The sequence below is a fragment of the Chelonoidis abingdonii genome, chromosome 1 (assembly GCF_003597395.2).
Source record: "Chelonoidis abingdonii isolate Lonesome George chromosome 1, CheloAbing_2.0, whole genome shotgun sequence".
NCBI lineage: Eukaryota > Metazoa > Chordata > Testudines > Testudinidae > Chelonoidis > Chelonoidis abingdonii.
The window spans coordinates 318,640,723-318,784,901 of record NC_133769.1 but is presented as its reverse complement, the minus strand read 5'-3'; the positions used below and the strand labels follow the sequence as shown (position 1 = coordinate 318,784,901).

At 43.3% G+C, this 144,179-nt stretch overlaps 4 protein-coding genes across 9 annotated transcripts in view; 2 read left to right on the top strand and 2 right to left on the bottom strand.

Moving 5' to 3' along the window:
* LOC116833560 (complement C4-like) overlaps positions 1–39,980 on the top strand; it is a 97,688-nt gene extending 57,708 nt beyond the window's left edge. Inside the window, exons 25-41 of one of the 2 annotated variants that reach the window (XM_032795148.2) lie at positions 4,756–4,831; positions 6,725–6,881; positions 7,838–7,942; positions 9,740–9,908; positions 10,405–10,571; positions 11,132–11,290; positions 11,857–11,916; positions 12,885–12,978; positions 13,698–13,869; positions 19,215–19,302; positions 20,641–20,715; positions 22,812–22,920; positions 25,999–26,088; positions 26,476–26,568; positions 28,981–29,064; positions 37,921–38,053; positions 39,515–39,980. In XM_032795148.2, coding sequence (XP_032651039.1) covers positions 4,756–4,831; positions 6,725–6,881; positions 7,838–7,942; positions 9,740–9,908; positions 10,405–10,571; positions 11,132–11,290; positions 11,857–11,916; positions 12,885–12,978; positions 13,698–13,869; positions 19,215–19,302; positions 20,641–20,715; positions 22,812–22,920; positions 25,999–26,088; positions 26,476–26,568; positions 28,981–29,064; positions 37,921–38,053; positions 39,515–39,656 — 1,973 coding nt within the window. In that variant the 3' untranslated portion in view covers positions 39,657–39,980. The remainder of the gene's footprint in view (positions 1–4,755; positions 4,832–6,724; positions 6,882–7,837; positions 7,943–9,739; positions 9,909–10,404; positions 10,572–11,131; positions 11,291–11,856; positions 11,917–12,884; positions 12,979–13,697; positions 13,870–19,214; positions 19,303–20,640; positions 20,716–22,811; positions 22,921–25,998; positions 26,089–26,475; positions 26,569–28,980; positions 29,065–37,920; positions 38,054–39,514) is intronic. The other variant, XM_075061616.1, reaches the window with a different exon arrangement.
* Positions 39,981–43,054: 3,074 nt separating this feature from the next.
* Positions 43,055–60,483, bottom strand: STOML3 (stomatin like 3). The gene is made up of 7 exons (XM_032795153.2): positions 60,311–60,483; positions 56,036–56,139; positions 55,018–55,090; positions 53,427–53,509; positions 47,242–47,445; positions 43,912–44,046; positions 43,055–43,752 (listed from the first exon to the last, which is right to left on the bottom strand). The coding sequence occupies exons 1-7, from the start codon at positions 60,360–60,362 to the stop codon at positions 43,570–43,572; spliced, it is 834 nt and encodes a 277-aa protein (XP_032651044.1). The 5' UTR covers positions 60,363–60,483; the 3' UTR covers positions 43,055–43,569.
* Positions 60,484–74,530: 14,047 nt separating this feature from the next.
* Positions 74,531–105,422, bottom strand: PROSER1 (proline and serine rich 1). Of its 4 annotated transcripts, XM_032795156.2 has the most exons (14): positions 104,405–105,373; positions 103,881–104,031; positions 97,806–97,871; positions 96,740–96,808; positions 96,185–96,279; positions 91,461–91,554; positions 90,784–90,894; positions 89,970–90,053; positions 88,909–88,987; positions 85,976–86,071; positions 85,819–85,863; positions 80,097–81,852; positions 79,302–79,449; positions 74,531–76,518 (listed from the first exon to the last, which is right to left on the bottom strand). In XM_032795156.2, exons 4-14 carry the CDS (start codon positions 96,755–96,757, stop codon positions 76,396–76,398), a joined length of 2,649 nt encoding a protein of 882 aa, XP_032651047.1. In that variant the 5' UTR covers positions 96,758–96,808; positions 97,806–97,871; positions 103,881–104,031; positions 104,405–105,373; the 3' UTR covers positions 74,531–76,395. The 4 variants fall into 4 exon arrangements, with proteins under 4 accessions (XP_032651047.1, XP_032651045.1, XP_032651048.1 ...); XM_032795154.2 differs by lacking the exon at positions 103,881–104,031 and having other exon boundaries at positions 104,405–105,422; XM_032795157.2 differs by lacking the exon at positions 104,405–105,373 and having other exon boundaries at positions 103,842–103,911.
* A 3-nt stretch (positions 105,423–105,425) lies between these two features.
* On the top strand, positions 105,426–134,452 carry NHLRC3 (NHL repeat containing 3). 2 transcript variants are annotated; one of them, XM_032795158.2, is made up of 7 exons: positions 105,426–105,698; positions 115,020–115,172; positions 124,056–124,203; positions 125,577–125,777; positions 128,201–128,292; positions 131,174–131,286; positions 132,028–134,452. In XM_032795158.2, the coding sequence occupies exons 1-7, from the start codon at positions 105,606–105,608 to the stop codon at positions 132,254–132,256; spliced, it is 1,029 nt and encodes a 342-aa protein (XP_032651049.1). In that variant the 5' UTR covers positions 105,426–105,605; the 3' UTR covers positions 132,257–134,452. The 2 variants fall into 2 exon arrangements, with proteins under 2 accessions (XP_032651049.1, XP_032651050.1); XM_032795159.2 differs by having other exon boundaries at positions 132,279–134,056.
* Positions 134,453–144,179: the final 9,727 nt, after the last annotated feature.

Genomic DNA, 144,179 nt, shown 5'->3' with positions numbered 1-144,179 from the left:
GGAGTGGAGAGTGTGCTTATAAAATTTGCAGATGACGCCAAGCTGGGAAGAGTTGCAAGCACTTTGGAGGATAAGATTAGAATTCAGAGTGGAGAATTGGTCTGAATTCAACAAGATGAAATTCAGTAAAAACCAGGACAAAGCACTTAATTTAGGAAGGAAAAATCAGAAAGCACAACGACAAAATGGGGAATAACTGGCTAGACAGTAGTGCTGCTGAAAAGGATCTGGGTATTATAGTGGATTACAAATTGAATATGAGTCAACAATATGATGCAGCTGCAAAAGATGCTAATATCTTTCTGGGATGTATTAACAGGAGTGTTATGTGTAAGATGAAAAAAGTAATTGTCCCACTGTACTCAGCACTAGTGAGGCCTCAGCTGGAGTACTGTGTCCAGTTCTGGGTGTCACACTTCAGGAAAGGTGTGGACAAATTAGAAAGTCCAGAGGATAGCAACAAAATTGAGAAAAGATTTAGAAAACTTGAGCTATGAAGAAAAGTTTTTTTAAAAAATGATCATGTTCAGTCTTGAAAAAATAGACAGAGGGGGGCATGATAACAGTCTTCCAATATGTTAACGGCTGTTATACAGAAGACACTAAAGGAGTAGTTAAGCTCTGGAACAGGTTTCCAAGAGAGGTTGTGGAATTCCCCTCATTGGAGGTTTTTAAGAAGTGGTTGGACATACACCAGTCAGGGATCACCTAGGTTTACTTGGTTCTGCTGCAGTGCAGGGGGCTGGACTTGATGACTTCTTGAGGTCCCTTACCAGCCCGACAGTTCTGTAATTCTATGTCAGCTGACCACAGACACAAGTATATATGAATCTAGTAACACTAGTATGGCTAGTCCTGCCTAGGGATCCAGCCCTTGTGCAGGACATGACACACCTCAGCCAGGTGAAGGTGAGCCGGTGGGGCCATTAACAGCAATTCCTGCCTGGGGATCCTGGGTGTGTTTGAAGGAGGCACTTTCATTCTAAGCCCCAGATTTTTTTTCAAGTGCTTTTAACTATCCACAGAACTTAGCTTAGGGCTGGAGTTCTTTGTGTTTGTCTCAGCCCAGCTGTAACAATGAAATATGGGAAATACAGGAAGATTCTTCGCAGCAGTTTTCGGGTTACCCACAAGTAGAAAGAAAACTGCTTTTTGCAGCTTACCCATAGGCAATTGGACAGTTGCCTGATGGCTGTCAGCTGAAGACTCGCTGACGTCCTGGGGTTTGTGGCAGCTTGAGGGCTCTATACCAGCTAGGAGGCAGAAGCTGGTAGGAAGCAAGGATATCTCAAGACTGCTGGCAAAAATTTTAAACACTATGTGATGATTTTAAGATGCCTCACATTTTGGGCATCTTACCTGAGACACCTTAAAGAGCCTGGTTTTCAGAAAGTGCTGAGTGCCTGCCCTTTAAAAATGGATCCCTTTTAAGGTACCTTAACATGGGCACCAAAAAACTGGGGTACTTGAAATCACCAGTGTTTTAAAATCTTAGCCCTCTTTTTCCTAGACTTCAGTGTCAGAAGCCAATCCATGTGTCCAGCCAGTCATCATCTTATTCTGCCCCATCTTCTGTTGGCAGATCTCAATTCCTCACTCAGCTTAGGAGCCAACGGTTAACTCAGGATTTGTCTACACAAGCAAACGGGGGTGTAACTCTACCCCCACACTAACCTGCTGCACAATATGCATCCATGTGGACCCTGGTGTGCTTTGATCTACTCCTGTTTAAAGCAGCGTAGGTCAAAGTGCGCTATGGAACTTTTAGTGCATGGCAGCACAGTCCACATGGATGCTTAGTGAGCGGCAGGCTAGCACAGAGTAGATTTACATCCCAGCTTGTGGCAAACTAAGTATTTGTGTAGACCAGGGGTGGGCAAACTACGGGCTGCGTCTGGCCCGACAGACCTTTTAATCTGACCCTCAAGCTCTTTCTGGGGAGCGGGGTCGGGGGCTTGCCCAGCTCTGCACGTGCCATGGCTACACGCAACTCCCAGAAGCAGCAGCATGTCCCTACTCCAACTCCTATGCATAGGGGCATCCAGGGGGCTCCACATGCTTCCTCCTCACAGCTCCCATTGGCAGGGAACCATGGCCAATGGGAGCTGTAAGGGAGGTTCCTGCAGATGGGGCAGCACACAGAGCCATCTGGCTGGCGCCGCACCTCCACATAGGAGTCAGAGAGGGAATATGCTGCTGCTTCCGGGAGCTTTGAGGGCAGTGCCTGCGGACAGGGGCAGTGCACAGAGCTGCCTGGCCGTGCCTCCACATAGGAGTTGGAGCTGCTTCTGGGAGCTGCTTGAGGTAAGTGCCACCCAGAGCCTGCACTCCAGATCTCTTCCTGTGCTCCAACCCTCCCCCCCTAGTCCAGAGTTAGAGGGCTTATTCCTTCACCCACTCACTTCCCTGGTCCTTCTTGTGTGAACAGAGAACAATAATACCTGAAGTCAGAAAGTGCAAACAATTCAATGTTTATTGGGGTGAACTTCCAGCAAGCATGATTCCAGTTTCCTTCCTCAGTGTCCCCCTTCCCAGCTCTGACACCATGGAGCCTTGCCTGTGTCCTTGTTCCCATACCCATTCCTCCCCCACACACCCCTTTAGCAAAACATGATTCCAATTCCCGCACTCCCATTCCCCCCCTTTAGTTCCTGATTGACTGCAGACTATATAGTAAAACTGCTTAGCTATCCCTCAACCAATCATTTTACTGAAATTTCATTAACCAATCCTAACATATTATAACATGATTATCTAACCAATTATATCTCACCACCTTAATTGGTTTACACCCAACAAAATTATTTATGCAGCAGACAGAAACAATCACAGAACCAGACAGAGATTATACAGACAAAGAATAGGGAAATGGAGACTACAGTGATAGAACAATATGGAAATGAGGATTTTATACCCCAGCTGTTGATAAATGAGCCTTGACAGACAGGATACTACCAAACTAAGTTTTCTTTAAACCTTTTAGGCTCTTCCCTTTCTCTGGAGGTGATAGGTATTATCGGGACAGGATTGTATTCCTAATAGCCCAATAGCACCTTATTTCAATGTGACTAGTTTGGAATGTAAGGATGTGACCATTCACTTCCCAGTTTATGGCAGGCCTCTGCCCTTACACAGGCAGACAATGATTTCGATTCTTTCTTTTATACCTCTATAACTGGCTAAGTGCTTAAAAATACACCTAAATTTTTAAGTATAGGCCTTTGCAGAGAGGCCTGAATATCTATATCCTAACACCCAGCCCAACCCCAGAGTCTACACCCCAAGCTGGACCACTCACCCCCTCCTGCATCCCTACCCCAGGCCGGAGCTGCCTCTCGTACCCTGAACTCCTCATTTCTGGCCCCACCTCAGAGCCTGCACTCCCACATAGAGCCCACACTCAAACCCCCAATTTCATGAGCATTCATGGCCCACCATAAAATTTCCATACCCAGATATGGCCCTCAGGCCAAAAAGTTTGCCCACCTCTGGTGTAGACAAACCCTTCCCTCGCTCCAATACCTTTACACTGGGTCAAAGAGCCAGAAAGACTCAAAATGCCTCAGATGCAGCAAAGGCTGGCCACATGTTGGGAGATGCTTGAGGTGAGAGGGGTGCCGGGAGGCCTGGATTGTAGCATGTGGGGCTCCGGCAATCCGGGCAGTGCTGTGACCCATAGGCAGCCAATAACAGGCTGCCATAACTTACACTGGTCCCAAGGGCTGTTTGTGTTACATCAGGGCCTGCTGAGTATCCCAGAATTGGGAGAGCACGCAAATGACTTAAAGCCACCATATCCACCTTCCTCCATGGGCTATGAGTGCTGTGTTGTGCAGCACAGAATCTCACCCATGAAGAGTAATGATAGAAAATAGACTTTTGTTTGGCAGTTAGATGAATTGGAGATCTTTGGCCTTGTTGTATATCTGTTACCAAGGGCCTCATCAGAATAATTTGTTCCCACCATCGTTGGCTTCTGTGCATCTTAACAATGAATTAGAGTGCAATGCAAACCTGAAGTATGTTAGAATGTGTTGCATGCATCTGACTTGAAAACAGAAACACTTTGAACCTGAGCTGTTTAGTCAGGCATTGTTTCATTTTCTTAGTAGTTGTATTTATCTAAAATCCCCCACAGAAATGTGATGCTATTTTATTCGTGGTGATTGATTAATATTAATAAAACATAGCTCTACTGTGCCTTTTATCAATAGATCAGAAAGAACTTTACAAGGATGAGTATCATGCTCACATTAAAGGTGGGAAAATGAGGAGCAAAAAAATGAAGTGATCTGTTCAAGTCAATGGCAGAGCTGGGAATGGAGCCTAGATCTCCTGACTTCCAGTTATGTGTCCTATCTGCTGGACTTCACTGCCTCTTTTGTGTCTTATTTCAACCCCTTGTGCAGCTGCTCAAGAAAGTGGCAGTACTTGGGGACGGATTTTCAGGGACCCAACAGGCAGAAATTCCTTGGTATCCACAAATGCTTGTAACAGTGATGCCCTTATGTCAACCCAAGTATACCCATCAAGGCAGGACTTAAACAAAACTCATGCTCCCTTTCCTCTACTTTATTCCAATCTGTCACAATCACACACACACACACACACACACCTTTTATGAGGACAAACAAAAGCAGTGGAGGGTACTTCCATGTTAATCCAGGTGTAGCATGTAAAGGCCCAAAGTGCATAAATACAAGTCCATGCACAGTAATATTCTTACCCAATATATCTGATTGCTTGTTTATGCAGGTTACACAAGACTTCTTGAATTTCAGAAGGAGGATGGCTCTTATGGAGCATTCAAAACAACTCCCAGCAGTACATGGTAGTGTATGCGTCATAATCCGCCTTAGTTGTTGTTTTATATTCTAAAATGCCAGTGTTGTCACACATAGTGCATCAGAAATTTAGTTCCTGGCTTTTGGGGCCAAATTGTCAAATTGTGCCCATATACTTGAGTGCATCTAATATGTACACAGATAAATTAGCTACATACACTGCATGTGAGCATGCACAATGGGTATTTGAAAATATATAGATGCAAGTCTGTGTGCCTAAACTTTGATTCTTTGGCTTTTATGGCCAAATAGTTTTTATTATTAATAAAGTGAGACAACTTTTTTTTCTGAACAACTTTCAGTGAACAGCTAATGGTGATGTAATTACGTGGGCATATGCGAGCATTGTTTAATAATAAGTGCAGGCACCTGGGCAGACACTTCTATATATGTTTAAAACTGCTTATACTGGCAGGGGTGAAAGTAATATGAAACACTTACTGGTAAGGGGGCCTGGCTCTGGGCCTCAAGTGAAAAGGGCGGGGCCTCAAGCAGAAGGGGCAGGACTGGGGGATCAGCCTCCCCCAGCCAGACCATCTGCACTGCCTGGCCCGCGCCGCCCAGAGCTTCGGTGGCAATTTAAAAAGGCCCAGGGCTCCTGATGGAGGGGGCAAAAGGGGCAGCAATGTTAAAGTGCTTTAACATCAGCTGCATATGGGCTAGTACCAGCTTCTTACCGGTATACCATACCAACCCGTACCAGCCCACTTTCACCCCTGTATATTGGTTTAATTTAAACTCATCAGTGCAAGAAAAGTATAAACATAGGGGGTTGTCTGGTATAACTAAAGCAATAGAAATTCACACTGCTAGTTAAACCAGTGCAACTTGGTGTGTAAACCAGGCTTCACTGTAGATGAGGCTATCTCTGTCTTTCTCTCTATCTTTTTGTATATCTGTCTCTATCTTTTACTCTCATGAAAAACCAGTGTCAGAAGAGAACTGGGCCCAGTGTGGTAGTGAGTAGTGTTGTACCCTAAGGTATGAATTGCACTGAGATTCTTCAGTCTTTCTGGATGCCTTGTATACACCACTACCTCGATATGCGACCCAATATAACATGAATTCAGATATAACGCAATAAAGCAGTGCTCCGGACGGGCAGGGCTACGCACTCCAGTGGATCAAAGCAAGTTCAATATAACATGGTTTCACCTATAACACGGTAAGATTTTTTGGCTCATGAGGACAGCGTTATATCGAGGTAGAGGTGTATCTTTCGGCATTGCCCTATAACTACCACGACTGGTCAACGTTATACATAGCAGTAGCTTGTGCAAAATTGTATCAGAATCTTCTGATGTACTAATTAGGACTGTCAATTAATTGCAATTAACTCACACAATAAACTCACACAATAAACTCAAAAAAATTAATCATGATGAATCACTGTTTTAATCTCAATAGAATCACTGCTGGAGCCCTGGCACATAAATACCTAGCAATACCAGCTGCAACAGTGCCATGTGAACACCTCTTCTCATTTTCAGGTGACCTTGTAAATAAGAAGAGGGCACATTATCTCCTGCAAATGTAAACAAACTTTTTTGTCTGAGCGATTGGCTGAACAAGAAGTAGGAGTGAGTGGACTTGCAGGCTCTAAAGTTTTACATTGTTTTATTTTTGAGTGCACTGTAGACTTTGTATTTTGTGTTGTAATTGAAATCAACATATTTGAAAATATAGAAAACATCCAAAAATATTTAAATAAATGGTGTTCTATTGATGTTTAACAGAGCAATTAACTGTGATTAATTTTTTAATTGGGTGATTAATCGTGATTAATTTTTTTAATTGCTTGACAACCCTAGTACTAATTCATGTTAGCAAACCACAAATATCAATGAGTTTAGAAAATGAAACCAGTTTCTTTTATACAGGCTAACTGCATTCATTGCTAAAGTGCTCACAAGGTGCAGAAAATACATCAGTGTCGAAGACCGTTACATACACAAAGCTGTTTCCTACTTGCTTGGACAACAGCAGGCGGATGGCTCATTCCGTGACCCTCACCCAGTGATGGACAGACTTATGCAGGTTGGTCACTGAAAATGATAAGAACCTGTTCCCATACGGGCCAGATTCTCAAATTCTGTAAATCGGTGTCTCTATTGAAATCCTTGCGACTATACCAGCTGATGATGTGGCCATGTGTTTTATTTTGTTTTGTTTTGTTTCCCCCTGATTCTGAACTTTTATCTTTTACTTCCCGTTTAATTGTGTGTGGGGAGGGAAAAATCAACAGCTCTTGCAGCAAAATATTTTTAACTCTTTAAAAGGATGAGTATTTGAGGCAGACTTGGGAGGAATTAAGACTTTTTCTAAAGGCAGAGGGTGCAGAAAAAATCCGCAAAATGAGTCAAAACGCCTCACAGTGAGAGACTCAATGAACTTAATCAGTTCAGTTTATTAAGAAGATCAAGTAGTGATTCGATTACAATGTATAAGTACCTTCATCAGGAGAAGATACCAAGTACTAACTGGCTCTATAATCTAGCAGAAAAAGATATAAAAAGAACCAGTGGCTGCAAGCTGAAGCCAGATAAATTCAAATTAAGGATACAGCACACATTTTTAACCAGGACTGTGATAAATCATTGAGACAAACTACCAAGGGAAGTGGTGGATTCTCATCTTTTGATGTCCTCACATGCCTTCCTGGAAGCTGTGCTTTAGACAAGTTATTGGGCTCAGTATAGGAGTAAATGGGGAACATGTAAAGGCCTGTGTTATAGGAGGTTAGAGTAGAGGATCCAATCGTCTTTTTTTACTTTAAAAGCTATGAATCTATGAATGAAAAAAATACTTATACAATAGAAAAAAAAAGTGTGGCTGGGAGAATGGAGAAGGATGTTAGGGTGGGTGTATTAGCAACAAATGTGTGACCGTGTGGTGGTGTTTATTTTTCATACAAAGAAATAAAATTAGATTTGCTCAATTTAATAATAAAACAAATGTATGCTTTAGAAGCTTTCCCATGATTAACCTTCTAGGGTGGAGTTGGGAAAGCTGAAGAACATTTGGCTTTGACAGCCTTTATAACCATCGCTATGCAAGAGGCCTTGAGGGCTTTCGATGACTCTAAGTCTTCTGAGGTGGTAAGAAGCCTGCTTTCTTTTCTCCTTAAGTCTTTCATTCTCTTTTTATGTGCATTTGTTTTGTGCTGGCATGTGTGCTGCGCTCGGTTTAGCGGCATAGAAATTCCTGAGCATGTCCTTGGCCTCATCTTCACTATTGAGGCTGCATTTCCACTGTGGCACCACCCTTACATTTATTGGGCCAGATTCAACTCGAATTTCTGTTGGGAGAAATACAGTCACAGTACCCCAGTGGCCACAAGTCTGCTGGGCTGGTGCAGTGCAAAACAACCACAACCTTTCCTCCACTGTGGGTAGACTGCAGATCCCCAAAAGCACATAGTGCAGGCCAATGTGACTGGAGCACAGATTGATGCAATGCATCCTCTTGGCTGCCTCTACTAGCAAGTTTCTTTGAAGCCCCTAGCAGATTTTAAAGCTATCCTCCCGCAGGTCAGAGACAGAGGGAAGGTAAGTGGCAGCATCAGTACTTGCTCTCATTGGGGTGAATCCTTTCTATAGTGCAAGAGGAACAGTGGACCCAGGGAAATGTGATTTTACACCAGTTGGGGGAACCAGGCCATTGTCAGTGGTGTGCTTATGATACTTTTGCTTTTCTATAGCTCCTTTCATATGAAGATCTCACATTTAAATGAATTAGTCCTCACAATGCCCCTGTGAGGATGGAAGTGCTGCTGTCCATTAAACAGACGGGTAAACTTGGAAGCCAGCACTATAAATACTGTTACAAAATGAAGCCAGGACTAAAAGCCATGTCCTTTGAGCTTCAAACACAATAATTATTCTGTAATCCATGGTCAGGTAATAAAATCATGGTTCTAGGTAGAAGCAGGAACAGAGGAATATAGTAATAGCCAGACTGAACAGTGGCCAGCACTAGATGCTTCAGTGGAAGGTGAAAGAAACCTCCCAACTCTAATAATTAGAGACTGGCTTAACCCTTGAATCATAAATTTTAATCTCTCCCCCAGAGCCTATGTTAGAATCAACGATTATACCTCTGTGTAGTTATGTTATCCATATTGACGCCCAATCCCTTTTTTAATCTTACTATGTTTTTGGCTACAATGACATACTGTAGCAATGAATTCCACAGTTTAATTTGGCATTATGTGAAAATGTATTTCTTTTCCTTTGTCTTGAATTTGACCCTAGTGATAATAAATAATTAATAATAATTAATAGCCCCAGATCCTGATGTCCCTATTCAGGCAAACTCCCACTTTTGTCTGAGAAAGGACTAAGTAAAAATTGAGTAATGAACTCAGGATTCGGCCAAACAATGCTGTTTAGCACTTATCCAGCACTTTATAAATTCACTGCATTGGACAAATATTCATCTTGAAGTATCTTGTTATTGCATACATTACTGCCTGCATCATCTTCGAATCCTTCCTCTCCCAGAAAATTAGAATCTGGTGCCACAACCATTGCAATCAGATGCTAAAGGTGCCTCCTCTTCTCCTCTAGAAATCAGCTGTATGTGGCAGGGAGTCTCTGATGAGAATTTTGTGTTCCTTGTAAATGGAGCAATTGCAACTCAAATAGCCCATCTATTTTAGCATAGGCCAGCCAGTGCTCATATCAGAAATCATTTTGTTCCCTGCCAAAATCCTCAACAAATATAATTGTTTTGCATTATTCTTAATCACAGTTATTAGGGTCACCTCACTCCCATTCAATTTAATTTAGAAATAGCTGCATTGTGTTGTTATAATTCATTGGAACTCAGATCAGTGTTATCTTTTGCATTGGTTTTGTACCACCCTCCAAACTGATCCATATTTATTGCCACAGAAACGAGGCATTGAGAAAGCTGTCGCTTACGTGCATCGAGAACTCTCACCTCAGCTGAACTTCTACTCAGTTGCAATCTCTGCCTACGCTCTGGCTCTTGTGAAACACAATAGCTCAGAAGCCAAACGAGCAGAACTGATTTTAAGAGAAATTTCTACACTCGATGCAGGTACTAATAATTATTCTTACAATGGTGATTTGATTTATAAAGCACTCTTCCCAGCCAAAGTCCTTGTGTGCTGTTGCAACATAATTAAAAACAAGATCAGGTGCAACAAGGCCAGCGTGATTAAATGTAGGTAGTATGCAGATTATTAATTCTAGACCTATTGGAATAATAATTCTACCTTTAAGCCATCCCCAGAAACAATCTTAGCACTGCACTGAGTCGGCATTGCATACCTTAGGATCAGTACTCTGTAACAACTGGGTCAGTACATTGTGATCAATGCACTATAATGGCTGGGATAAGTCAAAACTCTGTTTGGAATCTGGTTTTTAATAACCTTTGCTTCCTATATTGTCAGAGTGGTGGTGGCTGTCTTTCTTGGGTGGAATCATTACTATGAAATAAATTACCTATATTTTTCTAAATTGAGCTAAACTGAAGCAATTTTTGGAAAATACCTTCCCCGGATTGATTCAAGACTGAGTCATTGTTTCAGCAATGCAACAGCGCTACTGGGGAAATGATGAAGATGCAGTTTCTATAGAAGCTACCGCTTACGCATTACTTCAGACATTATGCCAGAAGGATATCAAGTATGCAGAACCTATTGCTACGTGGTTAATAGAAAAAAGGAAATATGGTGGCGGATACTGTTCTACACAGGTATCTGGCTTTCAGGCTCAATGGAGTGTGGTTGGGGGGGGGAAATACTGTAAAATACCCTTATAAACCCTTCCAATAAATATGGAAAGATAAATATTTTTATGGGTCCAACCAGGCAGTCTTTTACAGCAGTTCAGGATCATAATGTTATGGGGTGAAACTGGATTTTCCATTGGTAGAAAGTTGCTTATTTTGATTGAAGCCCACAGTGAGCCAAGTCCTGAGGTGTGTAAGTAAACAGCTGAGAATTTGGCCCTCAGAAAGAAACAATATGGATTAGTGAGGATTCCATGACTTCAATGGAGCTACGAAGATTTATACCCACTGGGGATCTGATCCAAAATGTTGATAGAAGAATATGGAAAATAAGGTGAATGGATTGAGGTGGATGAACGGACATGTGGAGACTTCAAAGAGAGAGCCTCAAAGGAACAGATATCTAAAAAGGAGACCTCTGAATGAGGAGTTACTTACAAGGAGAGGCATGTGACTAGAGCACTTTGCTATTGCTGAAAGACTCCAGTGTGGCTGGTATTCATTTGTATTTCAATCTCACACAGGATACAGTGGTGGCCCTGGAAGCTTTGTCACAGTATAGCATACAGACTATAGAAAGCGATCCCACCATTCTGAATCTTGCATTAAACTTACCTGGAAGGCACAGAAAGCACTATTTTAACCTGAACAGTAACAATGTCCAGATTCAGGAAGAACTACAGGTACTCAACCCTTTATTGTTCTAAGTTGTGATATTTCCTAGTTTGAGATCAGAAGGAATGTTTTCATTTCTCAGCAACCTTGATGTACTTTGGTTGCAGCCATTTTTCTGTGTAATAATAATATTTAACACTTATAGGCACCTTTCTGCCTCTCCCAGATGTTCAGATTGCTGCTTTCCCTCCAATGGGAAGGACCGCTGCAGTCATCTGTCCATTCAGGGTCATCTTAGGGGAGGGAAGAGGCAAGATATGTCCTTTGCTCTGACCCACAATGCAATGGGGCCTGGAAAAATGATCCCTACTCCTGCTGCAGGGATCACTTCAGTGAGGTAGGAGCAGACATGCCCCATAGTTCCTTGAATGACAGTTAGGGAACTGTTACAACCCTACACTAGGGTGAGGGAACCCCTATTGTCCCTCGCTCATGGCAAACAGGAAACACCTTCTAACGTGGTGCAGGTTGTCCAGGTCCCAGACAGCAAGCAAGACTCTCAGGAATCACAGTAAAAAGACAACGTGAATAATGGCCAAAGTGTTAAATGTCTACTGTTTGGTTTGGTTTGCAGTTTGACCTCGGAAGCAAAGTTGAAGTGACGGTAAAGGGCCAAGGAAATGGGACACTGAGTGTAAGATGGAGCTTGAAAACTTATAAGTTTCATTTTATTTTTCTCTTTCAAAAAGAAAACGGTACTAATTCACATCTATAGGGACCTGCCCCACCATCACTTCCAATTACACACAGTGCAGGAAGGAACCTCAGGCAGCCTCACCCCTTCTCAGATCCTGCCGAACAGTAACTAAGCAAAGCAATCAATACCCCATTCTGCCTAAGACCCTGTCCTTATGCATCTCTGCTTTCCCCCAAATCCCTGGCAAATAGATGTAAAGAGCCCTGAAGGTCACAGATTTTGTCTGTTTTGGACCCGGCTACAGGGAAAAATTCCAAAGTCTATGGAGCCTCATGGAGAACCGCCTATTAGCTATTAATTACACTTAAATTACTTCAGTTTGCACACCTCCACTGAGCGCTGTTGGTAGGGGACGGGCAGAGGGTGTTTGAAGTGGGTATAGGGTGACCAGATGTCCCGGTTTTATAGGGACAGTCCCGATTTTTGGGTCTTTTTCTTATATAGGCTCCTATTATCCCCCACCTCCATCCTGATTTTTCACATTTGCTGTCTGATCACCCTAAGTGGGTAGGTCCCACGCCATTTAGGTCTTTGAATATTGCTCATCAGTCTGTCATTGTTGTATCCACTACAGTCATCAGGAGATAATCTGTACCTATAACTACATTATGAGCTATGGGTATGATTCCCCTGCTCATGCACATAGACTCGTGATAGTTCTCATTGAGCTAGCACAAGTAGCACAAGTAGGATAGCTGCTATAGCACTAGTAGCTGCATCAGAGGTATGGCTGAGTCATAACAAGTACAAACCTGCCTAAAACTAGTTTCTGTGGAATCTCTCTCACTCTCCCTGATCAAATGTAACTTCTAGTATGTGCAGAATCAGATGAATTGCTGCAGACCTGTTTGGTTAAAATTCTTTGTTATTTAAAGGAGCTTTTAGGATGTTCTCTTTTTTTTCAGATACAAAAAATATATTATTCTGTTGAAATGGAGAACACCACATGTAATGACTTGATTCTGGAAGTTGAAATGGAAGGGAACGTCAAATATTCAAGTAAGTGAAAAGAAAACAGAGCAACTGTTTTTAATGATGACAAATTTGGCTAAACCCTGATAGTATCCTATGACTTTTTAGCTGATTAGATTGGGAAAGAAGAAAGATATCTACTATAGTGCCTTCAGGACAATTTGTATTTTTATTACATGTAGGATGTTTAACTGGTAATATTTTAAGAATTGTTTTATAAGACCCCAGTGGACTTTTTGGAGGGTGCTTAATAAATATATTTATGTTATTATTATTAGTTAGTACTAGAGAGCAAAGGTGGCCTTCTTGGCCAAATGATTTAATATCTCTGTGTATCATGGTTCCCGCCCAAAAAGAGTTAATATTTCCTGTGTCTGTCTTTTAGCTATTTATTATACTGAATTCACTTCAGTTGGAGCACCTCCACTGAGTGCTGTCTGTCTTTTCTCCTTAAATTGTTAGCTCTTTGTGACAGGAATTGTCTTTGTGTATTTACAGATGGGGCCCCAATCTCAGCTGGGACCTCTAGGTGCTACTCTCATACAAATTAAAAATAATTGCAGGCATTTATTTTAAGCTTTAATTTCAAAGATACATGAGATAATGAGACTGAGGAAAATGAAGTTTATAAAAGCAGTGGAGGTGGCAGGAGTCAGCACTGATTCCTCACAAAGTGCAAAAAGGAGAGCAATCAGCAAGCTTTTCATCGCAGTCTGACGGGGTCTGTTTGTGTCTAACACCTCCAGGTGCTCTGGATGCTGAGGAAGAGGACTATGATTATGGGGAGGACCATGCAACGGAAACCAGAAGAGATGAGCCCATGAGCCAGATAGAATGGTTTGACATCCGCAATAGAAGGAAGAGAGAGGTGCCTGTTCCCAGTAAAACAGAATCATTACGATACAAAGTCTGCGTCAGGTAGGTTCGGGACTAGGTTAACTCTATTAGTGAGTGTAAACAAGTTCCTGCCAGGGCTCGCCCCTCCCTGGGGAGGAGGGGAGCCACACCGGCCTCGCGGTCGTCTAGGGCCCGATCCTTGGACCCGCGGTCCTACCCTGGGAAGTTTGTCCCTGTGAACAGGACCGTGCAGTGACAAAGTCAAAAGGGGCCCAGCCCTTGGTTCTGGCGGGGCACCAAACACAGTTACAATAGTTCATTCAGCTCTGGCCCTTTGGGGCAGGGCAGAGCAGTGGCAAAGTCAAAAGGGGCCCAGCCCTTGGTTGGCCTGGCACCGTTACATAGTTCCTTCCAGTGGCCTCCTTTAGCCAGGAGAGGGGGATTCTGCACCCGCGGTGCGGTGTGGATCTAAGGTGGAGGGACCAGGCCGCCCTCTCTCTGGTCCAGCCGGGGCCTCTTGGGTGCCGGCTGCACCGCTACGGTGGTCAGTGGGGATTCTGCGAACCGTGCTGGTCTTGAGTAGCTCTGAGGCCTGACTGGTGTGCCGGGCTCCTTTTCACATCCCTTCTGTTACTTGGTCCGGGGTTTATTTTCTGGGGCGTCATCGGTTCCTCCCAGTCCGGGCTGGGCAGCGGTCCAGTAGTATTCTGGAAATGCGGGCCGCCTGGTCTGGGGGCTCTCAGGGCCTAGTAGGACGGGGCGTTCGCGGCTCCTCGTCAAGCAGCTGCGGGAAGGCTCTGCGCTCTCGTTGTACGACCGTGGGGAGCTCCAGTAGTCCTCTCTGAGTGACGCGTTGGGGAGCTCTCTTGACGGCTCCTGGTCCGGCCTCCGCCTCAGCGCCTCCCAGTGAGAGCGTCGGTAGGCACGTTGCTCTATGGCGCCTGGCCTCACTGAAGCGTGGGCCCGTTGTTTATTCTTTCCGGGTCGCCGCTGCCCTGCTGGGGCGGGATTGTTTTCGCCAGCCGTCCGCCCCGTGTGGAGATGACGGGTCGACCCTCCCTGGGGGGGCGGGTGCACACTGCTCTTACATGAGATTCCACTCTTTTGGTTTAGAGTCTTGGTCTGTTCATCTTTTTGCATCTGTTTTGTCAACACCTTCTGCCCCTCTGAGTTGCAGCAACAACAGGGCAGGTTCCGTATCCTGCGGTTCCTTCAATTAACACAAGCATAAGCCGGTCGAGCCCAGCCCAGTGACCTGGCACTTACATACATCCCTCTGGGCGCTCTAGGAGGCTTTCCCTCTGCAACCGGGTCTGAGTGTAGCGAATCTTTTTATAGGAAGCATCAATGGCATCCAGTGTGGAACACCACAAACAGAGTTATACACAACGCTCACCCCCCCCAAGTACATTTTGCATGTCTTTCCCCCTTAGGTGTCTAATCCAATTACTCCAAGTCACAACACCAAGTCTCTGGTCAATAGCCCCCGAATTCAGAGTCTATCTGTAGGTTCCCTCCCCCAGCCTGGTGATAAGGGCACCTTACGATGCGTCCAGGGCAACTGCCCTGCCTCTCCGTGGGTTTTTTCCTGGGCTTTTTCCGCCTTCCATCTGACTGCTCCGCCTTACCAAGCTGCCCTGTGTCCTCCGGCGTCCTCCAAATGCTTCCGCTCCCCAGGTGCCTTGAGCCGCTCAGTTGTGCCCAGCAACTGCTTCGGCTCCGCTCGCTCTGTGGGCTGCTCCACACCGCCCACACTACTTCCGCTTTGCCAGCCGCTTCCACTCCACCAGCTGTCCTGTTGGTCCGCTCAGCATCCTCATAACCGCTCCACTCCGCCAGCTGCTCTGTTCACAGTATAGCTTAGGCTCCCCACTGTTAGCACGTACTCAGTGCTCCAGCCTCTGTATTTCAGCTCTTTTTGATTTATTCAGTCGAATTTGATCTCAGCAATAGTAGGGGGCCACGTGCCTAGTGACCATTAGCCCAGAGTGAGTTCAGCTCAGCAACCCTGTATCTAGAGTCTTTAAGGGAATAAAAATCCTCTGACTCCACAGTGGAGAGGAGGGGGTGCATGGTGCTTCTGGCTCCACAGGGCCTGCCACCAGGCAACACATACTGTCCCACCTCTCTCTATTCACAGGGTTTTTGAACCCTGTCCCTTGTCTAGCAATTACACCCAACTGAGGCTTGAGTTCATTTCTGTCACACGCAGTTCCAGCTCGGCGTCTGGGATGGGTAGGCGTGCCTATGCAAATATTTGAGATTTCGCATTCTAGACATTCTTTCCACACTTCCCATACTTCACCACCAGATGTCAGGGTACAGCTCATCCTGACTGCTTACATGTTGTCTTTCTGGAAGCACACGTTCAAATCCCGGCATGGTGGCTCAGCTCTGTCTTCCAAGACAGTAAAGCTGATTTCCATGCAGTGTATGGAGTATGAGCCATTCACATCAGATCTTAAGCACCAAGCTCCTGTCTGCTCTGCATAACATTAAAGAATAGTTTGTCTGTCTATTTGTTTGCTTTAATGTAAGATTTTGCCCCAGTGTTCTTGGTCAAAAATTAACTCATCCCTTATAACCCAGAGTTGTCTAGTATGCCAACTATTCACCTGGCTGCTGCCCTCCACCCGAGAGGTGGTTGCACTTAAGCATATGTAAACAACGGAAACTCAATAAACTACACCAAAGAGAAGGGGAACCTCAGTGGGATTAGTGTAGTTTGCAGATCACAGAGTGGTGGTGTATGCCCTGTGTGAGTAACCTCTCTCTCCCTGTGGATGTCACACATTCTCCTCCACTCCCTTGCGCTCATTAATGCCCTGGAAAAGAACTAGTCTATTTACTATTGGCTGGTGGGGCTTTTCCAAAGATAGACCACGTTCTTATGCTGTTGTGTGAAGAGCAGAGGGGAAGGTCTGGCTCTCAGTGCCCCTGGCTCTTTTGGAACCATGGGAATGAAGAGAAACTGGTAGTTGTGTAGTAGAGGCACTGGAGCCCAATGGATGAGAAGGGTCTTTATTAAGGCTGCTGTTTCACTCCCCTCCTGTGCAATGGTGGCTTTTAAGCAATGGCAGCTCAGAGTTTTAGGCAGGACTCTGTAACTTGCTTTTGTTCTGTAGCTATAGTGAGTAAAGAAGATGGCTCCTATCATCCTAGTTTTCAGAGAGGGGATGTATTGTTGTTTCCTAATCCAAAAGCAGGAAAGGGCAGATCTGGCAGAACATAGTGTCCTATACAGAATAGGGTTGCAGCAGCCATTTTGCTTGCTCCCACTGTGGATTAGCAAACAACAAGACATCCCCTCTTTAAAAACTAGGATGGTAGTAGCCATCTTCTTTACTCACTATGGCTACAGAGGAGGTGACAGCATCTCTCCAAAAAGCAGTGCAGCATTATGAATTGGAGAGCTGGGGTAAGTACCTTTATACTCATTGCTTGGGGCGACACTTTCCAAGGGGTGGCACTCCGCCCCCCCCCCCGTTCCCCCCGATACACACACTTTTTTTTTTTTTGCTTGGGGCAGCAAAAAGCCGGAGCTGGCCCTGGCCAGAGCCCTGCCTCTGGAGAGCCAGAGCATCGTCCCCTGGAGCCAAGCCTGGGCTGCAGTGACGAGAGGGGTTCCCAGAGTGTGTGAGGAGCTGGGGACGGAGGGAAGCAGGGCCCGAGATGCAGAGAGGGAGAAAGGGTCCTGCTGCTGCCATTGCTGCTGCTCTGAGTCTCCCCAGGGCGGCACAGTATTTCCCTGCCTGAGTGGGCTGTGCAGAGCTCCACCGTGCTGGGCAGGAGGTGCAGATCCCAGCTCATGCGCTGATGGGGTGAGTGTCTGGGCAGCCCAAGCTGCCAGGGAGCTGCTGCCGCCCCCTCCTATCCCCAGACCCAGCCTGCCGTGCACCTTCCCCGCCTCTGCCCCACGCTGCCTGCCCCAGGCCCCCACAGCTCCAGGGGCAGGGAGAGGCAGAGCTTGGCTCCGAGTGGGGCAGTGGGGAATACTGCCCCGCTGGGGACCCCCACAGCTCGGGCTCCTGGGGATCAGTGTCCTCTCAGCTCTGCCTGCACGAGGCTGGGAAAGCAGCTGTCAGCGCCTGCCCTTCTCAGCCCTTGCACCCCCCATCCTGCTCTCAGCCTCTTCACTTGTACCTCCCCCATCTCTCCTTCGCTGCACCCCTTCCCCTTGTACTCTCCCTTCACCTGCACCTCTCCCCTTGTACCCTCCCCTAGCCCTCTCCTCCCGCACCTCCTCCTTCCCCTGCACCTCTTCTCCCGCAACCCTCCTGATACCCCCTCTCCTCCTCCACCCTCCTCCGCGAGTACAGCACACCCGGCTTCTCTGCCAGTGTAGAACCCCCAACACCCCCACACCCGCTTCTCTGCCTGAACCCTCTTTACTAGATCCCCATACCTTTCTGGGTACAAGTTTGAGGGTTAGTCCCTATGCCTTCCATGTGCATTTGGAGTACTAAAGCTGGGCTTGTGGGGGATGGGGGGTGAGATTTATGCTAAAGAGAAATAAAAATAGGAGAAACGGTTTGATCCGTACTGCAAGTGTAAACAGGGATTGCTGTGGTGAACAAGGAGTTTGTGTTTTTGGGTGGGGGACAGCCCAGAACTTGGGCAGCAGGGGGTGGGGGAGGACATTGGTGGGGAGGGGAGAGCCCAGGGCTGGGATGGGGGGCAGCCAAAAAATTTTTTGCTTGGGGCAGCAAAAAACCTAGAGCCAACCCTGCCCTGAACTCTGCTGCACTGCACTGCACACTTGCAATCCAGTGTGGATTTAAGGGGTTGTGGTTTACCACAGCATGAATTATCGAAGAGCCACTGTCATTTGTAAAACACATTGTAACAGCTTCTGATGAGAGGCACCATGTAAATGTAACATACCGTCATCATCTCCGGCTTCTTGGAGATGGCTCAACAAAAATAATCCAATTCTGAAGAATTTGGGAACAGAGAAGAATTAAAGCGCATTAGAAAAGCACAAAAGACAGTCGCATATTTAGGAATTTAGTCTCTAGACATAAATTTTAGCTATTTACTTGCCTAGGTAGATAAGTTTAAATAAATGGCTTTTAGGAAAGCTTTGGATTGTGCTCATTGGCAGTAGGAATCAGAATCTGTTTCATCATCACCAGGCAGGAATTGCCAAGCTCTTCAGAAGTCCCTCTTTGTAACAAAATGTAAACGTACAATGTAGAGAGACATGGTGGGGGAGATAATATATTTTATTGGACCAACTTCCATTAGTGAGAGAGACAAGGTTACACAGAAAGCTTGTCTCTCTCTCTCATCAATGGAATTTGATCCAATAAAAGATATTACCTTACTCACTTAGTGTTTCTAATGTCCTGGGACTGACATAGCGACAGCAACACTGCATATGTTGTACAATGTAAGCATTTACTAACAGCAATTTTCCCTAAAAGATCTGCAGGTCCCAATATACCAAAGATGTCTCTAGTTGATCTCTCACTTTTAAGTGGCTTGGAACCTGACACAGCTGAACTTGAGCAGGTGAGGAGAATTTCTTTCATTGACATCTGTAATTTAATTTATTATTTTTGTGCTGTTCTTTGGAAGTCTTTATTTATCACAAAAGGTGGTTTTTAGCCCCAGGTATCTCAAAAGTTTGCAGAATAATTAACAGGAAACTGAGAATCGAGACAGACATTTTCATTATGGAAAGAGGGCTGTCGATCAATCACAGTTAATTCACGCGAATAACTAAAAAATTAATCATGATAAAAAAAATTGTGTATTGTTAAACAATACAATTTAATTGACATTTATTAACTATTTTGGATGTTTTTCTACATTTTCAAATATGTTGATTTAAATTATAACACAGAATACAAAGTGTACAGTGCTCACTTTAAATTATTATTTTTGATAAGAAGAAGCAGGCAGCAGTATCTCCCGTAAATGTAAACAAACTTGTTTGTCTTAGCAACTGGCTGAACAAGAAGTAGGACTGAGTGGACTTGTATGCTCTAAAGTTTTATTTTGTTTTGAGTGCAGTTATGTAACCAAAAAAAAAATCTACATTTGTAAGTTACAAATTCATAAAGAGATTGCACTACGGTACTTTTATGAGGTGAACTGAAAAATACTATTTCTTTTGTTTATCATTTTTACAGTGCAAATATTTGAAATAAAAAATAATAATATAAAGTGAGCACTGTACACTTTGTAGTCCATTGTAATAGAAATCAATATATTTAGAAATGTAGAAAAACATCCAAAATATTTAATAAATATCAATTGATATTCTATTGTTTAACAGTGTGATTAATTCAATTAATTTTTTTAATCACAATTAATATTTTTGAGTTATTGTGTGAGTTAGCTGCAATTAACTGACTGCCCTAAACACGTGAGCTGCGAATTGCACCACTAGCTCACATAGTGTAAACATACCCTTAGTTAGGGATTGATTGTTTTTGTTGATAGGTGGCTTGTTTGATGACTACTGGATTTGTCCTACTAGACTTTTATTTTAATTTTTTTTTAAATAGTCCCTGGCTGGATATGGTGTTTGACTGCTTGAGTCAACTCAAATCTTAATATTTTGTATTCTTTTGTCTTATGACCATTAGATGCTCACAGTGTGCCCTTCATAAATGGATTAAGTAAATAAAATACAATCAAAATGAGCAAACAGACCCTCCATATACTCATTCAGAAAATAGCCTAGATCCTCCACCACATAAAGGAACAGCAGACCAAGAAACTGTTCATTCTAAGGAAGAATCAACCAGTCCAGTACAATACACAGCTAGGCAGTTTAAGACAGCCAGCAGAAGCCAAAACAGATTTTAAACCAAGGTAAAAATGATGTTTCTGTTTTTGTAGTTGGTAAAATCTGCAGACCAATACATTGACCACTTTGAGTACAAAGAAGGAAAGGTTATGCTCTACTTTGGAGAGGTGAGTGAATCCTGTATGACTTTTCCAACTTCCGTCAGGTGATTCTATAAAGAAGGGAGTATGTTCAGAGGCATATTTTTTAAATCTGTATATTGTTGGTACTGCTGCTCAGATCAATATAGTTCACCCAGACACCGGACAGCCGTGTACCATCATGAATTAATTACAGGACATACCCATTCTTTTCCAAAAGTACCTTTAGGCCTTTGTAATACCCAGAAAGGTTAATACTATGTTCTAGACCAGGACTTTGGAACAAAGTCACAAAGCCCCTAATGAATCCATTCAAGCCAGAGCAATTGCTAACATTTGTGAGACCCCAGGGCCCGAATCCTGCAAAGCAATTATGCATGTGCATAACTTCAGGCATGAGAGTAATCCCATTACAGACAGTGTGTTTCCATGTGTGTAAAGTTTAAATATGTGCTTTGCTGGATCAGGGCCCATGACAAGGCATCCTCAAATTATCTGCCTTCTGGGTATCTACAATGCTCCTGACATCCCTGTGGCATCACTTCACATGGTGACTGCTTCCTTCAGCCATTTGAGATGCTTCACATCCTTAAGTGACACTCAAGCATAGATGTCACTCGCAGGTGATTTACACAGAAGGCAGCAGCAAGAAAAGAAATAATTAAGAACAAGGGATATGTTAGATATGTTAGTACTGCTATGGCTGACAAAGTGATTGTGTTTATCTGGGAATCATAAATAAATGTAACAGTATGTAAATTAACTGTAATGGGATCAGCACCCACCTCTCGTGCATGCCCCCTTTTCTCTGGCTGATAGTGCCTGCAAACACGGTTCTTTTCACTGCGGGGGGGGGGGCACCCACCTTTTGTGGATGGCCCCCTTTCTCTCGGTTAGGTATGAGCCTGCTTTTGGTTTTTTGTTCTTTCAGTGGGGTGGCACCCACCTCTCGCGAGCACCACCCGTCCCCCAGCCGGTGGTTCTCTCAGCTGGCCTTCAGCAGCTTAGCCCTCTGGCCAAGCTGCACATGCTGTCCCCGCTTCTGGGATATACAGTCCTGAGTTCTTACCATAGCCCTGGTTTGGGACCGTAGCTCTTAGGCTTCTTCCCGGAGGCACTGCTTTCTTCAGACACCCAGCTGTGGCCCATCTCGGTACCTTCAGCTGGGGTCCATTTCAGCAGCCCTCCCTGGGCTCAGTCTGCTACCAGACCAGCAGGGCACATCTCGGTGCCCTTGTCTGGTCTGGCCAGGTCTTATGCTCAGTCCTCCGGGCTCAGCCTGCCCCCACTGACTTTTTGACAGCTCTACTGCTACTCTATCCAGCCAGCCAGTCCTTGGCAGCCTTTGCTGGGCTCTGTTCTGTCTGGTGAACTGTCCGCAGTCCAGCCACGCACCTGGTCCTCCCTCCTCAAATGCCACACAGCCACTGAAGGCTCTGCTCTGCTGCTTGCCTTTTATCTGGACCCTTATTTGGTGGCTCTCGCAGCCCTTCTGTTTGGTTGCTTTTCTGCAGCCACTCTAGGCTGCCTAGACTAGAGGACTTCTCACAGCTCTATTCTGGGAAGGGGTGATGCAGGACTGCAAGGCCTCCAGCAGGGGGCCTCGGGACCTAGTCTACCCTGCCACAGGCCCTATGCAGTTACATACTTAACATGGATCTAAAGCTGTCCCTTAGTTCCATAAAATAACCAATGCATATTGGCACAGGACACTGGGATGTTAGGGCCTGATTCAAGAAAGCCTTTAAGCCTCCATTCCTGTTCAGGATGACTTCAGTGGGACTTAAGCACATGCTTAAAATAAAGCAAGTGCTCTGATGATTAGGGATACTTCCCTGAGTGAGGATCTCAGAAAGAGAAGACCATGGATGCTGTACACAGCCAACAAACCTGCTTATTCTTTAATAGCAAGTCTTTAGCATATTGATTCAAAGCTCCCAATAACCTGGGAAAGAACAACCTTATGCATTTGTGGCTGAAACAGCTAGTTAATTCATCCATGTTGTCAGAAAAAAAGTGTTCAGCAGAACCAATACTATAGGCACGAATAAATTGGGGAGTGGTTGGGGAGCATGAATTCTCTTTTGTAATAAATGTTGTTTGTGTTTGCTTTTTTTCTGCAGCTCAGTAATGGATCTGAACCAGACTGTGTGTCATTTGGGGCTAAGCAAATCAATCCCATGGGTCTAGTACAGCCAGCAAACGCCATCATTTATGATTTTTACAACCCTGGTAAGCTGACCCAGTAGTACAGAAAAAATAAACATGAAACTATTTAGAAAGAGCAAGATGCCAAGATTGATTTTCCCCTTCTGTCCATTGAGAGGAAACCCTAGTATATTTGAATGTGGTGAGTGAATCAATATTTTTCTAACAGTGCTTAATGAAAAGACTCCCCTGTGAATAATGACTGGTAATGTCACAGCGAAAGCACACTTTAACAGAGATCTTCTCAAGAAGTGATCTCCTGGTTTGCATTGATTGCAGGGGACTGAAAATATCTCATTTTACTTGTATGAGGTTTTTAAATGAACTTTTCAGGCTTGTGTAAAATTAATCTCCATAGATCACAGAGCGATAGGTGCCAACTCGATGGGTGCTCCATGGGAAAAAATTAGTGGGTGCTCTGCACCCACCGGCAGCCAAACTTCCCTCACCTACCACCCCCCTCCTCCTGGAGGGGGAGAGAAGCGGGAACGTGGCACGCTCAGGGGAGGAGGCGGTGAAGAGGTGGGGCCAGGGTGGGGATTTGTGGAAGGAGTTGGAATAGGGGCAGGGAGGGGCAGAGTTGGGGCAGGGACTTTGGGGAAGGGTTTTGAATGGGGGTGGGGAAGGGGCAGGAAGACGCAGAGCTGGGGTGGGGCCTCATGGAAGGGGTGGAGTGGGGTGGGTGCAGCGGGGAGGGGGTCGAGCACGCATGGCAAAGAGGGGAAGTCGGCGCCTATGCATAGAGCATGAGCAGCAGTAGACCAAGCTTCCCCAAATTTGTCCCTGGGATCAACTCTAAGGACAAAGGCCCTGGTTCTCAAAGGTATTTAGGTGCCTAACTCAATACATTAAATGGAAGTTAGACATCTAAATGTCTTGAGGATCTGGGCCAAAGAGACTAGTTCAGTCTCTATGTTGATTCAAACCTTGGCCTCTGACGGTACTGTTAGCACAGTGATCAAGTAGCGCCATACATGGTGGTGGTATTTGTAGTGTGGTTCGTTATCAACTAGAAAATGTTTAATTGATGAATTTGCATCAGAACTTTTTTTTTCAAGAAACAGTAGATGTTTTACATAACATTTTCTCCTTTAAGCTTTCCATTGTGGATCTGTCCACCACTGAGCTTTGTTGATTAGACCAGTGCTTCCCAAAGTGGTAGTGGTCTGCAAGCCATCGGCTGCCAGTCCTTTGCAAGTTTCGTCATAGGAACGTCGAATAGGATTATAATATGGCACTGGTCCCTGGCACATTGGAAAAAAAAATTGCTGGTCCCTCACACCAGATAGCTTGAGAAGCACTGTATTAGAACATCTCTTTTCCTTTACAACATCCAACCCACAAACCAGCTAAGTACTCCAAAGCCTAGGCTTCCTAGAAGTCCTTTATAGAAAGGAGACACTTCAACTGCAAAACATCATGAGTTTTCCAGTAGAACCTAGAGTCCCCAATCAGGATTGGAGCCTTGTAATGCTAGGCATTCTACAGACACAGACATAGTAAAAGTATTTCATTTATACTTTTTGATTTCTAGAAATGGAACCAAGTTACAAAATTAAGATCTATCTACAGATTTCAAAGTTTTAGGGGGAAATGGGGTGTTTCAGTTTTTGGTATGTCTATTCTAAAGCGAGGTGCCAGTTGCAAAATCCAGATCCAGAAGAATTTAGAAACTTCAGCACTGTTTGAATCTCGGGCTTTGGTTGGGATCATATATAGCAGCTTTCTACACACTACAGAAAGATATGGTGCATTTCTTATTCCCATCTAAATATCAAGAGATTTCATTTTAACTGCTAAAATAAAAGAGCCTGGGGGTGAGGAAGAAGAATATTGGGACTTGTAGCAATACGCAGACAGAAACTAGATTAAGTTACACTTGCTTGACTCTATGACTGAAGGCTGAGCCATTGGTATTTGGAGTGATCAGATTTATGAGCCAAAATACAGCTGAAGTTCTGATTAAACCAGGATAAAGCTAAATAGTCAGTGTATGGTACTTGATGGGTTAGAAATAAAAGAGAGACTATTCAAAGAAAGTCAGAGGTGGCTGTGCTCTCTGTGTAAACATCATCAAACCAGAGTGAAGATAGTGCCTCTCAAGTTATGTCTACACTGCAAATGAAGTCGTGACTGGAACCTGGCAGGCACACCAACACTAGCTTTCGTCTAGCTGGCGTGAGTAACAATAGTAGTAAAGACATAGAGGCATGGTTCTAGCAACCTCAATGGATTCCCAGAGCCCTCAACAGGCTTTTACTCAGGGGGCTAGCCTGTTTTACCACATCACTGGTATTGTAACCTGTGTTAGCTAGATTAAAGGTAGCATAGGTTTCCCTCCCTGTGCTACAGTCACACCTTCATTTGTGGTGTAGACATGCTCTGAGAGGCAATGGCCTCCTCAGACCAATATAATGTAGGGAACAAAGTTGTTGCTATCTTCTCTGTAAATGCCATGGCAGTGAACTGTATTTGCAAAAGAAAGATACCCTGATGTGAGGTTGCTCAAAGTCCCACTCCTTGTGGGACTTAAAAGCAGTAAGATAATTAAGTTCTATTTCTCTTCTCTCTTCAGACTACCCCTGCTAGCAGATGAGGATAGCAGAGAACAGGCAAACTTCAGACCTCTAAAGTGCAAGCAACCACTTGGAGCCCAGTCTAAACCCCCATTCTGAGATGTTTAGATTCTGACCTTCCCCACCTGACATAATTCTGAGCATAATGAAAACATAGTCTAGATCAATTTACACTATCTGGCCCAGAGACAGAAAGATGGCTCATAGGACAAAGGTCCTTAATAGACATTACTTAAAACTTGTAAATTAGTGTTGACTGTGTCCCTTTTTAAATAGATGTTTTATGTGATGAAACAAACAAAAAAAAGGGTTTAAAATTGAACACATTGTTCAGTTGGAATCCAAACAATGAGTTTCCATCAATATTATAGAGTTAAGGGACTGCAGTTGCTCATTCAGGTTGCACAGAAGAACCCTCAGTGCACTGGGGACATTCAGTTGCAAAGGTGAACTGCAACTCTGCCCATTGCTGTCTTTTACAATTTAGGCTGCTTGAGAATTAAATTATTTTGTTTCCTTTCTCTAGGGAGAAAATGCAGTGTATTTTACAGTGCACCCAGGCAGAGTGCCATGTTATCAAAACTGTGCCATGCAGAGGTTTGCCAGTGTGCTGCAGGTAAGGTATTGATAAATGTGATTGAATCAGTTCCAAATGAATTCATTCCTTCATAGTAGCCAGCTATTCATTTTAAGACCAGAAGGGACAATTATGATCATCTAGTCTGACATGCAAAACACAGGCCATAGTAGGACCTCACCCAATAGTATCTGCACCAAGACCATAACTTCTGTTTGAAAGTTAGTCAGTCTTGATTTAAAGTTTCAATATGATAAAAAAAATTCATCACATCCCTAGGTACATTGTTCCAATGGCTTGTTACCTGCAGTATTAAAAAAATTGTGCATTATTTCAAGTCTGAATTTGTCTAGTTTCAGCTTCCGATCATTTGTTTCTCTTAAGATAGAGTGGGACTGTTGAATATATTTAAATTGTTCAATCTAGGTCCCTGTCCACAGAGAAGAATGACTTTCAGTAAAGCCGTTGCAGCGGATACACGGGAAAGCTTTGCATGCTACCACTCTGTTGTAGACTATGGTAAGGAATGAAAGATGTTTGTCAATGTCTTTTAAACTTGGTGTTTCTCTATGTGAACCTTTTGCCAGGTGAAGCCAGCAGCAACCAGGAGTGGGTTTCAATATCTAGTGTTCCTTTCCATCAATACAACACAGAACTGGCTTGAGCCCCCACCCAGGATCCTGGGAAAATTACACACCACCTCTGGGTGCCTCTGAGAGGCAATACTCCCCCACTTGGAAGCACAGAGGCTGAGTATAGAAAAGAAATGTTTAATAAAAGTAGGAAAGTGACTCAGTGTTAATTTGAGAAAATACCTCAAACAGGGTTTATAAACCTAAACCCTGAGCAAAAGACCGACCCCCAAGTAAGTTGGGTAGTGTCCTTTTCCCCTCAGGTTCTTAAGTCCAGAAACCCAAAAGTCCCTTTCACTTGCCTAATCTGTCTTTGCACCCCACTCACAGTTGCTTTTCTTGGTCAGTGCAGACCCAGAGTTCAGAGGTGCATCTGCAGAGTTCATCTCCCACCCTGGGTTGAGGAGGGGGGTAAAGGCACCTTACTCACTCCACTACTCAGGGACTCACACGCTGCCCGTCTCTGCCAGACACCCTGAGGCCAGCTGCCCTTCTGGCCACACCTTTTTGCCAGCCACCCTGTGGGCCACTCGCCAGTTGTTCCCGACAACTGCTCAAGCTGGCTACCTGTTCACCACATCTCTCCGCTATCCACCCTGCTGGCTGCACCTCTCTAGCTCACCAGCCACTCATTTGCCAGCCAATTGTCAGTCATCTTCTGCTGCCATTTGCCTCTCTGCTGTGACCGCTGCACATCAGTCTCTTAGGGTATGGCTACACTGGCACTTTACAGCGCTGCAGGATACAGCGCTGTAAAGCCTCAGTGTAATCATCTGACTGAGCATTTAAAATAACAAAGAGACTCTTAATGTAACCTATTTAATTCTTTCTTTGAACAATTGGGGGAACAGGTTAAACCAGTCCAGGAAGGACCCTTGGGGGAGGGGCCACATCTCCAGACTGGGAAGCATGTCCCCACCCCTCTACTTTTACAGGGCTCTGACATTCGAGTCCCTGGCTTAATGAGGTGTTTTCAGCTGAGGGTGACCCCCTCATTTGGGACAGGTTAAGCACAGCCCTGTTTCCCTGTATTCCTGCAATAATTACAACTTTGTTAACAGCGTTTCACTACCCCTGCATTCAGTACTAAAGTGATTTGTAACCCAACACCAGCCAAAGTTGATCATTTTGAGCAATACAGCTCTATCTGCTGAGTATCTAAGCCGAGTAGGTGTATTCACACAAAAACAGTTTGCTCTAGAAGTCTCTCCCCTTCCCAGCTAGCTGTCAGGGGAGAGTTCATTCAGTTCATTTTGACCCTTATATCTATAGTGGTAAATTCTCTCTATAATGAACCTTCCCTATGAGCAGAGTGTCTGCTTGGAGTCTGTCTGGGATGGGGAGATGAGTGGGTATTAGAGCAGTCATTCTGGACAGGGGAGAGAAAAGGAGAGGTGTCCAAGGAATTCATCTGGGCTGGGGAGAAGGGCAGTGAGTGGATGATGAGAAGGCTGGCTGAGTGGGGGGTGGAGCTTAAGAAGGAATGCATACCAGTATGTTACTCTGGTTCAGAGAAGACCAGTGGCACTGGAACCTCTGACCTTGTAGTTCCCTGGTGTTATGTAATAATAATAAGGCCTATTTCTTATATAGCAATTTTCATCAGTAAATCTCAAATAGCTTCACACTCTATAACATATTTTCCTCAAAACACCCCAGCAAGGTAGGGAAGTGCTGTGCAGATAGGCTGCATGACTTGCCCAAGGCCACTCAAGATGTCCATGAGTAGGGAATTGAACCTTGATCTCCTATAGCCTAAGCTAATGCCTCAGCCACCAAACTATCCTCCTCTTCTGGTTGGAAAGGAAATAGCAAATAGTAGGTGACTCCTTCTAGCATTTCCTTCCTTCCCAAACCTGCTGAGCCAGCTAAATACCTCTTCATATGTTAGTTTGTCTGTCTGGCTCCTCTCTAGGATATCCAGGGTGCAAGAAATACTGGAGGAAGAATCTGGCTTAGCAGCTTTAGTGGTGTGCACATGAATGCAGTGGTAGGACAAAGACAGGCCTTTCCCAGTGCAGCAGTCCAGAAAACCTACTGATATAGTCTGGTCTATCTCCCAGTGGGAGGATAATGTCACATTTGGAAGAGGGGGTTCAACCCCACAACCTCCTAATTGGTGTCTGCCTTGCCAAGTACATACTTTACCAGTTGTCTTTCAGATTTCCAGCTCTCTCATGTAGCACTTGGTAGCACATCTGCCTCTGTGCTAGAAACCACTTAAAGTATATTTGATTTTCCTTTCTGTACTCTATTTAATATATGCATCCGTCCTCATACAAATACTATCCTGTTGCAGCATATAATGTAGAGATCCTGGGGATGACCCGAAAGAATGCCTTTGATTACTATGAGACCAAAATCCAAAGAATCCTAAAAGTCGGTAAGTATAAACTTTGCATTCATATATGGCAAAATCTGGCCTTCTGCTAGGAAAGTAATTTTTTCTACTAAACTGGTGGCATTCTAAGGACAGTAATACTCATTCAATAGTTCCATTTTCTATCTTTTAACAGAAATGCCCAGGCCATTGTACTAGAGAGCTAATGAAAAATCTGTTTGTTTTAAAGGCAGGATTGAGATAGACATTTGCTAGTAATTAGGTACAACCATACTAACAATGGGTGAACATGAACAGGTTTCAAGTTGGAATTCAGTTTAGAATAATCACCCAAAATCGGAATAGTTGTACAGGCCATCCAAATCTCTCTGTCTGTAAAGTAAGGCTGGGAATCTTATGAAAGCAGGACTGGACTTCCACTCCTGTCCCAGCTAGGAATACCAGAGACCTGCCTTTCCCATGCTGTTTCAGCACATTGTCAGTTCCAATCCCAGTGGGAGACAAACATGGTGAAAATAGATCTAAACATTTTAGAGCCTCCAAAAGCTTTGGTTCAAATGAACCAGCGAATCTTTCCAGAAGACTGAAGGAATAAAATGCTGTCCCTAGGAGCAGTACATATTCCCTTTCAGGGAGAGAAGTCTAGTGGAGAGTTTTATGATTAGATATTTTCACACACGTCTTACATACCAGTTTGTGTCTTTGAAGGGAAGACACTGGTCTTTTCTTTTCATGTGGACAGGATTTGTTACTTACTGGATTTTACCAGCCAAGAAGAAGATAGTTTTGTTTTACAGATAGCGGCTCAAATCTTTCTCAAAGTTTCTAGACCCTCGTTTAGTGTTATAGAGTTGAATTGTATTGGGTTAGCGAATGGTTAGACCTATCTGGTCCGGGTTAAGGTTTCCTGTCTTTTAAAAGCGTCTCTCAGATTCAGTTGATCATTCCCATGTGATAGTATGAGAACTCTCCACAGTATTTGCTGCTCAGAGCCAATGGATGGATTATGAAGTCCAGTTAGCTGGTGAACTAGACAGAGTAGCCCTTCAAGCTTGGATTTTGTATCTGTGATGACAGAAGAGAAGAAGATTGTCTTTGCTTCCATTGCTGCAGTGGCACAGTCCTGCAGAAGACTTTGTGCTGATGGTGGGTGGGTTCAAAGCAGGTTTTGTGCCACCACCATTCTAGTCCCCTGCCTACACACTTCCATTTACCTAGTTCATCAGTAAACCAGGACAGTCTTCACAGTAGTTGTGGGGGGAGAGGGTGGATAATATCCCAGGGGAAAATCAGCCCCTGTGGACATCAGTTAGTTGTAAAGTATCAGAGGGGTAGCCTTGTTAGTCTGGATCTGTAAAAGCAGCAGAGAATCCTGTGGCACCTTATAGACTAACAGACGTTTTGGAGCATGAGCTTTCGTGGGTGAATACCCACTTCGTCACATGCATCTGACGAAGTGGGTATTCACCCACGAAAGCTCATTCTCCAAAACGTCTGTTAGTCTATAAGGTGCCACAGGATTCTCTGCTGCTTTTATAGTTAGTTGTAGTAGCTTGTCAACCTGTTGGTCTTGTAGCTGGGAGGTTTGCCTTCCCAGAGCAAACTGAAAAATGTAAAAGTTCCAAAAGCTTCCATGGTCACTCCTGCCTTGTTGGTTCATTCCCCTGATGAGATGGAATGAAGGCACTCGTCTTTGTCTGGATGAGCAGTAGTCACACCTGGATGAGCAGAACTTTTGTTATATGCCCAGTGGTCCAGTTTTTGGCAGATGATCAGGTCCTGGGTGTGTGGGTCCAGAGAGAGCTTATGTGAACCCAGTGGTTTCCAAGTGCAGCAGGTAGGATAATGCAGTCCTTGGCATTGTCTATATGAAGGGTGAGGATGCTAGGAACAGTGTTAATTCTAGGAAATCTGCAGGGTCTTAGCCAGGAAGTCCATAGACTGCAAGGTTCTCTTTGCTCTTGTTCTCCCAGCCTATTATGGTGATTTCTCAGATAGTTACAATCCCCCCATGGATTTGAACACTTATCAGACTACAGCATGAGTCATACAGTTACCTACAAGCCATAAGAATTTTTAAAACTGATGGCAATTTAACTACAATGGGCCTGAGGCAAAACGACATAATTGCTCAAGTAAGCAAGTCCAATCAGTCTTTGTTTTCCTTTGCATTCCTAGCTGTAAGGGAAATTGAGTCCACTATGTCGCATACATGCCCTACAAGTCTTGTGCTACACAACAAATCTGCAGCACTTGCTGTATTACTCAGGGGAGTAATGCACATGTAGGACAGCATATATTACTGAATGGCTTTTTTCTTTGGATTTGAAATAGCGTATGTAAAATTGATGTAAGTTTAAACTAGTGAATAAATAAAATTTTCTTAGAGTTGGGCTTCAAGGGTTAATATTGTTTTCCAACACACTGAAATCCTATTAGCTTTGAAATATTCAACTTTAGGATTAGGTTTTGTATAGGATAGTTCAGTGGTTAGAGCATTGACCTGCTAAACCCAGGGTTGTGAGTTAAATCCTTGAGGGGGCCATTTAGGGATCTGGGGCAAAAATCTGTCTGGGGATTGGTCCTGCTTTGAGCAAGGGGTTAAACTAGATGACCTCCCAAGGTCCCTTCCAACCCTGATATTCTATATCCAGAACTTTTCACACTCCAGATATCCCATAATACTTTATAGTGCAGAGACTGTGTAAGAAGCCAGGAGTCACTATGAGCACAGCAATATCTTGTAAACAGTTTGGGATGCCTTTTAATTGTTGTTAAGATTTGTATATGTGCCATAGTTATGCCTGCTATTTTGCATTGTATTCAGAAGGGGAATTTGGCCAGCACAGTGGCGCTATCTGCTCTTTTCAAAACATGTCATGAGATCTTAAATGTTACTGGAATGTTACTAGAAGCAGGTAGAAGTGACCTTACTTTATGTCCTACCCAAGTAGTAATACAGTGCAGCACCACTACCAGTACTGCACTGGTGTGTTAGTATTTTTGTGTTCTGTCATTCTAGTCACTCTTGTATCTGGGCACCTTCTCTCTCCCCCTAGAGGTAGGTTCTTAACCCCAGCAATGAACTCAAGCCCAAGTCCTGAAGTAATATTGAAATCCATGACTTTCTGGCCCAGAACTAGAATAAAATCATCTGACCCATTTTCACACAGAGATTAGTCTGTTTGCCAGAAGTTGGGAATGAGCGACAGGGGATGGATCACTTGATCATAACCTGTTCTGTTCATTCCCTCTGGGGGCACCTGGCATTGGCCACTGTCAGAAGACAGGATACTGGGCTAGATGGTCTGACCCAGTATGGCCGTTCTTATGTTCTTATTATGATCCCTGTTATGGCTGGGAAATGAATGCAGTAGTTTCTGAGGGAATAGCATATCATAGTGGTTTTCAACCTTTTTTCATTTACGAACCCCTACAAAATTTTGAATGGAGGTGCAGACCCCTATGGAAATCTTAGACACAGTCTGCAGGTCCCATGGGTCCACAAACCACAGGTTGAAATCCACAAGCATATTAGGATGCATCATTGTAGGGCAGGTCAGCAGCACTGGAGATGTAGATTTTCTGATTCTCCCTGCTACACTAAGCACTGAAACACCAATGCCAGCATTCTCTCTGTAGCTAACATCACCAACGTTGAGGTGAAGATTATGAAACATCAACTTCACTGGGCTGGTCATTGTGTATGGATGACTGATACTAGTATTCTGAAGCAAGTCCTCTTTTCTCAACTTAATCATGGTATGAGGACTTGCAGGGCACTAAGGAAATGTTACAAAGACACCCTGAAAGTATCTTAAGAAGAGCGGCATTGACCCCATGATCTGGGTTGAGCTGGCTAGCAATAGACTGCGTTGGTGCCACATCATACATCAGTCCTCAGCCCATTTTGAAGAGAATCACCTTGCTCAAAAGGCTGAGAAGGAAGGAGCACATATAGCATCCTGGCCAGCAGCTGTGCTCTCTCCAGGCAGATACCAGTTACATATGTGGGAGAACCTGTAGAGCATGGATTGGACTCCTCAACCATCTTAAATCTCATCAATGACTTTTCCCCTGGCAGATGACATCCTCATATCGAGGGATAGCCGATGACAACCATTAGGTTTGCGTGCTTTGAAGAACAAATGTGAGCGTAAACCATTTTAAATAAATGACTGCTTTGGTTTTTCAAAGAGACAAGGTGGATGAGATCATATATTTTATTGGACCAATTCCTGTTGGCGAAAGAGACAAACATTTGAGCTTCACAGAGCTCTTCTTCAGATCTGGGAATGGTACTCAGGCTTAGTCTATACTAGAAAATTTGGTTGGTTTAACTATGTCAGTCAGGGGTGTGGAAAAGCCACACCACTGAGTAAAGTAGTTAAGCTGACCTAGGTTCCTGTGTGGATGACACTAGGTAGACATACGATTTCTTCCGTCAACCTAGCTACCGCCTCTTAGGGATCTAGATTACCTATACCAACAAGAATCCCTTCTGTTGGCATAGGTAGGGTTTACACTGAGGTCACAGCTAAATACATGGTGAAACAGATTGTTAAGCACAGAGAGTTAACACATGTTGCAAGAAACCCTTCAAAATGAAGTGGCCAGTGAACACCTCTGCAGTCATAGGACAAAGGTGAGTTAGTGGATTGTAATGAGCCATAAAACCAGTGTCTTTGTTTTTTAAAGGCTTTTCTTCCTAAATCTCTTCATCTTTATACAATTTAAATAAAGCTTCAGATAGGTTTTAAAAGCTACATATCAAAGCAACAATAGACTTTTAGTATCCTTATTAATGTTTGTTATTGACCTAGGTCTGAGCAGTGGCTCTCTGTGCTCAAAATTGTGGCCCTTAAAGGTAACTGTGTTAAGAAGAAAATTTGTGGTTGTTTATGAATGGAAAATGGGTCCCTGACCCAGACCCTGGGAGTTTTAAACCGGAGTGTTTGAACCAGGCCCGCCAGTTTCTCCCCCGCAGCTGCTTCCCACTGCTTTCCTCATAGACGCAGGCACAGTTTGGATGTAAGCCAGCTGTGCTCTGTGAAGCTGCCATCCTTTCTCCCATTCACCAGCAGCAGAGGGCTGGGAGGAGAGAATAGCTCTGGGTTTTCCATTGCCTGCTTCTTGACTGGGCTGTAGGACCCCCAGTAAGAGCAGTGCCAGAGCCTAGGGGAGCACCCAATAAAGGAGGACAACCTTCCCTCAGAAACCTGGCCAGGAGAGGGGGAATAAAAGAGAAGAAACTGAGACCCAGCACCCAGTTCCAGAGTTCTCAAGCCCAGCCCTCGTGCAGGTTACAGGGGACTGTTCTAACTTGTGTCAGGTAACACCTCTCCTCTAGGGACCACACATCACCTGAGGATAGTAGAGCACAGCGCACTGCAGCCACTCACCATCCCCGCTGCTCTCCAGTTGTGGTGAGGGAGGCATGGGAACTATCCCTGCCTGATCTGTGCCTGCTGGGGAGTTCCTTATTCCAGAGGATTCCACAGCAATGTCCAAAAGGAGCAGAATTTTGGAATAATATTTCAGCTGTAAGGATGACCTGAGGGTATGTCTACACAGCAAAGAAAAACCTGTGACTGGCTCATGCCAGCTGATTCAGGTCACAGGACTCGGGCTGCGGTAGGGTTGCCAATATTGTAATATTTAAAAACTGGGCACTCCAGCACCAGTGCTGGAAACTCCCCTGCCCTGCCTCTTCTCCCGAGGCCCCACTCCTGCCCTGCCTCTTTCCCTCTCCCCTCATCCCTCACTGCTTTTCCCCTCTTGCTCCCCACTCCCCTCTGCTTGGGTCGGGAGGGACTCACCTGCAGAACTGGGCCTGGAAGCTGCAGCCACCCAACGCAGGTAGGAGGTGGCCCCGGCTGAGTAGGGGTTGGTGGTGGTGATGACCTGACATCTCCCCGTCTCCCTCACCCACAGTAACTGGACTTTGGGTGTCCAGTCAGTAGATCTGACTGGACACTGTCAGGTCCCCTTTTTGACTGGACTTTCCAGTTGAAAACCGGGCACCTAGCCACCCTAAGCTGTAGGACTGTTTCATTGCTGTGTAGGCTTCAACCTGGGGCTGAAGTCCAAGCTCTAGGACCCTTCCATCCCACCAGGCCCTAGAGTCCTGGGTCCAGCCTGAGCCTGGAAGTCCGCAGTGAAACAGCCCTGCAGCTCAAGTCGCCTGGCACGGGCCAGTTGTGGGTTTTTCTTTGCTGTGTAGACATTCCCTGAGTGGCCTCACAGATCTAGGTATTTGTAGGCGACTGGACTAGATGATCTGTCGAGGTCCCTTCCAGTTCTACATTTCTATGATTCTATGGCCCCCATCAGCATAATATCTGAGCACCTAAAAGGAAGCATAGTCCCTGCCCAAAGAACTTAGTCTAAATATTGACATGTTCCCATGGTTTATTTGCTCCCAGTAATGTACAGAACTACATTATGAAGTAATGAAGAAGGTGGTTGCTTCTTTTATCTTGAAAGGAAAGCTTTACAGTCTAGTACAGTTCTTCTGTCTGTGAGAAGCTCCTGCATGGCAGGAAGCATTGTCTAGTAGTTAGAACAAAGGTCTGGGATCCTGGACTCCGTTCCCAGCATTTGTCTTTGACTTTCCATGTGTTGTTGAGTAAATTATTCATCTTTTATGCACCTCAGTTTGCCCATCTGTAAAATAGGCATAGCAGTCATGAACTATCTCTCTGGGGTGTGTGTGAATGAACTGATTATTTGAAATCACTTTGTGGTACTTCAGGAAGCAAGATATTCCCCATGATTATAGCCTTTACTTTGCCTAGTAGTGAATGCAGTAGTTAGTAAAGCAAAACCATTTCTGAATGGCCCATGATGCCAGCCTCCATCATCCACTAGTTACACTTTCAAACAAGCACCTTTGTGCTTTTCGCCAGTGTTGCCCCTCATTCTTGAGAGGAGCTTCCAGTGAACATCTGCAAAGCTATCTCATTCTCCTTAAAATTCCTCTTTGCTGTGATGCCTGCAATAAACTTGACAATGACAATAACTGTGCAAAGACCACTGCCTATCACGCTGACCAATATTGTCTCATTTCCTTTGACTTCCTTGTCCAGCTGTGTGCATCTATCTTGTCTTATACTAAGGGTATGTCTACACTAGAGCTGGAAGTTGTAATTCCAGCTTCAGCAGACATACCTGCACTAGCAGTAAGTGAGGTAATGTGCTAAATAGTGACAGGTAGCTGTGGCAGCATAAGTGGTGAAAAGGGCTCGCTGCCCTGAGCACGTATGTATGGTCTCAGATGGGCTTGTACTTGGGGTGTTCACACCACTGCAGCTACACTTTGCATTTTGATTGCACCAGCTTGGTTAGAGCTAGCATGTGTCTGCGAGCTGGAGTTCACATCTATCAGCTCTAGGGTGACCAGACATCCCGATAAAATAGGGACTGTCCCGATTTTGAGGAGTTTGTCCCGTGTCCCGACCAGAGTATAGTCAGGATGCCATTTGTCTCAATATTTTGTTTCCTGGTCTTCGGCAGCAATTCGGCGGAGAGTCCTTCAGTCGCGGATGGTCTTCGGCAGTATTTTGGTGGCGGGTGCTTCTGTCTTTGGCGGCAAAGTTTATTATCCTGCACCGAAATACCGCCAAAGACAGTCCACGACTGAAGGGCTCTCTACCGAATTGCCACCGAACTCCTGGACGAGTTAGTGTGTTAAAAAAATAAATAAATAAAAGCCCCCCCTCCCCCGCCAATGGCGGTCCAGATATTTTCCCCTTAACATCTGGTCACCCTGATCAGCTCCAGTGTAAACTCACCTTAAGAGAAATTCCAGCTGAAATTTTTCAGCTAGCTCCATTGGGAAACTAGGTTTTGGAACAAAGCACTGCGTCTGTTGATCTATGGGATCCTAGATTTCCTGGTTTGCCAATAGAACAGAGAGCTGTAGAAATTGATAGATTTAAGTATTCTAATGGAGTCTACTGCAATTGAGACTAAGTAATTTAGCAAACGCTAGGCAGACAAAGCCAATATTACTGTTGGAAACTTAAGCTTTATTTCTTAATTGTTTTGGGAGGTGCGAGTGGATAAGTGCTCAGGGTTGAGGAGTCAATAACACAGCTTATTGCATTTCATTATTAGATTTCCACATAAAATCCCTCACCATGTATGTGCAGTGGTGACAAATGGAATGCAATGGTGACAGATATCCTATGTGCCTGAGGATGAAGTGAGCACTGTCAAATATTTATTAGTAGCTATCAACCCTGATAGTGTTCAGTGCTTTAAAAGGTGGTTAATAAAATGCTAGGACAAAAAAATCTGTTTCAGATTTGAAGAGTATGTGATAAGGGATAGACCTGGGGTTCCCAAACTTTTTGCTGGCATAACCTCATTTTAATGAAGTCTTTCTGTCCAGAACACTAGACTGCCTAGAGGACATCATTTCAAAGAGCAAATGGCATCCTCCGCACAGAGTGACTTCACACGTACCTTATGTGTGAGATCATGCTGCATAGAGGATGCTGTACATGGGAGGTCACACTGTGTGGCACAAAATGGTGGCCTACTCACAATAGGGATAGCAGCACTCCCAGCTGCTGATGGTGCGACCGCAGTTGGGGTCCTGACCCACAATTTGGGAACTGCTGGGCTAGACCCTCCAGTGCCCTGCAGCCTGTGTGTCATTTACACCAGTGTCGAGTGGCTTTAAAAAGCTAATAAAAGTGAATGGAAATGATGTACACTTGCTTAGCAATGGTGTACATGACTCCATGGAGTGCAAGATACTGGACAATCTGTCCCTAAATGTTTATTTTACTGTCCAAAAGTCATAATTCTTACTGTGAACCCTACAGACTTTTTCTCCTTACTAGTATCAGACAGAAGAGGTTTATGGCGCTTGCTTTGTTTCCACAATAGCTGGTGATGAAACCATCCAGATAGGTGATCTCCGACAGTTCTTAAAGCGTTCATCTTGCGAATTAAAGGTGGAGGCTGGCAAACAATACCTTCTGATGGGGAGAGATGGGCAAACCATTGACTGCAACAACAAGTAAGTAAAGTGCCTCCTTTATAAGCAGTAGTGACTGATGTTGCAAGTTCTATCAACAGATACTGAACTGTGAAGCGACCTGTGAGTCAGATGTGCCAAGATCTATTATCTTCCAGGGAAGTCTGAAACTGAGTACTTTTTTTTATTAGAATGCTCTTTTTTTTAAAGGATTGAGCCAATTCTGAGGCCCTTATTTAGGCACTGATTATGCTGCCCTTGTCCATCTGCAAAAGATGCAATGGCACAGGTAAAATGGTCATTGCACTGTAACATGCAGCTGCTTGACCCAAGCAGGTAACTGCCCAGTTACCTATTCTGCATGCACAGCTGCATGTTTGCATGCATAATTACCTGCCTGTGCTGAGTATATGGGGACAGAACAACTCTCAAAATCAAGGCTACTTCCACTGCATGAAGTAGGGGTTTGCCTCAGGAAGGACTGAGTAAAAACTGTGGGCCCAGTTCCGGGACAACTTGTAGCCTGATCCAAAGCCAATTGAAGTCAATGGACAGGCTTCCATTGTCTTCAGTAGGCCTCGGATAGGGCACCAAAGCATTTCTCGTCATGTTAGAGGTTATTCCCTATGGTGCTTTCTCCAGTCCAGTTTTAAATAGCTGAAGGCAAAGCACTATGGCTTCCACCATCTTTCTGGTTGGCTACCACCTAATAGCTCTCACTGTATGTCTCTTGAGATTCTGGCTATATATCTTTACTCCAATTTTATCCTGTTACTCCTCTGTGTACCCCCTTCCACCACTGTAGCAAGTCCTATTGCTGAATTGAGGAGTTTCAACAATACTGGTTTGTATGATTTTTTTTTTCATTTCCCTTCACAAAATTTTGAACTCCCAAAACTCAAGATGAAATTTAGCCCAGTCCACCACATTTACCTTGGGGTATGGCTACACTGGCACTTTACAGCGCTGCAACTTTCACGCTCAGGGGTGTGAAAAAACACCCCCCTGAGCGCTGCAAGAAACAGCACAGTAAAGCCTCAGTGTAATCAGTGCTGCAGTGCTGGGAGCGTGGCTCCCAGCAATGCAACCTACACCCGTAGAGGATGTGGTTTACGTGCAGCGCTGGGAGAGCTCTCTCCCAGCGCTGGCGCTCCGACCACACTCACACTTCCGGCAGCGCTTTGAAATTTCAAGTGTAGCCATACCCCTTTTAAACCCCAAACCATAAATCATCCCGGGACTGCCCTAATCCAAAACTTGTTCAAATTTAAGCGAACCTGCTGGTGAGCCCAGATCAGGTTTCATGTTTGCTGTAAAACCTGAAACGAGGGAATGTTCATCTGGCCTAGGGCCAGATTCACAGCTGGTGCAACACCACTGATCTTACAGTTGTTAGCCCAAGGATGAATCAGACCCCCCAGGGTTTAAACTCTTCATATACTTTAGGCAAAGCTGTCTTTCAACATAACTAACACCTCCTTTGTTACTGTAATTGTTACATAGGATGCAGTATTTCCTCGATTCACAAACTTGGATAGAGGAGATTCCAGATGATAACACATGCAAAGCCACCACTCGCCGAAAAGCTTGTGCTGATCTCCGTGATTTTATGAATGAGTATGAGATAAACAAATGCAGCATTTGAATCCTGATATCACACAACATACCCTATACCTTGTTAGTGCTGCTCTTTCCCTGGTCTGGGTATGACCCATAAAGCACTAAAGTTCTAGGAACATGTAACAGAGCTTGTTTTGTTATTGTGTGTGTATTTCTATGAATAACTGCCTGCTCCCTGAATGGGATTTATTAGTGTGTGGGGATAGTGTGGCAAAAATGTCAGCTAAATTATAATTTCAAATGCACAAATCTTTCCTTGAAACAAAGACTACGGCCTGGTCAACACTAGAAGATTAGGTCAGCATAACTACATTGCTCGGGGCCTAAGTTGCTTTGGAGACATACCCTAAAAAATGGCCAAGATGATATCTTTCTTAAAGGATATGTCCCCCAGTCAGAGACAGAGAAAACTGTTCCCAGACAATAGTTGCAGTTGCCATTAATTGCTGTATTTGTTGTCTGACTCTAGCTTGTATGGCAATAATTAGATGTGCTGGAGCTGCACTGTTGCAGTGTAGACAAGACCTACATGGGAAGGAGGGCGAATAGGCCAGAACAGCTACATCTCTCAAGGGGGTGCGTTTTTCACACCCTTGAGAGATGTAGCTATACCAAATGTAAATTCCTAGTGTAAACCAGGCCTTAGACACTGATGAAATAGGGCCCTTAGAAATATATATAATGGATGATTGCACCCGAATGCCCAGAGAGGCAGATATCTGTGACAGCCAGTTAGGGGAGTAGATATTTGACCCATAGATAGAAAACAAACACATCTTGGTCAATTAGAAACTTGGTTACTGAAGTCTGTACAGCAAGCTGTATAGCTCAGTCAATCAGAGCATTTTAAGCACCTCATAGGGCTGTTCTCTGTCTCAGCCCATCACAAAAAGGTTACTGCAGAATTAGAGGTGATGGAGGCATTCTGATGAGGGTGATGAGAATGATATTGGGCATGGAAAATCACTCAGGAAGCAAGAATGGAAAGGAGGGGAGAGGATGAAAACAAAAAATAATGACTGGGTTAGAGAAGGTAAATTGGGAGCTTCTGTTCTCCTGTCTCATAACACAACAAGGGGACATTAAATTAAAAAGGCGGGCAATTCAAAGTTGATAAAAGGAAATACTTTTTCACATAATATGTAATTAGACCATAAAACCTACTGCTGTGGGATATCATTGAGGCCAAAAGCCCAGCAAAATTTAAAAAAAAATAAAAATGGCCATTTACATTGTTAACAAGAATATCCAGAGTTTTTACTGTTAATGCCAACACACAGTTTTGGAAGCAATGCTAAATCTCTTGCTGCAGGGTCCTTATACCTTCCTCTGAAGCATCTGGTGTTCGCTGCTCTCAGTAACAGGATCCTAGACTAGATGGACCTCAGGTCTGCTCCAGGCTGGCAATTCCCACATTCCTTTCACGTACACTAGCAGCAGTAGCCCACTGGAGGCAGGCAGAGACACCTCTCAGTTGTTCTCCTCTCTCTCTATTTTTTTCAAGTCAGCTGCTGTGGCTGTGAAGAGAAACTTCAAAATGTGATCAAGTGGCAGAGTTTACAGAGACCTGATACAATAGCTCTTTGGTGTGATCTACCCTATCAATGTCAAAGGATGCTAACTCATATGACAGTTATGATACTTTACAATATTGACTATTTTGCTGCCCATCACACCTTGTGTGAAAGGAGAGAAAGTCTCCTATTACAAATATCTACATCAATGTGTCCCAAATATGGGGAGCATGGAGAAAACAAAAGACTAGCTGGGTGCAGAGGCGGGAAGAAGATGCATATATTAAAATGTGTAGGTATTTAATCCCACATGGCTGGGTTCATTTTCCTGAAAATAGGCTCAGCTTTTGAAAGTGCAAGAAATGCTGCTCTAACCACTGGAAATACGTGCTCTTCCTTTTATTGTACAGAGTGCTGATTAGTTTGGATGCCAAATACCACATAGGCCTGGTTCTGATCCCACTTACACTTGAGGAAAACTCCATTAAAGTCAATGGAGTTACTGCTAATTTACATCTGCACAAGAGCAGAAGGAGGTGCTAGATCCACCAAGAGACTTGAGCTCAGCTTTGCAATGCCTACATTTTGGGTACTGTGTCACCCAGTAGAAACTGTAGCACTGAATTAGGGGCTTAGGCTCCCTATGCATGGTGGGGGGAGAGTTCGTTAGAATGGGGCCCATCATGCTGAGCAAGGAGTCACCTCAGCCAGGCATTAGCATGTCCCAAAGAGACGGGGGACATGCTAATGAGCCACTCAGAAAGCCCCTCTGCTTGGGATTCTCAGACATTAACCCTCTCTTGGAATTAGGGGCCTAAATTGATTTTTGCAAGAGGGAACCCCCAGTGGGCAGAGCACTTCTTCAGGATGTGGGAAACCCAGGTTCAATTCTCTCATATGCTAGCTGTGGAGCAGTGATGCAAAATTGGGTCACCTACCTCTCAGGAGAGTTCCTTAATCACTGGGCTATGGGATATTCTGATGCTGGTGTCTCTGTCTCACCTGCTAAAGCTGTTCTGCTGTGTAGAAATAATTAAATATGAATTGTGACTGACACAGAGTGAAAATAACTCTCTAGGGCCAATGGTTGGGCATTCCCTTCAGGAACGGGAGACTCAAGTTCAAACACATACTCCCCATTAGTCGGGAGGGAGAACAGAACCCAGGTATCCCATGTCCTGCCTGAATGCCCTACCACCTGGCTAAAGGTTATGAGAAGGCCATGCTATTGTCTGAGGTCATTGTTATTTTGTGTGGATTTAAATATGCTCAGTGCATGCTAACTGGATTGGCACCCAGTAGGTGAAATAGATGGAGGCCCACCGAATTTGAGGAGCCTGCTGGGGCTTAGGTGAGAGACAGAAGTTTAAGGCCGGTGGCATCTAAATGTTGGATATAGGCACCTAAGTCCTTTTGTAGATGTAGCCCCCAGTCTATAGGAGCTACATAGACTTACAAATTACTTAGTGGTTCCAGTAATGATCCAGGAATACCTCTGGGGGTATGGCTACACTTGCAGCTGTACAACACTGGGAGTTACAGCTGTCTTCGTACAGCTGTGTAGGGAAAGCGCTGCAGTGTGGCCACACTGACAGCTACCAGCGCTGCAGTGTGGCCACATTTGCAGCATTTGCAGCACTGTTGGGAGTGGCTGAACAGGCATTCTGGGATACCTCTGAATACCTCTGGAGGCCAATTACAGCGCTTTTGGTGGCCACACTGGCAGAGCAGCGCTGCCTCACCAGCACTGCAATCGTTATACCCCAGGCAGCGCAGGAGTATAGCCAGCGCTGCAGCCAGGAAGATGCAGTGCTGTATGTGCCTTGCAAGTGTGAACGGTGAGTAAGTTGCAGTACTGTAAACCCACCACCAGCGCTGCAACTCTCTAGTGTAGCCAAGCCCTGGGTGACATTCTTCTCGCCACTACACTGGTATTTTCAGCTGAGTTGCTACAAATTTGCCCCAGTATAACAGAGCAGGAGCTGGCCTATTTACTACATACAGTGGTTGTATTAGCTTTTAGAGGCAGGCTCCTGATGAGCAGACAAATCACCACATACCTGCTAACCGAGTGACTCTGTAAAATCAAGTAACATCAAAAGCGAGCATCTCGGTTTAAGTTTAATCTGTATTTTAACAAAGTCTCTTCTATTTTTTACCTAGAGATGAGTTTGAACCACAACATTTGGATGTCTGAATTTTGAATCCCTCAGAAATTTGGGGGCATTCAGATTCAGTGTTCTGACTTGTGATTATCTCTGTGTAGTTAACCCTATTCCTGAGGCAGGGTATCAAAGTATACTTTCAACATTAATTCTGACCATCTGCAGAGGTTTGCCTTTCTTGAATCCCTGTAAAACTCTCCGAACTAAAGAATTCAGTGTAAAAAAGCCTTGGTCACCATTTGGTTTGGTCCTATTATTGTTAATAAAAACCCTGCAGCATATTCATGGGCAGAGGAAAGACAATGGTGGAATTCTTCTCAGTAGCCAGCGTGGTCAAGGTCTGCAAGTAGCGCAGCTGCAGGGCTGATGGAGACTCGATCAGCACCATGGAGGCCTGCTTCAGTGCCTCGGAAGCATTTCTTTCTCCTTCTGCTGCTATGATCTAAAAACGTGATAGAAATGGACACGTTGGTGGCAATGAGGAAAAGCCACCCTCCAATTGAAACAAAAACAACAATGTGGAGGTTTGTCCTTCAAAAGATGTAGAGGTTATAGATGTACCACATTATACGAATGAGAGAAATATTGCTGTGGCTCTCACCTGAGCTCTAGCGTCCCGTGTTGCTTCAGCTTCAGCAGCCATAGCTCTTTGCATCTCCATAGGGATCCTGACATCTTTGATTTCCACACGTGCTACTTGGATTCCCCATTTACCGGTGGCATTATCGAGGATAGACTTTTTTTTTTTTAAAAAGGACAATTAATATCAAAACCTATACTATGTGACTTAAATCACAGTAACCAAAATGGCTCAGATATCGACTACACTCAGAATTCCAAAACAATTGCAAAAGAGTAATTGAAATAAAAGAATAAATGGGAGGAAATTATGATCTGCATGGGGATATTTCAGGGGTAGATCAAGAGGCTAAAAAAGGTCAGATCAATTATTAGTTGCGAAATATTCTCTCAGATCTGTGATGTGTTGGAGGGGAGATGATGCACTTGGGCAAGTCATGCTATTTTTCTAGTATCAGTTCTGCCCGATGGGAACAGCTTTGAAAGAAGACATTTAGCTTTACCGTGATCAGAATTAAAGACCTACAGGCCCAAACCTACAGACACTGCCTTGAGTTAAATTCCTCATGTGAGGAAGTGCTTGCAGAAACAGGTCCCATAGTGAGAGCTGTTAATAAAGGACCAAGAGAATCTGGGAACATAGAAAAGTAAGTACCCCCATGTAAAAGAATAGCACTCAACCCTTCATCGCAGATAAGCTACTCTGTTGTCCGCTGGAGCCAGAGACTCTCAGAAGAGTGCAAGTCACATCCTGAAATTGCACTGGACTGTTTGCCATCAATACACAGAATCAGTATGATGCATCACAATGCCTAGCACAATAAGATCCTGGTCCATGACTAGGGCTCCTAAGTGCTATCATAATCAAGACCATTGACTGTTCCTTATTACACATTGATATAACATCACATCATATCACCTTTCTCACACACAGATTTTTTCCTGGCTGTTGGAAGGGGTGTGGAGGTGATTTTTTGGTCTGTCTGTCTTCCTGGTATCTAAGAGGAAACAAGATCTTTTTTCTCTCCTCTACTCTCTCTTGGCTGCCAGAGTGACACTCCCTGGATTGGGAGGGGGGTATGTAAAGAGGGAGGGATTTAAACACTGGAACGGTTCAATCCAGTTCAGGTCAATTCAATACATTTTATTGACATGACATGAGAGATGGGTGGTGCCAAAGTTTAAACAAGCATCTGCTTAAGATAATACAAGATGGTTTTACAAAAGGTATATTGTGCCATACCAACCTGATCTCCTTCTTTCAGAAGGTAACTGGGTTTTTTTAGACAAAGGAAATTCACTAGACCTACTCTACCTGGATTTCAGTAAGGTATTTGATACCGTTCCAGTGGGAAATTATTAGTTAAATTACAGAAGATGGGGATTAATATGAGAATTGAAAGGTGGATAAGGAACTAGTTAAAGAGGAGACTACAACAGGTCATACTGAAAGGTGAACTGTCAGGCTGGAGGGAAGTTACTAGTGGAGTTCATCAGGGATCAGTCTTGGGGCCAATCTTATTTAACATTTTTATTAGTGATCTTGGCACAAAAAGTAGGAGTGAGCTAATAAACTTTTCAAATGACACAAAGTTGGGAAGTATTGCCAATAGAGAGGAGGACCACATTTTCAAACAATATGGTCTGGACAACCTTGCAAACTGGAGTAATAGAAATGGGACCAAACTGGAACCCTCACCCCCTCCCACACCCCAATCCTCTGTCCTAGCCCATAGCCCTCTCCCACACTCAAACTCCTTGGCGCCATCCCCCAGCCCAGAGCTCGTACTCCCTCCCACACCCCAACCCCCTACCCTAGCCCGAAGCCCCCTCCCAACCCTGAGCCCCTTATTTCTGGCACCACTCAAGAGCCCACACCCAGCTGGAGCTCTCACTTTCTCCTGCACCCCAAGCCCTTGCCCCATCCCAGTGAAAGTGAGTGAGGGTGAGGGGAAAGTGAGCGACAGAGGAAGAGCGATGGCATGAGTGGGGGTAGGGCCTCAGAAAAGGGGTGGGGAAGGGATGTGGCCTTGGGGTAGGGGGGCAAGGGTGTTCACTTCTGTGCAATTAGAAAGTTGGCAGCCCTAGTCCCCTCCTCCGTGGCCTCCCATTCCTCTCCATCTCCTTCCCTGAGTCTCCCCCTACCCTCTCCTCTCCACACCCCTCTTCCGAGGCTCCCATACCTGCATCTCACTCCTCTCCACCCCCTCCCCGCTCACTTCTTTCTGACCCTTCTTGCCTCAAGGGCAAGTGATGGAGGGAGAGGGGGCAAAGGGGAGCAACTGATGGGCAGGTAAGGTGAAGCCTTGGGGAAGAGGAAGAGTAGGGACAGGAAGAGTTGGAATGAGGGTAGGATCTCAGGGGGAAAAGGCCAAGCAAGACTGGGGCCTCAGGGTGGAGCACAAATGGGGCCACAGTTTTGGGCGCTGGTGGCCCCGCCACTTCTTGGGAGCTTCCAGAAGTGGCAGCGGGCCTCCAAAGAGAGTTGCACCGCATCTGGCATTTCTTGCCTGGTTTGGGGAGGCTTAGTCTCCCTAAACCTCTTATACCCATGACCAGGACTGGTGCCAGTGTTTTTGGCGCCCTAGGCGCATGGCTCCCGCAGCTCCAGTGGACCTGTTGCAGGCGTTCCTGCGAAGAGTCTGCTGGTCCTTTGGCTCCAGTAGAGCTGCCGCAGGCATGCCTGCGGGAGTCCACCGGAGCTGCAGGACCAGCGGACCATCCGCAGGAACGTCTGCGGCAGGTCCACCAGAGCCGCGGGAGCAGTGGACCCTCTGCAGGCACACCTGAGGCAGGTCAACCAGAGCCGCCTGCTGCCCGCCACTTCCCAACAAAATGCCGCCCCCTAATAATCCTGGCACCCTAGGCGATTGCTTAGGTCACCTAAATGAAAGCCCCGGCCCTGCCCGCAACCCATGTTCTGTGCCCTGCAATATGCAGAGGGTCATTTTAGCTGGCCATGTTGGTCTATTCTGACCTTAAAGTCATGAACCTAAGATAGAGCATCCCAGTAACTATGGATTTCTCCACCATTGCACATTATTGCTTATTTCTAAAGAAGTGGCAGGGAGCCCCATCTCAAGACTCTTTACTGTCTCATTCACTTCTCAAAAAGTTAAGTTCCAAGAGCCTTGTTTGCTTTTTAACAAGAGATTACTAGTTTTATCAGATGAGTTGAGGAAATATCTTTACAATATTTCTTCCATATTTTGCAGTAGGTGGGGTATGAAACTGAAAGGAGATAATGAAAGATTTTACAATCACTTTTTTTTTAAAGGCCACTCATGTCTAAGATTATATTCCATAAAATGAAATGCTGTGCCCATCAATAGAACATTAGATGTGGATTTACCTGGATATTGTGGGCAATCTCTTCTCGGCCAGACAGGATCTGGGACAAGCTTTGGGTGCCTAGAACATTTCTCAAAGTGGTCTGTGCCAGCAGGTTGGTGGCTAAATGGACATCTGTGACATTAGCCACTGAACAGATAGCACTGTGGATTTTATAGTAGACCACTCCATCAACTTGGGTAGTTACAGAATCTTTTGTAAGAATCTATGAAAAACAAACATACAGAGATTAGATAATCATCCAAAACACACAAATCCCAATGTTATGGAGATGTTTGTTTCCTATAGTGAGACAAGAAGCCACTACAATTCGAAAAAATCAAGATAAATTGATTTCAGTGGCATCACCCTGGATTTACAACCATCTAAACCAAAGCAACAGTTGTGAAAAGTATTTAAATGACTCGCCCAGTAACATGTTAACTAGTTGTAATGATTCTGAGTGCATTTGCCTTGGAATAATCATAGGCAGGTTCATGGAATTTAAAAATCATAGGCACAAGGACAGGAAGCAAATGCAACAACTGGATGACATGTTCTTAAATGGTCTGTGGAGTCCCTTTATGTAGGCATGCCAGGCCACATTCACCAACGCTGGTGAAGGAAACTGTGAATCCCCTATGCCTCAGTGAACAATTCATCTTGATGGAGCACAGGTGATGTTTCCACCACTGCCTTACCACCAGAATAGCTGGAAGGCATCTTTAGTTTGCAGCCAAGGGCTCCATAGAAGCTGTCATAAACAGATAGTTAAGTGTTAATGCCTCTTTTACCTGTAAGGGGTTAAGAAGTTCACCTAGCCTAGCTGACACCTGACCAGAGGAACCAATGGGGGGACAAGATGTTTCAAAAGGAAGGAGGGAAGTTTTCCTTTGTTTAGAGTTTTAGTTTCAGCCGGAGTGAAAAAGATCAAGGAACCAGCCTCTTATCAGAGTAGTAAGTTTTAGAAAGGGATAAATAGGTTTATGTTTATTTTCTTTGTAACTTGTCTTGGTACCATTAAGGGAATTATCAAAATTGGGTATTTGGGTGGTTTTTTTGTGTAACTAAATTTTGTGCCCAGGGAAACATCCTCTGTGTTGTGAATCTGTTGTCTGTGAGAGTAGCTGGTATGCTAATCTCTCCCAGAGGGTTTTCTTTTATCTCTCTTTTCTTTAATTAAAAGCCTTTTCTTAATATCTGTTTGATTTTTTCCTTGTTTTTAGATCCAAGGGGATTGGATCTAGACTCACCAGGAATTGGTGTGGGAAAGGAGGGGGAATGGTTAATTTCTCCCTGTTTTAAGATCCAAGGGGTTTGGATCTGTGTTCATCAGGAAATTGGTGAAGTCCCTCAAGACTACCCAGGGAAAAAGGGGTACTTGAGAGTGGTGGCAGTGATACCAGATCTAAGCTAGTAATTAAGCTTAGAAGTGTCCATGCAGGTCCCCACATCTGTACCCTAAACTTCACAGTGAGGAAGGAACCTTGACATGGTGAGCAGCGGTGAGGGATTTTTAGGAACCAAAAGCCAGATTTTTTTTTTTCCTCCTTTGAGATGCTAGGGAAGCAGTGAAGGAGAGATACCCTGAAGGCAAACAGATAAAGGTTTTTCTAACAAGGCTTTGTTAGAAAGGATTCCAGCTGGGCTTAGCTGGAGGGTAATTAACAGTTAGCAAAAGACAAGTTACAAACCAGTTTTTCTGGTCTCTTCTCATTCTGAGAAGTCCAGTTGAAAGCTGTGGGTTTATTTTTTTACCTCGCAAACCAAGATAGCTCAGGTAGAGCAGGGAAACATGTCAAGCAAAGAAAAAAAAACATACTCTAGGAGCTGGAATTAGCCAAACTCCGGGCTGAGGAGAGCCAAAAGGAACATGACAGACAGATGGCCAGAGAAGAGGCTGCCCACAAAAGAGCTATGGAGGCGAGAGAAAAAGAGAGAGAAAGAGAAGAGAAAGCCAAAGAGGCTGACCACCAGAGGGCTATGGAGATCCAGAGGGAGGCCCACAAGCATGCCCTGAAATTAGCAAGGGCTAATCAGGAGTTACCAGCCAACCCTAACAACTCTTCTTCAAGTACTGTTCCCCCTCCCAGAAAATTCTCCACCTACAAGGCAGGTGATGATACTGAGGCCTTCTTAGAAAATTTTGAAAGGGCCTGCCATGGGTACAGCATCCCTACAGACCAGTACATGATAGAGCTGAGGCCACTGCTCAGTGGACCCTTAGCAGAGGTGGCGGCTGAAATGCCTAAGGAACACATGAACAATTATAAACTTTTTCAAACCAAGGCCAGAATCAGAATGGGGCTAACACCTGAGCATGCCCGTTGGCGCTTCAGAGCCCTAAGGTGGAAACCAGATGTGTCATTCACCCGACACACCTACCACATTGGAAAGAATTGGGAGGCCTGGATATCAGGAGCAAGTGCTAAATCTCTGGAAGAGCTGTCCTTCCTAATGCAAATGGAGCAGTTCTTAGAGGGTGTTCCTGAGGAAATAGAAAGGTACATCCTAGATGGGAAGCCCAAAACTGTAACCAAGGCGGAGATGATTGGAGCCAAATGGGTGGAAGTAGCAGAAAAGAAAAAAACTACTAGCAGTTGGAGCGAATATCAGAGGGGGCAAAACAAAACTAAACCCTATCACCGGGGGCAACCTAAGGCCCCACCTACAACCCAAGGAAAGCCCTAGACACCCTATTGTCCCACCTCACCAGTCTCCAGCAACCCACCTCGGCCCAGTGATCAGTCAGCTGGGCGATGTTTTAAATGTAATGAACTGGGACATATAAAGGCCCACTGCCCCAAGAACCCCAGCCGATTACAGTTCATTACGCCACAATCACACCAAAGATCGCCAGGCACAGATGCCTCTCAAATATCCTCGGAGCGAAGGGAAAACTTGAGAGTGGGCGGAAAGAAGGTTATCGGGTGGATAGACACTGGGGCACAAGCGTCAGCTATCCACCAATCCTTAGTGGACCCCAAATTCATCAACCCAGAGGGCCAAGTGACAATTCACCCATTCATTTCAAAATCTTTAAACTTGCCTACAGCTGAGTTGCCTGTCCAGTACAAGGGCTGGTCAAGAATGTGGACTTTTGCAGTCTATGACAATTATCCCATCCCCATGCTACTGGGGGAAGACTTGGCCAACCAAGTGAAGCAGTCCAAGAGAGTGGGAATGTTTACACGCAGCCAAACCAGGCAAGCTTCCAGACCCATTCCTGTTCCTGAGCCGTCCACAGAGAACCTGTCTGTGTTACCAGAGACCCAGACTGAGGTAGTGGACCCAGATCCCCTGCCAACGGCTGAACCAGCCACAGCACCTCCAGTCCCAGGCCCGGAACTGGAACAGCAACCAGCACCAGCAATTGCAACCACATCTTCAACCTCCACGCCAGAGGGGGCCAGCGAGCCTGAACTGGCAGAAGCAACAGACAACCATACCGAAGAGGCTCAGCCAGAGCCTGAAATACCACCAGGTGCACCAGCGGAGAGCGGTTCACCAGCAACGGAAACAACCCCATCACCTACATCGCTTCCAGAGGGACCAAGCCCAAGTCCACAGTCTGAGGAAGAACTGGTGTCCCCAGCCTCAAGGGAACAGTTCCAGACTGAGCAGGAAGCAGATGACAGCCTTCAGAAAGCTTGGGTGGCGGCACGGAGCACCCCACCGCCTCTCAGCTCTTCTAACCGATCCCGGTTTGTTATAGACCAAGGACTTTTATACAAGGAAATTCTTTCTGGTGGACACCAGGAAGAATGGCAGCTGCAAAAACAGTTGGTGGTTCCAACTAAGTACCGGGGGAAGCTCTTAAGCTTAGCCCATGATCATCCCAGTGGCCATGCTGGGGTGAACAGAACCAAAGAAAGATTGGGGAAGTCCTTCCACTGGGAGGGGATGGGCAAGGACGTTGCCAAGTATGTCCGGTCTTGTGAGGTGTGCCAAAGAGTGGGAAAGCCCCAAGACCAGGTCAAAGCCCCTCTCCAGCCACTCCCCATAATTGAGGTCCCATTTCAGCGAGTAGCTGTGGATATTCTGGGTCCTTTCCCAAAAAAGACCCCCAGAGGAAAGCAGAACATACTGACTTTCATGGATTTTGCTACCCGATGGCTAGAAGCAGTAGCTCTAAGCAACACCAGGGCTAAAAGTGTGTGCCAGACCTTAGCAGACATTTTTGCCAGGGTAGGTTGGCCCTCTGACATCCTTATAGATTCACAAACTAATTTCCTGGCAGGGACCATGAAAAATCTGTGGGAAGCTCATGGGGTGAATCACTTGGTTGCCACCCCTGTATGTCATCTCCCCTCTCCCCTTTTCACTACATCATCTTCCCCTCCACCCCAGCTGACTTTCCCTCTGTGGAGTCTTTCTAACAGGGTGTTATGCTGGGGGTTGGGAAACCTCACTGAAACTGGTGGGCATAACAGTCACTCTTTATACAGGATAAAAGTAAGAAGCAGTTACGCTCTTTTATGGAATCCAGAGCTGAAACAATAGGGGGTCACCACCCAAAAATATAGGCCACATGCAAGGCTGGAATAGGAGTTGAGCCATGCACTCTGAGAGGTTTGCCTTGAGGTCTGAATGAAATGCAGTTTGTGTATGAGAGAGAGAGGAGGATCAGTACCATAGAAAAACACAAAGAAGGCAGCAAGAAAGCCCCAGATCCAGTGGTGTCCCTAGCTTCTGTTTGCGAGAAGTTGGGAATGGGCGACAGGGAATGGTTCACTTGGTGATTACCTGTTCAGTTCATTCCCTCTGGGGCACCTGGCATTGGCCACTGTCAGAAGACTGGATACTGGGCTAGCTGGAGTTTTGGTCTGACCCAGTATGGCCATTCTTATGTTCAGTCAGAGGAGCATTTGTAGTATGACCCTGAGAAATGGTTAAGAGATGGAGCTTTTACACAGAGTGCTGATGGAAATAGGCGGGAAACTATGAGCAAAGAAACGGTCTCCTGCTGTTTGACTCCTACTGTATTTAGGGAAACAGGACTTTGTACATTTTTTGTAAATAAACAGGATTGCATCAAAGAAATACCTGCCTCGATCATCATTTTTTCCTCCTAATGGAAACAACCCACAAGCCCATGAATACTGATCACTTGGGTTAAAAAAGGGTAACAGAGTTTAGACTTGGTGAATCTGACACTACATAAAATAAGACCCTTGAGTTCTTAAAACCTAGGTGGTTCCTTAAGCATATTTACTCCAGGCCACAGGCATTTAAATTGTGGATGGAATATTTACAAACAATCTCAAGCAGCACACTATATCATAAAGAACCTTTTCTCAAATCTGTAACACAGCAACGTTGTGTTTCTATCACTACTGATTCTTGTTTGTCCTTTCTTCAGAAAAGCACAATAAAATGGCAGTTCTTCAAGCAGAAGCACAGTACTGTATCTACATGTAAATAAACCTTTTTCCGGGGAAGGGGAGATTTCCCATTGACAATTTTTAAAAATGAACTTCTTTGGTTAACATTTTCAACCCTGGGTGCCTAAAGAGAAGGCCGTACATCCCTATTAAGGCCTGATTTTCAGAGATGATGAGTGCCTGCAGCTTCCTTTGACTTCAAGGTGATTTGTTAAGGTACCTAAGTATGTATTAAATCACCTATCCATAGGCACCAAATGTGACAAATTTGGTCTTTGCTCATTGTTTTGTCTAGAACAATCTTAATTTTCTAAGTGACTTCAGTGAAGGCTTTCGTAATGATGATAAGTTTTGAATCTAATCAGTTAGTTACCAGATCTACTTCTGACTAGGAAAAATAGTTACTGGGGATTCCACTCTAGTTTATTGCTTGATTTCCATGGATGGTAGAGAGAGGACTAATTGTAAAGGCTTGGTAAATTTCAGCTCTCTTGACTTCCCTCTCTCTCATCCTCTCATCTTTGGACCTCCCCACGTCTCCAACTTGAATCTCACTTTCCTCTTTTTCTCACCCAGAATGCTGAAAGTCAATAAGAAAAGCCTGCTTGATTTGCCAGGAGTGACAAGAGTGTAACCTGAGCTGGTAGGGTTGTAGGCTCAGTTACATTCCAGTGTTATTCTGGCGCTAGCATTTGGAAGTGAACAAGTACAGCAAAGGCTGTGAGACAATAAAACTGCTTTTTTAGTTTGACATGTTAAAAACTAAAACTAAAACTGCTTTAGGTTTGATTTCCAGTTTAAATTACTATTGGGTGGTTGTTACCTCTTGTACAGGAATGTTACTGGTGACAGTTCTAAGATCAACCCTGGCAAAAACATCCGTACATGGAAGGACCAAGATCAAACCTGCAAAAAAGAAGAAGAAAAGGCCAAAGCTGAAACACCTTTATCTGCAGGCTAAGCTCTGATCGCATATGAAGCAAAACTCTGAAAATAACTATTTCTATCGTGTAATGAGAATGGCCCTCAAAACTATACTGATATTTTGTTACCACAACAAAATATCAGTATAGTTTTTTTTTTTCGTATGAGGAGAAAGGAGTGAGGTTTCATATTTTTATATATATAATGGAAGGAAATGCAGATGTCAGAGTTCCAATACTAATGTGAATTCAGTATGGTTGAGTAGATAGTGCACTAGACTGGGAGTCAGAAGAACTCCATTCTGTTCTCAACTCCACCATGTGAGCTTGGGCAAGTTACTTCCTTTTTCTGTGCCTCTGTTTCCCCTCTCAAACTTTTATCTGTTTAGATTGTTAGCTCTTTAGGATGGTGGGTCAGGGGAAACTAGCCACATAGTATGGCTCCTCCTTCAACCCCTGACCCTGCCCACTTTTTGGGCCACATGGTTGTTTTGCAGAGGAAGAGAGATAAGGGGGTTCTTCCTCCATTCCTACTCTACGTTTGCACTGTCTCACTGTACCTTTTCCAATGGATTTTTTTCATCCGCATGGTGCAAAGGTACTTGTTATAATAATGTAGAGAGCATTCTTCTTATTAGTGATCGTTTCCTATGACAATAGCACCTGAAGACCCCAACTATGATGCCAAGTGTTGTGCTAGGCATTGTACACATACTTAGTAATAGATTGTCCCTGTCCCAAAGAGCTTACAACTTTAAATAGACAAGACTGATAAAGGGTGGGAGAAAGGAATATTATTATCCCCATTTTACAGATGGCAAACTGAAGTCCAATCCAGGGCGATTGAGTGACTTGCCAAAGGTCACACAGGAAGTCTGTGGCAGAATGGGGAATGGAATTCAGCTCTCCTAAGTCTCTGTCCAGTGTGTTAAGCACAAGATCATTCTTCCCCTTCATGTGGTCTTTATTCTATCATAAAGCCAGGCTTCGATCTCAGGGCTGGTCTACACTGGCAGGGGCGGGTATCGATCTAAGATATGCAATTTCAGCTACATGAATAGCGTAGCTGAAGTCGAGGTATCTTAGATCGATTTACCTCGGGTCCTCACAGCTTGGGATCGATGTCCATGGCTCCCCGTGTCGACTCCACTACCGCCGCTCACTCCGGTGGAGTTCCGGAGTTGATGGGAGTGCGTTCAGTGATCGATATATCGCGTCTAGATGAGATGCAATATATCGATCCCCGAAAAATCGATCGCTACCCACCGATACGGCCATGCCTTCAGGATCTGCTGGCTTCCTCTCTAAACAGCAATATAAAGAAAACAAGCAGCAGATGCACAGGCTTATGGACAAAGAATTACTTTGGCCTTTTTACTGTGCCCTGGACAGATTTCTTGCATCACCCATTCTCTAAACAAGGACTTGAGAGAACCTCAGATGCAGAACAACTGGTTACAGTGAAAACATAATAAAACCTCATTTACTCACCTGGGCCCTTTGCTCTTTTAGACACTATACGTCCCAGCCGAAATACAACAGCACGCTCGTATTCTTTCACAATCTAGGACAATATTTTTAAAATAGAGTTTAACACTAACATCATGCTTCCCTCTTGCCTGACCTTCTATTTTTCAGACCACATGGAAATGACAAAATAATTATAGATAATTACACATTTTTGATCTTGGTCTCACCCTTGCTGTGGAACATCAGGCCCCAATACTGCAAATACTTATGCATGTGATCACAGGCAGCGGCTTCTTCCTTTCCCTGGGAGTGCTCAACCCCCACTCAGCACAAAGGCCCACCCCCACTGCACACCTTCCTGCCCTCATCCCATCCCACCCCTGCCTCACTTCTTCCCACCCCTGCTCTGCCCTGCCTCTCTTCTTCCTGGCCCCCCTGCCTCTTTCCACCCAGTTCCACCCCTGCCCCAAGTGCATCCCATCCCTGCTCCTCCTCCACCTCCCTCCCAGCACCTCCTGCAAACCACAGGACAGCTGATTATGGCGGGCAAGAGGCACTGGAAGGGAAGAAGCTGATTGGTGGGGCCGTTGGTGGGCGGGAGGTGCTGGAGGGGTGAGGGAGGGAGCTTCACTGCCAGTGGGTGCTAAGCACCTACAGTTTTTTTCCAGGGGTGGCCCAGGATGTGGACCTGCATTTGTATTTGTTAGTTCAAATATTGATCAGTTTTTCTAGATCTCTCATCCTCAGCACCTCAGAAACATTCATTAATTTATTCTCACAATATTCCTGTGAAGTAGGGAAGTAGTATCCTTGTGTGAGAGCTGAAGGCCCAGACAATTTAAATGACTTGTCTGAGGTTATTCAGGAAGCCTGGGGAGCATCATGGACCAGAACACAGAACTTTTGCATCCCAGTCTTGAACCTTAACTACAAAAACTATACTTTGTCCCATAACATGGGGTACAAATGGCTTTTGTGCTGGTGAAATACATAGTCGTAATAGACCATTCTCTCAGTGCTCCAATTCCTATCAGCTTACCTTCAAGCACATCCAGATGGAGAAAGGAAAGGTAATAAGCACGAACAGGAATGAAAGGGAAACCAGGATCCAGCCACAGGCCCCAATCCCTTCCTTCTTATCTGCTTCAGAAGGAAAAGACGGTAACCATTGTCAGTTGCCTGGTCAATCTGCTGAGTTCATAGTAAAAGATCTGGCACAGCAAAGAAGCTCTACATGAGGAAAATGACAGGGCCTCCCAGGACAGTTTAGGTTTCAAACTTCCGGTGTAGAGAGCTGGCCTGTTCACCTAATGCCAGAAAAGCTTTAAACCAGTGACTGTCAAAATGTGCAGATTTGTGACTATCCCTTTGGGCAGTTCTTTTCACTCTCTGGTCCTGCTGCCTTTCCTCAGCACTCTATTATTATTAATTAATTGTGTCGGGATAGAACCTGGAGACCCCAATTCCAGGTGCCAGGTTTTTTTTAGCAGGGGAGGGGGTACTTAGGAGCAGAGCTGCAATGAGGCAAGGAAAAGCCAGAGATTTATTCACAGGAAGGGTGTGACAAATCCAGCCCAGCCAAGCCCCACACAAGAGGAGCAGCTGGAGCATAAGCAATAGGAACCAGGATAGGAGACGTGGAGGGGAACCAGGAGAAGACCAACAGCAGGAATCAATTTTTCAATGGAAAGCGTGGCCGTAATTGATTTTTGTGGGCATGCTACTGAGAAGCTGAATGTTGCTTTCTCCTCCGCCTCTTCGCTCCATGCCTCTCCACTACTTGGAAAGGAAGACAGCTAGGGACTCAGTACCCCAGAGCAGAGTACAACGGAGGCACGTTCACAGGCCCTGAGTGTAGATGCTGTTTCAGACAACCTGCTCCAGCACTGGGCTGAACACAACCTGTGGTGGGGGCCTGCTCTTCCCCGTATGAGGACTCCTATACTAGAACTAAGGTCTTTTCCCTGCTCACTTGCTCTGTTTGGGTTTCAAACTTCGTCCTGTGTAAAAACCTTCTCCTTGTATAACTTCTAAAATCTTTTTTTCCCCACCACAGTCCCTGAGGAGAGAATGCTGTGCTCTGCAGTCCTTTGCTCCACATTTCTGAGGTCCTTGTTACAGATTTAATCATTCAGAGGTTGAGAGGTTTGGGCCCAAAAGGACCGAGTTTTAGGCCTTATTTGTGTAAGAAATGGTCAGTGGGTCAGGGAGATGCCCAGTGCAGAGAGAGTACCCTGGAGTGGGACACCCTAGCCCCTGTCCTAGGTGACCACAGTAGGGCTGGGGATTGAGCCACCCAGGAACCCTGGGCCCAGCCTTTTTGGCGTTACGAGGACTCTGCCAGACTGGAGAGTGGAAGGGGAGTCCTCGAGGGCAGGGAGGCCTCTGGGTAAAGGAAGTGGGAGCGAGGATTCAGATCCTTTCACTAGCCCACTTCACCGGCATAGTGCAGAAGCCAGGAAAGTTCCCTGCAATAGCGGGACCATTCCCCTGCTTACATTTGGGACATCCTGCCTTTTCTGTTCAAGCTTTTTGCATGAGAACTGTGTGTGCATCTTACACTAATACTCTACATTTCGGAGAGTTTGAATCCAGGCTTTTGTTCTGACCCATTGTAACAGAAAAGACACAAATCTAGGGGTTAGGTTCAGGCCAGTTGCCAGAAAAATATCATTTGGTCTTGCCACTGCTGGAACCAATGGTTTGAGCAGTTTTCTTGAGTAAATTACCATGAAAAGAACAGGTTTATATGGCTGAGGCCAGACTAGGACCCTCAGGGATTAGTGTTAAAAACTTAAAAACACTGTCTGTGCTGCTTTCCACCGTACGTACTGCCCTGTTCAGATTCACTTGCCATCACTGGAGTGTCAGGCTATAGCTGGTACATTAAGTAATAAGCAAGAGGATAAATGTTTCTTCCGTCCGCTGAATGTCCTACTCACTCTTATGATCAAATGCAATGTGAACAAATAATGGGAGATGTTTGTATCAACATTGGTTCACTGTCAGCTCCAAGTGTGAAAGATTGGTCAAGAAGCAGGGCCATGTTTTAATCACAGAAGAATTTTATAGATGCTGAAAACAGGCATATTGTACCTCTTGGCCTTCATCATCCTCCCCACCTCCAACAATGCCATCATCCCCTCTCCCTCTGCCCCTTTTATGCCCATCTAGGCTGTAGGTTTCAACAGAGCTTTTCTCTCTAGCTCAAAAGTTACTCTGATTTAAAATATCATACTTGCATCCCTGTTCACCATGCTGCCACTGTCATCATTCACATCTTTCCTAAAGACTAGATCTTCCAAGGGACTTACTTAGGTGCCTATGGCCAACATTTACATGTCACCGAGATCCACAAAGCTCTCACTCAACTGATCCCTAAATTCCCAAGTTCCCACTGGTAACATTTCCTAGGTGGCTAAGTTTCTGCTGATGGGCGCATGCAAAGCCTTCTCTGTCCTGATACCCCCAGGGTGCTCAGTGCCCTAGTACGCTTCATAAACTAGATGTTCCCTCACCCTATCTTGCCAGGGCCTGATCTGGTAGGAGTTCTTGGAGCAGGCCTGACTCACACAAAAGTCAGGTGTGGTGATGGCTGTTAGACCGCTCACCTGGGCTGATTACTGCAGAAGCAGGATTTGAATACAGCGCTCCCACCTCTCACATGGGTGCCCTAACCACTAGGGTATTAGGTACTCTGATGTGGGTTTCCCTCAGTCTCTCCTGTTGAAGCTGTTTCACTTTGGGTAAATAGCTAAATATTCATTAGGCTAAAAAAAAAAAAATCACTTGACAGCCCAGTGGTTAGGACATTCACCTTGGACATGGGAGACCCAGATTCCACTCCCCGCATTTGAGCAGGAATCTGTCTCCCACATCCCTGGAGACAGTCCTAACCCCAGAGCTACATGCTATCATGGGAGATGGAAAGAAGGTGCTCTCACTGTGTGTTTTTCTTGCAACAAAGAATTGACATGAGCCTAACTCCGGGACTGTCCCTTTGAGGCCAAGGGATTAGGCCGCACCCCCTCTCCTGAGCATTTCCTACTGGCTAGCTTTGGGCGCTCCCCATTCAGCTTGTATGAATTTCATTCTTAGGTTTCAGACTCTTCCCATGCATTGAATAGGGAGCCTAACTTAGGGCTGAGGATTCCATTGGATGGCAGGATGCCTAAATATTAGGCATTGCATGTCAGTGTGGTCATGCGTATGTCCCTTTGTGGATCTAGCTTTCCTTACCCGATGCCCTCCAAAAGTGAGTTAATAGTAACAAATAAAATAAAAAAATCTTCCAAGTTATTTCCTCCTATGAGTTTCTCAGTGCCTGAAGTCTCTTCTGTGTCTGTCTTTTGAAGGGCCAGGCCTCTGGCACCAGGACTGTTTTTATTTTGGGATCTTGTACAGAGCTGAGCACTATTGGTGCTTTGACCATCACTTTGTGAGAGACAGAACTAAGTGAATATAAGGCCACATGTTTTGGAGAGAAAGAAAGATGTTCCCTTATGGAAAAGTCCTATAGGATTTAGTAGAAAATACTACCCTTTATATAGGTTTATGGATCCCTATAGACTAGCATAGAGAATTATATCCCTACTCTAGTATTCTATAAGATGGTTTAAAACCCCATAGAACATTTATAATTCTTTTATTAAAATCTATAGGACTTTTTCATAAGGATTATGTTGCTCTTGATTGCTAAAACCAAAATGCTAGCAGCATAGCTTGTATGTCCAATATATAATCATCACACAAAATTAGTATCCATTTCAAAAAAAAATAGGGGGCTGTTGGATGGCTTCAGGGATACGTATGGAATATGGAGTCTTTTACCTATAGGAGCTCAGACACCCTGACAATGGGTGCAGTGAAAAACCTAGAAAGAATGGAACTGGTAAATAGTTCCAGTCCATATTGGACCACTGACTGAAAGCTGTTACTTGTTCAGTTGCTTGATGGCTTAGGCGAAATGAATTGGTTGTCTCAGTCCAATTCTCAGGAGCCATCACTACAAAACCACCTGCATAATTGGCACCATTTGGTACCATCATGGTAGTGGAGAGAGACTAAGGATTTTATGGATATGGACTCTGAATTAGCCTATCCCCTATACGGGTCAGTCCCCAGATAAGCATTGAGGCATACTGGCAGGACAGTGGGGAACTAGCAGAAGTGTTGTCCATGAAGATGGAAGAATCCAGGGCTAGCATTCTGAGGCCTTTGACCCACACTTAACTTCTCTCTCTCTCTCTCTCTCACACACACACACACACGTTTGTTGGGGTTATTTTGCAGTAAGAATGGAAGGAATACTTACCAACTAGAGTCTCCTTACTTTCTTTCCCAAGGGAGCCTCTCCCAGAATCCATCTCATTATAGAGAAATCCTTATCACCTCACAAGCCGTAATGAAGACACCCCCTCAAATGGCACACAGCTTGTTAAAGTGGCTGAGAAGAAAAACAGAGTGGCAGAAGAACAAGCTTTCACCTGCGAGTGATTCCTCAAGGGATTAGTTACCCAGGTGAGGGAAGAATGTTTACAAAAAACAAAGTCTGATGGGTCATGTTCCTCTCTGGAGTAACTCCACTGGTTTCAATGACTTTACCCCAGGGCTGAATTTGGCCCAGCACTTCTATTTCCTGCAGAATTGTCTCTGAGCATGATTTCTACACACATCAGCAACGAATGGCTCCATTTTCAAAACCATGGCAAAAAAGGAAAAGAAGTCAAAGCTGGATTGTAAACTCTCCAGGGCAGGGTGTAACAAGGCGGTGTGGCTCCCCTCCTCCCCAGGGAGGGTCGAGCCCCATCAGTCGAGCCCAGGGAGGGGTAGTCCCGCCCCTCAGAGGGTCAAGCGGTGACCCGGAAGCATAAAAGCTGGCCCTCAGCCCTCAGCTGGAGCCCAGCCGCTGTGATGCAGACCTGCCAGCAGGTGCTCGTGACTGGGAAGTTGCTGAGGCCCGAGGCCAGTGCCCTGACTGGCCAGAGCTTCCCCGCGCTCGCTATGACGAGAAGCTGCCAGAGCAGCCCCGTCTCTGCTGCTACCTTGAGGAGCCCCCGGAGCAAGCTTGGCCGGACTTCCTGGGGGAGTTGCCGGACCTGCTGCCCAGCCCTGGCTGGGAGGAACCTATGGTGCTGGACTTCCCAGGAACTGACACCATGGACCAGGTAGGCACGGAGGGGGATATCGGAAGTAGCCCGGGGGCAGCCGACTCTAGTCAGGCTGTAGATGTACTGGTACCAATGGCAGTGTGTTGCGGTCAGGATCCCCACTGACCACCTTCAGCGGTGACAGCCGCTACTAGGGCCCCGGGCTGGAACGCAGAGGAGTGGGTGGGCCTGCGTTCCCCCTGCCACCCGTCCCCGGGTGGCAGAATCCCCCTCTCCCCGGCCTAAGGAGGCCATTTAAGCAAAGCTGATATAACTGTGTGTTTGGTGCCCTGCCCGAACCAAGGGCTGGGCCCCCTTTGACTGTGCCACTGCTCGGTCCTGCCCCAAAAGGCCCGAGCGACCCGAACTCTTGACTGCTCGACCTTGAACCAGGAGGGTTGGAGCTGATACAACTGTGTGTTTGGTGCCCCGCCCGAACCTAGGGCTGGGCCCCCATTGACTGTACCACTGTTCGGTCCTGCCCACAGGGCCCGAACTACCCGAACTGTTGACGCCAGCCCCGAGGACAGAGGCCCTCGAACGACGGGTCGAGGCCGGTGTGGCTCCCCTCCTCCCCAGGGAGGGTCGAGCCCCGGTGACACCTCGTTACACAGGGATTGTTTCTTGAGCTGCACCTTTACTGTATCCAGTGTAATGAGGCCACAATTTTGTTTAGGGTCCCAAGGTACTAGTGCAATATGTATAATAATGTAAGGACGCCAGTGAGCTTTCAAGGAGCATAGTGAATCCTCCTTCTCTTCTTAGCTTATTAGACACCTTAAAAATTAATTATTATTAAACATTTATACTGCAGTAGGACCTAGAGGCCAACCAAGTTGAAGCCCTATTGTGCGAGACACTGTAAAAACATATGGAACCTTTTCAGCCTTAACTCCTTACATTGCCGAGGAATGATATGGGTCAATGTATGTTTGCTACATGTCCTGAAACTCATGGCTTCAGTACTGCATCAAACTGGCTGCAATTAAAGTGTGAAAATAAAGACAAAACCATTTACAAACTGTGTGGGTGGGGGGAGGACATAGGACAAAATGTCATAGTATGTTAATTCAATGAGCCATTTTCTCTCTCTCTCTCACTTAGTTGCATTAATTATATTTTTATGACTATCTTCTCCATCACATTTTACTTCTCCCTCTATATTCATTGCTTCCATATTGCTGCCAATACATTTAATTACATTTTGCCTAATACCTGTTACATGTCCTCCCCGTGGATGGACACCAGGCTGCTATATTGGACCTAACCTTTGGATCTCAAGGGCTTCCACACCCACTGGGTTTGAGCGGCATCTAGGCACCATCTCTGGATCTGGGCTCTCAGGCACACTTCAGAGGTGCCCCCTCCTTTGGGGATGGAATCCCACAGGCCAGCTGCCCTAGCCCCCAAACCAATACCAGCCCTCCAAGTCTCCCCAGCAGTTTATACATGCATTCCTCAGAACTCCATCTCATGGGCACTCTACGGTTTAGTTTAACTCTTCGAGGACATGTGACAGATAAAGCAAGGAATACACAGACTTTGCAAAGGAACTTCTTACACACACCCCTATACTTAGCTCATGAACCCCACGGGGCAGGGCCTGTCTTGTGCTTCTGTGTTTGTACAGTGCCTAGCACACTAGGGCCCTGGGACTCCTAGGCGCTATGGTAACACAAATAATAGCACTCTTAGCACAAGAGATATCAAAAACAACACCTATACCCTGTTCCTCTGCCCTAAGTGTATGCTCGCCTCCTTCTGTGCTTGCTTCGGCCCAGTCTCTGTGAGGCAGGTAGGTCCCTCTTCCTCCAGTAGTCCTTCTGCTTGCTGGCAATTGCTCGGCTGGTGTATGTGATTGTGAGGGAAAGATAGTGTCTGGGGAAGAGCCTGCTCTTAAATAAAATTTCATCCTCCTTCTGTCAGATGAGTCACTCATCATCTTCAAAGCCCTAGTGAGGGCTGTGTCACAGCCCTGGCAAAATGCCCCCTGCTGGATGCTCACCTTGCTATGGGTTTGGACCCACAAACTGGGACCCCATGTGCAGTTAAGCTCCCTTTGATTCCCCAAGTAGGCCTCAGTCACAGTGGCTGGCTCCAGCATTTCTGGCACACTTCCTGGGCACAGCTTCTCTGGTGCCCCTTCTGAAAGGACTAACAGTGTACCCCCCCCCCCCCCCAGTCTCTCCAGTAGCCTAAGCACACCCTTTCCAGAGAAGCACATGGTTTGTAGTTCATCTCTTCAGGGACAAATGAAACAAACAGACACAGATTTTTTGCAGAAAGGTTTATAAAACCACATGGCACAAGAGATGTATGCAAAACACCTACATGCTGTTCCCTGCATGAGTCCTCAGTGCTTGAACAGTCTTTGGGATTTGGTTCAGTGTCATTTCAGGGAACTAGGTCCCTTTGTTGGACCTTACTCCTCCAGCACACGGCTTCTTGTCCAAAGCAGGGAATCTGACACTGTAACGCCTGCAGTCCGTGCTCTCCAGCTACAGCTGGTCAGGCAATAAGAAAGGTTCCCTCTGCTTAGGAAACCTGCCCCCTTTGAGTTCCTGTAAAAGTGACGTCTCAGCCTTTAGCCTTTACTAAAGCAATAAGCTGACCTAATTTAGATTGGCATACAGCCACCACAGTAATTACTGCAATGGTTTATGTCCACACTACGTGCCCTGTTGGTGGTGCATGTCCTCATCAGGAGGGCTTCCACCAACTTAGCAGTGTGGAACACTGATAACTGGAGCTCCTCCACAGCTGAAGCCCCCTAGCCAATGCTCCTAGCTGGAGCCCACCCGCCCTTGGGCTGACAGTGTGAATCTCACTGTGAGCACCCCCTCCCTCCCCCCGCCCCAGGGCAGTGGAAGCTCCAGCTGTGAGCCTGGTGCGGGGCTGACAGCCAACAGGCAATGTAAGTAATGCACTGTCTACACAGACATTGTGTCAACAGGGCTGTCCGAACACATATGCAAAGCACACAGCTGCGCAAGGTACCAGGAAATTTGGGGCACCAAATTTCCTGGTGTGACATGCAGCTGTATACTGCTCCAGCCCCTGCTCTGCCTCTTCCCCATGGCCCCTGCCCCTGCCCCTGCTCCTGCTCCACCCCATCCCCGCCTCTGCTCCACCCCAGCTCCGCTTCTGCTCCCGCTCCCACTCTCCTGAGGACTGTAGCAGAAGTCGGGCCTGCACGCACTAGCGGCGGTAAGTGGAGTGACCGGCCCCAGCCCGCTCTGCTCCGCTGCCCCAGCTGCACTACCGGTGAGTTCTGGGGTGGGGGGTTCCCCCCTGCCCCCAAGCCTCAAGGCTGGGAGCCAGGGCCCAGGAGAGCAGAGCAGGCTGGGGCTGGGTCACTCCACTTCCCTCCACCCCATGAGTGTGGAGTCAGACCTGCCCTGCAATCACTGGGCGGCAGGAAGTGGAGTGACCCAGCCCTAACCCGCTCCGCGCTGCTGGCATGTGCTGGTTAGGAGGTTCCCCCGCTGCCCCCAAGCCTGCTCCTGGCCCACTGTGGAGGCCTGGAGCCAGCCCCTCCCCCCCCTCCCGCAACAGAGGCCTCCCCCCCATGGGGGGGCGGGGCTGTGGCTAGGGTTGGCCCTGTGCATCACCATAACTACATTGATCTACGCACTACGCCTCTTGCGAAGGTGGATTATTAGGTTGGTGTAGTGGGCGACTTATATTGGCGGGCGCAACGTTGTAGTGCAGACATTTACAGAGTTAGGTCGATGTAAGCTGCCTTACTTCAACTTAGTGTAGACCAAGTCTTAGTGTTTTTAAACCCCTGCTCTGGCTTTGCTGTCTCTATTCTCTTCTCGGGATTTTCCACTCCTCAAAACCCTAGCTCTCTGCAGACAAGCTGGAGAAAAACTGCTTTCACCTAGGCAGCGGTGCAAGTAGAAATCATTTCTTGCCGGTATTGCACTCATGGGAGGGACACATAGGATGGCATGTGCCCTCCCCATGTGCCCCTCCATGTGACTCCTCCCTGCCCTGCCCCCAGCCCGGTGCCCCCATGCTCTCCCCATCTCCTCCAATACCCCCCTTATCTGTCTAAAATTTTACAACTGCATCTGTTAAGCAGATGCAGCTGTAAAATTATGCTTTGGGCCCCTGGTGCCACCTATACTTCCAGGTGTCATTGAAGATCCCGCAGCACCCCACATTGAAAACTTCTTAAATGAAAGGATATGAAGGACAATCATCCCACTATCAGTGCCTCCCTTATGTCCAAACTAAGCTTCTGGCAGCTTGCCTTTATCTAAGTGTTGCTCTCCTTCAGGCACTAGGAAAGTAAAGATGCTGAGCCATCAGGGTTTGATGGAAGAGGCATAGAACTGTGTGTGCCATGTACATTTTGATAGAACTATAGCCCAAATTATTTTATTATTTTCCTCAGCATGACATACAGGAGGGGCAATCAAAACCAGCCTGGCAGAACAGGCATGAGAACTCTCTCTGGCCAGATAAGCAATTGATCAAAATCACATTTTCTGATCTCTTGGGCCCAAATCCTGTTCCTGTTGAGATTAAAAGGAATTTTGCTATTGAGTTCAATGGGAACAGGCTTTGACATTTGGAGAGGAAAGAACAAAACCTCTCAAGCAAGGGTGATGTTGCTTATCCCACAGGTATCAAAGGCTGCTGACTCATGTGAGAAAGTCAGCAGAGATCTGCTCTTTGTCCATTGCAAGGGAGAACTCAGCAATCAATGAGGCTAGAACAGTCTCTGTACCATATCCAACTCACAAGTCCATCTGCAAAGGCTCAAGAAAATACAAAGGGTGAAGGCTCTAGATTACCTTAAAGTCCTCCGTTCCTTGGTTAGATTGCCTCAATTAGTATATATGGTCATAGTCCAGAGGCCAGAGCAGGACACTGGCCAGAGCTTGTGCCAAGTAAAGGGAAATCTGTTCTTACTGTGAAAGATGTTGTTTAGCGTTGCATGGCAAGTTACATGTCCATCACCCCCACCTATATGTTAGTTAGAACATTCACAAAAAGTCTTAAGTGTAGACAGGCATTTTCCAGGGGACATTGTGAGTTAAGTGTTCCTTAATGGGCCATTCAATTTGACTTGTCCCTTCATGTGCTGGTTAAATATCTTTAGGCATTACCACCGGAGCAAACATGTAGTAAACATAGCTAATATGCATAACTTCAGATACCAAGATGAATATACATGCATAGAAATAGCACAATCATAAGTACCAGCTATTTCACCTACATGACTGTTCTCAAAAGAGATCCTGAAAAAGCACATCATGTACCTGAGACCCTATGTGCCAGCACCATCCCTCGCTGGAGTTTCTGTTATGTAACAGAGATGAAGCCAGTGACATGATTCAATTTAGCTTAAAAGGGCAAGGTTAATTTTTAGCTATTCGGGTGTGACTGCACCATTCGTCAGTGAGGCCATACTGGCTAGCACACATTCCGGTTAATGGGCTTCCGTGTTCTTTTGCAGTTAACTTTTTAATATTCATAAACCTGGTATGTGCTGAGGTGGTTTAAAGCATAACAGAGGTGTTTAGGTTTGCAAATCCGTGAACCTCTGCTTATCTGAGATTTTATTAATTATTATTATTTTTTGCTGGCCATAATGTGGAAGGGTATCTTCTCTGCCCTCTGTTCATGAGGTTATGTATGTCTTGTAGCACTCTTCTGAGCACCGGTTGGAAGGAATTTTTTTTCAGTATGTGTGGACTGATTCTTTTCTCCTAGAAGGCATGTAATTTTTTCAGATTCACACTAACACAGAAAACAATTGGGGCTGTTAAACTTTCTTCAAATTCCAAGAAAATTAAGTTCAGCTATATTTTCCAGTACAATGATGAAATGGGTGTTTGTATATATAAACATCAACATGCTTAACTACTCACTTTCCCCAAAAATATGTAGTATTTCAGTCTGTTTATGTGGAATATGGGAGTTGGGTGAGGAGTCATTTGAGCATATGTATAACTTATTAAAAGACAAATTTTAAATAGAACTGTATTCTAAACTTCATGATGGTATTGTACCCACATAGGGATAGCTCAGTGGTTTGAGCATTGGCCTGCTAAACTCAGGGTTGTGAGCTCAATCCTTGAGTGGACTATTTCAGAATCTCGGAAAAAATCTGTCCTGCTTTGGGAATTAGTCCTGCTTTGAGCAGGGGGTTAGACTAGATGACCTCCTGCCAAGCCTTTTATTCTATGATTGCATTTCAGTGGGTAGTCAACTTCCTTTATAGGAACAGAACAGACTCCTGAAACTCTTACCATAGAAAGAGTCACACTGTCATCAATTAGGGTGACCAGATCACAAGTGTAAAAAATCAGGATTGGGGGCGGGGGGGGGTAACAGGTGCTTATATAAGAAAAAGCCCTCAAAATGGGAAATGTCCCTATAAAATCAGGACATCTAGTCACCCCATCTTCAGGGATTGATCAAATGATTAAGGGTTTACAGAATTAGGTTTCAAGTTTGTAAATTGTTCTAGATGAAACTGAGAATGCCTGAGCTGTCAGATCAGAAGGAGGGTCATTCGAATAAAGGTGGGCAGATGTGTGATAAGTCTTAGCTCCGTTGCTAAGATAAGGAACATATTTTCAGCAAAGTTCTTGACAGATTCCTGAGGCAACTGGTTTAAGGTTGTCAGGGTCCCAGACTACCTCACTGGGAAGCATATCATGGGGAGGAGGTGACCAGCCCTCTGTGGAGAAAGAAGTGGTTCAGGACTATTTAGAAAAGCTGGACGAACACAAGTCCAGGGGTGCCCATCTTTAAAAAAGGGAAGAAGGAGGATCCAGGGAACTACAAGCCAGTCAGCCTCACCTCAGTCCCTGGAAAAATCATGGAGCAGGTCCTCAAGGAATCAATTCTGACGCACTTAGAGAAGAGGAAAGTGATCAGAAACAGTCAGCATGGATTCACTAAGGGCAAGTCATGCCTGACTAACCCAATTTACTTCTAAGATGAGAGAACTGACCCTGTGGATGAGGGGAAAGCAGTGGATGTGTTATTCCTTGACTTTAGCAAAGCTTTTGATATGGTCTCCCACAGGATTCTTGCCAGCAAGTTAAAGAAGTATGGGCTGGATGAATGGACTATAAGGTGGATAGAAAGCTGGTTAGATCATTGGGCTTAACAGGTAGTGATCAATGGCCCCATGTCTAGTTGGCAGCCGGTTTCAAGTGGCGTGCCCCAAGGGTTGGTCCTGGGGCTGGTTTTGTTCAATATCTTCATTAATGATCTGGAGGATGACGTGGTTTGCACCCACAGCAAGTTTGCAGATGACACTAAACTGGGAGGAGTGGTAGATATGCTGGAGGGTAGGGATAGGATACAGGAGGGACCTAGGCAAATTAGAGGATTGGGCCAAAAGAAACCTGATGAGAGTCCTGCACTTAGGACGGAAGAATCCCATTCAGTGTTACAGACTGGGAACCGAATGGCTAGGAAGAAGTTCTGCAGAAAAGGACCTAGGGGTTACAGTGGACGTGAAGCTGGATATGAGTCAACAGTGTGCCCTTGTTGCCAAGAAGGCTAATGGCATTTTGGGCTGTATAAGTAGGGGGCATTGCAGCAATTGAGGGATGTGATTATTCCCTCTGTTCGACATTGATGAGACCTCATCTGGAGTACTGTGTCCAGTTTGGGCCCCACACTACAAGAAGGATGTGGAAAAATTGGAAAGAGGCCAGTGGAGGCAACAAAAATGATTAGGGGCCTGGAGCACAACTTCTGTGGAGAGAGGCTGAGGGAACTGGGATATTTAGTCTGCAGAAGAGAAGAATGAGGGGGATTTGATAGCTGCTTTCAGCTACCTGAAAAGGGTCTCAGAGAGGATGTCTAGACTGTACTCAGTGGTACCTGATAGCAGAACCAGGAGTAATGGTCTCAAGTTGCTGTAGGGGAGGTTTAGGTTGGCTCTTAGGAAAATCTTTTTCATTAGGACGTTGTGTGAAGCACTGGAATGGGTTACCCAGGGGGTGGTGGAATCTCCTAGAAACTCTAAGGAAGGTCAGCTTGACAAGCCTGGCTGGGATGATTTAGTTGGGGATTGGTTCAACTTTGAGCAGGGGGTTGGACTAGATGACCTCCTGAGGTCCCTTCAACCCTGAGATTCTCTGAGTCTCCAACGTTATAACCTTCACTATAGTTCTCTCACCCACAAAGCTGGAAAATGAGGCATTTGTTTTTTTGTTTGCTGCTCCAGTTCCAGTTACAAATGCATGTTGACTTTCGTTTGGACTGCAAAGATAATTCCTATATAATACTGGGGCAGACACCTGATACCTATCAGGCTGCAGAACTGGGCTGACATTGGAATCCGAACATCCTCTGGTCAGTGCAAGCAGAGGCATTCCTCTAATTATTTGGACTTGATGTGATGCAGTAAGAATGTCATGGATAATTCAGACCAATGGGGAGAAACAGAATCAAAAACACTGTTTAAATACCTTCCATCCCACCCCCAACCCCGATCCTCCTCACTCCTTCCCTCTTGAGGACTCCTGACCAACGTAACAGCACAATGCATATGCTAACAAAGTTTGTTAGCATATGCATTGTGCTGTTAAAGCCATATAAAGAATGAATGTCCTCCCTAGCTGGCTACTGCACCTAGGATTCAGGGTGCCCATGTTCTTTTCAGGCAAGATCTGGTCAGATGTGGATGGTTTAGTCAAAAGCAAACGCAGGTGCCTCGCCCAGGGTCCTTAACACAAGGGAAAAGAGGCATGACCACAGCAAAGATAATCATCTGGTCTTAACCATATAGACATCATAATCGCAAACACAATTAATAAATTGCACATTGACAGACTCCCAAGATCATCACAGCTCTGGAAACAAACTGGGAGAACCAGTTTGCTTTAACCTTGTCCTCCCATTCCCATCCTCTTTTTTTAGCAAACTCCTTGGTCTCATAGGTGAAAGATATTCAAAGGTGATGGGCATTGGAAGGCCTTGTTTCAGATTCAGTCACGGTCTGTTCCTACCATAGCATTGCAGTTCTGCTCCACACTGAAAAATACAGTCGTGTAGAGAGAGTTCATAAAATCAAACTGGAATGTATAAGTTCACATAGATTCCCCAAACTATCACAATATCATTTGTTTGTTGTTTTCCTGCACTTCTCCAGTTGAGAGTAAAAGACAAATGGTGGGAATGATATCTGACACTATTGCCAAACCCAAGAGCTCAAAAATTATCAGTCAGAACCCCAAAACTTCAGGAGAGCGGCTCAAAAAAAATTAGGAGATTTAAAATAAAAAAGGTGATGGTGTGGTGTTTGGAGAGGCTTTTGAGTGTTCAATGTCTCCTGCCCAGCCTGTGTGTGATAAGGTAATAGCCTTTATTGGACCAATTTCTGATAAGAGATTACCTCACCCACCTTGTCTTGCTAATATCCCGGGACCAATATGGTTACAACTACACTGCATACGCGTCCTGTGTGGGCCAATTAGTGTTGCCCACACTCCCAAATGTATTGTGTAATGTACTTTTGGCCACTGCACCAGTGCTCTCACCCCACATGCCTATTCCCAATCCTGCAATTAATCCCATCCCTCCAGCAGAGCCATTCTGTTAATAAAATGGCCCACGGCAACTGCCCTGGGCTCTGCTCTTTGGGTATGTGTGTGGGGGGCGCACTTCAGGACATGGAGTCCAGGGCAGCCTGCTGGGTTAGTGGGTGGCCTGGTGCCGGCAGCAGCAAGTGACCCGGCCCCAGCCCACCTGCCCCACCCCACCGTGCTGGCTCCCAGCATTGCTCGGGGGAGGGGTCAGAAGCCAGCAAGAGGTGGGGTGGAGGTTTGGAGGAAGGGATGAATGGGGCAGGGCCTGGGCCAGTGGTGTCCCAGGCCCCATATTACCCACACACCTCCTCCGTCTTGTGTTCTGTCCCATCTAGTGGCACCAAGACCACTCAGAGAGAGATAAAATGCATCTGCTCTACAGCCTCAACTAGCAGCCAGTTGGCTTTTAGCTCATGCAGTAGAGGCTCATGTACTAAGCTCCAGAGGTCCCCGGTTAAATCCTGCCTACCTGTGACTGGGGTCTGTTGGCATTACACTCGGCTAGGGATGGCCTTGCCCTCCCAGTTTCCCCCATCTGTTCAACCCACACAGCTCCATCTTCACTTCTGCTCCTCCTGGGGTTCTAACCCCACTGCCTCGCCTTGAAGAGGAAGTGGGGTACCACCCTGAGCTGCTGGACTCTTTAGCTCCAGCTGACTGTTGCCAGCCTTGGGAATTTGTGACCAACTGGGCTACTTTTGAAAGGCATCAGGTGACTTGGGGCAAAAGTTGGGCAATTTGACTGCTCCTCAGTCCCTTCTCTGTGCTGCCACCTGGTAGCCTTTCAAATAGGAAGTCATCCAGTCACATGCATAGCTGCACCAAATCTGCCTCCTATCCCAGCCAGCAGAAGCCATGCAGCACATGCTTAGGGCAGAAGGGTGGTGGTGGAAAAGTAGGTTCATGCTTCCTGCATTGCATGTTCCTGACGCAGACACCACACAAGTAAGTGTCCCAGAAAATGTTATTTTTTTCTGATTTTACTGAAAATAATGCTGTTAATTAGAAACAATATCTGCACAGTCTTTTACATGGTTGATAGTTATGTAAAACCTATTAAAACATGACAGTAATAATAATTGCTCCCTGCTGCCTATTGAGAAACCCTGATGGGGATCATAAATATGTCCCTTGGAAGATGACTAAGCAGCTGGTATTTTTCTTTTCCCTGAAAGAGTGTTGCTGTATTTCCCTTTGGGCAGTCAGAGATTGAGTTTGTTTTACAGTTTCCTGCCCAGTTTCTTTGGGAGAAAGCATATGAAATCATTACATATTTTTAAAGATGCTAATAGTGGGAACCCCAAAAAGCATGAAATACAAACTATGAACATCATTTTGCTTGGGTGGGTATTGGAGTGGAGCAGCAGTTATGAGAGTCACTTGCTGTTTAAGAGATGATTATTCTAAATGTGCTAAAACCCATGTTGGCTCACATGGTCTTACTTAAACTTTACTATGCCTCATGGGTAGAGCTAGTAGTCAAATTAGGGGTAATCAGGATGCGGGTGTTTACTAGTGGGGGAGCTAGGAAGTGCTGAGAGAGCAGAGCTATGATAAGGGAAATTGGGCACCTTCCCCACCAGTGAGGTACTTCTTGGAGGAAAGGATATGGAGCCATCTATGCCCTCCTCAACAAAAACTCTTCAACAGTTCCTCATCTTGGCTACACCTTACCAGGCCCTGGGAAGTGGCTCAGAGGCTTCCCTCCTATCCACTGCTCCCTGATTAGGGGAAGGGACCCAGAACTCTCCTCCTGCCCCATGTTGCCTCCTGCAATGGGGAAAAGTCCCTTTCCCCCAATGCTGCTCTATCTAGGGGAAAAGGGAAGGTCAGCCCAGTGCAGAAAAGTATGGGGAGGGAAGGAGGCAGTCAGAGCTGAGCAGTTGTGGATGTAGATGGGAGACACAGCAATGACACAGGGACACTGAAGAGCCTAACATGCCTCCAGTGCCTTCTATGGCTGGTTTAATCCTTGTCAAGGAGAGAGAGGTAGTGAAGGGGGGAGATCAGGGCTGTGGAACATGCAGGTGTTGAGAAATTATTTTTAAAAGAACCAGGAAATTAATTGCCCAAAACCTTTGTTAATGCAACTATAAGATTACTTAATGGGGCTTTGTGCCTTTCCAGAATATCAGCTTTAGTTACGTTTAAGCATCTGAAAACCAGGAAATACAAAGGTAAATGTACACACCACTCCTGCAAGGCAATCTTAACTATGCCCTCTTTGAGTGATGCCCCAACATGCCAATAACATACATGCTAGCATTCTTCCCTTATAAGTATTACAGAACATTGAGAGCAAAGCATAGAGGCACTGTAGGACAAAGTCTACAGGGATCAGCAACCTTTGGCACATGGCCCACCAGGGAAAGCCCCTGGCAGGCCGGGCCAGTTTGTTTACCTACCGTGTCCGCAGATTCTGCCGATAACAGCTCCCACTGGCTGTGGTTCGCCATCCCAGGCCAGTGGGGGCTGCGAGAAGGGCAGTCAGCACATCCCTTGGCCTGCACCGCTACCCCAGCGGCATCAGGGCTCTGGAACTAAACATACTGTACTGGTGATCACTGTTGCTTGCATTAAGAAAATCAAGGTTACTGAAGTTCTTTATCTAATACTGATTACAGTACTCTATGGTAAAATATTCACAAATCAGTAATTGATGTGGGAAAGAGTATGGGAAGCAAATTGACATTGACTTCTGGATAATTAAATAGGCTTTTCCTTGTACTAACTCCTAAAGGAAAGCCTGTACATCTGGTGTGAACTGCTACTTTGCCTAAAAGACAATATTTGACCTTCACTTGGATGCCTGAACCAAGACATTCTAGTGCTTTATAGAATTCATCTCCAGAGAGTTTAAATATCTGCTGTATCTTTGGAAAACGGAACTAACTGAGGTGGTTCACATTTGAATACAGCTGGGTCAGAAAGAGTCTCCCTACATGGGGAGTGAAGTGGGTACCCAGAATCACATAGTTTGTAGCCAAACCACAGCCAAATTTTCTTTGTATGCAAGTATCATATCTGATGCCTAATATTTGTTGTAAAGCACTATAAGATTAGAGATTTTACAAGCAAACTCAACGACATAATATACCATGGCCAAATTTGGATTTGATGGAAACAGGTACAGCAACTGCACTGTCTTCAATGGAGTCGCACCCACTTACACTAGATCCAAATTTGGCCAATTGCATTAATGTTTCAGGACATGAACTACATATCCTAACCCCCAAAAAGGCGCAGGCTCTATGTTTGACAGTATCTATCCTCACGAGCACACAATGCTTACCTTCCAAGATATGAATTAGAAAAGAAACTTTATCTTCCTCCTCCTGAAAACTAACCAAGTGCTAGCCAGTAATAGTTGTGCAATGAATTACAGTTTTGGGAAAGACAGCTGAACCCACAAGATGACCTCAAAGAAAAATGATGCTGCTCAGCACACTCTAGAATAGGGCCCAAGCTGAAGAAAACGTTGAAGAGAGATCTCCTCTCCCAGCTTCAGTATCAAAGCGTGTAAGCAGCAACTGTTCTGTCTTGCTTTGAAAGATTTTCATAAACTGATACGTTATATTTCAGATATTTGAAAACAGCTGTGTCACTCTTATTGCTGTTGACAGTTACATGCAGTTTAAAGTATTATAGAATCAAATAATGTATTTAAATGCTGGCCGGATTCAGACATACTCAGCAGGATATTTGTTGTATTATCGCACTGTTTGTTTTTAAGTAACTAAATTATGTTCAACACAAAATTCTACATTATACCATAGGCTCTCTCATTTCAATTCATCTAAGATAAAACTTTAGGAATTTTTTTTTTTTGTAAAAAATTGTTTATTCAAGTGTTTTATAAACTACTAGGCAAATAGTCACTAAAGCCTTAGTGCCATGAGTGTACACTTATTTTAAAAAATTGTGTTAAAAACTAATACAGGAATTCCCATTAATGTTTTAAAAAAGTTCGTTCACACATTGAAAGAAAATACATTAGCAATGTCTTCCAGCAGAATCCATCTTTAAAAAAGTAAAACTCTAGGTGCAGAACTGTTCTACAGTATATCTTCTACAGTTTGTTTTAAAATCACATGATTGCATATCATCATCTCTATTGTCTTTTAGAACTTGATCAAGAGTTTTCCTTAAAACAGATGATATTCAATGATGTGTTACACAGTGCCACAGGTACTACAATTATTATGAGTGCACATACTGCATTTTACTTACAAAGCAAGACCTTTCCATATGCCGCGTCATGCCATTCCTAGTCAATGCAGTTAATTACCTTTAAAATCATGTATGTTTTCCAAGGAAAAATGCTAAAAATCCATAGCCCAAATTCTGCACTCACTCACACACTTGCTACTCCATGGAATATAACCAAGTTTTGGTTACATACATTCTGTGAGAGCAGAATTTGGTCCATGACTGTAAACTTTCACAAAAGCCTGCAGCAAACAGTGATGGATAGGTAGTCTATGTGCAATACAATTACTTCCACTAACATAGGGGGATGTTAAAGAGCATATCCTGGAGGCAAAATGAAAGGCTTGTTTGCATTTCTGTAAAGAAGTGTTCCTCACTAGCTAAACTTTACTCAATTAAAAGTAACTAGTTCCTATCCCAGAATACCGTACAGCATCGTCTGGCTTTCTTCTGTTCTGACTCAGATAGAGGAGTATTCGGCTACGTCTTTGCTACCTGCCGATATGGGGGGTAGCAATCGATTGCTTGGGGATCGATATATCGCGTCTCATCTAGACTGAAATATCGATCCCCGAACGCGCTTATATCGATTCCGGAACTCCACCAACCCGAACGGAGTTGTGGAGTCGACATGGGGAGCCGCGGACATCAATCCTGCGCTGTTGAGGACAGTGAGTAATTCGATCTTAGATACTTTGACTTCAGCTACGTTATTCATGTAGCTGAAGTTGCGTATCTGAGATCGATTTTCCCCCGTAGTGTAGACCAGCCCTTCAGTTCAGCAGCAGGTCCACAATGTTTCATATGGCATTTTAAGAACCTTATCTAGTCTCCCCTCGACATACTACTGATACTAATAAAGAGTTACTCATGCATATGAAGGAGAGAATAAACCCCAAGAGCCATACACGGACTTTGATCTGTGCACACAACTCTTACTGATGCTAATGAGAGATGTGCATCTACACTAAGGATTGTCTACTACAGCTTTAAATGTCTAATTTCAATCTAAATGTTGTTTCTACATTACCACATATACCATACAAATTTGAAAAGAATGATAGGTGAAAAATATCGCATACTATTTAGAATACCGTTTTCCCCATACCGTTTGGCTGCCATTTGTTCTAATTATACAGGAAGTCTGTGTTTAAAGGGCCTGGTCCTATGAGGAACCAAACACCCAGCTCCCCAGCTACAGAGGAAGTTGAGAATGTTCAGCACACCACAGGATCACTCCCAAATTGTTTAAAAGCAAGAGTAATCATGGATTTGTTTGTAATCTGACACAAGAACAGTTTCCCAGAAGCTCTTCACTCTCGTCTTGCTTCTCTGTCCCAATTTCTGGGCCAGATCATGTCACCATTGAAGTCAATGTGTATTTTGCCATCGATTTAATGGCAACAGGATCAGGCTTTGTCAAGCCACCACTTCAGCCTTCAAATATGTCTTGCTTGTCAAGAAAAAGATATTTATTGCCATCCACTCTGGGGTAGACTTGTCTGCAGTGAAAATGGTGTTCCTGGTGCAGAGGGATAGCTAGTAAAACCATCAGGCTGAGCTGGATAGTTCTCTAGAGCTGAAGCTGAATGTGCCTTCAAGAAAGAGAAAACAAGCAGGTTAGGAAGGAACTTTTAAAAAAGCAAAAAGCCATGCAGAGAACTATTCCTGTTCATGGTACAGAACTTTTAACAAGAGATGTTTCAGAATAGCGCATTGAGCGTGCTGCAGAGGAGGGAGACGGGAAGGAAGTATATCTAAGTGTAGGTCGTTCTTTAGCAATCCCTCAAGGATTGAACTCACAACCCTGGGTTTAGGGGACCAATGCTCAAACCACTGAGCTATCCCTCCCCCAAATCTAAATCTCAATCTTCCTTGCTGCAGATTAAGCCATTATTTCTTCTACCTTCAATAGACACGGAGAGCAATTGAGCCTTTATGGCAGCTCTTAACAGAATTTGAACTTTTCGGGTCCCGCTCCCGGTCTTCTTTTCTCAAGGCTTAATATACAGAATTTGTGTGTGGGGAGGGGGGGGTAGCTTTTCCTCAGGGATCAGGTCCTTTTACCATTTTTGTTGCTCTCTTCTAGACTCTCTTCAATTTGTCCCTATCTCTCCTGAAGCATGATACCCAGAACTGGACACAGTAGTCCAGCTAAGGCCTCATCAGTGCCAAATACAGTGGGACAATTGCCTCCTGTGTCTCACATAAGATATTCCTGGTAATACACCCTAGAATGATATTAGCCCTTTTTGCACCTGAATCACATTGTTGATTCATATTCAATTTAGGATCCACTGTAATCCCCAGATCCTTTTCTGCAGCACTACTGCTTAGCCAGTTATTTCCCATTTTGTAGTTATGCACTGGATTTTTCTGTCCTACGTGTAGTACTTTGCACTTGTCTTTATTGTCTTTTTGATTTCAAGACAATATGTCACGTTTAGTTTGAATTCTAATGCTGTCTTCCAAAGTGCTTGCCACCTCTAGTACATTTTTATAAGCACACTCTCTCCATTCCATTATCCAAGTCATTAATGAAAATATTGACTAGTGCCTGACCCAGGACAGACCCCTATGACTCCCACCCCCAATACATCTTCCAAGTTTGACAGCAAACCATTGATAACTACTTCTTTGAGTATAGTCTTTCACCCAGTTTTGCACCCACCTTACAGTACTTTCATCTAGACTGCATTTCCCTAGTTTGATTCTGAGAATGTCACATGAGACTGTATGAAAAGCTTTAGTAAAATTAAGAGATCATGTGTACAGCTTCCTCGCATCCACTAGACCAGTAACCCTGAAAGAAGGAAATTAGGTTGGTTTGGAATAATATGTTCTTGACAAATCCATGCTGACTATTCCTTACAACCTATTATGCTCTACCTGCTTATAAAAACCGATTGTTTAATAATTTGTTCCAGTATCTTTCCATGTATCCAAGTTCAGCTGACTGGTCTATAATTTCCCCAGGTCCTCTTTGTTCCCCATTTTAAAGACAGGTACTAGATTTGCGCTTCTCCAGTCCTCTGAGGTCTTAACCATCCTTCATGTGTTCTCAAAGATAATCATTAATGGTTCCGAGATTGTTTCAGCTAATTCCTTAATTACTTTAGGGTAAATTTCATCAGGTCCTGTCAAGTTAAATACATCCAACGTATCTAAATATTCTTTAACCTGCTCTTTCCCTATTTTGGCTTGCATTCCTTACCCCTTGTTGCAAATATTAATTTTGTTATGTATCTGGCCACTATTTTTTTAGTGAAGAATAAAGCACAATAAGCATTAAACATCTAAACTTTCTTGATGTTGTCCATTATTAGCTCTCCTTGCCTGCTAAGTAGAGAACCTACACTTTCCTTTGTCTTTCTCTTACTCCTGATGTATTCCTAAACCCTCTTCTTATTGCCTTTTACGTTCCTTTCTAGGTGTAACTCAGGGTTACGCTACAGCCACTACAGAACACTAGGAAAGCAGTCTGATTCACAGAAGAGGGGTGGTTTTCCAGATGGCTTCATTTGAGACTGAGATTTTAAGAAGTTTCACTAATTTTCTAATCTTAAGCCTTCCTTCACAACCTTACTGTATTTTTAACTGTGATCTATATTTAAGTTATACACCGCTACCTCGATAGAACGCTGTCCTCGGGAGCCAAAAAATCTTACTTTGTTATAAGTGAAACCGCGTTATATCAAACTTGCTTAGATCCACCAGAGTACGCAGCCCCATGCCCCCCCAAAGCACTGCTTTACTGCGTTATAGCCGAATTCATGTTATATCAGGTCACATTATATTGAGGTAGAGGTGTAATTTCAGTGATCAAAGCATGCAAACAAGAACAATATCTTCTATTAGTACAATATATATGGGCATAATTTTAAAATCCTGTAGGTAATTCTTTGTTCCCTTATCATTTTCCATCTGTAGATCTTAAAGACTTTACAAAGCAAACAGTTTCTCCGTCTGTAAAAACCAATGAAGCACAGATTACGTGATTTGCCTAAAATCACAAAATTAGTGTTAGGAACAGAACCCAGGTCAGTGCACTAGATCAAGATACTACAAATTTTACATGTCAGATCTGTCCCCTTCTTTCCTCCTCCCCACTTTTACAATGCCACCCATAAGAAAGGATTTGACACATCCATAGCCTTTAGAGAAAGTCAGCTGAAGTGCCATTGATGATAGCTGTTGATCTTGGGGAAAGGACTATCTTCAAACAACTGGATGTTGGATTATCAGAGTGTAGTGCATCAGCCTTGTAGCCAATTCTTTAAAGTAAGCTGTGCTTTCTAAAAGCGGAGATTTGATATTGAACAATTAATGCTCAAATGGGGCCTTAAGGCAGTGAAATATCAAGACATATGCAGCTTACCTGTAGTAGTGCTGATTGCGCTGCTGCACTATGCTGCAATTCCTGCAGGGAAGACTGTGCAGCACTTTGGGTAAATCCAGGGATACCAGGAAGAGACAAGAGTCCAGGGAAAACTGTATTCCCTGGGGTTTGCAGCCCAGAAGTCAAGCTGAAATAATCAAGACATGGCAGTCATTAGGAACACTTTCAACAATATTTTATCCTAGATTTCTTATCTTGCTAAGAGCACCAGGGTTTCTAAACCTCAGTTAACTAAGTTTCTCAAACAACACACCTAAGCTGCCACCCACACAATGTTCGCATGTACAAGCCAGGACACTGGTACATACATGCAACTTGAGCATGCAAGCCAGTATCTTGTGTGCTGTTACCTGCTTGTGCATGAATATTTTGTAGGTGAAAATGTAGTGTTGGATGTTTTTCTTGACACAGAAAAGGCTAGGATATTGATGGCTATTACCTAAGTATGTCAATTGATACATATTTTAGACCCATTCTTGCAAAAACCTAGCATGTTGTAGGAGGTGCCAAGTACCCTCAATAGGGAGCTGAGGACACTCATCACCTTGCAGGATTGGACCTTATAGAAACTAGAATCCTGTACACTAGCTCCAAAATATAGACTTGCCTCCTCATTTAAATTCTAAAGACAGATGAAAATCTGCTGCTGAAGTAACCATTTAAAATATTCAAGTACTTTATAACTGTTCCTGGAAATACCATCTATGTCTAAAGTAAATAAATGTTTTGCTGAGAAAGAAATGATTTTAACCTCCTTCAGAAACAGAAACATACCCAGCCTGTGCAACAAGTGCAGAGTTGAAGTTTGAGCTAAAGGCCGAGGCAAACCCTGGCAGGACCGGAGCCGGAGATGGGGCTGTGGCAGCTGCCGGCAGCGGTGCAACTGCTGCTACTGTAGAAGATGCCTGGAGGCCAGGGTAAGAAGGGAGAGCTGGAGTGACAGTGGGTGTGTTAGAGACAGGGAAACCAGGGAAGGATGGGTTTGATGATCCCAGAGGCCCCTGGGTGACAGAAAATAGGGAAGGGACGGCACTGGATAAGTTAAGCGGAAAGGGTGGAGCAGAGACTGTTGCTGAAGCACTGAGTCCTGAGAGAACAGCTGCTGTAGAATTCACATGAGAAGCAGACACAGATGAAGCAGTTGTAGATGGAGTGGCTAACAAAGACCCTGGGACAGTGACTGGTGGTGTAAGTGCTGAGTTACCAGTAAAAGCAAAGTTACTGGTCAGAGATGTGAAGGGAGGAAGTCCATTAAACACTGGGGCAACTGGAGCAGAGGAAGCATGTGCGGCAAGGGAAATGGAGGCAAGAGAAGTGGAACTGTTTAAGGGAGCACTCAAAGAGGAGAGACCTGATAATGCTGGATTAAGGGAACTAGGTAAACTGACTGGCACTGAAGTTGCAGAGGTATATGCACGCCCAAGTGCTGACAATCCTAGCGTGCCATGAGACGGGCCAGCCGAATGAGAAGGGCCTTTGAAGGCTGAGAGAGTAGGGCTCATGGGTTCAGTTTTGACTAGAACTGGAATACCTGTGGCAGCTGGGGCTGATGAAATCTGATGCTCGGGATTAGTAGGGCTCGTACCATGCAAAAGCGCAACAGAGGCACCACAGCTGACTGGTATAACAGATTGTGAAGTGGTTAATGGTGACTGAGTTGGCAATGCTGGGGGAGTGGAACTAGGATTGGCTACAGAGGGAGATGGAAGACCCGGGAAAATGGCCAGTCCTGGCGTAGAAGAACGTTGAGGTGTAGGTGTGGCAGATGGAGTATAACATTTGTTCACAGAGGAGGCAGGAGGCTCAGAGCTTTGATTAGCAAGAGCAGATAAAGAGGCAAGCTCACTTGTCACAGCAGAAGGTAAAGCATTGATTAATGAGGTATCATTTGATGTCAGAAATCCCTTTAAGACCGATAGAATTGGATTAGGCAAGCTAAGTGGGCCAGAGATGCTAGTGGCAGGAGAGCTAGCAATTGCAGAGGGAATGGGACTAGATATCCCTTGAGGAGTGGGGGTCAAGGACAAAGGGAGGCCAGCAAAAACAGATGACAATGGAGCAGGATTATTAACTGAAGCAATTGAAGAGGTTGCAGAAAAAGGAAGGCCAGCAAATGGTGCAGAAGCAGATGCAAAAGCTTCATTAGAGGCAGGTGTGGCACATGGTGTGGAAGAAGCTTGTGGCGTTGGCGTAGCAGCAGGGATAGAAGCCAATCCAGAGAAAACTGCAGGAATAGGGATGGAGGTTGCACTATGAACAGATGTGACAGGAACACCAGGCAATGAAAGGGATTTGATGACAGATGGGGTTGAGGTCGAGGGCTGAGATGTATGGATGGAAGAGGAGACCTGCCCTGGGAAAACAGGAAGCACAGGGGTAGACATGCTCATCCCAGGGATGACTGCAGTGGCAGGTGCTAATGGATGGTTTATCGCCTTGACAGGGGATGGGGTAGCGACTGGAGTAGCAGCAGGTGTTGAAGGATTAGAACCATGAGGAGTAAAGAGCTGATTCGCTTGTGCAGAAAAAGCTGCAAAGAAACAAAACTGGTAAGAATACTTGAAACCGACAGAAATGTTTCAATTAAACATACATGCATCTTATAATTATAAAATATGATACACAAGCAGTAACTAACATATGTTTGTATCTACACAATCTACATGGAAGGCTATGAAGATAAAGTATGGAGGTATCTACATACAGATGATACATGCCCAGCAGTATACAGTAAGTAGACTACATGATTCTATGTGTCTCCCTTCAACGGTTCTCTATTACACGCACTAGCAATATGTCTAAACACTCTATAGCATTTACAGCTTCTTCATGGGCTAGTGCAGGAGAGAGTTTAGATCTTCAAACATGCTCCCAGAGATCTCTCTATGTAAGACAGGTAAACAGCTAATTCCTGCCCCTAACAGCTAGCAGCATCCATAATAGGATGAGCATTCTGCACTTGTACCATTTGCTCTCCACATGAGCTCTATATGAAGGTTTATGCTAATTCTAGAACAGGCAGAATGCCAGGATTTAGAGGTTTGTTGGAATCCAGTCCACAACTGCAGAGTACATAATTTTAGGAGAAGATTAGTTTTTATTTTATTGGTAGGTAGATTTAATTCTTTCGCTGGTTTTGATTCTGTATATCACAATCTGGACAGCAGAGGAAGTCATTAGGAGATTCACGTGTGCTACAGGTGTACTGGCTAACAATGAAACCTGCCCATAAAAACAGTCTCTAAGAAACAGTTTGTTCCACCTGAGGATCAAATATCCCATCTGCAAGTACCAATGCACTACAGCTAACACCAAGAATTTCAGTTTATATCAACCCTACAAAGTAAAATAAAGAGCGACACTTTCTGGAGGAAAGCAGGAATGAACACTAACAGATTAAATGGGAGAGAGGACACTAAATTTATGTCTGAAAGCTGGTGTCTCAGAACTCATTATGGGTCTTGAAACTCTTACTAAATGTGAGAAGCCCCATCACCTTCAATGTGGGCATTTTCATGAGTAAGGACTATTTGACCTCAACACCCCAAAATTTGTGCTAAACTGTGTTTTAACCAATTTGGAGCGCTATGTAAATACGACACAGGGATTGAGCTCTTTAATTCTAGTCACTTCTATAGCATTTTTATAACACCTTGCTCTCCCTATAAATGCTATCATGTTCTTTGTTCCCATTACTTTTAACACAATTTCCTTGCTCCATTGTGGATTAGAAATAAGACATGTTATAATCACTGGTCGTTTCCTTTAAACAACATTTATATTTTGTTTAGAAATGAATATTTTCTGTTTAACCATCAACAGAACACTGACCAAGGGGGCAAAACTCACTGCTTCTTTAACTCCATGTTATATCCTAAATTTACCTCTCTCCCCTTTAAAACCTTACGTTTTCCACCACTGAAAACTCAGCCTTAAGATCTTCGGATACTGTTTAAATTGATACAGATAAATACTATTAATATTCTGAAACTTAAACATCTTAGATATTTGCAAACAAAATGAAAAAGGTTCACTTCCGTCCTTTTCTACAAAACCAAGATCTGTGCCCCATGTCCTGGACTCTCTTTCCACAACCTCATCCTGAACTCCAAATTGAAGAATTAACTAGAGCTGTCAAAAAAAATTATTCGTGACTAATTGCACTGTTAAAGAATAATAGACCACCACTTATTTAAATATTTTTGGATGTTTTCTACATTTGCAAATATATTGATTTCAATTACAACACAGAATACAAAGTGTACAGTGGTCACTTTATATTTGTTTTTGATTAGACGTATTTGCACTGTAAAAACAAAAATAGTATTTTTCAATTCACTGTAGTGCAATCTCTTTATCATGAAAGTTGAACTTACAAATGTAGAATTATGTACAAAAAAACTGCATTCAAAAATAAAACAATGTAAAAGTTTAGAGCCTGCAAGTCCACTCAGTTCTACTTCTTGTTCAGGCAATCGCTCTGACAAACAAGTTTGTTTGCGTTTGCAGGAGATAATGCTGCCCACTTCTTGTTTACAATGTCACATGAAAGTGAGAACAGGCATTCTCATGGCACTGTTGTAGCTGGTGTCGCAAGATATTTACATGCCAGATGCACTAAAGATTCATATGTCCCTTCATGCTTGAACCACCGTTCTAGGGGACATGTGTCCATGCTGATGACGGGTTCTGCTCAATAACAATCCAAAGCAGTGTGCAGAAGGTTGGTTTTCTTTTTTGGTGGTTCAGGTTCTGTAGTTTCCACATTGGAGTGTTGGTCTTTTAAGACTTCTGAAACCATGCTCCACATCTCGTCCCTCTCAGATTTTGGAAGGTTCTTCAGATTCTTAAACCTTGGGTCAAGTGCCGTATCTATCTTTAGAAATCTCACATTGGTACCTTCGCATTTTGTCAAATTTGCAGTGAAAATGTTCTTAAAATGAACAAAGTGTGTTGGGTCACCATCCAAAATGGCTATAACATGAAATATATGGCAGAATGCAGGTAAAACAGAGCAGAGGACATATAATTCTCCCCCAAGGAGTTCAGTCACAAATTTAATTAATGCATTATTTTTTTAACGAGCGTCATCAGCATGGAAGCATGTCCTCCGGAATGGTGGTCGAAGCATGAAGGGGCATATGAACGTTTAGCATATCTGGCAAGGAAATAAATTGCAATGCCGACTACAAAAGTGTCATGCAAATGCCTGTTCTCACTTTCTGGTGACATTGTAAATAAGAAGAGGGCAGCATTATCTCCTGTAAATGTAAACAAACTTGTTTGTCTTAGCGATTGGCTGAACAAGAAGTAGGACTGAGTGGACTTGTAGGCTCTGAAGTTTTACACTGTTTTGTTTTTGAATGCAGTTATGTAACCAAAAATAAAAATGTACATTTGTAAGTTGCACTTTTAAGACAGACTGCACTATGGTATGTGTATGAAGTGAATTCAAAAATATTATTTATTTTGTTTGTCATTTTTACAGTGCAATTATTTTTAATAAAAAATATATACTTTATTTCAATTACAACACAGAATACAGTATATGAAAATGTAGCACAACATCCAAAATATTTAATAAATTTCAATTGGTATTCTATTAATTATGATTTTTTAATCGCTATTATTATTATTATTATTTAGTTAATCACGAGTTAACTGCAATTAATCGACAATTCTAGAATTAACTAATGATCACAGTTCTTGGCTCTGACCCATTAAAGTTGGTATCAGAGAAATTTAGGTTCAAGATAGCCAAGGACTGTTGTTGGTATTCTGGTTTTCAGTGAGGATGTTGTCCTTTTAATTGTATTGATTTACCTGTGTATCTGTCATAAGCGTATATCTAAGTGTGTCTTTAAGTAGCAAAATTCCTGAGCAACTACGCCTGGGCACAGAGGATGGAGACAAAAACAGACAGAGAACATTCTCCTGGAATTTTTAATGTTAGCTCCTTTAACTTGCCCATTTTACTTTGTTTTGGTTACTTGCTTGTGTGCATAACAGAAGACAAATTCAGCTTGAAAAAGGTTCAAGTTATTTTGTTTTTAGTTTCTGCCACATAATAGGAATGGCACAAGTAGCAACAATAAAATCTTCCCCACATACTGGATTTAAACAAGTTACAAGCTGTGAACATATTGTGCAATCAGCAAAATTTGGTGGTAGTGCATTCAAATCTCCCACTGTCACTTACATACACAAAAATCCTACTTGATCAGGCCCCAGATTAGGTAAAAAGCAATTTTTTCAGCAACTGAAAAACAGTTGCTAATAATGAATTTCCGTGCACTGCATTTTTAAGAGTATTTTGCCTTAGTTGTTTGCTATAGTATCTGGACAAATATGCACACAATTAAAAATACAAAATATGAGTGTTCATTCAGATTAAATAAAAAATCTTGAGGCTTAAAAATCATTTACAACTTTCTGAAAGGAATGCGTTAAATTGCATCAAAATACAGCAGATTTTCCCTGAAGAGCTGCACTTTACCTTGATTTTGGGAAGGTTTTGCCTGATTGGAAAGGTCTTCGTTTTCTATGTAGAGAACAACAGTATTTAAGGACAGAACAAGTTCAGAAATAAGTTATCCATACTCACATTTAAACATTTGTTTATGCCAACATTTATACAGACAAACATGCTTTACCTGATCCCACTTGACTAGTGGTATATGGTGGAGGAGCGGGTAAGCTTGGTGCTAGGACACTGGCCATTGGAACTAGACCAGCATTGTTGTAAGCACCTAAAAAAACCCAAACACCACACATATGCATCAAACAAAAGTCAATAAATACAAACAGATGATTTAAGAGTTGACTAGTCAGTATTATTCTGTTAAAAGGATACTTTCAAGGCTCTAAAATGTTCCCTTGTTAGTTAAAGCAAAAGCACTTAACCCTCCAGGCTGCACAGGATGAGAGGCATGTGTTCCAATGTAAGTTTTAGTTAGGGCAGCTCTCTGATGGCTCATAAGACAGTGTCAACGGAAGACTGAGATAAATGGATTTCTTGCTCTCTGAAGCAATCTGGGAGAGCAAAATTCTTGCCCCTTTCAATTCCATGCTGTCTTACAAGAAAAGAGATGGGAGAAAGGAATGATACAAAATGCATATGTGGGTCACAGTATTTATTGCTGTTGTTCCCACCCTAATAACTCCCACCCCAAGGCTGTGACAAACCTTGTTTTTGGAGGGTTGATAATAAAAAACCCACCAACACTGGCAAGGAGATTTACATGAGAGAGTCCTTTCTAGGTAAATGTCATACTTTGGAACCGTCATCCTTCAACATCTCTTTAAATGATAAGGTACTAAACTGGAATAGCAGGTGATTTTGATAGATTAGGTATAGTAAATGTTTCCTAACATAAAAATAGCTTCCTTATTTTCCTATAATGTATAGTAACTGACACACGCTGTTGTATTGTTTTAGCGCTTAGTTACTGCAGTGAAGAGGGACATCAGAGCTTATATAAAAATATGTATCCACACCCCCACAAAGAGTGTGAAAAACATACACACAAATTCACATATATAAGATACAGACAGCACTATCAACACCACTCAAAACAGGGAAAGGAGCTTTTGCACATCAAGTAACTTCCGATATGCGCACTTTTCATTCATGCTACAGGTATTAAAACTCTTTGCATGACTGTTTATGGCAAAAATCTAAGGAGCAGTTTACATTCACTGAGGGTGTAGGGATATTAAAGAAGGTACTAACAGTGATTCCCCCAAGTGACAATGACACCCCCCCCAGTGTCACCAAATAGAAAAATTTTAGTTCTTCCGTTAAACTTGTAAGCTCCTGTCTACAGAAAACATTGATTCTATCTGTCCTGTGAAAGATACTCTCTTACTATTTAAAACTTAAAACAAGTTAATTGACTTTCTTCTTGATGTAAACACTATGCCAGCCTTAAGCTGTAATTGATACAAATGTAAACAAATAGACCCCCATCCTGTGTGATTACAGGCCAGGAGTTCTCATATGAATTAACACACACCCCGAAAGCGTGGAGATAGTAAATTAAAATATAGTTAAGATATGGAATGTATGTTGATGAATGCTTGATGTGCATGAATGGTTAGGGAGTGCCAGCCTAGAAAGGGAGTATCATCAGCTGAAGAATGTTTCCAGAGCACCAGACAACCCCCGGAGGGTAAACTGGGATCCACCCCAACACCTGGAAGGATGAAAAACACAAACTTTGGACAGTGTAAAGCCACCAGGAATGTGCCATCTGCTGATTGAGTCAGCAACAGCAGGATGAAACAGCTCCCATAGACTAAAATAGGAATTAATTCCTATAAGAATGAACTCCAAAGACTGAGGACTTAGAGTCTCTGGTTCTGCTGCCAGCCTCCAGGAGCATCAGATGCATCTGACACAGACTTGGCTCCATACCTGGCCAGTAACTTGGCATGAGCAACTTCTAGGCTGCTAACTATAACACCTATACAGAACTTGAATGAATGATCGTGTGAATGAAATACATACATATTGTATGTATGTATGTATAATGAATAAGTAGTAATAGGAATTAGTCAAACAACGTTGTTTACTTTTGCCTTTTGCTTTATTATTATATTTACAATAAATGTGGCATCTTTGCCTTATCCCTCTTAATAAGATCCTGCTGATTTTTATTATATTGGTATAACAAGGGGACAAACACTCCCCACTGTTATATACCAAAATACACATAAGGTTTGCTCATGGCTTAAAAACAGTCAAGGGAAGCAAGGCTCAGTTCACTTTATTTACTAACTAATTACAATGCAGTTTCTTAACGCAGTGTAGCATTTGATGAAAGGAGCTTAAAGCAACTGAAATAAACTGACTTCTGCTTGATGATGTGGTCTTTGCCTTCAAGGATACATCTACACAGCCTGGGGCAGCGAGCCTCTGAACCCAGGGTGACAGACTCAGACTCACAGGGCTTGTGCTACCACACTACAAATAGCTTGTAGATGTTGTGGCTCAGGCTAGAGCTCATGCTCTGAAGCCCAGAGAAGGAAGTGGGCTTCAGAGCCCAAGTTCTAGCCCAAACTGTAATTTAAAAGCAGTCTACACAGCTATACTGAATGGGGTAGCATGAGCCCAAGTCCGTTGGCTTTGCACTGGCTTTGCAAACGTTCCCTAAAAGGGACAGCATATCTTTTTCATGGCCAGATTCAAACAACACATCCGGCTTCCCAATAACAAACTCAGTATTGGTTTTTATGATACAGAAGTCAAATATTTATATTCAATTGAATTCTAAGAACCTCATAGTTATCATCCTCATCTTTTCTGAAATGCATGCCATCTCCAGTAATAAGAGATTCTATGATCAGAACGGCATTGACAGTTCTCTGAATGATGCAAAAGCCAGAAAAGAAGCCAATACACTCATCATATTGGCTCTACAATGATAACAGGAGAAGTTAGAGCTAGGACCCAGATTACACATAGGGAGCACAGTCAACTAAAAAGGTAACTATGGTCAGAAACGTATCACCACACTAGAACTTTTTTAAAAGAAAACAAATAGATCAAATAATACGATCAAGCTAAAGCATAAAGAAGCCTTACTTGGTGCAATAGTTGCATGTGGCCGGCATGGTGGGATGGGGTATGGAACAGGTTTGTGTGGGTTGTACGTTGCCGGGGCCTACATTAAAAGAAGTGAAAAAGCATTAAGTAATATGTTTCTCCTCCAAAATATATAGCATTTAGATGCTTAGATACTGTACAGGTCATTGTTACTTATCCTGGGAAAGAGAATTTGCTGTATCAAATCACATTGCTGACTCATTATGTTTGCTACCCTGTCTCTAAAGCTGCCAATACTTGAATGCTTCTAAAGAAGGTGAAATACTGTGTTGTAACAACATACTTGTGTAACATAGCAATAGGAGAGGAAAAAAGGAAAGTCTTTGCTTATCCATGCAACTTTCATGCCCTGAAGCATTGGATTCTATTTCCCTTCTCTTAATTTGCACAACCACAAATGTAAACTATGGCCATAAAATTATCCAGTCCTTAAAATAAAATTAAAAATACAGCCACTAGATTGGGAAACACGTGGAAACAGAAGTTCCAGTCATACATTTCTGCAATACTTCTCGACTCACACTGAAAACATCAGTTTCAGTACTTTGCTGTCTATTTTTTTTAAACAAGTTTTATTTTTAAATCAGAAATTTAGATGTGTTGCCACAGAATAAATTTCCTCATAAAACACTTTATTACAGGAGTTGTGTATTAGATTTTGATGTGGAAAAGCCTCACAGCTCATGAAGCAAAGCCAGAATGGCTGCTAAAACTTCTAGACCAGGTCATGATGGAACTACGGGAACCAGCTTGGCTTTCCTTACTAGCCTAGTTAATATTGTGTCCTAGAATGCATGTATATTGTAGTGAATGGAAGCCCCTGAAGAATTTATTTCTTTATAGTTAATAAAATTATAGAAATACTGGAACACTGCATAGCATTCTTATTACAGTTAAGAAGCTTAAGTAAAGGCATCAATACTTAATGACTAGAAAGTAGAGATGCAGCTTCCTCATACCTTCTTCCAGTCTTTTTATTTTCTAGTGATATGACAGCATTTCATGAGGAAAAAAAAAAAATCATAAGGCTTAAGACGTACTGGTTTGGATGGTCCAAGTATACGGGCTGCAATTCCCTTCCCTTCATTAGTACATTCTTCAGTCTCCTTTTTGATAGGCGTTCCCTAAGACATAAAACCCATCGTTTATTAAGCATTTTATTTAGAAATAAATAGGAGAAAGCCGAAATAAAGATTTTCACCTTAGTCTTATTCTGAATAATATTCAAATTCACAGCTATTCTGATAGTCTCAATTAATCACACATTCCAAAATACAGAACTGTGTTCTGGATTTGTTGCATCACAATTAAGAAAGTTTGAATTAGGCTGCATTATAACGTTGGGCTTTTGTATGCAGAAGTATATTAAATAGTCACAGTTTTTGCTACACCTGGAATTCTGCATTCAATTCTGGGGTCCTCACCACCAGAAAGACTAGATATAAGGAGTTCACAGACAACATTTAGCATAGGACATTTAAAACTGAACTAAGACTAGTATACGTATTGTAGAGACCAATCCCATATTATGTCAAAAAGTTAATCACTCTACTAATAAGCCTTTTACACCTTTAGTTTCCATGATTCTGTACAGCATGTTTTTGGCACAAGTTTTCCTATCTATTTCTTGTATAAAAGGATGTCACACATAGAACTCTGAAGGAAAGAAATCTGAGTTCTTTTTAATTGTTCACTATGAATGGTTACTGGGCAATATGTGACAAAAAGTTATTGCTTTTAATTCCACTCATGCCAAGTTGTCCTCCTTTCATTTGAATGAACAGCAGTTCAGGTATACTACAGTACATCCTAAATGAAAAGCACTTTTGAAGAACGTAAGTAGACTTCACATACTGGGAAAATTCCATTTATCCGGCTTGGTTTTCCCTTGGGATAAGGGTTTCCAGGAATCATGCCGCAGGAAGATATCATAGCATGAGGGGCTTTACAACCTCCTTTGGAAGCCTGCAACATAACCAAAGACAGTAGCATTAAAACTCTACAAATTCAGATAGTATTGCATTATTCAGTGTCTGAAATTCAGCACTTTTAAAATGAGACAAATTGTGATATTCAGCTATATTATATATTAATGAATATACCTATATGGAAATCCAGATTCAAAGCCCTCCATAGCTTTGCTTACTCTATATGTTAATTCTTCCTTCCATCTACCCCTCCCCTATTCACTGCATGCTATATGCTCTATCCAGTCCCACCTTGTTTTGATGGCTCCTTTGGGCCCAGTTCTGCTCCTAGTGAAGTCAAGGACTCAGAATGACTTTAAAGAAAGTAGGACTGTGACCCTAGTCATCTCTCACATTATCATGGCTTTTTTCCTACACAACCCTTGTGTGAAAAAGTCTTCCTCTTCTTGTACAACCACCAATTATTTGCTCTCCTCCTTCACAGACTCACTTCCTTCAGATGGTCAACCAACAGTTTCCATTAGCTATTAATTATTTGGGCCCTGATCCTGCAGTGACCACATGGATGGAAATAACACAATATCAGTGAACATCTTCTAATACCTGCTCAAGAATTCTCCTGCATCTTTTCTTCTCTGACATGTTAATCCTGAACAGGTCCTCAATAAGGCGGTAATTCTGAGCATCAACAATGTTGCTACAAAGGAAACGGTTGAACAGTTACTGTCATTTCTTATACCTATCACACACACGATCAGGAACTAGCAGCTGAAAGCCCATGCAACTGCACAGGCATAGGGGAGCGTGTGTGTAAAAAAGAGAAAATGGCTGAGAAGTTAAAAATTGGATGGTGTGACAGACCCAGACCAGTGGGGTACAGGAGTCTGGTAGAGGGCAAATATACTGGTCACTGGATGAGTAGTTTTCTGTTCCCTCAGTGACCAGAGCAGGGGCTGCACTACAGTAATCAGGAACCTGCTAGAACCAACTAAGGCAGATAGGCTGATTAGAACACCTGCAGTCAATCAAAGCAGGCTAATCAGGGCACTTGAGTTTAAAAAGGAGCTCATTCCAGTCAGGCGGGGAGGAGCCAGAGGAGAGGAAGTGCATGTGTGGAGCTGGGAGCAAGAGACACAAGGAGCTGAGAGTGATCGAGTGTGCTGCTGGAGGACTAAGGAGTACAAGCACTATCAGACACCAGGAGGAAGGTCCTGTGGTGAGGATAAAAAAGGTGTTTGGAGGAGGCCATGGGGAAGTAGCCCAGGGAGCTGTAGCTGTCATGCAGCTGTTACAGGAGGTACTATAGACAGCTGCAATCCACAGAGCCCTGAGCTGGAACCCGGAGTAGAGGGCAGGCCCGGGTTCCCCCCAAACCTCCCAACTCCTGATCAGACACAGGAAGAGTTGACCCAGACTGTGCGGAAGATCACTGAGGTGAGTAAATCTGCCAATAAGCGCAGGATCCACTAAGGTAGAGAAGGAACTTTGTCACAATGGTAACAGATCACAAAATCCAGTGACGGATCAACCTGGTGATATTCTGAACCAAAAGAGCTCTCAACCGTGCTTGTAGCTGCTTCCACTACTTTACATTATCAACCAGACATTTTAGGCTTCAGTGACACACAGAGTGACATTCCTGGAATATTATATACTAATCATTTTTGATAGTGCATTATTTGTTCAAACAGTTCTCAGCAATATATTAAAGAAATATAATCTGTGCACAAACTATTATTAAACCTTTGCAGTGCTCGATTTCTCCCTCTTACAGGTCAAGAAAATAATTCAGTCTTACATATGCCACCAATGCTTATGTCTTGAAATAGGGTCTCTCAATTATTTGTAAATTAATACAATACACAGGAAAACACAAACTTGAATTTCTGAGTGGCCAAAACAGCCACGTTGAAAGGATAAGTAAAACCTAAGTTTATTGTCATAGTTCACATTAGCAGCTCTCACTCTAACTGATGCACAATTCTTATCACAGCAGCAAGGCTGCAGCTACCAGGCTTGGCACAGGCTCCTGCTCTCTACCATCTGGTGGGTTGGTGAAAGATTCCTACGGGATCAAAAAGAAGAGGCTCTTGGCAGTTACCTCCATGCTGTGGAGTGGTGATGAAACACTCCAAATGTCACATCAAAATTTAAATAAAGAAATATACCAAACAACTAACATTTTGAAGTGCAGCAGGCATTCCAATACCTGGTGTCACCGTTTTGCCTAATGAGCCTGGTAGCAGCAGCCACACTGCTGACACAGATGTTCCAGACTAGCAGCAGGGAGAGCTAATAGCAAAGAACAACTATGATTACAGTTACTTTCCATTAAAATAGATTTCTTGATAAAGGAAAATGTGGTGTAAATGGGATCATCAGGATACTGATCAAAGCTGTTAGCCACACACAAGCACAATGGTGTTAAATAAAAGCGAATCAACTTTCATTTTTTTTTCTGTTTTGTTAGTTTGTACCACAGCCATAACATGAACTTAGTATATTTTTTATGGTGTTACTATTCTGTTTTAACAGATGTTCATATCAAGAATTTACATATTAAGAAGTCCTCAAATAGGCTTTTACACTATGAACCACAGTACAAGAGTCCCCAAATATAGATTTATGTTATAGACAGATCCTGGAGCAGTTGTGTTCCATCGATAATCCCAAATGTATGTTTACATGGAAATCTTTTAAAAATTGTTCTGACCTAGCAACTGAACATGCCTATTTAAATAGGTATTTACATACTTTTAAAAATGTGAATTATTTGCCAAGTGTAAATAAATACTTAGGAAGCTTTTAAAATGCAGAAGGCATTGGGTATTGAATTGATGACAGTGAGCTAATTAGGAACAGCCTGATATGAGTTGTTGGACATGGGTGAGGCCTCATCCCTTGGGAGAGAGGATTAGAATCTGCTGACTGGAAACAGAATATCTATACTAGATAAGATGTGGGGGAGGGGGGGACATATCCCAGGGAACCATTTACAATAGACAAGACAACAATGGATAAGATAATGCCAGAACATAAAATGAGGTAAAGCGTAGTCCTACATGTACAGTGCATGATGTACAGGGATTGGTTCCTACAATGAGACTACGCCAATCCCAAAACGTGTGATACAATTGATGTATATGCAATGTACCGTGTAAATGCATATAAAGGAAGAGGTTTTCTGCGTAACTTTGGATGTGTCGTATGCCCTATACCAGGGGTTCTCAAACTGGGGGTCGGGACCCCTCAGGGGATCGTGAGGCTTTTACATGGGGGGTGTCACAAGCTGCCAGCCTCCACCCCAAACCGCGCTTTACCTCCAGCATTAAAAATGGTGTTAAATATATATAAGTGTTTTTAATTTACGGGGTGGGGGGGGCTCACACTCAGAGGCTTACTATGTGAAAGGAGTCACCAATACAAAAGTTTGAGAACCACTGCCCTATACCAACCCCCTATGCTTAAGTCTGATCAACTCAACATAGCTTTGCCATGTGCCAAATAAAGATATCTGAGTCAGACTGAATTCTTGAAAAACCAAATGGAAGAGGTGTCAGGGGAACCCGAATACACAGTTTTAACCCACCTGGACTCAAGTTTTGGCATAGTTCAGTAAGTGGAAATGAGATTGATAGGCTCTGCCAAGTTTTTAAGTGTACATCTACACTACACACTCCTTATGGAGATAAGCTACAGGCCCCCCAGTAAGATAGGTATAAACAGTAGTGTTGTCATCTAAGCAGTGCCTCAGTTTTTAGAGTAAAGAATCATTTGAATCCACAGGGTCCGTACCCTACATGGCTCTCTACACATCCAAAGTCTCCTGCTTCTCTTTTCTTGAGCGGGTCCTGCCCGAGGGTGCTCTTGGCCCCCCTCTCACCCTGGCTCTCTAGAAGTTATCATCAGGACCCTGCCCGCGCCCATCTGGCCATTGCAACAAGCCACTTTAATAGGCTGAATGCCATCCAGCTGGTCTGTCTCAGAACTGCACCCAGAAAACATCTGTACACTTGCTTCATACCATCCACTTCCTTGCCCTTGTGTCCTGCCCCAACACCAAGTTCCTGGACCTGCTGACACCAGAGGCGGGTGAGGAACCTCGGTGGGCCAGCCTGTACATCACTGTGATATCACAGCCTACTGGGGATATTAGCTGGCGGCTCTTCCATGGAGCCGTAAGTACAGGCATGTATTTGGCATTATTTACGAACTCCCGACACCTGTTCTTTTTGCAGTGAGAGGGAGACACTGGCACACATTTAATGTAGAGTGCATCAGGCTGCAGTCCCTCTTCCAGTTCCTCCAGAACCTCTTACTGAGGCACTAGCTGCACTTTCCCCCTCACTTGTTTATCCTAGCACATCCTAGCTGCAGCTCCACAACGTCATGAGACCTCCTCATAAACCTCCTTTGGGTGCTGGCCAAGATGACCAACCATCACACCAGGAGGAGGAAGCTGGACCGCAGGTGCTCTGCTACTGTGGGACCAATTTCTGGTTCCTTGTCCAATACTGGGCAGAGTTCCTCTGGGTGGTGTCCACTGACTCCTCAGACACCTTTGAGGAGCAGTGGGCATTGCTGGGGATTCTCTGCTTGGGATCCACTTCTGGATCCTTGATTTTTAACCTTTAAGCTTCACTCCTGTCTCTTTTCTCCACCAATTGTTGTTCTCAGTATTTAATTGTGGCCTGGGTTCAATGGCCCCTTTCCTTCGGTTGAGGGAGCAAGCCTTTGGCTTTGAGTGGGCTGAGGCCTGCCATCTCCCAGCAACCACAACAGGTACACGCCCAAGAAATGCCTCCCACCTCTACACTGCTAGTTTTAGGGGTGTAGTGTCCCACTGCCAGAGTCTTTCCCGCAGCACGAAACACTCAGGCAGCGGGAAAACGCTTTGGCAGCGGGGAACTGCTGGGGCATTTCCCTGCTGCTGCCCCACCTGCCAGAGCCTTTCACTGAAGCCTGTAGCTACACACCGCCCGCCCTACACGCTGCTGCCAGCGACATGCAGTGTAGACATAGCCTAAAAGGTTTTGAATACATCATTAACTTTGGCACAACAGTCAGTTTTCAATCGAGTAGCAGGGGTATTGCAGTTCAGGACAGATAAACGTAGGAAGTTTGGCAACACCTATCTCCATTATTACAAGCTACAGCTATTACTTTTTCCATTCATGAGCACCAAATCATTTTAAAGCAAGAAGGTGTTTTGCCTTAATTGTCCAAAGTGGTTCCTCTGAAACTTTCCTTTGTTTGACATATTCAGACATGAGTAAAAACAGTAACATCTCAATAAAGTAAATACAACACATAGAAGAGATACTTACGAAGCTAAGAGTTCTAGAGCAACAAGCTTGTCTTTACTAAAGGTGAAGCAGTTCAGGATATTAACCACTTTTGATGCTGGAACAGCTACCATTTTCTGCCAACATAAGTAGGGAAAACAAAAAATAAGACAGGATTCTTATTTTTAGTACAGTATGCAACTTTAAAATCTTCATGATCAGGAATTTTAATGAACAATCATCTTATACTCTCTGAGGAACAGTATTCTTATGTGCTAAGTGCTGAATACATAATAGAGCCTCAATTCGGGGAAACTGTATGCTACTGCAAAACATTTAAATTAGTCATAATTACCAAGAACTAGGTTATTCCCTGAGATATATGGTGCAGAAAGGGTACAATCAAGATACTCCTGACAGAAGCAGAGAGTAAGAGAAACAACACAGCATATTGCCATCATAAGAGAAAGCGGTGAAGAGGAAAGCACACAGATTATAAACTATGCCCATGCGATGAGAATACAGATGTGGTTATGGAAATTAAAACCAGAGGAAACAGACGGAGACACTTCTAAGGATTGCTCCATGAAAACATACATGTTGTAAAGCCTTCATTGCCTTTAGTTGTGGTTCAGCCCAAGAAAAGTATCGCAGTAATTCAACAATCTGAAACAGAAAAACCTACAGTTCACCTTTTATATATACACGTGTTCTGCTGACAACGTTAAATATCTTTGCTGCCACTCTACTCGTTGAGTGTGGTGGCATTTTGCTAAGCACTGTGTGCTTATACAGGCAATATTTGATCAGGTGTTATTACACAACAGTATCAGCCATTAGCCAGGATGGGCAGGGATGGTGTCCCTAGCCTCTGTTTGCCAGAAGCTGGGAACGGGCAACAGGGGATGGATCACTTGATGATTACCTGTTCTGTTCATTCCTTCTGGGGCACCTGGTATTGGCCACTGCCGGAAGACAGGATACCAGGCTAGATGGACCTTTGGTCTGACCCAGTAAGGCTTTTCTTAGGTTCTTGTTCAGTGTGGGTTTTTTTTGTTTCATCTAACACTTAAAATCCCATTGGGTAGCAAGGTAGATTTTTAGGTAATTATTTTAAACAAACACATTATATATTCTTGTTTTTATATACACAAATACCTGACCAAATATCACACATGCTAGAGTATTATAGACTTTTTTAAAAGAAGCCTTAGAGAAGATAATCATTTAATTTCAAAGAGTAGCACCCAAATTTATACACAAATATATATACAAAAAAATCCCATATTATCATCTTACTTGGCACCAAAGTAACAATCTTTACTTATAAGCTTAGAAGATAAAGACAGGTTCAAAATATCCCATTATCATCAAGGTTCTGAATTCCATGATAATTAACTATGGATATTTCCCTCCCACATGCTAAGAGCCAAAATCTGATCTCTGTTAATTGGTACAATCTGGACTCCATTATTATGTTACTCCAAATTAAAATTGGTGCAACAAAGAATTTGTCACAAATCTCCTAATTTAGTAGCAAGGCAACTAGTGAAATCTGATCTGGCTTTGCAAAGTAGGAGGAATTGTCTATGTACATGAGTGTATAGATCAAATCCTGAATTTTACATTTTCCATAACTACATAGCAGTATATAGAATATTACCTGTTCACTAGAGAAGTATCCATGCACATATTCTATAGCTTTTAATTTGTATTCAGTCAACACAGCCTGAAAGACAAAGAAAGGCATTTAGCTGACAAAAGAACAATTAAAACACACCATCTGTGAGACAAATGTATTTAAGAGAAAAACATATCTAATCCCACAAAAATTTGCATCAATTTTACTGAAAGATTTCTACACCACAGAATATTCCTTGAACAATTATGTATTTTCAAGCAGAAGGAGACTTAAAAATCTCTTTTACTTTGTTAGTTTCTGTATTAAGAAGTTCACCATATCTCTGTTTAGGTTCAGACTGGAAGAATACCATACCTCCTTTCAAGCTTTAGATACACTGGCTTAATATTAAACTCTCTAATGGCTCTTGAAACCAAGAGATGGCAATTAATTACTTCAAACTGCAGATTATATATATTCTCATTTAAGGCATTTAGTTGTATATCTTGCTTTAGTTACTTTTATGAAGAATCTAGAGCAGGGATCAGCAACCTTCAGCATGTGGCCCGCCAGGGTAAGCACCCTGACGGGCGGGGCTGGTTTGTTTACCTGTCGTGTCCACATGTTCGGCCGATGGCGGCTCCCACTGGCCGCGGTTTGCCACTCCAGGCCAATGGGGGCTGCAGGAAGCGGTGTGGGCCAAGAGATCTGCTGGCCTGTGGGAGCTGCAATCGGCCAAACCTGAGGACGCAGCACATAAACAAAGTGGCCCGGCCCACTAGGGTGCTGACCCTGGCAGACCACATGCCAAAGGTTGCCAATCCCTGATCTAGAGCCACTCACTTTGGGCATTTCTTGGGGACAGGCTGCTAGAAATATAAAGGTGGTAATTAAAATTATGGTCATGAAAGTTAGCTCTAGAGAATGCTGTGATCTTGTCAGTATTCTCTCGTTACACATGTTTAATATACACTTGTACAAAACGTAGGGAAGAAAGGTGGCGCAGTGGTTAGGGAACTGGACGGGTACTTAGGAGATTGGTTCTATTCCCCTTTCTGCCACTGACCTGCTGTAAGACCTTGTACAAATCACTTCACCCTTCTGTGCCTCTGTTTGCCCATCTATACAATGGGGATGATAATTACCTCCTTTATAAGATACTTTGAGATTTGCTGGTGAAAAATCACTACATAAGAGCAGTTATAATAATTAGGCCAGGATTTGGGGTCATGTATGAGCAAAGGGTGTTCTAACTACTCCAACAGTCCAAAACTAAAAACATTTCAGTGATCATCATTGCACAAGGGTGTCGCAACCTGGGGTAGACAATCCTGGGGCAAGTTATGCTATCTTTAGGCCCTGCACAAAGAAAATGCACCCATTATTTTTATATTAGATGTTTTTTGATACAATGATATCTGTTAGATGTCTAAGCTTATGGCCCATGGCAAGATCTTCAGAACTAGAGGCAATATTATTTCAGTGCATTGCTACCTAGCAAACATAACTATTCTGTTGTGAAACTCAACAATTAAGTTGTTAAATCCTGCTTAACCATAACAAAAGTAATCACGCTGGCTTTATTCCCTCAAGAAGTTAAAAGAAAAAGTAGAAAGGAAAGGAACATCTCCTGGTGTACAGCACATAGCCTCCTCCCCTGACCTCCAGTTCAGGCCTCTAGGGACTACAACAATAAGTGCTCTCCTCTCTGCACCATACCACTCTAGTATGATCGAGCTATTTACAAACAAAATTCATCTCTACACAAAGTTGAGGATAAATAACCTCATTCTTTCTGAACTCCTGCATTCCTATTCCTCTGCTTCCATTTAAAAAGTTATTTCCAGAAATCAAGACATCATCATAACATGTGGTATGTTTGAAGGAAGTGAAAATAGGTTGCAAGTCGTAGAATGATACCAGTATCTCTTTTGTGTTGTTGTTAAGATTCTGGAAGATTCTTATTGGACTTATACTATGTCCAAATATCTAGGAGGATCACATAAAATTTCAAAATATTACACATCCACACATCTGAAAAATCTTGTTTCATATTTTTATTCAAATACAGTTCTGAACTTGCTCCCAGAACTTTGTTTTTATTTACAGTAGAACCCACTATATCCTAGGCGCTTTAAAAACAGTAAAAAAAGGTCTGTGCTTGAAGGAGTTTAGTCTCAGGACAGAAACAGACTGACAAGGAAAGAGTCACTGTAAGTAGCTCAGCAGAAGTGGTTCATATGGATAGGGGGCTGTGTGGAAGAAGGCAGGGAAATGGTTGTGTAATAAGACAAATGGGTCAACAAGGCTGAGAGCACTAGCAGAGCGGAGATGGGCAACATGAAACTTGACAGAGGAGCAAAGTTACGCAGAGATTTACAGGAGGTGACAAGACGCTTAAGTTTAATGCAACAGCAGACAGGGGACCAGTGGAGGGATTCAAAGGTAAGAGTTATCGGATCAAATACTTGTGTTCCAGAGATCAGTGATGGGATTCTGAACAAAAAGGTTTGGCTGCAGGGATGGAAAAGAATAGAATGGAACTTCAGGGTTCTGAAAAGGCAGCAGCAGGAGGATTCAGATATGGCCTTAATATGCGAGGGAGCAGAAGTCAAACAGTCACAAGATTATAGGCCTGAGAAATGGTGAGCATGTTGCTGACAATGATGAGGAACTTCTGTTTTGGGCATATTCAATTGGAGATGACAAGGCATCCAAGGAGAGAGATATGATTGGAGGGAAGGTGATAGTGGTGAAGCTATATCTACAGGTTATCAGCATAAAGATGATGCCTGGTGTCATGGGAGCCAATGACTCGGATCGCTTCTTTAAAAGGACTGAACAGTTTCATAAGGAACAATACATCAGTTTGTGTTTTCACAGATTGCAGGTAGAGGCTCAGGTTATGTCTGTACTACAAATTACTTCAGTATAATTTACATCGCTCAGCGGTGTGAATAATCCACATCCCTGCCCAATATAAGTTATACTGACCTTAGCACTGGTATGGACAGTGCTATGCTGGCATGAGAACTTCTTCCGCCTACTGCCTTTCACGAAGGCTGGTGTTATTAAGATGACCAGCTTAGAGCATCTTCACAAGAAGTGCTACAATGGCGCAGCTGCACCACTGTAGCTGCTGTAGAGTAGACTGAGGGCTTGGCTACACTCGAAACTCCAAAGCGCTGCCGCAAGAGCGCTCCCGTGGCAGCGCTTTGAAGTGCGAGTGTGGTCGCTCACCAGCGCTGGGAGAGAGCTCTCCCAGCACTGCAGGTACTCCACCTCCCCGTGGGGATTAGCTTACAGCACTGGGAGCCGCGCTCCCAGCGCTGGGGCACTGTTTACACTGGCGCTTTACAGCGCTGTAACTTGCTGAGCTCAGGGGGGTGTTTTTCACATCCCTGAGCGAGAAAGTTGCAGCACTGTAAAGCGCCAGTGTAGCCAAGGCCATAGCCTCAGACACATCACACAGTTGCTCAAGTTCTTTTCCAGTTAGGAATAAGTTACTCAAGATACAGCTCAAGCATTAGACTGTGTCCTTAATTACACCCCAGCACTTGGAAGCCAGCATAATTATGTATGGTCTCAAGTAGCATTCTAAAGCCACAACTCTTTGAGAAAAAAAATAAATCTCAGTGATATTGTTACAGCTTTAGACTAGCAGTAAATGCTGCACATTGGTAACTCCCGTTGAAAACAAAAGAAATTGAAAGGATATATTCAGGGGAAGAATGAAGTGATATTTGTGCCAAAATAGGTTGCTGTTCAATTACAGATCACATTTTAAATTATTTATTTGCAGTTTCATAATAAAAGGATACAAGAATTATTTGTCATTGTGGTACAGAGCTGTTCTTAAAATTTTTACACATGTGGTTCTAGTCAGTCAATGGGCCTACTCATCAATAATTTACTAGAAAGGGACTTGGATTGTAGGTACAGTACTTACAAGAGATAGGGGTAACCTTTCTTTCATTCACATGTTCAGAGCTAAATTGCTAACAGTTTGAGTAACAATAGCATGATAAAACTTGTATTTAAGGTATTTTAAGTTAAACCAAAAAGCAGTTGGTATCTCTAAAATATAACTCAGAAAACTGAATTTTATTTAATGGGAGGCTATGTGAAAAATTAATACTGACCAAAAAAAATTACTATTGTTACAAGTAGCATACGACATCTAAAACACTACAGGAAGCTGAGGTTTCCTTTCGTCGGCATGAACCTTTCACATAATGAAAAGAAGAGAGAATATATTTTTAAAATAATAAAATAAAATTGCAAAAATTTACATGTGAATTCAGGGAGACGCACAGTGTCTGATACTTCAAATACATTTTTAAAAGTTGACTAGATTTCAAGTTCACCCTGAATACTTACCCTCTCATACACATATATACCACTTAACTGCTTCTACCGTGCCTTCAGTACTAGGATCTGAAATCACTTACAAATAATTCGTTGACTCACAACATATCTAATGTTGGGACATGTTAATCCCATTTGACAGATTAGGAAATGGAGGCAAAGTTAAGCAACTAGATCATCAGCAGTTAGCTCAGCAGAAAATTCCAGTAGAACACTTCAGGCTAGCGGTTTGTCAGACAAGTGAATGTTTAACCTACTTTTAAAGATTAGAGACCCACATTTAATTTAATCAACTAGCAAGCTATTTTTAAAATTGCACTTTTTATGAATTTCTTCTATTACCATTGATCAAAAATATTTGCTGAGGAAGATTTAGCCTTATACCCATATGTCACTAGCACTAGGTAAAATTTGATTTTTCAAAGCATTATATCCTCTAAACGAATTGCCATTTCAAGATTTACAAAAAAAAATAATAAAAATGCCAATTTAGGCAGGGCCTTTCACTAATGGGATAACAAATTAATTCAATGTATGATTAACTTTTAGGGGTGCTCTTTTAAGATACTGAATTAATTTTACTTGCAATCAAAAACTGTATTTAAACATGAAACTGGATCTTGCTGCCACTTTAAAAACAACTCAACTCTAAACTGAACAACTATTGAGGTACAAATGTATATTTAAAAGATAACGTGTGGGAAATAGATAAAAATAAGATGTATTACATATAAAGACAAATACATGTCAGTGTTAAGCTAAATTCCACATGTAATAGTAGAAATATTCAACTTTCCAACTACCTTCTATCCCATGAATTTTTAGCTTAATATAAAACTTTACAAACATATTCCTTAAATCTGGTCAAGGAAGAAAGTGATGCAAATTTAAAATATACCTACAATAAATGGGTCATTTTGGTGTTCCTTACATCTTCATCACATCTGGGATGAGAATGCAAGCTATAGAACAGGCTAGTCCACTTAAATAATTTAAAGTTCACCAGTATTAAACATAAATGTGTTGACAGAGCATGATCCAGTTTAATATTAAAATGCTTGTCATTTAGTCTCTGTTTTCTGAATAAATGAAAAGCATTCGAAAACTTGTTCATATGTGACCAAAAGTCAGGGAGGGATTACATATGCTTTAAAAAAAAAAAAGCCCCACAAAATGCACAATATCACATTAATATTGAAACCTTTATAATATGTTTAACTTCCATAAAACCTTTCATCTAAGAATCTCACAGCACTTTAGAGACATGAATGAACTAAGTCCCATTGCATGCCTCGTTCCACTTAAAGACTGAGGGCTTGGCTACACTTCCCGGAGGATCCACATGTGGCGATAGATGCATCGGTGGTCGATTTAGCAGGTCTACTGAAGCCCCGCTAAATCGCTCTCCCATTGACTCCTGTACTCCACCTAAACGAGAAGTGCAAGAGGAGTCGACAGGAGAGCCTCTTCCATCGACATAGCGTAGTGTGGACCCCACGGTAAGTAGATCTAAGTACGTCAACTTCATCTACGTTAGTCACATAGCTGAAGTTTCATAACTTAGATCGATTCCCCCCCCCGCCGTGTAGACAAGGCCTAAGTAACTAGATAGACACTGCACAGGAACTCTAGAACAGCAAGAAATATAGACAGCAGAGCTGCATTTTCACCCTCATGCTTTAACTATACAATACAATATATGCTACTTACAAGTCCAGAACAAAGTAACTTAAAACAGTGATTTTCAACCTGTGGCACTGAGCTCAGGGGTCCGCTGACTATATCTGAGAGGTCCACAAAAGGCTGTCAACTTACAACAGTGGTTTTCAACATGTAGTCCACAGACCCCTAGAGATCTGCAGACTAAGATTTCCAACTCCATTTGAAATTTTTTAGGAGTCTGCAAATGAAGAAAGGTTGAACCCACTTTAAAAAAAAAATCTATTACACAGTTATATTTTTAAACTTTTATGAATTAGTCAAGTTTCAACACAATCTCAAGAGATTGAATCTCTCTGCCATGGGGCATGCAGATGGAAACAAACATGCCACACAAGATGAGTCTCAACTAGACTAAATTTGGTTTACATTCAGCAAAAACTAGTATGTCTTATCAGCATATCATTCTGCTCTTTGAAGAGCGGGCAATAATTTAATTTTTACTGCCTTCCAGAAGGAACAACAATTAAGGCAAACAGTGTTTAACCAACTTTACTCCAGCAAGGAGTTTTGCATTTACACAATTAAACCAAACATGTAAAAAGATAAGTTACCTTTCTAATTTCATCAAGCACGGTCTCAAATGATTTCTTATCCATCTTTACTTGTTCATCCAATGTAGATTTTTATTTAAAGAAAAAGTACATCCAGGCAAGACTCTTTACTGCAGAAGCGTCTTTTTTATTGTAGAAGAAAAGCACCGAAAAGAGACACTTTACAGAGATGGGGGGGAAAAAAAACCCTTTAAAACACGAACAAGAAAAAGGGTCAGGGCACGGGGATGCGACTCTTTTGGACAGCGGTGCGGATTTCAATCACGATATAAATGCTTGGTCCAATGCACAGTTCAGCAGGAGACGGGGCTTAACGCTCCTTGCCTCGGAACTAGCAGATTAAGCGCGGGGCTGGGGGAGTTACATGGTTTTGTGACGACGGGGGAAGAAACGGGACGAAGAACAAACAGAGCAGCCGAGGAGCAGAGAGAGGGAACCCCTGATAGGGGGGTGAGAAGCGGGACAGCGCCCGGCTCAGGTGCCGCTGGACACACGGGGCTGTGCAGCAGCCGCAGTCTCTTGCCGCTCCTGTCAGCGCGCGGCCCTCAGGCCCGGTAGCCCCCGGGCTCCCCCGCTGCCCATCGCCTGCAAAGCTCCCGGCTCTTTGTTACCAGCAGCAACAGAAGCCACCGCGCTACCGCGGCTCCGGACCTGGCAGAGCCAACCCCCAGCCCGCGCCGCCGGCGCAAGCGAGCCCTGCACGAGCAATAACCATCGGCGACGAGGTTCCTCCTCGCCACTGAGGTCCACAATGCCCATGAATCGCACCCCAGTGACATCATCAACCAACGTCCATTGTATCTCTCAGAGGACCCCTCACGCGCCAGAAACCCCAACAGTAAGTCGACTGAGTAGAATGCCTGAATCCGGGAGGAATGGCCCTCTGTTGCAGCGATCATCAGCCTAGCTCCTGTGCTCCCAGCATCCTGCCGAAAGGCCTGGTATCGATTGTTTAAAAATTCCTGGATACCGGAGAGTGTTCTCCTGCGCTCAGGCACTCAGATGGACAACCCCAAAGTGTGACAAAGCTGCAGTCTCCCAGGCAGGAAGCCATAGGAGCCGTGACTCTGCCCGGAGCGTCCCATAGCAGGCCCGGCTCGCGCGCGCTGAGGGGCGGGGTCTCCTGCTGACGTGAGCCACCAACGGCTCCGGGGTGGGGGCGGGGGAGACCGAGCTCCGGCGTTGACGTTGTCCGGGCTCGATGAAGCTGCGCGGTAGGCCCGGTGTGGCGGTTGCCATGGGCAGCGCGGTGGTAGCGCTGCTGGTTTTCTATTGCGCGCTCTCGGGATCCCAGGTGGGTCTGGGCGGAGGGTCCTGCTACAGGTGGGTGGGGTGAGCTTGGGCCCCCTGTGTCTGCTGGCTCCGTACCCCCCGCCCGTCTTCCGTGTCCTTCATCCCACCTGGGCCACAGGTGCGATGGGGGGCTGGGCCACGGGCGTGGGCAGGAGATGGCTGCTGGAGGAAGGGGGAGCCCGCTCCTTCTTCTCTGTCTCTTCCCAAGCCAAACCCTCTCCCTCTCCCACCTTGTCTGTCTCGCCCTCGCAACGAGCTGAACTTGGTTCTCTGTTCCCAGCTCCTGGTTCGTGGTTCCTAGTTAACTTAGTCAAAAGGCAACGTTATTTTAAAATGTATCCGTGTAAGAGGCAGTTTTTAGAAATGTCATCTAATGAATGTGAATAATGTAAACTACTCATTACTAATCCAGTAAGAAGCTGGGTGTTGACTGGCTGTGTGCGACAGTATAAGCCTCAGGTCACCTAATAGTTGTGTCCCTGCAATAGCCTGTTCTGAAGGAGCTGGGGCACCTCGCTCACTGACCCCAAAGCTTTGTTCCTGTGCAGTGTGCTGTTGCATAGCACCCCATATCACTTCCATAGTATAAGTGGTGATGGAATAAGGAACTGGATTTGACTGGCTGTGCATGACAAACTGTTTCCCAGGTCACCTAAAGTGACACATCGCCACAATCATCTGAGTGTTCGGAAGGAGCTGGGTGATGCTGCCACTCACTGACCTGAAGCTTTGTTCTTGAGCAGCATGTTGCTACTTGTTATGCCCTCACCTCATTTCCATATTGTAAACAGTACTTGAATAGGGAACTGGATTTTGGCTGTATGTGATTAAAATAAGTCTTTGGTCACCCTAAGTGATATGCCCCCACAACCATTAAGCTGTTCTAATGTAGCTGAGACATGGAACTGTCTTACTTGAAACTTTTATGGTGCAAAAAATTCTGGCCTATTTCCCCTTCCCCCCCACCCCCACACAATCTCTCGTGAAATAGGCTGCAGTTTTTGCAATGAGTTTCAAGTAAGGTAGGTCCATGGGTCAGCTGCATCAAAACAACTTAATGGTTGTGGGGACATGTCACTTAATGTGACCAAAACCTTATTTGAAAACCTACAGCCAGTCAAAATCCAATTCCCTAAGCAAGCACTGTTTACAGTATGAAGTAGGATGAGCACATAAGAGATGGCAGTAGTTAGAGTTTGCTGTCAATCGGGGGGGAAGTATCTGGTGGGGTCCTGCAGGGGTCTGGCACTAGTCAATACTTTCAGTAATGAAATAGCTAATGGAGTGAAGAGTATGCATATAAAATTTGCAGATGACACAAAGTGGGGAGAGGTTACAAGGTATTGGAGGAAAGGAGTAGAATTCAAAATGACCTTGACAAAGTCAAGAATTGGTTGGAAATCAACAGTGTTAAATAAAGACAAGTTAAAGTATCACAGTTCATGGCAACTGCATTTGCATTCCTCCTCCATGGTCCCACGAGGGAACCCACACTAGGCTCCTGGCTCCTCATCTGTCACTTCTCTTGAGTAGAGACCCATATTTCTCTCCTTCCTAACCAGGGGTGCACAGTGAGATTTCCAGCAAGCCAAACTGCCTAATGAGGCCAGCATCTGCACTTTGTTTTCTCTTTGGAGGCTATGAACAGCGTAATTGCCTTCAATGGCAAGTTACCATATAGCCCTTTATAAGCAAGCACATTTATTCTTAAGGTGAAAGCATCATAGAGAAAACATATTAAAACAACAAAAGAACCTACATGCATACCAATAAGTGTACTACTGATCACCTTCAACTCCAACAAAGATTCTGGTAGGAGACAGTTCTTCAAACCCCACAAAAGGGTTTTTCTGTGATTACAAGTTCATAACAACCATAGCTCAGAACCAGAATTGCTAGGAAAGTTCACTCTTTCATTGCTCTTCAGATTCCAGGAACAGGTAATCAGTAGATAGTGAGCTCCTCTGAAGAGCATAGCTTCAAAAGTCTGATTTTTTTTGCATAACTAGAGGTGGGGAAATTTGCATTCACCTCCCCCTAGCGATCCTCAGGAAAATCATTTAACACTACCCCAGTTGTCCATTCTTGTCTGGCCCATTGTTCAGTATTCTACTCTGAAGTTATTAATGCTTCCTGGGGTTTACATCCTATCTCTCCCCTAGAGAAGTACAGACAATCCTAGTCCACAGTAATACATAACCGTTTCATTTAATGCAATGGACTCAAAATGTACTTAACCTTAATTCAGGAAGGTTTCCCAAGGATATTGCAGGAAATTGCCTTATATGTCACACAAAATCCTATACATAGGAAGGAAAAATCAAATGGATAACTACAAATGAGGAATAACTGGCCAGGTGGTAGTACTGCTGAAAATGATCTGGGGGTTTTATCAGGTCACAGATTGAATATGAGTAAGACTACATTTTAGTCATGGGTATTTTTAGTAAAAGTCACGGGTGTGATGAGTTAGGTCACAGAAACCGCCTTGGGAGCTGGCATCTGATGTGCCAAAACTACCTTTGCTTAAAGGTGTTTCAGTACATTTCTTTCACAGACTGGATGCCTTCCTAGTCTGGGCACCATTCTTTCCTCTAGTACAGCCCTTGTTCCAGTTCAGGTGGTAGCTAGGGGATTCCTCATGATGGCTCCTTCTTTGTTCTGTTCCACTCATTTATGTATCTTTTGCATAATGCAGGAATCCTTTATCCCTCTCTGGGTTCCTGCCCCCTCCTTCTCAATGGAAAGACACCAGGTTAAAGATGGATTTTCGTTCAGGTGACATGATCACATGTCACTGTGAGGCCAGGTCTACACTACGCGCGAAAATCGATTTTAGATACGCAATTTCAGCTACGAGAATAGCGTAGCTGAAATCGAATATCTAAAATCAATTTACTTACCCGTCTTCACCGCGCGGGATCGATGTGCGCGGCTCGCCATGTCGATTCTGAAACTCCGTTTGTTTTGATGGAGTTCCGGAATCAATCTAAGCGCGCTCTGGGATCGATATATCCCGTCCAGATCAGACGCGATATATCAATCCCCGAGCAATCAATTTTAACGCGCCAATACAGCGCGTAGTCTAGACGGGGTGTAAGACTTCATTACCCATTTACCAGCACACAGGTAGACAGGATGACTTACAGAGCCATCTGCAGTCAGTTGTCCTGGTTAATGGGAGTCATCAAGATTCCAGACTACCATTAATGTTCCACACTTTGCATACTTACAATAGGCCCTCAGAGTTATATTTCATATTTCTAGGTTCAGATATAAGAGTGGTACATTTATACAGATAGGATGATCACACACAGTAGATTATAAGCTTTGTAATGATACCTTTTGCATGAAGCATATTCCAGTTACATTAGCATATTTTCATAAAATTATATAGAGTGCAGCATCACAACAACCAGTAAACAAAAATTCACAGCTCATGACCTGCCCATGACTTTTATTATATGCCCCTGACTAAAATGGGGGAGGGTGCCACGGGTGCTTTTGGGGGGAGGAGTTGGGGAAGGGCTTTGCGAGTGCTGGGAGAGGTGACAGGGGAGGTGTTGGCAGGGCCAGGGTAGGCTCCCTATCCAGCTCTGAGCTCCACGTGCTGCCTTGCCTCCACTCTGCCCAAGCCTCGGCTCTGCAGCACCCATTGACTGGGAACCATGGCTAATGGGAGCTGTGAGGGCGGTGCTGCTGACAGAGGCAGCATATGGAGCTAGGAGCTGAGGGAGGGAGCCCCCCTCTCCAGGTAAGCACCACTCACCCCAGCTCTGAGCCCCGCCACACCCAAACTCCTGCTGCTGGGGGGCTGAGGTGGGGAGACGGCCCCAGCAGCAGCCAGTGCACCTGGCCCAGGAGGTTACCTGAGCTGCTCAGGCAGAATCCATGACCTCTGTGACAAACATAGAGCCTTAAGTATGAGCCAGCAATGTGATTCAGTGGTAAAAAAGGCTAATACTATTTGGGGGTGTATTAGCAGGAGTGTCACATACAAGACACTGAGGAAAATGTCCTGTTCTACTCAGCAGTGGTGAGGCCTCAACCAAAGTAGTGTGCCCAGCTCTGGATGACACACTTTAAGAAAGATATGGAAAAATTAGAGCAAGTCCAGAGGAGAGAAGCAAAAATGATAAAAGGTTTAGAAAACTTGACTTAAAAGGAAAGGTGGGTAAATTTAGTCTTGAGAAAAGAAGATTGAAGGGACATGACAACAGTTTTGAAATACATTAAGGATTATAAAGAGAACAGTAATCAATTGATCTGCATGTCCACTTACATTAGGACAAGAAGTCATTGGCTTAATCTGCCACAAGGGAGATTTAGGTTAGGCATTAGGAAAAACTTTCTATCAAGATAATTAAGCACTGGATTAGGCTTCCAGGAGAGGTTGCTGAATCCCCATCATTGGATGTTTTTAAGAACAGATTAGATAAACACCTGGCAGGGATTGTCTAGGTATACTTGAGTATCTATGAAACCCTGTTACTGGCCCTTCTGCACACACATTATCGAAGGTTCTGCCTCCATGTGAATGTTTGGTGCAATAGGTGATTGTGTCAAGATTACAGACCATAAAGTGACAGACAGCACCAGATTATGCAGCAATTCTTTGCAGAAATTTATGAAGAAACTTCCTTTCTGTGCAAAGTAGGGTCTGACCATACAGATCCTTAGGAATGCTTAAATATAGGTGTCACCAATAATCAGCTCTAACAGCAACCATTGCTCAATTAATTAAAATATTATAATAAATAGCAACATCTATACTTATTTTACAGTTTCAGAGTAAACATAAACATATACAATGGATTATGCCAGTTGGGTACACATCATTTCATTAATGGTGACCCATGCATCTTATTCGTTATTGTTAAGTCTAATCACAGAAAGATTCAAAAATTTTACCCTGGGTTATTTACAGCAAAGATTTCTGTGTATGATAGCAAGTAAGTTGAAAGACAACAGGTGCATTTTGGTGGATGTGTTTCAGAGTAGTGACTTGTCTTTTTTCAAATACCATTCATTGAATATTCAAACAAAAATGCAGTTCCCCTACCACAGAAAAATACACCAACTGCCCTCCCTGTAGTACCTTTCATGTAACTTGAATATAGTATTAATATTTATAGTGTTTCAAATATTGATTGGTTCAATAGAAGTCATCAATATTATTTGTATAAACAGTAAAACTTAGCAAAACAAAAGGTCATGTCATTATACGTACAAAGTTGTTGGAATGACATACGACACTGGGAACCATTTTGTTTGTTTCCTCCACAAATTTGGTCAAATTGAGAGCTGGCATTTCTATGATGGAATTTTGGAATTAAAAAGGAAAGGAGGTAGAGATAGCCTAACTACAGATAGATTCTTCAAATTCCATTACAGTATACCTGTCTACACTGATTCCGTCTGAGTCTCACAGCAACCCAAGACACAAACTGGTTCACCCAACACAGCTGCTACTATATTACATATTCATTTAAGTAGAATGTGAGCACGCTAGTGGTGTTCACTGTTGTCTGTGTTTTAGAAGCCATCAGAAATCACTCAGAGCAGCAATATGCACTGATAGGCCTTTTATGTTTGCATATAGCTCATAAACATGATTATTGGAAGGTAACTGTGCCCATGCAGTGTCTTATCTTTATTTTTTCTTGTGTAATGAGCAAAACACACAACTCTAATAAGCACAACTGCTTTTATGTGAACAGAATTTAAAAAAAAAATTATACATTTTTCATCTAAAAACAAACCAAAGTTCCAATGGACTTCTTCATCTGTAACTATCATAATTTCTATGAAAACATTATAGCCTGATTTGCAGCAAATTCATTGAATACTGATTGTGTTGATTTTTACATGCAATATTGCATATTGTATGTTAACAGAGAAAACACACACAAAAATTGGGGCAATATATCTGTCAGATCAGAAATAAAAATTTGCCTGTGGAAGGGGCATAACCTCATCTCTTCATAATGAAATAACTGTTTCAGGGACTTGTCTCTGGGTAACTCAATACGTATTTTGTCCCGTACAGCCAGTCAAAAGCCAGCACCTTATTCACACACTATGTACAATACGGAACTGGGGTGGGGATTTGACGAGTGGTAGTATATTGCTGAAGAACAAATCCTTGGTTTGGCAAGTGGCATAGAATCATAAAACCACTGGGTTAAAAGAGACCTCAAGGGTCATCTGGTCTAACTCCTGGCATGTCTCAGCTACTTCAGAACAATCTGACAGTTGTGGAGATATGTCGCTTGAGGTGACCCAAACTGAATTATCTCACGTATAGTTTGTCAAAACCCAGCTCCTTATTTAAGCCCTATGTACAATATGGAACGGGTGGGGAAGCATAAAGCCCAAGAACAAACCTTGTGGTTGGCAAGGGGCATATCCCAGCTCCTTCAGAACATCCTGACAGTCGCTGGGCCATGTCACCTGAAGTGACCTGAGACACTTTTTGTCATATACAGTCAGTCAAATTCCTTCTCCTTATTCAAGCAGTGTGGAATAGGAGTAACATGTGGCAGCATATTGTGTAACAACAAAGCTTCAGGTTGGCGAGTGGGATGTCCCAGCTTCTTCAGAGCAGTCTGATGATCACAGGGACATGTCACTTGGGATAACCCGAAACACATTGTAGAGCCAATCAAAACCCGATTCCCTATTCAATCTTCATATACAAAATGGAAGTGGGTTGGGAGTGTGACATGTGGCAGCACGTTACGCACGACCAAATCCTCAGATCGGCGAGTCGCATGGCCCAGGTCCTTCAGAACAGCCTGATAGTCACGGGGAAGTGTGTCACTAAATGGCACTTTGTCATGTACATTAGTCAAATCCTAGTTTCCTTATTCAATCACCATTTATAAAATGGAAGTGGAGTGGAGGTATGACATTTTGCAGCATACAATGCAACAACAAAGCTTTGGGTCAGCAAGTGGGATTCCCAGCTCCTTAAGAACAGTCTGATGATCATAGGGATATGTCACTATGGGTGTCCCAAGACTCATTTATTCACATACAGTCTGTCAAAACCCACCCCCTTATTCAAACTCTGTATGATATGGAAGTGTGGTAGGGGTGTGACATGTAACAGTATATTGCACAGGAACAAAACTCGGGGTTGGGGAGTCACATGCAGGCAGTGAAAACCCAGCTCTCTGATTATTTACTTAATAAATAATTAAGGAATTATTAATTAAAATTATCAGATTGCCACTTTAATCTGATGACTTTTCTAAATATTTAATCTTACATTGATATATTTTTAAATAATGTTGGCCTTTGAATAAGGAACTGGGAACCATGAATGTGGAGCTGGTACCACAAATAAGGAACTGGGAGTAAGGAATCAGCTTTAACCTTGTGTCTCTCCCTCTTTTCCCTTAATTAAGAAAAAAAATACCAGCTATATTACAGTAAAGGGTGAGGTGTTAGAAAATATTTTCTCTCTCTTTGTTACTTCTACTATATTTTTAATCAGATGTCTGCAAGTCTGACTTTTATTAGGAGAATGCCAAATTAAGCAGCCATAGAATTGCAGAGTCCAGAGGGCCCTGATTGAAATGGATGGGACAAGTCTCCCCATCCCTCCAAATGCTGGTAGATGATGCAGACAATTTATGCTTGGCTCACATTTGAGTTTTTCTCTGTGACTGTAAGGGCTAGAACATACATTTTATATATATAGTATACATATAAAGGTCAGATTCTGGAGCACAGTTCTATGGTAAGGAGATAAATTATGTAGCAGATCCCATTGTCATGGAATCATGGAGTGTCCAGGGCCCTGCATATTCCTTTTTCTTTTTCTTGAATTAATGCTTTGCCCTCCTGATCTGCCTATGTTCACAGGAGTCTGGCTTTTATCCTCTTTTTTCACTTCCCTGCTCATTCCTTCTCTCCCTGTGTTTCAACCTATTCCTCTCTTTGTGCTTTCTCTTTGCCACACTCATTCTCTCTGTACTTTGTTTTCCCTTTTCTGGCCCCTCCTTAAACTAAGTCCCCCTCCCCCCTCCCCCTTTGCTCACTTGCGCTGCACAATCCAGCATTTTATCTTTGGAGAGAGATAAAATAGATGCCTTCCCAGCTCTGCCAGGATCAGTAGCCAGCTGCATAATTGTGGCCAAGAGCCTGAGTTGCTTGCAGGTCTACTAATCAAGTGTTTCCTTAAGAGTTTTGGCTCTCCTTGTGTGTAAGGAAAGGCTGAAGGTCTCTATGGGAGGTTTCTGGGAGGGTGGCAAAATGTGTCAGACCTGGCTGGATGTGGTCTTTGAAATGCACATGTGCTCATCCTGTCTACTATCACCACCTTCATCTCCAAAGACCCATCTCTGATGCTTTCATCTATAGTAACATTCTGGTTTTATGTGTACAAGAGAGTGAGCATGATGTTGTCTTTCAGCAAAGCCCTCCAAGAGCATAAGGAGCCTACTACTAGAATAAGCCGCTAGAGATCTTCTTTAGCTTAAGTTGTAGAGAGCTGTAGGGAGCTGAAGAATTAGGATTCCAGTCCTGGCTATAGCAGAATGGAGTCACGTTGAACTCTGTGGTTGTGGCAGCAAAAGTCTTGAGATCCATTGGATGCTCTGTGATGGAGCTATCAACTACCTATTAACACACACAGATGTTATACAGTGAAGGTCCCTTGATAATGGAAACCGCTTTAGGAAATTAAATCTAGCCGCGACCCAGTTCACACAACCTCTTTAAACACAGGTGGTATGACTTGTTTCCATATTACCCAATTCAAAACTGTGTCATTGCTCAGGGTGCTTGGGGTGAATTGTCTTGAACATGATTCTGATCAACGTGGTTTAGCCAGCACATCAGGTACTGCTACTGGAAGGCTATTGTGGACACACCATCCAGAATTGTTATAAGAGTTAAGCAGTTTTTAGAAGTTTTAAAAAAGAGCTCTGACATTTTGAGTGCCAAGAACTACACAACTGGGAAACAATTGTGTAATTTTGCCTCAGTAATTCTACAGCATCCCTGTGCTCCATTTAGATACAATGCCATGTCAGAATAATATTTGTTATTGAGTAATTGGTGGATGTACACTTGATTTAATGTTTCAAGTGTGCTGATTCACTTGGCTCTAACAAGGAAGATTTATAAAGGCCCAAAAAACAGCTAGATGCATAACATCCATTGACTTTCAATGGAAATTAGACAACCAACCATCAAATTTGTGTCTTTGAAAATCTCACCCTAATAATAACTAATAAAAAGCTGAAGGATTATAGAAAGCGGAATCTCATGGAATTTAACTGTTAATGTTTTTTTACTTTTACATTTTAAGGTATTAAGAGCAATTGCTTTTTACTCCCCTTGGAGGATAGAACAACAGCTTTACAAGCTGGATGTAGGCTGGCCTAAACGTCCAGAATATTTCACTGGGCAAACATTTTGTGTTGCTGTTGACCCTCTCCATGATCTGGTCTATGTTGCACAAGTAAGTAATAGCACTGGATTTTTGTCCTTATTAGCATTATATTGTTTTTCCCGTGTGGAGTTACCATTTGCATTTATATTAAGATAATTATAACAGTTTATTGTATTAAATTATTGATGTAAATTTGACTAAGGTTATTAATAGTATACATTTTTTTAAAGTAGTCCTGGATATGAAGGTTCTTTCTGTGCATATTGGACTTGTTGGTTTTATGTTTTTTAAAGTCTTCAAATTTAAAAAAAAAAAAAGTTTTGAAATGTCAAGTGCCACAAGGAAAGATACAAATCAGATAGCCTACAACATGGAAGCCTGCTAGGAGAACCGAGGCAACTGTATATGTCACTTCTGCTACTGTTCTTCACATCCCTGCCTCAACTCAGTAAACGGCAAAAGAAGAATAGCCCCAGTGGGCTGCGGGAGACCCTGGGTTCAATTTCTGCACTGTCACAAACGTCCTGTGTGAATTTGGGCAAGATACTTATAGGGATGTAAAAAGTTAACTGGTAAGCATAGTCTTACCGGATAACCGTTGCTGTCCCCAGCGGTCCCGCACCAGCCAGCCCAGTGGGCCCAGCTGCGCCACCTGGAGCAGCCTGAGCAGCACCGCCCACCCGGAGCAGCGCCACGAGCCCAGCTGCAGCACCCAGATGGAGCGGGCCCAGCCGTGCTGGCCAGAGGGGCCCCAGCCACTTAAACAGTTAACCATTTAAATGACATCTTTTTAATTGTTTAAACAATTCACTTTTTTAACAGTATTTATATCCCTAGATAGTTAATTTCTCTCTGCCTCTCTTCCCCAGCTGTAAAATAGGGATAATAATACTCACAGGAGTAAATCTAAAACCGTGAGGTGCTCAGATACTCCAGTGTTGGGGGCTGTCACAATTCAGGGTAACTGCACCTGCATTCACCTCCATGGTCCATTAAGGGCACCCCTTCTAGGCTCCCAGCTCCTCAGTCATTAACTCTCTTGGGGAGAGACCTTATCTCTCCCTCTTGACCAAGGGGCTTTCAAGATTGCACAGTTCCGTGGCTACACTGTGATATTCCCTGGAAGTCAGACTGCCTAAACAGGGCAGGGTCTGCATTTTGTTTTCTCTCAAGGCAATATGCACAACATAGATTCATAGACTCTAGGACTGGAAGGAACCTCAAGAGGTCATCGAGTCCAGTCCCCTGCCCTCATGACAGAACCAAATACTGTCTAGACCATCCCAGATAGACATTTATCTAACGTTGTCATAGTAATATTCCTCGACTTGAACATTAGAGTTCAAATATAAGGTACTAGCATGAAGTCCTCTAAGCTTAATCTCCAGCTTAGATCTGATAGGCTGCCACCAGGTCAGATAGGATTGCAAAAGGGCCTGACCCCTTTCCTTCTCTCATGGTGTCCCCAACCCTCCCTGGAGGAACCCCACAGATTCCAAATCCCTGGAGTCTAAAAGCAGGAAGATAACCCCTTCCCCACCTCCCTCCAAGCTTGCCTCTATCTAGCCTTGCGAGTACCAAGAAACCCCGGTTTCACATGCTGCTTCCCAAGAGATACAAGCGTTCCCTTCCTCAGACAAAAATTAGAGAATGCAAAATACCGATCAGCTTGGGCTTGCCCCTCCCCGTGCCCTGCCTTCCCGTGAGGGGGAACAAGATAACCTGATACAATGAGGTTTCAAATTTCTGTCTGCTGCTTGACTAGAAAAAGAAACTTCCACAGTTTGAAAAAGAAAGCTTTATATACGAAAAAAGAGACAATAAAGAACTAATACTTGCATAAAACATTTATGAGATGCACGGCCCATTAAGAAAGCTGAATAATAACCCATTGATTTAAAGAAAATAGCCAAATTATAAATAAGACCAACGCAATCACAACACAGTAACGTACAAAGCAAAGCATAATCAATAGGCCCGAGTTTTTACTTTGTTTCCGTTTAGTCTACGATCACTGCTTTTTGTAGAATGAGAAAAGGATTTGAATTAGCAAGATACGCTTTCCCTCACAGCCGGAGGAAGCAACAAAGACCCAGAATCCACATCTGTAATACAACACAAGCTCCTCAAGCCGATATTACTTGTTTCCCTTGTACCTCACAGACTTTGGTAGAAAAATATTTGAGATAAAAGGAAGTTAGGAGGAAACTTGTTTACCTCATAGCCGAGGAAACAACCAAAAGACCCCGATATAAAAATTCCCGCCCCTGACTTTTAAACAATCCAGTTCTCTCTGAGTTGATCCTCTGGTCAGTGTGGTTACCCTTTCCGTAAAGAACTTAACTCTTACCCTACCTATCTACTTATGACAAACGTACTCTAAATATCTCCAGAGATGGAGATTCCACAACCGCCCTAGGCAATTTATTCCAGTGTTAACCACCCCTGACAGGAACTTTTTCCTAAATGTCCAACCTAAATCTCCTGCTCAGTTTAAGCCCATTGCTTCCTGTTCTATTGTTAGAGGCTAAGTGAACAATTTTCTCCCCTCCTCCTGAATGACACGCCTTTTAGATACCTGAAAACTGGCATCATTCCCCTCTCAGTCTTTCCTTTCCAAGACAACAAACCAATTCTTTCAGCCTTCCTTCGTAGCATGGTTCTCAAGATCCTTTAATCATTCTTGTTCTCCTTGGAACTCCCAGTTTCTCCACATCTTTTTGAAAAGCAGTGCCCAGAACTGGACCCACAATACTATCCATTGAAGGCCAACCAGCCAGAGTAAAGCGAAGAATGACTTCTTGTGGCTTGCTCACAACAGCACCTGTTATGCATCCCAAATCACGTTTGCTTTTTGACAGCGCACTGTGACTCATATTAGCTTGTGGTCACGTAACCCCTAGATCCCTTTCTGCCATACTCCTCCTAGATAGTCTCCCTCCCATTCTATATGTGTGAAACTCATTGGTCTTCCCAAGTGAGCACTTGCATTTAGTCTTATTAAACTCAATCTGTTTACCTCAAAGACTATTTCTCCCAATTTGTCCAGATCAATTTTGAATTATGACCCGTCCTCCAAAGCAGTTGCAATCCCCCAGTTGGTATCATCTGCAAACTTAAAAAGCGTACTTTCTAGCAACATCTACGTCGTTGATGAAGATATTGAACAGAGCGGTCCCAAAACAAGACCCCTGCGGAACCCCCACTTGTTAACCTTTCCAGCAGGAATTGGGAACGCCAATATAACAATTAATAATACTCTCTAGATACGGTTATCCAGCTAGTTAGCACCCACCTTACAGTATCTCCAAATCTAAAATTGTATTGCCTAGTTTATCGATAAGAATATCAATGCGAGACCATATCAGATGCCTTACTAAAAGTCTAGGTATACACATCACGCTCTCCCTTATCCTCAAACTCGTTATCCCTATCAAAGAAAGCTATGCAGATTGGGTAGACATGATTGTTTCTTTCAATTCCATGCTGGCTATTCCCTATCACCCTTACCCACCTTCCAATGTTTGCAGATGAAATTCCTTAATTACCTTGCTCCATTATCTTTCCTGCCACAGAAGTTAAACTAATGGTCTGTAGTTCCGTGGTTGACCTTTTTATAGATGGGCACTTATTTGCCCTTTTCCAGTCTTCTGGAATCTCTCCCGTCTCCCATGACTTTCCAAAGATAATAGCTAGAGGCTCAGATACCTCCTCTATTAGCTCCTTGAGTATTCTAGGATGCATTTCATCAGGCCCTAGGTGACTTGCAGGCATCTAACTTTTCTAAGTGATTTTTAACTTGTTCTTTTTTTTATTTTTATCTTCTAAACCTAACCCCTTCCCATAAGCATTCACTATGTTAGACATTCCTTCAGACTTCTCAGTGAAGACCGAAACAAAGAAGTCATTAAAGCATCTCTTGCCATTTCCAAGTTTTCCTGTTACTGTTTCTCCCTCCTCACTGAGCAGTGGGCCTACCCTGTCCTTGGTCTTCCTCTTGCTTCTAATGTATGATAAAAAGTCTTCTTGTTTCCCTTTATTCCCATAGCTAGTTTGAGCTCATTTTGTGCCTTGCCTTTCTAATCTTGCCCTGCATTCCTGTTTGTTTGCCTATATTCATCCTTTGTAATCTGACCTAGTTCCATTTTTTATATGACTCCTTTTATTTTGTAGATCATGCAAGATCTCGTGGTTAAGCCAAGGTGGTCTTTTGCCACATTTTTTATCTTTCCTACCAGCGGAATAGCTTGCTTTTGGGCCTTAATAGTGTCCTTGAAAACTGCCAACTCTCCTCAGTTGTTTTCCCCAGTCGTTGATTCCCATGGACCTTACCTATCAGCTCTCTGAGCTTACCAAAATCCGCTTCCTGAAATCCATGTCTCTATTTTGCTTGTACTCCCTTCTACCCTTCCTTAGAATTGCAAACTCTATGATTTCATGATCACTTTCACCCAAGCTGCCTTCTACTTTCAAATTCTCAATGAGTTCTTCCCTATTTGTTAAAATCAAGTCTAGAACAGCTTCCCCTAGTAGCTTTTTCAACCTTCTGAAAATAAAAAAGTTGTCTGCAATGCAGTCCAGAACTTATTGGATAGTCTTGCCCGCGGGTGTTATTTTCCCAACATATATCTGGATAGTTGAAGTCCCCCTTCACCACCAATCTTTACCAGCCAATTCTTGGAGCTTTGGATGTTTTGTGGAGTTATTTAAAAAAGCTCATCCCTCTTTCCACCTGGTAGGTGCCTGTAGTAGAATCCTGCAACGACATCACTCAGTTGTTTTTACCCCCTAGCCTACAGAGCACTTTCAACACTCCATCTCCCTATGTCATCTCTACTCAGTCCACGTGTGTACGATTGTTTAATATTTTAAGGCAACACCTTCTCCCTTTTTTCCCTTCTATCCTTCCTGAGAGCTTACATCCAACACAACATTCCAGTATGTGTGATTATCCCACAATTTCAGTGATGCAACATGTGGAGTTGTATTTATTATTAGCACTTTTTCCAGTTCTTCTTGCTTACTTACCAACTTCTCGCATGTATTGGATAATGGCATTCTAAGATTCTGATTTGATTCTTGCCTGCCCAGTTTGCATCTGACTCCTTTCTCTCTGCCATTTATAGGCCCATGTCCTTTTGTTTCCAACCCATCTCGCAGGTTCTTCCAATGTTCCCCTTACCTGTGGCTTTGCTTCTCTGTCTCGTCGAACTCTGTTTAAGCCCCTCCTCACTAGGTGTCAGATATGGGTCTTCCCCTCCTGAAAGGTGATGCTCTCTAGCCTAGCAGTCCTTCACTTGAATAGATCCCGTGGTCGTCAATGGAAGCCAAAGCCCTAGTGGTAACACCACTCTTCGCAGTCGGCTTCACCTCCATGATGCATCTGTCACTGCCCGGGCCCCTACCTTTGACAGGAAGAATCGAAGAGAATACCACCTGCGCTCCAAACTCCTTCACCCGTACTCCCAGAGCCCTGTAGTCACTCTTGATCTGCTCAGTGTCACACCGTGCAGTATCATTTGTGTCCACATGGATAAGTAGCATAGGGTAGTAGTCAGAGGGCTGGATAATCCTCAACAATCCCTCTGTAACATCTCGGATACAGGCCCCCGGCAGGCAGCATACCTCCCAAGATGAAATGTCAGGGTAACAGATGGGTGCCTCCGTCTCCCTCAGCAGAGAGTCTCTGACCACCACTACCCTACGTTTCCTATTCGCAGTGGTGGCAGCAGACCTCCCAGCCTTAGGGGTATGAAGCTTCTCCTCCTTTACTGTAGGGGGTGATTCCTTCTCTCCTGTATCAAGAAGAACATAACGGTTACCTATTACCACAGTGGGAGAGTTCAGAGCAGGGATGGAGCACTGCCTGCTGCCAGAAGTAGTTGTCAGCAGTTGAAAGTTACCACACAGCCCTTTGTAAGCAAGCACATTTAATCTTAAGGTGAAAACGCTACAGAGAAAACATATTAAAACAACGAAAGCACCTACATACAAACTAATAAGCTTACGAGAGATCACCTTCCAGCTCCAGTCAGGGCTCTGGTAGGAGTCAGTCCTTCAAACTCCATTTCAGAATCATTTAGAAACACATCCATGTCATCCCCCTCCTTAAAACAAGGAAGAAATTTGGAGTCGATGCCACTCACCAGGACAGGTAGCTAGTGACTGGCTCCACATACCAGACTATGGTTCTGCTGATGCAGTTTCTCTTTTCTGAGCTGATGTTATTGAACCTGGTCCTACTTGCACAGTCTCTCCAGCTTGACAATACTTCTCCTTCTCTGCGTGTTTGTGCTGACACTGGCACTTTTCGTGCATCTGACGAAGTGGGTATTCGCCCATGAAAGCTCATGCTCCAAAACAGCTGTTAGTCTATAAGGTGCCATAGAATTCCTTGCTACTTTTACCCATGCTGGTGCTGTTGCTCCTGGTCTGCAAAGCTGGGTTTCCAGATGCAGTCAGTCCTTCTCCAGCTGTGTCCTGTCTTGGTCAACCTGTGGACCTGACCATGATCCCAGTTGCAGTGATGGATTTGGTCTGGGCAGAACATAGTTGCTGCCTCTTGTCAGCCTTTTCCATGCTGCCCTGCAAAGTGTTGGCTCCAAGATTTCTCCTGCCTGCTGGACCCTGCGCCAGTGAGTTGAATATTCCCTACCAACCTGGACTTCATACCTCTTCTCATCATCAAAATACAGCAAACCTACTAGCTGTGTCTTTAGTCCTCTGTGTTGAGTTGCCTTTCTTTGCGTAGCTCAGCCAGTTGACCTTTCTTCAGCTGTTGATCATTCATTTTTGCCAGGCGCTCTTTTCGCTATTCCTTTCTACAAAAGACTATGACTTCACTCAGTGATTTTCCCTTCTATGGTACTCACTGCTGTTAGCACTTATGGCAATTCACACTGACATAGACCTCACATATGCTGCCACCATATATGTCATAGTCCAGGGCAGTTGCACCCGTGTTCCCCCTTCATGGTCCCTCAAGGGCACCATTCTAGGTTTATGCTTCTGAGAGCTGCACGGAGCCAGCTGGACTTCTAATAACCTGGCAGCCCTAGCTCTCCGCATCCCACCCCACCCCTGCAGCGGGGTGAGTCGGCACTTGCAGCTCCAGCGTCACAGGGGGTTGCGGGGGGTGCTGAGGCTCAGGGCTTTCAGCCCACAGCATGGAGACTTGCCACAGGCCAGATGAAATGAAGCATCGGGCCAGATCCGTCTGGCAGGCTGTAGGTTCCCCACCCCTCATCTAAATGATTGATTTTAATCTACTTTTACATTTTTACGTCAGTTATTTTCTAGAGAAAGGTGCATTCTCATTGGTTGATATAACCATTACAACGTGTTTGATTTACACCTAAATAGAGCCTTTACACTAGATTTAGTACATCTTTTTACTACCTAGGAGGTTACACTATGACTATATACATTTATTTAAGCAATTATATAGCTTAATATTTTCAATTCTTATTGTGCATTTTTAGTATGTTAGAAGATGGTGAATGACATATTGCTTATTCACTAGATAATTAACTTTTTTCTCATGATTTGTGTCAAGCTGCATTAGGATGGTAACTAGAATTTAATTAAACATACAAAACAGCATATCGAAATTATTTTTATTTAACAAAACAAGCCCTTAATACAGTACATGATCTATTGTGCTCCATCTATAAAGCTTGATGTCAAAAATTAGCTGTTTTCCCCCTGCTTCTTTCTTTATATAGAAATGCAGCCTTTAACTCAGTTTTTGATAGAGGCTTATGGATTCAGCATATTTATTTTTTAAATGTTTTAAGAGATTATAATAAGTTTACGCCTTAACAAATTTTGTATTAAATTCATATTTCATTTTAAACAGGTTTATTTTTATAAAGAAAAACTTATTAAAATTTAAATAAAATAAAAAAATCCAATTTAAATGAAAAATTTCTTGATTTTTTTTTTAACAAAATCTTTGATTTTTTTAGCCCCTCACTCCCACCCCTCCAGATAGAAGGTTCTGTACGTTGTGTAAATCAGAAAGAAGGCCCAAATCAGTTTAAACTCAGGCTGTTTATCCCAAAGTCATTTCTTTGTCTGTTGGGCTGTGAAAAATCTAGTTTGAGCTAGTATACGCAAGCATCCCCAGGAGGTGGTACCTCTTTTGGGGATTACAACCTGGCTGACTTGCCTTAATCACCATCCACTGTTTTTAGTTCCTGTAGGAGCTGTGGTAGCCTTCCCCCCGGAGTGGAACACAATAAAACATTCATTTAAACAGTGGACCCCAAAGATACACATGGGGTTGCAATATTTGTCACATCTCTCTCATAAAGAAATTACATACAGTCCCGGCCCACAATAATAGAAACATAAGACTTCCAAGGATATTGCAGGAAATCACCATATCTGTCACAGTGGCCACATAAGTACCTAGGATAGACAGACAGAAAATCAGCCATCCCAAGCAACTGTTATAATAGAATTTTACTAACTGTACTAGTCATGCCTACATGTTGGTATCTAGATTCTGGTCGAGACCCTCTCTCTTCAGCAATGCAAACAAAAGTGGTGAGACTTTGATTTATAAAACACAGTCATGGCACCTGCAATCCTGGACAATTAACTACAATTAAAAATGTTGTGTGCCCATCTTGGGAGACCTAGAGCATGATGGTTTTTACAGAAGTGATGTGCAATCACATTCAAAATGAAGACAATGAGAGCAGCAATGGCTCAGCACCTCTGAAAATCAGGCTGTAAGTGTCCCAAAATTAAGGAACAGTTGCAAACTTAACCTTTCTGTGTCTTTCACCAGCTGTAAAATGAGGTTAGAAGTACTTGCCCACATCACAAAGGTTGTTGTGAAAATTATTAATCAATGTCTGTAAAGGTTTTTTATGTGAAAATTACTAACATTTAAACAGAATTGTCAAAGGTGAGTTTTGCTTGATAAGATCCTTTTTTCTTCAGAGAGGAACTAATGTACCAAAGGTACTAGTGTTTTCAGATGAAGGAAATTTCCTGCATGCGTGGAATTCCACAGTTGAAATGCCTCATGGTATCTTTGCAGTGAGCACCTCTACAGATACTTCAATATGGATCACAGATGTTGGAAGCGGTATGTATAATGGAACATGTTAAAAATATTATGCCACAGAGAAAATAGGTTTTTTGCAGGTGTCCCTCTGAACAATAATTTTAGTTGCTTGAATAAGGTATCTGTCAGGGTTCCCTCCCCACTCTGAACTCTGGGGTACAGATGTGGAGACCAATATGAAAGACCTCCTAAGCTTATAAGTACCAGCTTAGGTTAAAAACTTCCCCAGGGCACAAATCCTTTCCTTTCCTTGGACAGTATTGCTACCATCACCAAGTGATTGAGACTAAGATTCAGGAAAAAGATCATTCAGAGTTCCTATTTCCCCCAAAATATCCTCCCCCAAGCCCCTTCACTCTCTTTCCTGGGGAGTCTTGAGAATAATATACTAACCAATAGGTTAACAAAATGAGCACAGACCAAAGCCTTTGGTTTTTAGCACACCAATTCTAAAAAGAAGAACTTTATTATAAAGAAAACAGTAAAAGAATCACACCTGCAAAATCAAGATGGAAGGTAACTTTACAGGGAATAAAAGATTTAAAACACAGAGGACTCTCCTCTGGACTCAATTTCACAATTACAAAAAAAACAGGAATAAAACTACTTCTTAGCATAAGGAAAAATCACAAGCTAAAACAAAAGATAATCTAACACGTTTCCTTGCCTTTACTTACAATTTCTGTAATTTTAGATGTATCGTTTCAGGTATCTTTTAAGGAACTAGTTTACCTACTTGGTCTCGCTCTCTATCCCAAGAGGGAACAAACAAAGAGAGCACAAACAAAACCTTCCCCTTCTTCCCCCCCCCCCCCCCCCCCGGATTTGAAAGTATCTTCTTTCCCCATTGGTCCTTCTGGTCAGGTTCCAATTAGGTTAATTAAACTGATCAACCCCTTACAGGGAAGTGATTCTGTACCTCTGGCCAGGAGGGATTTTATGTTACTGCATACATAAATGTTGTGACCCTTCCCTTTATATTTATGACAGTACCAAAAGAACACTAAGCCGCATTCATGCTCCCCGAGTCCTTGTACTGATCAGGTTCCCCAGTACAAGGTAGAGCAATTTGAAGGCTCATGAGTTGTGCCACATGCTCATTTGCCAGAACTGATAATCCTGGCCAACTTTTCCAGATCTTAATCAGGGAGCAGGGCCAGAAAAGCCGTGCATCTCAATGCATAATTTTTGTCCTCTATCCCATCCTGATAGCTCCAGTCCTGTGCACATGTACATTTGATGCCTTGCCAATCTGAAATCATTCTCTTACTACAGAGTTATCTTAGTTCAGTTTCATTCTTAAAGTGACAGTGGATTTTTATCTTGTTATTACTGTGTTGATGTCGAAATGCCATGGTTTTGCTGAGAAATTTCTATGCCTTTCTTTAATACAGGAGAGTATGGGCACACAGTTAAACAGTACAGTCCTTCTGGGAAACTTATTCAGATCCTGGGTACTCAAGGTAAAGCTGGATCAGGTTTAAATCCGCTGCAGTTTGATCAGCCAGCAGAAATATTTGTGGAACAAACAGGGGAGATCTACATTGTGGATGGAGATGGAGGGATGAACAACAGATTATTCAAACTGTCCACAGGTATGTGGAAAGGGAACGTACACAAGAGTTGACATCTGAAAATTTAGAGGTCTGGTAGTTTTAAACATTAGCATTGCTAACTGTGGGCCTGATCTTATGGCCATTAGAATTAGTTGACATGCTCCCCATTGATTTTGATGCGCTTTGGATCAGAGCCTATTTCACTATTGATCATTTTAACAAAAACACCCAGCTAATCAGCTAACTCCTTGATTGTCATGTTTTTAATACCTGTCACTGCTATTTTAAGCCTTGCCTATTTTCTCATTGTTTTGGTGAAGATTAAGGCCCTAACATGTGAGTAGTTGCAGTGACTTTTTTGTGAATATTCACATTCTTGAAATTAAGCATGTGTGAGTGTTTTCAGAATTGAGGCTGTGATGAATGGGGCTATACCAGTACAATTTGTGAATTCTGATTGATATTGTGAAGTTGTTTTTTGAAAAACTGCTATATCTTGAGTGTCTATATATATTGGATTCACCATTGCTGACAAGGCCTGTAGCAGGTACATACCCGATAGATTCAGTAGGTAGTGCTTAGGACACAATGACCCTATTCAGGTGCAAACATCTGAGAACACTGGGTGAGCCAGGAACACTGGATGAGCTGCATCCCTAGAAAATCAGGCTAACTGACTTCTCTGAAGGGATGGGAGAAAGGTAGGAGCAGTGGACACAGGAACAAAACAATGGCAGTCACAAGGTTTAAATAAGAGAATCCACAGGAATATAGGGGTGAGAGGAAGAGGAAGTGTGGAACAGGAGACAGCAAGGTCACCAAAGCTGGGTAAGACGCTTCAGAAGGGAGAGATCACCCAGCAGGTAGCAGCCTGCATGAGGTAGAGGACACCCTGCCCGCTTAGACACCAGTGGGCCATAAGGACTCCCAAGGGAAGGATGAGATGGTAAAGGGCATGCATTGTAAGTTTTATTGTTTTGAATAATCTGTACTATCCTGTGCTTGATTTACATGATTAAGTATAAAGGAGCATTAATGTGTTAGATTCTGTGCAAAGCGTCTGAGTGTGCGTTGACTGCTTCACAACTGCTGCATGTCCAGTTAAACTGTGCACCAGAAGAGTCACACTTTGGGGTGAAGTTCTGGGAGAGGGATGTGTTTGAGTAACTGGTGTATCTTGGAGGTCAGCGCTGGTCCTGGGCAGGTGTGCTGAGAAGGATAGCAGACAGAGTCAGTGCCCAGGAAATGTTCCAGAGAGGCTACTGGAGGAAACACTGCTACAGCCTACTGGGGCTTCAGAAGTTTAACACACACACTCTCTCTCTCTCTCTCTCACTCCCTCTCCCTCGAGCAACAGAGGCGTGGATTCCCCCTCAGAGCAGTCCAACTGGTGGCCAGGAGGGGGTGCTTGCTAAGACCTGTGTCAGAGGCCTATAATGAGCTTTGACCCTGTAGTTTCTCATGTAGGTCATATATCTGTTATTCATGTATCTTGAAAATGTCTTTCTATTGAAGAAACAAATCTTTAAAGAAACCAATACATTGTCATGACCATGAACTCTATTTTTTGGCAAAATTACACCTTCGTATATTGCCAGTTATACTCTTCCATTTTGTATTATTGTGAGTAGTAGACACAAATCTAAGGAATATATTTTTTTATGGTTTATTTTGTGTGAAAAATTTCTTTGCCTTTCTAGCATGACCAGGAGAGAGATTTTTCCCTTTTCTGTCTGTGCTTGATACTGTAGCTTTCTTTTTAACACACACAGACACCAAATGGATAAATAAAATGAAAAACAAATATATCCTGCATGGAAAAAATAGTGAGCCACAAATGTAAATATGATTGTCTCCTTATGAATTGTAAAGTTTGAAATTAGGAATAAGAGCCTAATCCTGCTCCCATTGAAGTCATTGGGACTATCCCCTGGACTACAAAAAGAGGGAGATTGTGTTTTAAATCCCTTTAAAGTCCTGTCTTATAAAAAAAAAGACTTGTATTTCTATAGTTAAGAATAATTTAAAAGGAATTAAGGTCAAACATATTTCACTCATTCATACTACACCAGGGATTGGCAATCTTTGCCACGCAGCTCACCAGGGTAAGCACCCTGGGGGGCTGGGCCAGTTTGTTTTCCTGCCACATCCGCAGGTTCGGCTGATAGCGGCTCCCACTGCCGCGGTTCGCCATCCCAGGCCAATGGGGGCTACGGGAAGTGGCGTCTAGCACATCCCTCGGCCCGTGCTGCTTCCTGTAGCCCCCATTGGCCTGGGACGGCAAACCATGGCCAGTGGGAGCCAGGATCGGCCGAACCTGCGGACGCAGCAGGTAAACAAACCGGCCCAGCCCGCCACGGTGCTTAGCCTGGTGAGCTACGTGCCAGAGGTTGCCAATCCCTGTGCTACATAATAAAAGTGAAAACTACTTTTTCATTATTTATCCTGGTTTCTACTGTTAGATTTCCAGGAGATATGGCTGCGTGGGGAAAATGGTACAGGTGCTGGTCAGTTCAAGATTCCTCACAGTGTCACAGTGGATTCTGTTGGACGGGTAAGGAATTAAAACTCTGTTTTTCAGTGTTTTGGAGACAACTTTTATGCCTTCTCGCGTATATGTTTACATGTATTTTTGGTTCTTAATGCCCTGGGGCGGGGGGGGGGGGGAGACAACCTAAGAAGTGCCATTCTTTCATCTTTGATTATTGAGATCTAGCCCAGTGCATACAATTTTAATCATGTGAGCAGTCATACTAAACTTTTTCACATTGAAATTTTTTTCTTAACATGGCTGAGAGGGTAAGAGGAAGTCTTGACAAGCTGCCATAATCTCTTCATGTACATATATACACGGACTTCCTACAGACCCCAGGAAGAGGCTGCTACTCCTACAGACCTTTAAAGGGTTTGCACTGCAAGGGGGCAAGAAGAAGGAAGTCCCCCTAACATGCTGTCACCCCTACCTTGTTCTTGTGCATCTTATGGAATCTGCAAGGTGGGAACATTGACTCTGAGGACCTTTGGTGTTGTGGCTCCAAAGCTCCTTCAGAGAATCTTAGGACAATTTTAAAAACTAAGAAAATTCCCTGACATAGAACTCTGATGGGTTCTAACTTAGGCTACGTCTACACTACAGGATAAATTTGAATTAGCTTAAACCAATTTTATAAAACAGGTATTATAAAGTCGATTGTGCGCCTCCACACTAGGCACATTAATTCGGTGGTGTGCGTCCATTAGTCCGAGGCTACAGTCGATTTCTGGAGCGGTGCACTGGGGTAGCTACTGTAAAATAATGAGGGTCCAATAACGTCGATTGCATCCAACGTAACCCCTAAAGTTCGCATATAGTAATATCGATTTTAGCGTTACTCCTCTTGTTTTGTAGGAGTACAGAAATCAATTTAAAGAGCCCTTTAAATCGATATAAAGAGCAGTGTAGTGTGGACGGGTGCAGCGTTAAATCGATTTAACGCTGTTAAAATCGGTTTAACAGCGTAGTGTAGACCAGGCCTTAGATAGAACCTTAACTGAGTGCCTCAAAGGTTGAGTACACATTCTGACACTTCCCAGGTAAACACAGGGTTATGTGGCACCTCACTGCTACCTACCCTTAGTGTGAGGAAGCCTTGTCTGGGATTGCTGTGGGTCAGCTCTCCAACCTTACTGGCCACAGGCAACACAAGTACTCCCCTCTAGGCCTTGCAGGCTCTGCTGTCACTCTACAGGTTAACAATAGGCACACTGGAACTTTTGAGCTCTCCCAGTGTCTCCCTGGAGTGTCCAGACTTTTGTCCATGGGACACTTGCAGTATTCACCAATCCGCTGCTTCCAAAGAAACTACAACCCACCTTACCAATTTAACTTCAGATCACCACTTTGCTTAACTCACAGCACTTAAATTTGTTTATAGTTATATGTAGGTATAAATTTATTTAACAAATCATAGAGATTCAAGTAATGGCAAGTGAAAATATTTGAAACAAATGATGGTATGTAAAATAAAAGCATAATATGCATTCTGGAGCCTAGACTTAATTGACAAGATACTCTCATATCTGGTAGGATAGGATACCGCTCGCCCAGACTCCTTGCAGCACTTTAGAGCTAGGGTGGCTGTGACCCTTCTTTCATGAGACATGCACGCTGTAGGTTTGCCTCCGAGATGAAAGATTCAATGTGTCTCTTAGCACTCCAAGATATACAGACCAATTCTTTGTCTTTATTCATAAACAGGACACACCTCTACTCTTTGTTTCTTCCTGTAAATTTCCTCTCTTGTATATTTCTCAATCTCTCAATTTGTACCTGGCTCAGTATGCAAATAGGCATACAATGTGTGGCATACAACACACCAATGGCCAGACTGGGAAATAGATATCAGTTACCTCCTCTGTGAAAGGAATATCTTTGAGGTATGCCACCCCTGGTGACCTGCCTTAACTCCAAGACAGTAAGAACATAATTTTCAGTATATATTGGGGAATCACTGTAAAAACATGCATGCCCCCTGTGCCCTCTGCCAGTTGGCATCAGGCAGGGAGTCCCTGGGTCACACACAGTCTTACAGAAATGCTTTAATTTCTCAAATAAACAAATACATAAATAACTTTAAAATATAAACTTTTTAAAAAAATTCAAAGTATGGAAATTTACAGGTAAGGTACCCAAACTGTCACTTACTTCTGCTCCTGAGCAATAAACTGACCTCAGCAATAATCTGAGAAAGCTAAAATGTTTGATGGACATGATTGTCTATAACAAAACAGTTTCATCTTGTCGGCGATTGCAATAAATGGGATGCCTTAATCTTAATAGTACCCATTCACAGTCTACAGAAAAAAGCCAACTACACATCTCTGTTTAGCCCAAGGGCATACTGAAGATAACCAATCCCCAGAATTCCCTGTGCCAGCCAGTTTTCAAAGTGTCATTGCACACATATGTATTTACATATGGAAACTTCCTAGACCCTGCTCATGAAATTAAATCACATAGCTGAAAATAAAGAGCAATTATTAGTTTGGTAACATCATACTTAGTATTGGATACGTGTATGTATATGAGCACTGAAAAATCTGTGTTTTGTGGTAAACATTTCCGAATTGCACCCACAGAAGAAGGGAGCATAAGACACTGGCATCTCTATTGGGGCAGAGTAAAGTAGTTTGTGTATCTTATCTGTGATTTTCGATATTTAGTGTAACTTCATTGTAAGGATTTTTTTTTTTTTTTGAGGGGGAATCTGAGAATTAAATACCTGGCTAGTCAACTTTGTAAAATAAAAGCAAAGCCAAATTCATTCCTGATGTAGCCCTCTTTTCTTCACTATATTTGGCCCATTATATGTAAGGAAGTGATTCTTTTGATGTAGCTATTTATAGCTGTATATACTGTATCGATGTATTATAGCTGTATTTACTGTGTACAATAGGTATGGGTTGCTGACCGAGGAAACAAACGAATCCAGGTTTTTGATAAAGTCACCGGGGAATGGCTGGGGTCCTGGAGTAGTTGTTTCCTAGAAGATGGTCCCTCTTCTGTCAGGTAGTGTAACCATGTATTTCCACAAAAACATTTCAAAGGAAACAGAATGCTACTTTTTCTCCAGTAAGATTCCACATTACTTTAAATTGATAGCAAATACTTGATATCAGGCTCTGGAATTAGCAAGTGGAGTTGCTGTGGAATTAGGTCCTGACTCCTATCCTGCAATAGGATCTGTAAAGGTGAATCCTTACAATCACATGACTTCATAAGATCTGCCTATGTGGATCCGACTGGTGGATTGGGACTTTCATTTTAATTTAAAGCTGTGAGTTTCATAGACATTGGGGAACATGATTAGGAGTTTGATATTGCCCCCCTTACTCAGCTGTGTAAAGGCTACAGGCACAGGCCCTACCTTCCTTTGCGTAAATTCCTATTAATTTGCTGTTACACCAAAATCTGTGGCTTCAAAGTGCAGCAGCAGCAGCACGTAGAGCAAGTCGCGCATGCTTACTCTGTATACAGTGCTGTAAGGCTGAGAATGTTAGAATTATTTTCATTTGATTTGAAAACTTCCGCAGCTGGATGTTAAGTGACTGATACATGGGTTATACATAAGGGGACCTTAAAACTCAGATTTGAAGTCCAAATCAGAAAGTTAGAAAACTGATTGCCTCTTCTGCACATGAATGCTGTTTGCTCACCTAGATATGGATAATAATTTTTAAAGCACATAACAGTGTTAACAGGAAGTGTCCTAAGAATATGTTAATTCTAATTTTTTTTATTTATTTTTAGATTAACTACCAATGAGGAATATCTAATTGTAGCTCAGCTGAACATTAACAGAGTGTCTGTCTTGGCAGCACCACCAATAGGATCCATTGGAGATTGCCATGTGGTAAACATAATCCAGCTAGCTGATGAGGTTAAACCACACCTTGTGGATGTAAATGTGAAGACTGGAGCAATTTATGTTGCAGAAATTGGTGCACAACAAGTACAAAAATATGTACCCTTAAACTAATGGTTTTCTTTGGTTCATTCAGCACAAGCCATTTCTTCTGGATTACAAGACTGGTGCTAGATTTCCTTACGTTCATTGCAGACTGTGCTTCCACACATAAGCACAGCATGTTGCAGCACTAGAATGCATAAATTAACTGTTTTGTGACCTGCGCTCACTCTTATTTTCTGGGTCAAACTCAGGGAGCTATTTTCTCTTAACCTGTCATTATTTGTCTTTACTGGCATGTTTTGTTTCATTTTTGTTAGTTGTTGGAATTTGGAGAATGCATTTGATATGCATATTAGTTCTATTTAACCATGTTTTACCCTGCTTTTAACTTCAAGGTAGTTTTTCCCCTTGTCTCTTGATAAATCATAAGACATTAGGTTTGTCATTATTCTGCTAGTCTAGACATAAATTTCCACTGTTAATCAATTTACACTCTACCTCCAATGCCCAGGCTGAATCTTGTGACTTCTTTGCCTAGCCAGTGCACTCTGCTACCTCCTAACGTCCTAGCTGGCAGAGAAATGTCTACATATTTAATTTTCCAGAAGCCTTGTCCACTTGAGGCTCTGGACCGTAGCTTAACATTGCTTCCGGTTTTCTTGACTCTTTATGCTAAGATTGTCCAACTCAGAACATAAAGATGCAGCATGTCATAGCCTCCTGAGCTTCAGTGAGACCTTTGATACTTACAGCCAGTGCTGAGGTATTAGCATCTCTGGCATCTACCTTAGGTAATCATTGATACCGCTGTTGACATCAAAGGCATCAGTTCTTTACAGGTTTAAGCTAACTCCATATAAAGCACTTTAAATGAAATTAAGAGTATCTTCACAATGAGGTGACACTGATTTTTAACTAACTGAATTTCTAAATTGATTTAGTTAAATGGGTACAAGTTTTATGTGTAAGCAAGGCCTCAAAGTCTAATGTGGTGAAGTTTAGCACATCTGAGAATCCTGAGGCACATACTGGGGATTTACTGGAGACTTTTAATCAGCCTTAGGCCTGGAGACCTATAACATGCTTTTGTCCTCTTAATCTTGTTGAAACTCAGACACATTGTCTACAGCAATATTTGGCCTTTGGATTCTTGTTTTTAGAGACCGGTCTGATCTTTTATTCTGCCTTCAGATTTTCAAGGACATTCTTTCAATACTAAACTGCAACTTTCCATTTCTTTTTGAGGGACTTCTGCCAATACATCAGCAGCTGATTTCTCTTTAGCACAGAACTTGCAAACTTCTTTGTGACTGTTCGAGTCATTGTCTTTCTAGTTCCTCCCCTGAATCCAGTTTTGGTTTTAAGTTGCATAAATTAGCTTCATTATCTTCTCCAAAAAACATACACCAGCATCTTTCTGTCCATCCCTTCCCTAGTCCACAGTAATTCCAAAGCCTTTTAGGTGTTGCTGTACAGTCTTTCAGAGTATCCTCTGTTCAGTGTAGAAGGAGTGAAAAAAGAGCACCAATTCTTTGATATATTTCTAGTGGTCAAGAATAACTCTCCTGGTGAAAGATTGTAGACTCATCCTCCTTGTTCAGTCAGGAGCTATGAATGCTTTGCAGAATGATCTGGGAGATTTTTTCCTTTTCACATAACTATCCTGATTCCTTGGCTATTTTGGGTGCTAATAGTAGGTCAGGAGAGGCTAAGCTGTTCCACCTCTGTCATAGTATACTTTCCTCAATCTGAACCTTAGAGTCCAAAAATGAGGTACTAGCATGAAGTCCTCTAAGCTTAATTACCAGCTTAGATCTGATACGCTGCCACCAATCAGGATTCTGAGTACCTAACAAACTCTGATCTCCCCAAAACCTTCCCTGGGGACCCCACCAGATCAGTCCCCTGGATCTTAACACAAGGAAGTAACTTTCCCACCATGCCTCTCCTAGGCTTTCCGCCCTGGTACCGCGGAAGATCACTGGGATTCAACTCCTTGAATCTTAACACACAGAGGAAGGCTTGCACTCCCCTCCCTTTGTGCCTCACCCAGAGGCAATTCGGTTCATGGCTCTGTTGACTAAACAAGAGGACATTTACCTTTTCCCCCCTCGCTCGCTGCTCTCTCGGAAGAGAGACAGAGATAAACACAGAGAGCAGGTTCTCCTCCCCTTTCTTCCTTTCTCCACAATTCCCTGGGAGTGCAGACACTTCCTTGCTTTAACAGAGGGTGAAAAAATAAGATCAGGTTCTTTTACAAGAAAAGTTTATATGAAAAGAAAGAAAAAAGTAAGAAATCTCTGTAATTTCAGATGAGAATATTACAGGGTCTCTCAGTTTTAGAAGCTGGAGAAAAAAGCTTCCTCCAACAGAAGATACAACTTAAAATCTTCTAGCAAACTACACATGTGCAAATAAGAAAACAATTAAATAAGACTTGTATACCCTTTTACCTTTTGGTACTACAAAATTGGGATTAGAAGATGTAGAGAGCCTGTAGTACATTGTTGGGTCACTCTCAAAACCAGAAGAAGAGAAGCAGAGAACAAAAAGACACACCCAAGCTTCCCTCCATCCCAGATTTGAAAGTATTTGTCCTCTGATTGGTCCTCTGTCAGATGTTGCAGGCACTGTTTGTTAACCTTTACAGGTGAAGAGACATTAACCTTAGCTCTGCTGTTTATGACAGCCTCCAGGTAAGAGAGTTGTCATAGCTTTCCTCTCAGTTCTGATAGACTCAGTGTTCAGAACATAAGATGCTTAGCATTGAAACTCACGCATTTAATTACACACCGCTTAGATTTGATAAGCGCTGCCACCGGAAGACAGGAATTCAGTAGGCTTCCTTGCCTCACTCTGCTTCTCCAAACCTTCGCCTGGGGTCCCCAAGACATCGATGCCCTGAGTCCACAACAAAAGGGAAATAACCACTCCCTTCTCCTCTTTACCTCCTCCCCAGGTGCCCCTCCCTGGCCGTTAGCTCGGAAGATTACTGTATTTAAACTCCTGAATTGACAAGAACAGAGGAGGACAAATCACCTTCCCACCCTCCTTCTTTCTCCCCTCCAGTCTTTTCTGAGAGAGCAGTAAGCCTGGCAGCAGAGATTCCTATCCCCTTGATCCTCAACAGAAGAAAATCCAACAATTTTAAAAGAAAGCTTTATATAAAAGAAAGAAAAAGACATAAAAATGGTCTCTGTATCAAGGTGACAATAATACAAGGGTATTGGCTAAAAGAAAACATGAATAAACAGACTATTCCAAAAGAAAATACAATTAAACGATTCCAGCACTTACACAACATGTAAATACAGAAAAACAAAATAAGCCTGTCTTTCTACCTTTGTACTTACACTTGGAAACAGAAGATTAGAAAACCTGGAGATAGAGAGATCCTCTCTCAGAGCCGAGAGAGCACTAGAACAGAACAAAGAACACACACCCAAAAACTTCCCTCCCTGAACTTTGAAAAATCCGGTTTCCTGATTGGTCCTCTGGTCAGGTGTTTGCTTCCCTTTGTTAACTCTTTACAGGTAAAAGAAACATTAACCCTTAGCTATCTGTTTATGACAGGAGTATGGGAAGGGGAACCATGGTTCACCATCATGGATGTCCGAGCAGTTGAATGTGGTATTGCTTAGTTCAATACCACGTTCACTAAAATTGAGGTTTGTTCAGTTTAGCCTTGAAGACCTTTCTTGCCATAGTGTCCAGATCCTTATGTAACATGTTACAGCAAGAGTCTACATGAATCATCAGGGAAGAGTCAGATCTGGTTGCCATGTCTGGACATTATTGCTGCTTTGGAACCACGCAATCCTGAACAAAGACTTTGTACAGATGGTTGTGATACTGAAAAAGACACTGTACTGGCAGATACCTTCAGACTGGCAGCTCAAGAAGCCTTCCAAGTGATGCAGATCATGAAGTTCTGCATCTGCCTTTGAGACTTGTCACTCAGACATCAATTTTTTAAAACTATTTTTGGCTGACTTTTGCTCCCCCCCTCATCCTTGGAATCAGTGGGAGCTAGGTGCCTAAATGCCTTTGAGGATCTGGGCCAAAGTGTGTTTGTTCAGTTTATGGGTACTTGTGGTATGAACAGATGTCACGTGGTGATTAGTAGGAGGCTATCAAACTCTTTTTCACTGCTATACTTGTGACCTAGTTCAAGAGGTGACTGATAAGTGCTTGAAATTGGTTTATTAAAAATAATTGAGCAAAATTACATTTTAGCATAATTTGGCAAAAAATAAGTAAGGCTTTCACAATGGGGGACCTTATGGCTTAATTTGAAAGTGCTCCTCATTTCTGTATCTTGGTGTGATGACTTTGGCTGCATGGGATTTTTTGATCTGGGGAAAAGTGGGGGGGAAAATCAGACTGGTAAACTTGAACTGTTCATCTAAATTACAGTGTTTTGTATAAAAAATGTTTTTAAACACATTTTGCCTGATTTGCACACAGCTTAGTAAAATTACTTACTTGGAAGCTAAAATTGTGTGTCCTTTTTCTCTTCCTACCTCACTCTTGTGACTCTTGCTCTGTAGGACGTCAATAGGAAATTGAAAATGGATGCATGCATCTTAATTATTACAGTTTATCATATGTTTCCCTCAGAGTAATTACTAATATGTGATGGTTGAGTTACATAAGCCTTGATATGAAAACAACAATATAATCATTTCCAGCTACATTGAGTCTTTTATAGAAGATTAGACTAATTCTTAAACAAAATCCAGATATTAAATTAAGATTGAAATCAATGAGGGATTTAAAGAGCTCAAATTGTTCAGCTTGTCAAAAAGAAGATCAAGTGGTGAGTTGATTACGATGTATAAAGTACCTTCACGGGGAGAAAATACCAGGTACTAAAGGGCTCTAATCTAGAAGAAAAGAGCATTACAAGAACTAATGGCTGGAAGTTAAAGCCAGACAAATGCAAATTAGAAATAAGGCACACATTTTTAATAGGGGATGATCCATTGAAACAAACTACCAAGGGAAATTGTGGATTCTCTGTCTCTTGATGTCTTCAAACCAAGATTGGATGATTTCTGGAACACAAGTTGTTGGGTTCAATACAGGATTAACTGGGTGAAATCCAAGACTTATGTTTATACAGAAGGTCACAGTAGATCTGATGGTCCTTACTGGCCTTAAAATCTAGTGACTGAATTTGACTACAATAACCTTCTTTAAAACTCTGTCAAGGTGAGCAACACTGTGTTTGTTTCTGGTTGAGTGAGTAATATTTTTACTTGATTATTCTCAATATAAGTGTGAGCGAGCAGGTGAATTTTAATAACAGCTTTGTGAAGCTGGGTGGATGTTTGTTCTGAGTTAATGTAACCTATCTTACTTTTCCTGTATGTACCAATCTTTCAGATAAACAGTTTCTGTAGTGCCAGAGATGATAGTTCTTCTTCAAAATAAGATTTATTTATGTAATTTATTTTCTGAATTGTGTGCCAGCAATTTGTTACCAGTATCTTTAAATACCATTATTGATATCTTTTCAGCCATGCAAGCCTTTTTGGGTGAAAGCAAGGCTGTTCAGATTAATCTGTTTTTTTCATTAAGGAGAATGGGAAACTATATCTTGAACTTGCAGAAACCAGCAGTGTGGTACTGATGCATTTCTTCCTCCATGCCTTAAAAAAATTGACCACATTCTATCAAAGACAAAGGATTTGCTTTGTGACATTTTCCATTGTTCAGTGTAACCAGGCTGTACAAAAAAAGTTGACTTTATTGCTGGTAGAAAAATGCAGAAAAGTTTGCCTGATTTTTTTTTTTTTTTTTTTTGAAACTTCAGGTTTTGGCCAGCTGACTTCAGTTTTCCTTAGTGTATGCACCTTCCTCTAACATTAATGGAAAGTACAGGCACATTCATGCGCATGTGTTTTCATCCTGTGGGAAATCTGCTGCGTAGTCAGTAGTTACACATTGTAGAGGGACCATGGTAATGACCCCAGGGGAAGAGCAATCTCTTGGATGACTACATGAACGTGGCGGGAATTATTTATTATTCGTATTATAATAGAGCTAGCTTCTGTATGCAAAATCAGTAACCACATTGTGCTAACTACTGTGGCAGAGCTCTGACCTTGCTCCCGTGGGTCCTGCGCTTCTAGGCGGTTTATGCTAGCCTCAGTGGCTCACTGTGACCCTTCACGTAGCCCTTCTCTCTCTAGGGCCAGGGTTACAGTCTACTGAGCCCTTTTCATCATCGGCCTGCAAGGAGGTTGGCGAGAGAACTCCCACAGTCTCTGTTCAGCCTCCTGTCCTGACAGGGGCCTGACTTCCCCTCCCAGGAGATGTTCCTGTAGTGGTGGGTTGCGGGGAACCCAGGACCGCCCTCTACTCCGGGTTCCAGCCCAGGGACCCTAATGGTAGCAGTTGTTGGCAGCCAACCTTTCACTGCCAGAGTTGCTACATTTCCCTGGGCCACTTCCCCACAGCTCTCCTGCTTCTCCCTTACCTTAGGGCTCCTTTAACGATGGTCTGAGGGTGTCTTCAGTAACCAGCCCTTCAGCCGCACTTCCTCACCTCTGGCTCCCTGGCTCTTCCCTGTCTGACTGAAGTAAGCCCTTTTTATGGTATCAGCAGGGCCTTAATTAGAGTCAGGTGGTCACATTAACTGAATGGCCTCACCTGACTCTTTGCAGGTTAATTAGAGTCAAGTGTTCTCATTAGCCTGGAGCAGCCCCTACACTGGTCAGTCAGGGAACAGAAAACTGTTAATCCAGTGGCAAGTATATCTGCCTTCTGCTATTCTGCTGTATCCAACTGGCCTGGGTCTGTCACACTACTTATAGACACCTATGCTAGAAAGCCTTGTTAGACACTTTGAAACATGTTACTGTCTAGGCTGCTGCAAAGCACTGTAAAATCTCAGTTTCTGGTGACAACAAATTAACAGCATTTAAATATGTTACGATACTGCAGCATGACATTAGTTAATAGCATTGTATAACAATTGTACCAATTTATCCTGTTAATAATCCCTGAACCAGAGACTCCTCTGAAGAATTTATGTTTTTTTGTTTTGTTAAAGTTGATTTGGAAATAAAAAAAAGTGAACTATTTCAGTCTGAAAAATAGCTACTAAACTGTTCATTGGTTTGTCCAAGTCATGTCCAAATCAGACATTATCAGTGGAAAATGCCATTACAGCCAAGTGGATGGAGGTTCTGTGACACATATAAAAAAGTGATTGTTCTTCTTCGAGTGCTTGCTCATATCCATTCCAGTAGGTGTAGGTGTGCGCGCGCCGCGCAGACAAGGTGGGTAAGGTAATATCTTTTATTAGACAAACTTCTGTTGGTGAAAGAGTCAAGCTTTCAGGCTTACACAGAGCTCGAAAAAGAGATTAAAAAATGTTATTAAACCTAATGTTAAAATTATATGAGTGTCTGTACATCTGGGTATAGTGCTTAGATTATCCATAAATACAAAGTTTGATTAAAAGTCATAAAATGCATATAGTACATAATCTGAAATAACCCAAATTTAGGTGAATAAATTTAACAATTCAGTTAGATATTAGTATCCAAGTATTTGGGTACATCACTCATGAAAAGTTATACAGAGAATTGGTTGTAGAAAGCAAATATGGGAATGAATGTAGATTGTCCCTCAGTGATTGAGAATTTAGGATAGAATCTCCCTTAGAAAATACAATCCATTAGGGAAGTATGTCTGTTATTACTTCAACACCCTGTCCCTCTAATATTGTGGGACCAACACGGCTACAGCAACACTGCAAACAGATAAATTTTGGCAGTGGCTGAAATTGCCTATTTGAAACACAAGAGGGCACCAAAACTCTGTTATTGATGGCTGACATCTTCAACTTGCAAGGCAAGCACAAACAACAAATCACATCTGAAGGTCAACAGTAATCAATTGCTCTTTATTTTCTCTTTTCAAACCAGATAATTCTGTTACAAATGATTGTGTATTGTTACAGAATTTATGGTCATTTTTATTTTTCTCCATTACATTTTCTAGTTGAATGAAATCCTTTCAGTAATCTAATGTCCAGAGACTACCAGATATCTGAACTAATCCGTCTGTTCCTTACACTAGAGATTTCAATGGAGTTTGTTGCGTTAGAAGTGACATATGTACAACCAAAAAAGATCACTGTTATTCCAAAAACTGTCCACATGAATTACTGGCATAACTGTAGCAGTATAATAATGCTGGAATAATACTAGCAAATTTTCCCTTAAAGACAAGCTTTAAGTGAAGTCAGAATTAAGCTTGTTGATTCTGATTCATCAGTCCTCATTCTACCACCTCTAATCTGCTGTTGAGTAATAACTCACTCCATGAGAATTCCTAGTGTGATCAGTGGGGTTACTTCTGGAGTAAAGTTGTCAGAATCAGGCCTTACCTCAGCATCATCATATTATCCACAATAACACACTGCATAAAGAGGTTGCATAACTGGGTTGTCTATGATAAGTGGTTGAAAGAACCTGAGACTTGCAGTGTTCAGCATAAAACACCTTGTAATGTGCTGCTGCTTATAGGAAATGTGAAATGGTGATAATTGTAATGTATTAATTCACACATAAAGCAGTTTGTCACAATGCTGAAGACTAAGTAACACCCATGCAACTAGGTATAAATGATAAACGTAGTCATAGAAAAGCTAGGCAGATTTTTTTTCCAGCAAATAGGAAATTTGATGAAAAATGCATTGTTTAGGGCACCAAAACTATTCACAAATTCAAGTTAAATTTGGCAAATAGTTTTAAGTGCAAAAAAAAACAACAATTTTTGGAAGTGTCTAAATGAACCATTTTGACACTTCGTTTCAAATTGACATTTTCAGAATTAAATGTTCAATTTGAACTGACTTTCTAAATGTTTTGGCTGAAATGAATGTTTTTGATTTTTCATTTCATCAAGAAAAACTGAAAAAAAACCAGTTCAGTCCAAATTGTACCTGTTATTTTTGTTGTTGTTTTGTGCCTCTGAATTGAAGCTATAAATCATAGGATCTAAGTCATAGATTTATAGATTCTAAGGCCAGAAGGAATCTTCATGACTGTCTAGTCTGACCTGCATAACACAGCCCACAGAACCTCAGCCCGCAGTTTCTGCATCAAGCTCATAACTTCTGTTTGAGCTATTGCTCAGTTTTTTAGAAATACATCCAATCTTTGTTTAAGAACTTAAAGTGACCTCACCCACCACTTCCTTAGATAAACTGTTCCCATGGTTAAGTACCCTCACTGTTAAAAATGTTCAGTTTATTTCTGACTAAATTCATTGCTTTCAGATTCCAGCCACAGTTTTGCCTTTTTCTGCTAGATTGAGCTATTTATCAGGAATCTCTGATACAGGAATCCCTGTATTTGCAGACTGTGATCAAGTCACTTCTTAATCTTTTCTGGATAAACTAAATAGACTGAGAATAAGGCAGGTTTTCCAGACAGTGAATCATTCTTGTAGCTCCTTTCTGAACCCTTTTCAGTTTTTGAGCATCCGTTTGGATGTGTGGATACTAGAACAGGACAAGTATCAGAGGGGTTGTCATGAACAGATAGCTAAGGGTTAATGTTTCTTTCACCTGTAAAGGGTTAACAAAGAGAACCAGACACCTGACCAGAGGACCAATCAGGAAACCGGATTTTTCAAAGCTCAGGGAGGGAATGTTTGGGTCTGTGTCTTTTGTCTGTCTCTCAGCTATGAGAGGGATCTTTCTATATGTCAGCTTCTAATCTTCTGTTTCCCTAGTTGTAAAACAGGTGTAAAGACAATAGACTTTATTGTGTTTTTGTTTATTTTTTATGTATTTACATGTGTGGTAGTGGCTGGAAGATTTAATATGTATTTCTTTGTTGGATGAAGGTTGTTTATTCTTTTGTTACGCAATTGACCCCTGTAGTTGAACCTGATACAGAGATTATGTTTATGTGTTTTTCTTTCTTTTTATATTAAAGCTTTCTTTAAGACCTGATTGAGTTTCTCTGGGAGAGCCAAGAACCACAGGAATGCCGAAATTCTCTTTGTGTTAGATTAACGAGGGGTAATCTGCTGGCAGCCCTCAGGGGAAGATAGGAGGGGCAAGGTGAAATTGTGATCTCCTACTTCTGTTTTGTAATCTCAAGTAGCAACGAGATCCTACTCAGTAATCTGTCAGGATTTACCCACGGAGGGGAAGCCTGGGGAGGAAGTAAAGAGAAGAAAGGAGGGGAAATTTATTTTCCCTTTGTGGTGAAGACAAAAACAGGGTTCTGAGTCTCGGGGTCCCCACGAGAGGTTGTTGGAAGACCAAGGAGGCGACAAGCCCTGGAATCCTTGGCTTGGTGGACAGCGTGATATCAGATCTAAGCTGGTAATTAAGCTATGGAGGTGTTCATGCTAGCTTCTCAGGTTTATGACCTAAGGTTCAAATCTGAGGTAGGCGACCAGGGATAGCCGGTTGTTAGTCTGGATCTGTAAAAGGCTAACAGAGAAATCCTGTGGCACCTTATAGACTAACAGACGTTTTGGAGCATGAGCTTTCGTGGGTGAATACCCACTGACGAAGTGGGTATTCACCTACGAAAGCTCATGCTCCAAAACGTCTGTTAGTCTATAAGGTGCCACAGGATTCTCTGCTGCTTTTATAGAACAGGACACAGTATTCTGGTAATGGCCTCTGTGAAAGAGTGGACTCACCATTAGAGCACCTCCTCATGGCTGGGCATGGCAGATCTCTCCCCATCTGGCATCCCCTGCCACAGGTGCTCTGCTCCTCTGGTGGTATTCCTCTTCCTGTCATTTGGCCCTCTGGTCTCCAGCTGACAGTGTTCTGGCAACTGTCCAGTTCCTCCAGGGTTATGCTGTAAAAAACACTTTTCTTTCTGCATGTGAGCAACCCAAAATTGCTGAGCAGAATCATGCCATATTTTCCACAACCCAGAGTCACAATTGGGCTGAGACATGAGGAACTCCAGCCACAGGCTAAGTTCTTTGGATAGTTAGAAGCATTTGAGAAAATCTAGGATTTAAAAGGAAAGTGCCTCCTTCACACATATTCAGGATCCCTAGGTAGCAACTGCTGCTACTGGCCCCACTGCTACTTATCTTCACCTGGCTGGGGTGTGTCCATAGCAGCCGTATGTGTGCTACTAGATACATATATACGTGTGTCTATGGTCAGCTGATACGTGGATCAATTTCAATATTCATGCTAGTGTGCTTGGCTTATAAGCAAGTATAGATGGTAACCATGTACATCTTTCCTGTAATAAAATGAGAGAGACATACAATAGGAATATTTCACCAAAATATAATTCTCGTAAAAGGAATATTTCTTTAATAAGTATTTTTAAAGGGATAGGTTAGAGGTGTGGTTCTACTGTACATGTTTTGCAATGACAATTCTGCTGTAAGGTCTGCAGTGTCTAATCCCCAGTATTATTTGATACCCTGTCAAAACTGAGACACAGAGAACTGCTATGTGAGCAGGGATTGTGCTGCACCTCTTATTGCATAGAACACTACAATAAAAAACCTGCAGCACTGAGTCTCAGATGCCAGGTCAATTGACTCAGGCTCACAGGGCTAAAAATTGCAGTGTAAATGTTCGGGGTTGGGCTGGAGCCCAGGCTCTGAGACCCACCCCCTTCACAGGATCTTGTAGCTCGGGCTCCAGACTGAGCCCAAATTTTTTGCCCTGCAGTCAGAGTTAGCTAAGCCGGCCAGACATTGCTGTACCACAGGTCTTTTATTGCAGTGTAGACGTACTTTCAGTGGGGCTTGCCACAGATGATGCTATCACATTAAAGTAGCTTTGGGTCATCAATGAAACAGGTAAGAAGCTGGAGGAATGTAAACAGTTGGAGATAATTTTTAAGAAGCCCCATTTTTAATTAATTTGAAAAACACCACATAATATACTTCAGGGATCAGCAACCTTTGGTATGTGGTTTGTCAGGGAAATCCGCTGGCCAGCTGGGATGGTTTGTTTACCTGCAGTGTCTGC

Excerpts from the sequence above, each read along its gene's own strand:
- STOML3 (XM_032795153.2), bottom strand. The coding sequence starts at position 60,362 with ATGGATTCTGGGAGAGGCTCCCTTGGGAAAGAAAGTAAGGAGACTCTA. Across the intron at positions 55,091-56,035 it reads CCATCTGGATGTGCTTGAAG|ATTGTGAAAGAATACGAGCG; the intron begins GTAAGCTGATAG and ends ATATTGTCCTAG. Across the intron at positions 53,510-55,017 it reads TAAAAGAGCAAAGGGCCCAG|GTTTGATCTTGGTCCTTCCA; the intron begins GTGAGTAAATGA and ends TCTTTTTTGCAG.
- PROSER1 (XM_032795154.2), bottom strand. The coding sequence starts at position 104,449 with ATGGATAAGAAATCATTTGAGACCGTGCTTGATGAAATTAGAAAG. Across the intron at positions 85,864-85,975 it reads CACTAGTCAAGTGGGATCAG|AAAACGAAGACCTTTCCAAT; the intron begins GTAAAGCATGTT and ends TTCTCTACATAG. Across the intron at positions 79,450-80,096 it reads GCACTTGTTGCACAGGCTGG|CTTGACTTCTGGGCTGCAAA; the intron begins GTATGTTTCTGT and ends TGATTATTTCAG.
- NHLRC3 (XM_032795158.2), top strand. The coding sequence starts at position 105,606 with ATGAAGCTGCGCGGTAGGCCCGGTGTGGCGGTTGCCATGGGCAGCGCG. Across the intron at positions 125,778-128,200 it reads ATTATTCAAACTGTCCACAG|ATTTCCAGGAGATATGGCTG; the intron begins GTATGTGGAAAG and ends TTCTACTGTTAG. Across the intron at positions 128,293-131,173 it reads CAGTGGATTCTGTTGGACGG|GTATGGGTTGCTGACCGAGG; the intron begins GTAAGGAATTAA and ends TGTGTACAATAG.